The sequence below is a fragment of the Micrasema longulum genome, unplaced genomic scaffold (genome assembly GCF_059751315.1).
Source record: "Micrasema longulum isolate JH-2025_06_02 unplaced genomic scaffold, ASM5975131v1 h1tg000261l, whole genome shotgun sequence".
NCBI lineage: Eukaryota > Metazoa > Arthropoda > Insecta > Trichoptera > Brachycentridae > Micrasema > Micrasema longulum.
This window is the reverse complement of record NW_028277465.1, coordinates 934,211-1,078,389: the sequence shown is the minus strand read 5'-3', so window position 1 is coordinate 1,078,389 and position 144,179 is coordinate 934,211. Positions and strand designations below refer to the sequence as shown.

Sequence of the window (144,179 nt, the reverse complement as noted above, 5' to 3'; positions counted from 1 at the left end):
ATGGTTTAGAGATCCCTAAACTTTGTAATTTATATAATTGTAGAAATTTAAATTATTTTCATTTAATTCCAACTGACCTTAGATTTAACCCTATAATGCCCAATGTAGATGATCTGCTACATACCGATAATCGTTGTATAAAAATTATTGTATACATAGCCATTACAATTTATTTTAAAAAGTCGCCACCGGGGTAAAATTTATCGATAAAATTTGAAACGAAAAGTCAGTAGCACGTATTCTGGCAATGGTGTTATTTAGCTTAAGTTCAAAGGGTGATTTTTTTGTTTTTCTTTTTAAGATTTGAAGTTAGAATTGTTTCCGCAACTTTCATTATTATGTAAAAAGATGTTCATAAGAATGGTTATTTCTTGTTTTCTTTTAATTATTGTATTTTTTTACCTTTTAATGCCCGGTGTAGCATATTGTCCACATAAACTGAAATATGTAATTAAAACAAAAAAAACGCCTTTTTCTTCATAATTTTTCCAGTATTTGCATAAAAATCACACATAAAAATATCTGTTTTTATTAGAATTAGATAAAAAGTTCATATTTTATGTAACAAAAGTAAAATAAGAGAGTTGCTACTCGACCAAGAGTTTTTTAAATGATCTGTTCTATAAGATAAGTTGACACAATATGAAATATTATGTTTTGATGTAATTTTAAAAAAATCAATGTAATACCAGTTTTACTGTTCTTTGCTTTGACTTTTATTGTGTAGACGTTTATTTTATTTATTTTAAAGTAGGATTAATATTGAATAGGTAAATCTCCACCAACAAGTCGTAAAAAGTGGCCTGGTGGAATTTTTGAATTTACACATAACATTTACGGTTTTGTATCATTATATTATGTCTGTACTGACAAATATTGTGTAATTTACAGACGGAGATTCTTCCTTTTTCCTCTCCTTCCTTTCGTTCTTGCGTATACTTATTTTATTGTCACTTTTGTGAAAATTTGTAATATAGTGTACATGTTCTGTAAAATTTCTCAATAAAGAAAAATTAAAAATATGTAAAATGTTAAAAACATGCAATGAGATTTGTAAAGTTGTATATTATATTAATTTATACAAGAGGTCCCAAAACTCAACTCGAGTAAAATTGAATTCTCTGGATGAAAAGTGGAATATATATTATTTTTTTAGATAAATTTTTAATAATAACAGTTAAATATACCTTGATAAAGAAGCTTTGAAATCGGTCGGTAGAACAAAATTTAAATAAGTGGTTAAAAACAAAGTTGCTTTATTTTATATTTTTAATTTATTTTAAGAAAAATAGAATATACATGTTCAATTTTGTATGGGTAAAGAGTATATTTTTAGACATGTTCAATTACAGGTTTCCGGTGGTGATTTTCGTACAGCAAATAGGATTTTACTTGAAAAATAGACAATTGAAAATGACTTTAATTTAAACGTAAATAAACACATAAGATGCATTTTTTTCTGAATTCACAACCGTCTGATAGAAAATAATTATAAATTCAATAAAGGCATTCGTTTAAAGGTTCTACATATTTAAAAAAAAACATCATAATTAGATTACTTAGAAATTAATAAAGCGATAAAATAAAATAATTAAAAAAGAAATATTTCAAATAGTCTACTCCTGTCTTATAGTAATAAAGATCGTACTCCCTCATCCCCACATTTACAAAGACCAAACAATACATTAAAAAAATATTTGACCTTTTACCTCCATGTTTTCAGATTTCATATTTACTAGTAATAACACCAAATAAAATAGGACAATATTAATTACTAAAAAATACCTTGATAAAGAAGCTTGTGCAGCTTTGAAACTTATCGGTTGAACGATACGTTTAGTTCTAGGACATCCCGTATCAAGGGCGAATCGTCCAAATAAGCCACATACTTCTATTATCTTTCTCTTACTAGAAAATAAGTCTTAGGGGGCGCGAAATTCAAACCTTACCAGGGGCTCTCATTTCATTTCATTTTTTTGCACCACAACAGGCCAGGAAGCCCAATTACAGTGGTGAATTACATTACAGAACAACCAGGCTCGAGAAAAATGATATTTTAATTTTTGTGTTCTCACCGGAAATCGAACCCGGAACCTTCCGTGCGTGAGTCAAGCGTCTTGACCACTACACCACGGAGGCCGCCTCGTGACCCTAGCTACGACGCTGTCAACAGCTGAAGCCGAAAGAACCACAGAAAAAAATAGCATTTTCATGTTCCACATAAGTACCTATATGTAAGTACAAATTTATCCTTTGGAGGTTACCTATTAAAAAAATTACCGCTTGCCACTGCCAAATACAAATTTGCGTACGTACATAACTAACCAAAGAAATAAAAAAATATAAAGGAATCTGAAAAGACTCGTATCTTTATTGTAATGACATGGTTAGATTTATCATCAGATGTAATAGTGTAATCCCAATTTTAATAATGACGTGACTTTTTATATAACCTTCAATAAAATTATAAATTTACTAGGCTAAAGTATTCACAAATATAAAAGTAATTTTGCCCGTTGAAAATTTAACCACTCAAATATTTTTTTATTTATTAGAATCGTTAAACATTTTTTAGAAACTTAATATTTTCAACAACCTTGGGTTTACCTTAACTTTTCCGTAGGACCTAAGTTATCGGGGTAAATCAAAATCATTATACATTTAAGTTTGTTTTTTGTTTCAAGGACCTGTAACCATAACTTTTTAACGCTTTACATCTTGAGATCAAATTTCTCGTGCCTATTTAAGCTTTTATCCTTCGCTTATTTATTTAATCTTTTTTTCGCTTCAAGAATAATTTAGTACGGAGTTTCTTCGCTTATTTATTTTCTTTTTCACTTCAAGAATAATTCAATACGGAGTCTTTATTGTTAAGAAAAAAATTACGAAACGCAAAATATGGTAGCTTTTCTTCTCGATAATACAATAGTAAGTTTGTCATCGGGTACTCAGACGCTGATGTTAACATTAAATAAAGTAGAAACTTTCAAATAAGTCGTACAGTTACAAAATCCGCTCTGGACGAATTTTCAAAAAAGAGAGGAGTTCATTTATTCATATTTCGAACAATCTACAAAATATGACTGTGAGTCACAAATCCCTTTCCATTGCGCATTGTGTTGAAATATCAAAACAAATATTTAGGCAAGTTGCAAAACATACCCGACTCATACGTGTATTGTGATATTATGTGTATTGTAAAACAACTAAGTATCAAAGAGTTACAAACTCGTGCTGGGTGAACTTTTTTGTAATATTCTGAAACAAAAAAAAGCCTCTAGTGTGGGTTATGTAACTCTACGACTCAAAACATGTAATAATAAGAATTAAGTGTTGTGAAACAGCAATAAATATGATGAAAAAAACAAGAAAAGAGAAAATAATTTCAAATTGCTTTGCAAACAAAATATTATAATGTAATTTTTTTATTGTTATAATAAATCAATATAACACGATTCTCTCTCCTAAGCAATTTCGTTCAAATAAATTACAATAATAAAAACAACAAATATAACTCGATTGGGCTGGTATACCCAACGCATTAATACCCAACCAGCCATGTGACCATTATAGAGAACCTCAAGAATACTATAATTTATATGAAAATTAAACAGATGTAATCAACATAAAACAAATAAAGCATTTAAGAGACCAAAAAGGATTTAAAGATAATAAAACTGAAAAAAGAGGAGCAAAAAAATATTTTATTTTCTACAGTTCTACATACATATTTTTAGTAAAAAAATAGATGTAGTGTATAAACTCAGAACTAATAACAGATTTCCACATAGTATACAAAGTTAGTAAAGAAAATATTTCACATATCAAATAAATACATACAATTTATACAAATAAAAATGTTATTTTCATGTACTCAATAATCAAAGATTTTTTTATATTTATTAACACAGTTTATTAACACAGATATTTGAACGATTTTACTTTTTTTCTTCGGAACTATCAATATATAGGTTAGGTTAAGTAAGGTTAGGCTAGGTATCCAGCAGCAAATTAAGCATTATTATTGGAAAGTAAAATATTTTCTATAACAATATTATAACCATCTATCTCGCAAGTTCATGTACTCGTATGTAGACGAGCGGTTCTCTATTTTTTTGGCCATGGAACCTATGAAATCCTCGGCCTGGATCTTTCAATACTCCAGGCGCCAGTGGTCACTATTTTATGTTCTTTAAATTTTAATAAAAATAATAACAATGAAAACTCTGATACTTTGTACAACAATTATATTAAAGAGTTCAATACAATTAAAATAGCAAGGACGTGTGACCGACTAGGAAGGCAAAACCCGAACGAATAGAGCCGGCCGCCTCTATATATAATATATCTACACATTACTATGTTAGTGCCTATACACTAACATATAATGCATGGACACTACAGAGCCCTAATTGATGATCTGGCGGAACCCCATCTTGACAGTAAAAAAATAAATTGATAAATAATAAAAATATTCTTTTCAGGACTCATGATACGTTATTGTTTGCATGTTGTAATGTTCAGCTTGAAAAGAATGACATTATTTTGAATAAAAAATATTTTCTGCACGTATTTAGTGTGAAGAATGATTTTTTTCACAGTTTTACTTAAAACAGCACTAAAATCTGTACCTTAAAGCTAAAAGCCTGGAAGTCACATTGTTTACGAAATTTAGTTATGAATTTCATTTTGTTCATATATTCAGATTCTATTCATGCTAAAAACATTGGAGTCCTCCGGTATACCACTACTGAAATTGCTTGTTCTAAAACATAGTAATAATACTCATGATTTCAACAAAGCTCAACGGTTTGCTGGTATTAAAGCAGTGGACACTGAATAAATTCCACAATTTTTTATAACAAACTACCTCTGACTTTGCACAGTATTAAGTCTTATTATCATCATCAACTATTCTTAACGATTATGTAATTTCTTTTGACGTTAATTTCAGTATTTTACTTTGCTTTTTTCACATACTGTTTACTTTCAATTTATTACCGTTTAATTGCTATTAATACCATGTCAATAAATTTATATTTACCTGTTATATTCATAAATAATAAATGTTTCAATTTATAGCTCGTAATTTAATGTTTTTGCCTAAAAAAAGTTTTATGGATACATTGTTTTTCATTCAATATTCCACATTACTTTTTATACTAAAGCCCGAGGAGGAATTAGCGCGCGGGCCGGACGGTTAGCACAAAAAACATTGAAGTCTCGTAGTTATTTTAAGTCCATATTTTAAATGTTTTTTTTTAAATATTCTTATCAAAAGCCTATAAATCCAAAAAAACAGCAATTAATTGTGTTTTTACTTCGAGAGATACATTTGAAACAGTTTTACAACTTCAAACCGCTCTCCTGAACAATTTACCAAATGTGACTTCCAGCATTTCAGCTTTAAGGTACAAACATTAGGTTTATGTCTGACAATTGAATACGGAGATCTGTACCTCGATTATGATGGGAAGATAAAGACGTCATACCTTCACCTTGACGGTATAGTTGAAGATAAATCCCCTTCTAGCGATTATAAAGATATACTACCGACCCTCCACCATCAAGTTTTGATGTAAGTACATCGGTTTATACTGACGGGTCTAGAACACCTCGATACGTTTATCTACGCATTAAAAGTGTCAAATTGCGGTGTAAGATACGGGTAGTGCAGAAGTTAAATATACCGTCTCGATATATACAGATGAAGATAGTAGTAGCGGTATCCAGTCTAGTTCTGAACTTATTTTTAGTATAGGCATAAACTAAAAAGTCAGCATTACATCGGTAGGTCGATACAAATGAAAGCAGAACCATGATAGCCTCCTCAACGACTGCAGGGTATCTTTGAGTCTAATCCAAAATATTTTCTACGACAATACTCTCTCGGAACTCCTCTGACCCTTCCACGGGACACCTTTTAGGACCGCTGATGTAGACAGTATAACAATTTACACCAAGACACTGCGAAAAATATTAATATCTGAAATTGTATGTCCTAAATCATATTTTGTATATACCTTCTTTACGTTTCTTTCATAATATTTATATTTCATTGGATTTTTTGAAATTTTTTTTCTCTCTTTTATGATCTATGTGACTGGAATGCTGTGGACAATTATTATAAAGACTGGCCGGTTATATTTTGATTAGTTTGTTTTTTCATTGCATAAAGCATTATTATACTGTCAAGTTGATGTTATTATGTAGTTTTACTTAATAACGTGCTCTGTAATTTAGCACTCACTGGAACATGAAGGAGTCACTCTAAAGTTCATAATAAATATATCTTATTAAAGTGCTTTTTTCCTGCCATTGTACATTTCGCTACGATAAAAAAAAACGTTTTCGTACCGGAAGATAAAAATTTTAATAAATATAGATAATCGCGTCGTGAACATTTTCCGGAATTATTATTGTTTTGTTTCATGGTGATTTTGTGAGATCTTATGGTGATAATTTCCTGACCAGATTTCCACATTTAAATGCGTATACAAAGCAAAGCATGCGGACTTTTTTTAATAGAAAAAAAAACGTCAACATTCCATATCCGCTCCCTAGTTAGAGCATATGGTGTTCACGAAGATCTTTCGGGCATCTATGTTGGCTGCGAGCTCCTGCGCATCTTCCCAAGTCAGGTTCGCGTCCCGTAGTTCTGCCATGAACCGCCGACCGAGAACCTGATGCCTTGTAAAGTAGGTAAGCGTGGTTAAGGCTCTTCGGACGTATCCGCAGCATATGGCCAAGCCAACCGTATCGACTTCGCTTGATGACAGTTGTCACAGGAGCTTGCTGCATACGTTCTCTTATTACTTAATTCCTTACAAACTCAAACCTCCGCACACCCAAAATTCTTCTGAGACACCTATTCTCAAAACTCGGTATTTTGCTGTTTTGGGCCCTGGTGAGGTGCCACGATTGCATCTATAGAGAAAAATAGGTATTATGCAGGCGTTATAGGCGGCATTTGGTTTTCACTCAGTAAATATCCGATCTCCAGACAGCCTCCATACTGTTGAATGTGGCGCCTGCTATCCCTAGCCGCATCACATTTTCTGTAACATATACCCCCAGGTATTTGAAACTCTTGACCCTTCCGAAAGCTTGGTTTGACAGAGTCAGGGGATTTTGGGCATCAAGGCACGAAGTAGTACATGGAGTTTTGAAATAAATACATCTAAGTATATTCCCGGCAAGTTTGACTTTAAATTGATCGGGTGCATATTCGCAGATACCCGATCCTTTATCCATTCGGGATGCTTCGGTACAGCGTTGCCATTACTACCGATTTTTCGGTAGATCTACCGATTTTATGAACAATTTACCGATATACTTAATTCAATTGAAATTCTACCGATTTCGATTTCTATATATACATTTCCTCGTTTTTTTCCATAGAACAAAATTTCAATACAAATAAAACGAATACATGTTATAATAATTTATTGTTTGTTTGTTCACTTAGGTTGCCATCGGTTGATTGTTAAAAAAAACTCTTTATCTTTTGCACATAAGTACATAATAAATTATATATTAATTAAATGAATTGTTTAGTATTGGTTATTTCCAAATATATAATATTGGGGTATGATAAATCATGACCATAGAATTTCATGACATTATTGAAAAATTCAAATATATATCTTTGTTTATCTTATGAGAAGAAATGAAAGAGGATCACCTTTCATATTAAAATGATAGAAATGATTTTTCTTCAGTTAATTATCTATTTAAATTTAATTAAATTATTGTTTTAAGCAATGTTTTCGGCACTTCAGCAGTTATCAGTTTTTACATTTAAAGAACTTTAAAATATTAATTATTTCTTTGTTTGGCAATTTTGTTTGACAACAAAGTTTGACTGATGATTGTAAAAATTACCAGGACATACAGAGATAGAGAAGACCCATCAATGTCAGGGCCTCTATGCTGCAAGACGCTTCTACCTGAAAAAAAAACTCTTTATTTCGAGGCATTGACAGTCTAACAATAAACAATACTGGAATTTCCACAGAACAAGTATTAATATACATCATTTAATATACTTTATGAAAATACATTCAACCGATGTATCTTTGTGCATAAAAAAAATTGCATACATATTGCATTGCATAAATATCTAAGCCTTAAACCCATGAAGAGTTTGTATAGTTACACAAAATACAGTATTGTTAAAATTAAAATTAAAATATCAACATAACCTCAAAGTTATAAAACGAGATTTACCTGTATTCTGGGCCAGTTTTGCAAGCCATAATCAATATATTTTGATGATTCACATATTACAGTCCTTTTGGTTTTAAATTGCTAATTTTTCAAGCGTTTTCGACTATTTAAATCAACAGCCTTAGGCGAAACGGCGCTTCAATTTTGAACAACTGTCAAATGTATATTTTTCCCCCTCCCCTTCCCTCTTCACCCCTCCCCCGAATCTACCGAAATCTACCGATTTATTTTTCTGAATCTACCTATTTTCGCTTGATACAGCAACCCTGCTTCGGTACCATTCGGAAATACGACTCCCATTCGGGAGGTTTCGGAATTACTTGAGCGCTCGTTATTAATTTGCGCTGTTTAATTTCGTAACCCTGCGTTGCGCCTGCTAACGTCACTCAAAATAAACATACTTATTTTAATTCTTATAAAAATGTTTTGAAACTGTTATTACTGGTGTGGATAACGTGTCAGGTATCTGTATTCGACACGTCTGCTATTTACTAAGCAACTTCGGGTGGACCCCAAAACATCCCGAACGGATAATGCATCGGGCATTGACGAATATGCAACCGGGTTGTGATCATGTGGTAGCATTGTGGACTTAATATTTTATAAATTGCAGAATATATTGTTTATCTCAATGGCTTTACGAATTATTTTTTCATTTTTATACTAATGTTTTATGTCATAAGATAAATAAACAGCATGCATAAATATACTACATGAACACAATTTTTGTAAAAAAAAAAAAAATTTTTTACACTTATGTATTAATATTAAATAAAACAAAGTTTTGTGTTTTTGACTAGCAAAATTATGTATTTTTAAACTGAAAATAAAAACGTTTTATTTCTAACCACTTAATACTTATTTTATTACTCGCCGGTTTCACAGATAAACAAGCTCCTTTATCATGGTTCAATTTAGTGAATTAAACCTTGATAAGGTTGCTTGCTTCCTTGCTTCTATAGCTTTAAAACCGGTCGGTAATTAAATAAATTTTTATTGTTTGGAAACGAAGTGTTAAACAAATCATACGACTTTGCTATTTTAAAACGCGGATCTTTTCGAAGTTCGCAATATGAAAAAAACATAAATGAGATACATATGTATTTTTTAACGATTTTTTTGATAAAATACTCAGTTATAAGTTTTATATAAGTAACTAAAATATTATTTCGTTTCGATCGGCAGACTACGCTTCTTGAAATTTAGATTGAAAACTACATTGGTACTCATATATAAAGACAAAGAATTTAAATAAAAATAGGTGCCCATGATTTTGAAGGTAATTAATTTAAGTGGAAAGTTATTAAAATAAAATAAAAATCTAACGTTTTTCTAAAATTCAATGTTGAATTATGCCTTCAATAATCGTTTAGATCAAATCTTTTTTTTGGCATTGAGTTTTTTGTCATTTTTTAGGAAGAACATTTTGGGTAGACTGCAGACTTTTGACACTGCAAAAGCTGCTAAGAGCAAATGTTCACGATCCATGTTGATTTAGAAGCCTTATGTTGGTTCTTGATCGCAAAAATAATAATATATTGTTAGTTGTCAGTAACGGCGTCGTCACTAAATAGCTCGGTTTGCGAACTGTCAAATGTCAAACAGCCTGTAGTCTCTAATGGCGTCGAACACTACGTACTGCGCATGCCTTCGCGCAAGAAACTGCCCAATGTAAAACATCTAATAAAATGACCCAAGATTTGGCACAATAATTATTGTTCAAAAAACTGCGCAAGAACGTGCACAAGATCTTGTACCATTTTATGCCCAATGTAAAACGACCTTTAGCTAAGTTTTACAACGGTGCGGTGTTTCGATAACAAATTACTAGAAGTATTGATCAATGGATGTAATGTTCTGAGAATGTATTAATTACTATCTAGAATACCTATCAGTTAAACAATGTACGTGAATTGAATAAAACATTTTAATGGCAGTCAACTGTTTGACAGAAAATATTATTGCTAACGTGTTTCCGGTATGGTATTTTACATAAGCGAATAATTTATTTATTTATTTAACTTTTTGTACATAATGTTATTTGTACATTGGCGGGCTTATTGCCAAATGACAATTTCTTCCAACCAACCAATAAAATAATAGTTTTATTTTTATAGTTCAAGTTACAGAATATATTTAATAGAAAATAAAGATTGAAAAGCTGAAGATATAAAAAAATAGAAATATTTGTTTATAAATTACCTTAAATCAAAACTATTACTCAATGGGAATAAGGAAAAAGGAGGAAAGGAGGAGAGGTTTAGGAAGAGAAGGGAGATGTTTCTTCAGACGTGATTTAAACAGAGATAATGTAGTAACATCTTTGATGGTGGATGGGAGATGATTCCACAGTCGAGCCGCATGGACACTATATGAGTTAGAGAAGAAAGAGGAATTGTGGATGGGTATTAAGAGAGTGCCTTGAGAACTATAACGAAGAGGTAAACCATGAACTGATAAGCGTTGAAATTTTTCACGCAGGTATATAGGAGTGTTAGGACTCTGAAGTACATTGAACAGAAGTGAGGGGGAGTTATAGTCTCTCCGCTATCTAATTTTGAGCCATTTCAATACGATTATCAGAAATGTGGTCAATAATACTACTGTTTAAAATGAAGCGATGGTAATACTTATTTGGATTTAGACCTCGGCATAAAAAAAATGCACCTCCGCATCGTGCTGCTGTGGTCCTGTGCGCAAAGCCCTAGATTCGAACCTTATCGTATTTATAAATATCAGATTTGGTAATTAATTATAAGGGACCAACCAAAACAAGATTTTCATCTGAAACCGAAACTTATTTAAATAAGTTTTACAAAGTACCTTCAAAACGCCGGAAATTGGGCGTTTTTATTGTTAAATCTTACGAGTTTATTAAAATAAGTGTTAAATAAAATACACAATTAAATAAAAGGCATGAATTTAATGAGTAAATTCGTTTATTTTTAGCGCTTCTTTTTATTTATTTATTTTATCATAATTACAACTTTTTTTTTCACTTTGCACAGCTAACAAGGGTACATACCCCGTTCCAAGCTAGGCAATTACATTTTAATACATGAAATGTTTTACAAGTTAATAGGAAGCACAGACTAATAAAATATAAACTTACTCGTATACACTTTTTGATACATATACAATATATACATACACACATACACATACACACATATATACATACATATACACATATACATACATACACATATTTATATAAATACATACATACATATACACACATACACACACATATACATACATACATACACAAACATGTACATTCACCCATATGCATACACATACATATTCATTCTTAGTTCGTTGTTGTGTTACACATACTATATAACATATTTAACAATTCTTTAAGGTACAAATTAATTACGAAATTACAAAAATATAAAAATGAAAGAACTCGCTTACCATAAGATGCCCCCCGAGTTCAGTCGAATGTAATCCGACACGTCCCGACCGCAGGTCGCTGAGCAGAAATTTCGTCCGATTTTCAATCGAAACCGAAACCGCGGCTGAACTCAAACTTTTTTTTTTTTTTAATCGACTATTAATTTAAGCCAAAACATTTTTTTTTAAATCAACGGTACGATTTTTTTATTGCTGTATTTTTTATTACACCGCACGACGCGTTACTGGTTCTCTTCGGTGAGTTGTCCTGATCGGTGGGTTGGCTTTTAAGAAACCAGAAATCTAACATAACACTTTCATTGGTTGATTTAAAATAACTTATGACGTCATTGAAAGTAGTTCATTTTGATTATTTTTTTCATACATTTTAGAGAAACTTCGCCGTATAATTAAATGCTCTAATTTTTACCGCGTGCATGAAAATATTGATATATCTAATTTCTAGTAGCACTGAACTTCCTCAAGAGGAAGCTATCGTCTCTGAATTTTCTTTCGGAAACATGAAATATGTCGATTTACGAAGAGACACGGTTAAGTAAAGACATTTATTTATTATCAATATATTTTATTATATAAATAAAAGACGAGTGATACTTTAATCCACAAATTTGGAATATCCAGTGACCGGTTTCATCGCTTTCGCGACATCTTCAAGACTGGTCAAGCTTGAAACCGGTCACTGGATATTCCAAATTTGTGGATTAAAGTATCACTCGTCTTTTATTTATATAATAAATTACAATGAACTTCCACCAATGTTTTCACTTGCAAATGTTTTAGATAACGCGAACACAGCAACCCTGAAACGACTGTATATCAATTTATTGATTAAGATTTACATATTAGACTAGACAATAATATACATAGTCTGTTCTAAGGCTAAAAAATTGTGAATTTACTGGTTTTCAATAAAACATTGAAATAATAAAGGTATACAAAATAAAAATTATGCAATAAGGAGAAATTAGAAATATATTTTACGTTGGACGAAATACTGAATATTCATCCCTCTTCCTTTTAGCATAACCATTGGCAGGCTGTTTTTGCAAGCAGGACGATAGATTAAAAAAACAGTGGATAAAGATAATAATATTGTATATTTGTTTATATAGTACAAATAAAAATAAAAACCAATTGATAATATTATTGTAATTTACGGTTCTAAAAAAACGGATCATTTTTATCATATGGAAGGTAGGGTTATCAATTTAGGTGCCGTTCTAGGAACAACAGAATAGTGTAATGTAGAACCACCTTTAAAACTAATATTTCAGAATTCAAACCTAGGACCTCAAGCATGGTAAGTGAACGCGCCAACCACTCACCACGAGGTGGACACATCTCCATTCGATTTCCTTTATCGGAATTTGCACCTGAGAGTAGACTCAGGTTTAAAAATGGTCGTCCAGGATTCTGATTTTAACATAGAGGCTGTATTCTTTATCTGGATAAAAACGTTCAAAAAATAATTGACGTTATTTACTACCCCATTGTCAAAAAGAAGTTAGAACTGCAATGAAATTTCGAAAAATGGTAATAACGAAATTTGAAACATGTCAAATGCGTTTCAATTTGAATTTTTGAGCAATTAAACTTGTCAGTTGCAATCATTTTTACGGTAGCAATAAATTGAAGACCTTGTTTTAAAAACCTCAAATGTCAAAAACCATTTTTTTTCGGGAGTGTGTACGATTTTACTATGTTTTTTAATGAAATATAATTGTAGGTATACTTTTAGCCTACTGTACAGAACTTGAAAATTTGATAAATATTGTTTCTATCATAGAATTAAGAATGGTCCAGAAACCGCATACGCACATCAAACAGAAGGCGACTCAACTACTCATAAATGAGTAGGTTTACGTTTTGACCCATTAGTTTCTTTGTAGACGTCGCTCAGTACGTAACTCCTGATTTGAATTCAACTATGCCGTGTTGTGTCCTTTTAAAGAGAAGAAATACTGCTAGGATCTTAAAGAAACAGGATGCAATCACATTAATGGGTAATTAGTTAATGAATGTATATACAACAAATGTATTACTTAAAAATTAAATTATTTTTCCATCTGTCAGATTGTCGATAAAACAAAATGGAGATTTCGTTAGTGTTGCCAGGGTAGTAAATTTTTTACCCTACTTTGCTCATCTAATGAGAGAATTAATGAAAATTAAACCTCGGATTAAACAACGCCGTGGTGGACATTTGGCTGACATTTTCTTTAAAACATAAAATATTATTTAACATGATATAAAAATATTCGTTTTATGTAAAATAAAATTTATTTTATATTTTTAGTTCAAAGTTCATTAATTCAATTGTTCTTATTAAATGACCCTTTACTTTTCTACTTTGTTGTGTCAATCAATGTTTCCGAGTGCACAATAAAATTTTATAAAAATAACAATTTATTTTTTTTACCTTACATTTGTGTTATGGTTATATTCTTCGCGATCTGGCAATATTACTCAATGACTTCAAGTATGCGCGCGGTGAAAGTATGTCTAAGTAGGGGAATTATTGGACACAGTCTGATGTATTCAAATACGATTCTACGCTCCTTCTGGACTATTCTTTATTCTATGGTTTCTATATTTTAATATTAAATCAAATGTCAGCATGACGTTTGCTGTTTTTAGACAATACTGGGAAATTGTGGTTTTTAAGGTGATTCTTAACGAAATTATGAAACTATGTAATTATTTATAGATGGCGATTTAATATATTTTTTATTGAAAAATGCCATTTTTACGTTTATTTTCAATGGAAATTTCACAAAATTTGGCTTGCGGAAACTTTACACTGTATTGATTGTAACAAATAACCATAGCAATATAAATTCGGTCATTTTCACAAAATGGTGTACAAAACAATAAATAATATAAGATATTAAGTGAAAAGGACCTAAATTATATTGTTATGGTATTTGGTACAATCAATATAGTGTACATTTTCCGCGAATCAAGTTTTGTAAAATTTCCATTGAAATGAACGTAAAAATTGCATTTTTCAATAAAAAATTATAAAAGCGCCATCTATGAATTTATGAGTTTCATGTTTTCGTTTAGAATCACCTTAATGCAAACTATGAAGAAATTAGTATAAATGGTTGAAACAAAAATAGCGGTTTTTCAGAAACTCATACAGTAGTCAGTACAGTAGTAGAAACCTCTCCATATTTAGATTTCTCAAAATAATCAGTAAACACAGCTAAAAACATGTATAACAAACTATCGAGAACACCTTTTGAACTGATACAATGAATGATAGCAGCGCTTCATAGTAGCGGTTGCTAATAAAATGATATTTTCTGTTCATTTAAATAAATTGGTGTGGACAGTGAGGAAATTCGGTGCTATTTTTATTATTATTTATTTATTTAGACTATCGAACTAAGACAATTTGTTTTTTTATTTTTTATGTATCGTATTATCAGCGCTATGATTTTTTAAAGCTTCGTATTTATTTATTGCCGTATTTTGAGAACGATAAGACGCATCGGACCATAAAAGTAAAAAAGTGCGTCCGAAAAATATGGTACTTTGCGTGTGACATCTCTAGTCCCCTTCTTCTTTTTTATTTTTTTTTTTAAGTTTTATTCATTTTAACAAATCAGTAACATACATAATTGTATTTTTGTTCCCGCAAAGCCGAAGCTTGTCTGCGGGTTGCATTACATATTTTTTTTAAATTTATAAGTAAGTACATAGTTTAATAATAAATGAAGAATAAAATATATTTACATGCACACTTAAGTTTCACTTGCTGTTTAATAATTTTTTGACATTTTTTAAATGAAATTAGGTTTTTATGTTGATTGGTTAGTTGACTTGCCGTACACCGGAAATCTCACATAACTCTCTTTTCATTGGTTGATTCGGAAGAATTAGTGACGTCATGTAAAGTAGTTCGTTTTTATTATTTTTTCATACATTTTCATGAATCTTCACCGTACAATTTAATGCTTTAATTTTTACCGCTCGTAAGAATCAATTTTCTATATTATTTCTGTTTTCTTGGGGTGCCTATATCATGAGGCACTGTATAGGTAAAGTAAATTCAACGTATCTCGATTATCTGTTAAGGTAAGGCAAGGGGATCAGTCTGACGCATCAAGTGCCAGTCCAGGGACAGTAAAATACTGCATTGAAAGTCCCCCCTCCACTTACCCGATTCATTCTAGAGACCTTGTGGCTTCTTTTCAGTGAGTGGATACACATTGTAAAAACAAATTTAAAGCCTTAATGAACCGATAATATATTTTTTAAACATTTTTGCTTTAATTACGATTTATTTCAATTTGTAATCGTTCTGCGGTGGCTATTTTTGTTCTTAAAAGCTCATTTAAAATACGAAAGAGAAATACTTAAATTTTTATTTAGCATTGAACACGGAGTAAAATTTCAACGCCACCTATTGGTTGAATTTGAGCATATGACGTCTAAGATGACGTAATGAAAACACGTATCAACGTGTCGGTAGATCAAAATTCACCATACCGAGGAAGATATATGTAGATAGCAGAAAAGTTAGGTATGCCATCTCGATTTGTACCGATGAAGATAGCGTTTGTTATTGCGACCCAGGGATCTTAAATTTTATCTACAGAGTAAAATTAAGTTGTCTGTATGAAAATCAGAATATGCATACAATGCTTTCTTCTAAACATGTTCAATTATAGATTACCGACGAAGATACTTTAAATGTTCATGCAAATATATTCCTTTTCGTACACAAATATCGGTTTTTCTTTATAGACAATCGAAGATAACTCTGTTAACTTCCCATTGTAATCGGGGCCCAGGACCTCAAGCGTGATCTGGACTAGCCAATTATTTTACTACGAGGCTGACTTTTATCCACTCGATTTTAGTCTTTTCCAGGACTTTTCTCCTTTTTCTGGATTTCGCTCGTGAAAACATTGTTCAAAAATGTTTTTTTACCAATACTTCTGCCTAGTTCAAATATGCTTTTATTCTAGTTTACCCTGGAGCAATTTCATCAAACGCGCGCGCCGTACACCATTCGGAATTTAATTTAAAACTGCATACTCAGCATTTCGCGCTTAGCGAATATAAAACGGCGCATGCATCATCTCACATCACCTTTTCGCGTTTTGATGATAAATATTACAATTTTAACATTCATTGCAGACCCAAAAGACTGCACGAACTAACGTATCCGTTGTTTCGTGGAATTTTATCAATTCAAATAAAATATTGCATCATTTTTGTCATCGACCATTTTTGATCATTTACAGCCATTTTAGGCATAGTTGTTTTTCAAATTGTTGATGAATATTGCACCTTTTTTTTCGCTCAATTTAGAATGTAAAATTAACCGATTGTGTGGCTGTGATGTCACACTAGTAGACATACGATACAAGACTTGATATAGCTCTCTTATTTTTTTGAATGGTGAAGCTTTATTTTTTATGATCTTCAAATTGACATTACCCCAGATTTGGAAAGTAAAATTTGTATGTCAAAATATGGATTTGATTACAAAAAATATTTAACCTTGCTACCCGAAGAATGATGTCCGCAAATACAGCAGTACATCTGCATTAGAGAGAGCACAAAGATAGGACTCGTAACAAGGAAGACAGAGACGCTGTTCTGCAGCCACCGCAGCCGGTGTTGTGTGAAACAATTATTAAACTGTTTGTCTCTAGGTTTTTTTTCTTCAAAAGTCTGAGCTTTAGAATATTCCGTCTTTTGCTTGTGGTAACACGATATTAGGTACATCACCGCGCGCAAAGGGATTATTTACCACAGTCTTTTTAGAGTTAAAAAGAGATGTGAATGGAATATTTTCGCACCCTATATGACATACAACACAAGTAAACAAATAATATGAGAATGGGACATGCACTTGGAACTCACCACCGGCATCGTTCCCCTGCCCGCACCTAACAGTACATAGGGCACTGTATTGGTAGACCAATAGCGGCGTAGTGTAAAAGATGATCCATCGATCCAGGAACCATGAAATATTGCCGCGAGACATTTTGTATGGTAGGTAAACTAGACTTTTTTATATATTTTTGGACCCCTATATTTAGTAGCCTTACGTGTCATGTACAAGGCTAAAATACCATGAAAAAAATCGTTTTTGTTTGTCTTGGAAATGAGATGTTCGATCACTGATTTTGGTTTAATACCTTTATGAGTCCAATCACCATTGTTGCAAAGTCCAAGAACAATGGCGCGTGATAAATACTTTTAACAGTGTGGATATCTGTTAAGGATATTCCATCTTTCTCATGGACAATAGTCATCATTCCTTAATTTAAACCTATATAGGTAACTTCTCATAGCTCCGTGTCCAGTAAAAATTTGGGTCGTTTTGAAAGTACTTTGATGATGACGACGGAAGTTTGTTGCATCAGCCAGCGTTGGGGAAAACATTTTAGTGATTTTACCTGTAGAAGAAGCGCGGTAATGATCTTCCCAACGCTGCTGCGTATTTTGTTTTATACAGCGTTTAGCAAAGCTAAGGGGAAATTCTGAGAAGAAAGGTGCCGTTCTTTTACAAGTTACGGCTCTTGCTCGTTCATCTGCTCTCTCATTTACTACGATACCAGCATGTCCTCTTATCCAGCGTATTTGAATAATCATCCCTCTGATTTTTATATGTTTAATTTTACTCTGAATATCTACAATTAATAGATTTACCGGCCGAGTATCGGTTATAGCTTGAACGCCCGAACGACAATCTGATAATATTTTTGCCACTAGACTGCAAGCGAACATCGACATCAAGTTTGCAAAATTTCAATACTACTTACCTATGTTTATATTATTGGAATAAAAAATGTTTAGTTAAATCTTAAAGCCTTACCAATACTCTACAGACAGACTTTTTACAGAATTCCCAGTACTAGACATCAGACAAATATACATAAAGACAATTTTAAGACATTTCCATCAAAATCCTGACCGACATAATGACGGACAACAAATTTACGAGGCACTAGGCAAAGACAAAAGACAATACTTCTGCTCCCAAAGAAAAAAACAAATTACGGACAAAGGCATTATACTTTTAAAAAGACTAGACCGGAAGCTGAGGAATATGTTTCATATATAAGAAAATAATTTTAGTTTCTTGAAAATCCTTTTTCGTTTTATTGATGTAGGTTTGTTTTCATTTTTTTTTATTTTATTTCTTTTGAATTTTTACACAATTGATGTGAAATTATGTACAATTATGTATAAATAAATAATACACTGACACTTCGGAACGTGCATGTGGGCCAGTGGAGTGGCTACATCCATAAATAAAATTAAACATTCATTGAATGTACCTACCTATTGTATATACATTTTTGCTAACTATGTATTTGTATTTTATATTGGATTAAATAAATAAATAAAAATCTATGTTTTTACTTAGTGGAAAGGTTATAAGAAATATAATTGTAATAATATTAAGAAAGCTTCTATGAGAGTCTTTGATTGCTCAATGGTACATGCAATACCTACTTCTACCTGAGAGAAATGTTTTTTTTTGTGTTTGTTTAGCTATTTTACCGGATCCCCTATTAGCTATATTAATTAAGAGTTAATGGCGAAAAACAATAAAACATATATATAAAAGGTGGTCCAACCATAACGCACGATGTTAATTGTAAATAAAACAAAAAGTGTTTAGAGAATTATCTTAATTTTTTTTATTATGATAAAAAGATCTATTAACGTTTTATAACAGAGATGAAGAACATTTAAGAGAAGGTAATATAGAAGTCTAGGCATCTACGGGGCTTATGACCTGTCAATGGCTGGTTTAAGTGGCCACTTTACACACTGTGTAACTGTGTTGAAAAAGATCTATGACAATTATGTGTGAAACAAAATATCGGCCAAATGCTCGCCACGGCTTCGGTGGCATACCTCTATCCGATGGTCCATATTTTTAATGACTGAGGCATAATTGAGGTTCAATGTCGTTTGAGATGATAACGGACTTTTTGTGGCTAGGAATTGAGGATATAGAGCTGGACAATATGTGGTTCTAACAGGACGGTACCACTAACCACACAGCCAACGAAACACATTAACGACATTAAACCTCAATTTTGCCTCAGAGTCATTGAAAATATGGACCATCGGATAGAGGTATGCCACCGAAGCCGTGGCGAGCATTTGGCCGATATTTTGTTTCACACATAATTGTCATAGATCTTTCGATCATAATAAAAGGAAGATAATTCTCTGAAAACTTTTTGTTTTATTTACAATTAACATCGTGCGTTATGGTGGGATCACCCTTTATATAAATAATATCACGGTAAAATCGGCGTTTAATAAATAAAATAAAGTAAGTTTATACATTAAACTTACACATTATAAACCATATTTTTTCCATTATTATTATTAGTCATGTTTTTCTATTATGTTCAATTAATGTTAATGATTTTTTTCGTCTACTGGTTTATGTTTGTAAGTACCTACATGTTTATGAATGTTTTATATTTTGTTATTTTATCGAGGCCAAGGCTCGATTTGGGCTATAGCGCCATCGAAAATTAAGTCATTTTTTATTTTAAGTTATTTTATTTTATTTTTTGTGGTTACTTTTTATGGCTTACTATTGTTCAAGTGGCAACCATCCACTTAAGCTGGATATTTTTGCCAATATCAAGTTAAATGTTTAGTTGCATGGGTATATTAAAAAATAGTTTAGTGAATATTTGAAATGAATCAATAAATATTACCTACCTATTATTTCGAGCAACACGAATATTATTAATAAATTAATTTATTTATATACGGCATTTCTGCCATTTACATATATGTAGTTTAAAGAGTGCTTGAAAATAAAAATTTAATTAAATTTTAAAAATCGAGTATGATATATTAATACACTGAACAACTGTGGGTGGCTTTAGCCAGACGACAGAATTTGATCCAGGATACAGCTCTACACAATGTAGGGAGTACCGTTTTACCCACCGTTAAACTACTGGGAGTTTTACTCAATTCTGACCTATCTCTTGACGCTCAAATTAGTAGAACGATAAGTTCATGCTTCTACCAGCTGAGACAAATTAAATGCATACGCAAAAATTTGCCGGTTGATGCCGCCCGTCAATTAATAAATGCGTTTGTAGTGTCTAGAGTCGATTATTGTAATGGTATCTATGCAGGTCTACCAATGAACAAAATGACTCGCCTACAATCTGTATTGAATGCTGCAGCGAGACTTATTTTCGGAATCTCTAAGTTCAGTCATATCACTCCACTACTTCGGGAACTACACTGGCTATGTTTTCCACAGAGGGTCGAATACAAACTCTGTTGGCTTATGTATAAGTCACTGCACAACTCGGCTCCGGAATATCTAAGGGAACTATGCATTCCAGATGAACTAGCTGACAGGCGTCTCACGCTTAGATCAGCTACGTCTACGGCGAGAGGAAAAGTTATTATACCTCTACGCAAACAGCGCACTAAATTTGGTGAGCGCGCATTTGCGGTCGCAGGCCCTATGGCATGGAATGCTCTCCCAGCAGAGGCTGTGAAAGTGAAGTGATGTTTCGGAAAAAACTTAAAACCCACTTGTTCTCTAAATCATTTGAATAAATCCGTAGCACGCAGAAAATAATAATGAAGGAGCGGACCCAGACCCGTGAAAAATAATTCTTGTAGAATATATACATACTAGGAAAAAAAACTTTGTATGCATAAGCAAAGCAATAAATAACCGGAACAAAGGGAAAAAAAATTCACCATGTTTAAACAACATCCATATTTCTTCAATTTTTCTAACTATTGATTTTAGTGAATTTAAAGAGCTGAAACCTTTATTGAATTATTTCATATAATAGGCAACGCCTGAAAACAATTTTACAATTTTTAAGCTTCTTCTTGTGCCAATTGGATTTATTATAATATGTTGAGCTTGTCCAAATGTTTGTAGACAAAAGACTGGATTTCGCCCCCTAGATAGTCATTAAGATTGACAAATTACAACAGGGATGGAGAACATTTAAGTTCAAAACATCAAAGGCAAAATATTACCGGTAAAACATGAACAGCGGTGACATCTCTGTTTGAGAATTGAAAACATTATGATGACTAAAAAGCTTTTCACAAGATAATATTGAAACATTGAGCATTCTGACTTGTGATGATTAGAAAATTAATTGTGTAAATGGACTCATCCAGAGTTCCGGTTCTATTTCACACACATAACTGTATTCTTCACCCGCCTGGGATATTTAAAGTCTCGTTAAGAAAAGTATTAATTTTCATAACTTTATTGCTAATTATATTTCATAATAAAAAGGAAAAGATATACACAAATATTTTTATATACCAGGTAGGTATTATTTTAATTTTCAATAATAATTATAAGCTCTCCTATGCATTCCGATAATCCAAGCTAAGCTACCTACACTTAGTTAATACTAGTAACAATGTGTTTGTATTTGAATTAAGTTATTTTATGAATATCTATGTAAAAAATCTAAAACAATTAATTAAGTAAAAAAATATGTATATCACACTAAAATAAAATTCTAAAATGTCTTCCTCGGCGCGGGCTTTCCCAGTGAGGAAAACATTGTAAATTCAATTTTGTAATATATTTTTGTGAAGTATTAAATAAAATTAAAATTACCTACTTTTTTATAATCCATAATTACAAACACTCTGATTATCACGTGTATCAAAAACATGTTATGTAGTGTAGCCAGGAAGCTAACACCGAAATAATAAACAGTAGCAAAACATTAACCCTGTAAGCTTTTACAAAAGACTCACAATTTGTCAGAACACTCCCAAAATCTTTTTGACAATCTGAAAATATAATTAAAAAAACAGTGATGCACGTTTTCCTGTTATTTCACTTTATTAATTTCTTAGCTTCCATTGGTCAACTATACAGCCCCAATCTTCAATCTACGGTGGCTACAATTCTACCAACTAAACCAGATTAGTCGACGAGTATGAGTAAAATAAAACAAAAATAAGAATATAAAAAATTTATTTGGCATGGTGAAAAATTAAAAATATTACATCATTATGACTAGAAGCAGTTTAATTTTATGTGGTTAAGTATTCTTATGTTCTTAAATTTTATTTGGTTAGAGCTGAAAATATAAACGTAGAATTAATGCTTACAAACTAAAAGTAGCGAGTACATTCGGTAAGATAATATTTAAGTATATCATTTAAAATAAATACCTTATAAAATGGGAAAGTTTATTTTCACATTATTTTTGTGCCACAGGGATTAAGATATCTCAAATCCCTTCTGTACTCCGGTACTTATATTTCATTCCTAGTTATTTATTTATTTATTTACGGTTCCATGAACCTTTTACATAATTACAATAAAAACAGTGAAAAAAAAAATTATTATTCTATGAAATCTGTGGAATTTTTTCAAATGGGCATTTATGATTGGCAAAATAATTTGTAAATGATGACATAAGTGTGTGTATTTAATTTTAAACATTTAGGTCCAAGAAAACATTTAAAAATATTTTTTCGAGTAGTACTAATCTTCCTAATTATATAATCAGCAAGTGTGTCGTTTTGTTTAAATCAGCTTTAAAAATTTGGCAACATGAACTTCAGTCAATTTTGTTAATATTTAATATTTTGGATTAACTATTAGCATAGTTTAATTTTTTAGATCTTATTTCTGAAACTATTGGAGATAAAAAAGAGTAATGTTATTTGAAATACACACCAACATGTGTTCAATTTAAAAGTTCTTAGAACAGCTTTTAAAACTTGACAACACAATTTGTCTTAAAAACATGTAAAAAGTGCATTATTTATAACTCATACATATGAGGGTGGGTCAAAAATTACCTACACTTTCACAAGCCTTGGTTTGGCGGTCCCGTTTGTATTATTTTATCATTATCTTGTCAGTTGCCATCCAGCTACAACAGCGTAAGGATGTCACCTCTGCCATCAGTTTGCACTAATGAGGAACAAGAATCTGTGATCTGCCTGGCCACAGACAGCTCGTGACACTGGAGAAACCATAAAAAGGTTGGCTTCTGAGACCCTGGAATCCCCTACTCTACCAAGATCTCGCTTTCTCAGACTTTGATCTCTTTCGACCGCTCTAGGGAGCTTTGAAAGGTTGTCGATTTCCCTCAAACACAGATGTTTGGGGTGCGGTGCAAAAATGGCTTCAAGACTAACCAAAAACCTTCTTCCTGGAAGTCATACGTAAGCTTGTAGCTCACTGTAAAAAGAATTGCCAAAGGAGGAGACTATGTCAAAAAATATTGTCATAGACCCTACCTTGGTTTTAAAAAGTTTAAAAAGAAAAATGTACGTAACTTTTCACTTGCCCTTGTATTTCTGACTACTGTTCTCGATTTAAGTATTTTTAAAGTAATAATATCATAATGCATATCTTATTTAGGAATTTTAAATATAAGTTTATTTTATCAATTAGTGGTTTTACTCTAACAGGGAATATCTGTTTATAAACATTGGGAATTCAAAATCTTGATTTGTAATTAAAAATAGTTTAAAAAGGAGAAAAATCTCAAATTCAATCTTCGTATTTCAATTATCATTTACTGAATGATGAAAATTGTAGAATTTATTTTATAAGGGAACATTATAAGTAAAATTAATGAATTTAAGTAAACTTATTTTAACATGCTATGATAATGACTCATTAGAATTATTTTAATTAAAAATAAGAAATCTTTGTAATCTTCTTAAATACTATTTTTAGTTTGTTTTATTATTTTCTTGTGTTTGAAAATATAAATCAAGTTATCATAAAGGGAGATTTCAGTTGTCATTGAACCTCATGTTTATATTTCTAATATCAGGAGATTATTAATGTAACAACCATCATACTTTAAACATTAATAATGTCTACATTTAATAAAATATTATTTAGTTAAATATTTTTGTAATCATTAGAAGAAACAAAATGTTGAAATCTTTTTTGTTTAAATATTTCATGCATGTTTTAATAATTATTTTGATATGACCTACTGATAATTCCTACTGGGGTTCCAAATAAATAGAAAAAGTTGTGAAAAGCTAAAACAATGATAGCTAGGTTATTAAGGAACAGTATTTAAATTATAACAATGCAAACTGAAATTTCTTTCAGTTTGAAATTTCAAAATCTTTTTAAAGGCGCTATCATTTCCAACTAAGGTAGAATAAATACCCGTACAAATTGTTTTATCTTGTAACAATATTACATTACAAAATTATTCAAATTTTGGTAATTTACCACCCTATCATCATAAATCCTGAATATAATAGTAGAAATCAGTTGCTTATAGTTTATTTAGTTGTTCCAACATTGTCATATCCTGCAGTCCTCAATCCATTAGAAACAAGTCTGAACCTCACATCTACACATCCATAGGAATTGGTGCTTAGTACTGAAAACAATGGAAAATTGTTAATCATAAAATAGGAAATTATTCATCAGAATTTGGTAAAACTGTAAACAGAGCGATAGAAGTCATTCAATGATATAAATTTTTCATCCATTGATATGGGCTATCGAATCAAAATTTTATCTTTCATTTTTGAAGCCATTGTCCTATCCTCCAAATTTATTTTCACATTAGAACAATAGGTCCAAAGCTGGGACAAGACAGTATTGTCCTGTTTTCTGAATTACGTGTAACTAATTGGTGTTTTTGTACTAGATAGCGAGTTAAACTTTCGTCAAGATAAAAAAGTTAAACTGCCTAATAATACAAATTACATTTATAAGAGTTTTTAATATTGTATTTGTATTCAAGATACATAGAAATAAATACGCCAACTTATGTCATAATGCTAAACAGAGACAAATCAGTAGTCATATTTTCGCAGAACATGTCTACCAATATATTAAAAGGTTTATGAGTTTTGACTTTTCTGAAATAAATATATATATAGAAAATGTACTAATGTAATTAGAGATTCTTTACTTGTGAAACAAACTAACTTACGGTAACTATTTTTTCCATCGGCCAATATCTTAGGATTCAGAAGTTCTGGCTTGCGTCCTGTTATCCGGGACATGAAATCAGCAAACATAGAAGCGGGCTTGGGTGTGAAGAGGTTGATAATATCACGCCGCTCGCCAGTTGTAGTTGGTAAATGTATAAGACCATAGCCCCTTATGGCTTCTACGCCCCAAGAAGTAACTCCATACACTGATAGAATCATCTGCGGCCCTAAAATTCATAACCAAATAATATATTAAATAAATAATGACTGATCACTGTTCATCACATTTTAGTAACAGATAATCGAGACATGTTGTATTTGGTGTTCCAAAGCAGTGCTCTATGCACCATTGGGTGCTAATAGAGGTATGTTGATTAGTAGAATGCATGGACACTTGACAGCAAAAAGTAGACCTCGGTTCTGATCTAGTTGGCCACTTATGCCATAGAGTACCTTAATCAAATGAAAGGAAACATAAGCTACACATTGTATGTCCACTTGAGAAGAGTCACTAAGGACAGATAATTAGAGAAAAGATGCGGGTGTTTGCTTCAAACCAATCCTGTGTATTGAAAGCAGAAGAAAAAAGAAAGTGATTATTTAAAAATACAATTCATATTTCATCATGGTCGTAGAAAAACAACAAATGTGATTTTCTTCAACTTTATATCATCATAACTCAATAAGCACTTTTTTTTCCTTTATTAGAGCCTTTTACGAAAACATGATACTATCGGACTGACAAGTTACATGCATTTACAAATTATAATAAGCTTATAAACAACAAAAACAGAAAGGACAAAGAATAACAAGTGTATGTGTATATTTCAAGATCAAATATAAAAGAAAGTCAATGTCGCCTTTTTTGCACATCCGACGTTGTTCTACGATCACGATGATTTAAATCTAATTTAATTTCAAGCTAGATGGATAAATAACATCATAATTCCCTTTACGCACCTAATAGGGCACTGCATTGGTACACCAATCGCAGCGTATCTTGATCATTTTTGTTTCATTACGGTAAGATGGTCAATCTTACGCTTCAGGCATAAAAGAATAAACAACAGAGATAGAGAAATTATGTTTTTGAGAATGGAATAATATCGACCCTGTTCAGGCCAAAGGCATTAAACCACAATTCTGAAAAAGTCGGTTTCACTATTTCAAATGTATTTTAAACCAATTCCGTAGGTCTTATACACATTCTAGCAAAAGTATTTGAACTGCAAACCTTAATTGACTTGAATTGTTTTGCCAGAATGTGTATAAGATCTGCGCATTCGGTTTAAAACACATTTGCAATAATTAAATCGGTTTTTCAGAATTGTGGTTTAATGCCTTTGATGTAATGTAAGTACCGATAGGCTTCTGAAGAACTACCCTATAGAGAGCGTTCAGAATACCTGCCCTGATCTGTCATCGTCTAGTTAATAGAATGTGATACTATAATATAATATAGTGCAAAAGAATCTGCATTCTCGTGAAACCAAAATGGTTGAACTCGAGACTCATCATTCCCTTTCCGCACCTAATGGTGCACAGGGCACTGCATTGGCACACCAATCGCAGGGTAGCTTGATCATTTTTGTTGCATAAAGGTAAGATGATCAGTCTCACGCTTCAGGTACCAGTCCAGGGACTATGAAATATTTTTAGTGTAAAAACACCCTTTTAAATAAATATTTCATATCAACCATGTCGGGAATCGAACCCGAGACCTCTTGCACGGTAGGCAAACGCGCTGACCATGAAACTGACCGATACTTGAAACTGGATAGCCCTATTCTTCGAATACCTCAGCTCGGTTTAATTCTTGGGTTAAAAAATGTGGACCAATCACAATAGACCTACACAGATCGCAGTGGTATTGGGAGCTTATAACGCCCTGATTTCCACTAATTACGTGGTGTGGTGTAAATGATCCAAAAAATAATTAATTGATCAGCGTTTCATATTCTGACTTCTACTTACATCCAAATGGACTCCTAGTTTTATAGGAAACTTCAATGGGCATCCCGAAAACAATATCGTCTAACTGAGACCCTCTCTTGGAAGTCTGTGTGACTCCGCCGTCTATACCTCCGATCAATTCCCACCCTGCGCCACATACTATGTCATATCGTAGGTAAAATTCGTCATTTTCGTTTCCTCCCTCAAATTTGGCGCACTGTATTTGTCCGTTAAAATTTATCAAAAAATACTGCTCCTCCTCAGACATATTTACTTATTTGACTGTATAAACGCATAATAAACACTAGTTAATCTGTGAATTTCGAAGTATTAACAAAACACCTCGATTTCCTGCGTCTCTACATTACTTGTCACTTTCACCCAAACAAATATGTCAGGGCTGTCGGGAAGTGTCAAAAACGGATTTTGTTTATACTTTGGTTGACGATATTTTACATTCAGCCAATATTATGGTTGCCGCCATGCAACTGCATTACCGACTAAGTTCGTCTACAGTTTCCTCTATTGTAAAATAGATGGCGCCAGTCGGTATTTTGCCATAAAGGCGACCATTGTTGAAAATCGGCCTGCTGTTTCCTCCTGACTCGTCGAAATCAGGAATTATTTGTGTTTTTATAGAACCCGACATAGTTTTAAGTGATTATCTATTTCTTAGTTCGACTTTTAAAATTCTGTTTTAGATAAATAAAGTAGCTAAACCGCCTAATATTTTGTATTTACCATTTAAAACGTGTTTCATTCAAGCATCGATTTGGCGATTACCATTCCCACATCCATTTAATTTTCGTGTGCGTTTCGACAACATACTTATTTTTCGATGCTTTTAAAGTGTTTTTAGCTTTTTGTGTGTTCTGTTTAACGTTAATCGAGTGCATTACATACATGTGCAGTCTTGAAATTACTGTTAAATTGCGGTTATATCAGTCATACGAGGATGTTGTACCTGACGTGAAGGATGGATACCCGTAATAAAGTCGCCGGCTTTGATATGGGCGATTGACTGCACTCATCTTTCGGCTGAATCCTGCTTTATAAAATCGGATCAGTCCGTTTATGTGTTTTTGTGGATTTTGGACCGAGTCGAAACGTCCAAAATGTCAGGAGGTCCTCATCACAACCCACACGGCAGGCAAGGGCAGCCAGCTCCTGGTCCTGGATGGAATCATCTTCAGGTGAGCTTCTTTAATCTTTACCCTGACACATTACACTTCAAACCGTCGAGATTCTCGGGAAATATTCAGCATGTTAAAGCGTATCCATTACCTTTCATCTCTCCATGTATTCAAATTTTCTTTACAACGTTTTTTACCCCCAAAATCACGCGGCAATGCTTCACTTTCGTAGAAACATCCCTCGAAAGCACAGCTTTATGCTGCAGACATGTGAAATCTGAAAGAGCATTTATGAATTACATTTTTTCAACAATATTGGCGCAGCTTTCATTACAAACATTCGACTCTTATAATGAAGTTAGCTATTATTGTCAGTTTTGTATGTTGTGGTTTTATATTGTTTATCTAATTCAAGTGAAGTAATCTAGCACATTCATATATTATTTTAATCCATAGTATTATTTAACGATGATTTAAATACAATCAATGAAATTCTTCTACACAACTCATAATAGCACTAAAAAAAATTTTCCTTTTTATCAAAAACTCTATTCTCCATTTACAAAACGTTTTAATTGGAATAAATAATAAAAAATAATTTTTGCACCACAAGAAGTCCAATCACTGCACAGAACGCCCAGGCTTGTGTGCAATCGGGGGGGGGGGGGGAATTAAAATCCAGTCTTAAAAAAAAAATTATCTTCTGTGCACAAAATTTTAGACATAATAAAAATATGAAAATACACTTTAATTTGAGCTAAAATAAAATAAAGGACATGGGATGAATATAATAAAAGTAAACATTACTAACACAATGTTTTTAATGTTTCCAAATTTTTATAGACATGCTGCGTTTCCTTCCTAGGAAGTTGTTAAGATCGAAATTTGTTGCAACAGAGCGGGAAAACATTTTTGAGAAAGGAGTATGGTAGTCTAGGCATTTAGAGGACTTATGATCTATCATTGGCTGGTTTAAGGGTAATGTAAACTTTATGTGTATAGGAAGTGTTTAAATAAATAAGCAGTTGTCTTAAAAATCTTTGTAATACTCTTCTGCTTATGTTTTTCCAACTTCATTTCAAAAGCGCGGTCTCTTAGTCGATGAAAAAATAAACTTCGTGGGTGTCGAATTCATCATCTTCAGCCCATTTCAATTCAGTAACTAATGCCCTCACTGCTTCTGAAGGTGAAACTTTTTTGGAAGCGACAACTGCAACGCTTTTATCGTCATCTTGCTCATAATCTTTTTACACTTCACAATTTCCGCCCCATCTGTCCAGATTAGCGAGGCCCTGGACCCTGATTACAGTGGGAAGTTAACATTTATCTACAAAGTAAAATTAAGTTTCCTGTATGAAAAGCAGAATATGCATACAATTTTTTCTTCTAGACATTTTCAATTATAGGTTACCGACGAAGATACTTCAAATGTTCATGCAAATATACTCATTTTCGTACACAAATATCGGTTTTTCTCTATAGACAGTCGAAGATAATTCTGTTAACTTCCTATTGTAATCGGGGCCCTGCTGTACTTGGAAAATTAAGCATTTTGCACAAAAGAACTACAATATAGATTTTTCTCAAGTAAATGGATATATATTAACATTCCATAGCCCATTAGGAATACACTATGAATTGGACACTCAGTTGAATTTATCTCGGTGATTTATGTATCTTTGTTAAGATCACCTCAAAGGCGTAAAATAAATTTTTCCAACACGTCTCGCAGCTTCAGATCGTATAGGAATTGGGATTCTAATTCCTCACTTACAATCAATGTAAATTATGATAAAGAATAAAAAAATAAAACTAAATAAAATTATATGTTTGTTAGTAATAAAATCTACAGAAACATGTACTTACAATGAAATTCGCATAGTCAAACACAAACAAAACAAAGAAACCATCACCCTGTTTCCCCATGGGGGAAGGGGCAGAGAGGATGGAACACAAAATCGCCCTGTCTTTTACACAGGCCTCGTTACCTGCTTAGATCTTCTCATGCGTTCACGACGATAATTCTGAGTTTTGACATCTCCCTCTGCAAGTATTTGTTGAATTAGGTGATACCATGTCTTTCTCCGTCTTCCTCGTTTTATGCATCCATCAACATTCCCATCGTAAATATTTTTAATCGTTCTCTCACTGTCCGCTTGCTTTACATGTCCGAACCAACGCAACACTACTTTCTTGATTTTCTCGATAATGTTTATCTCAACCTTACATAATGCAGGGATCTCGACATCCATAGATATTAATGAAATCAAAATAAAGATAGATTTGAGACTGAAAGGAATATGGAACCTAAGAATATATAGGACACAACAAGACCTGTCATTGGTTGGTTTAAGTTGTCACTTTACAAACTCTTGTCGCATTCGGTGTTTTGCCCGACATTAAATATTAGTTTAATTTTTTTTTTCTTTCAAAGGTCACAACAGGTCAAAAGGGCAAATTGCAGTGGTAAATTACAGTACAGAATATCTAGGCTTGAGAAAACCCACATTTATTTTTGCGATTTCACCGTGAATGGAACTCCGAAACTTTCATGTGTGATGCAAGTCTTGACATTACACCACGGAAGCCGCCTTTGTTACATTATCGGCTATTATTGTATCGTTTGAATACCTTGTGGAATCCATCATCAGTATTTATGTGTACAATTAATGCAATCTGAAATAAACGGAAAAACTAAATTTGAATCTATTTTACAATTCAAACAATCGTGTTCTCGGCTTGACTTGTCTTGAACTGACAAATAAATGAATTTATCATTTCTATTTATTTAAGACGCCGTATGTGATTACTCTAGTCACTGAACTAGCCTAAAACATTATTTTATATCACCAGAATCCTGAACTAAATTTTACTGTTTTTTTTAAATATATATATTTTTATCCCTTTTTCTTTCCTTGCTTCCCTTTTCTCTCTCCTTCCAAACTCATTATCTGATTCCACATTCCTCATCATTTAATATGTATAATATAATGTACTTTAAAAAAAAGTTAATACATGCAAGCCTTATCCCCCAATTATCCCCTTATCCATCAAAATCAGCTGTTGATTTTAATTAATTAGGCTATTTTTATTTTATGTATGTATCTTTTGATAAATATTATGGTTTTTTAGAAAAAAAAAAATAACCAGTCCGTCAAAGTATTTATTCTTTGTACTTGAAGTTTTAAATAAATAAATAAATATTTGTATAAAAACAGGCAGCTACAGGATTTTGAAATATTCCCAAAGTTTGATTGAATTACAGGGAAAATTTAATTATTTTGAAGTGGTTTTTGCATGAAACGCATTTTGAATATTTTTAATATATTTGATCTGGGATTGTGAAAGGATTTTTTATAATAGAATATCTGTAACAGGCGCATGGAGCATAACAAGAAAGGCATTTTTGCAGATTTTTACCAATGTTTGTGCATTTATTTTTCTTTGGATTTAAAAATTTTCAGTCAGATATTTACCCAACTGTCCATATATAATTAACAGTATCAAGAATATTGCTTCTGTTGGAATGATGCAAAGTGATGTTTCTAATACCTGACCCTTGAACATTCATATATATTTTTAATGTAGAACCGTTTTCAGAGTCATTTTTTTTATTTGGACATACTAATAACTTTGAGAAATTGAATTTCAGGTTCCTAACTACTACCCTCGCCAACCCCAAGTGGCGCACATGTCGTCGGAACGGGCGCTGTCGCACTCTCCGCTCACGTGGCACACGCCTACGCCGCCCGAGCACCAGAAGGGCGCGCCGTTGCCGTACCGCCACACGCCCACTCCGCCCGACGCACCGGCGCCCAAGGCCGCGCCCGCGCTGGGCCTGCCCTACCGGCACACGCCTACGCCGCCCGACCGGGACCTTAAGGCCTACCGCCACACGCCCACGCCTCCAGACCCGCACAAGGCCGCGCCGCTGTACCGCCACACGCCGCCGCCCGACCCGCATAAGGGTGCGCTCAGCCCGCTCTTTAACCTGCAGCAGATGATAGACACCAGAGGCGGCCAGCGTCCTGGGGATATGAGAGGCAAGCCATAGTGCCTATTTTACCAGCAATTTAATTGATAAATTTATGACTTAACATTCTGAAGTAGATGTTAATATAATATGTGATGATTAATACTTAAATTCGACCATCACATTGATTACATCTCCATGAGAGCATCTAAAATCTGTGGATTTATTTCGCGAATATCTTAAGCCATTCAAATCCCGAAAAATTGCAATTACACTGTATAAATCATTTGTTCGTAGCCTGCCCTTTTATTCCTATGTATAATATGGTCTCTAATTATAATATTCACATAATGCGGATTGAATCGATTCAACATAATTTTTTTAAATCATTTTAAATTGGAATAATGTATATTTTTTTTTTCACCACAACAGGCCAGGAGGCCCAATTACAGTGGTGAATTACATCACAGAATACCCAGGCTTGAAAAAATATCATTTGATTTTTGTGTTCTTACCGGGAATCGAACCCGAATCCTTCCGTGTGTGAGTCAAGCGTCTTGACCACTACACCACGGAGGCCACTATTATGATCGTCTAGAATACTTCCACATATTCAGTTTAGAGTTCAGAAGGGTTTTGGCTGGTTTACAAAATTATATCACACCATATAGATGCCCGTGATATCCTTGCTCAGATTAATCTTAATGTACCTCTCTGTAACTTGCGTACTAATGCTGTCTTTGCTGTAGGAAATTTTTAAAACTACATTGAATTCTTTTCTCCTCTGCCAAGTATCTGCCAATCGATAAAATCTCACTTAACTGTGATGTCGATGTGTTCCTACAGCAAGTGCAAGCATTTAAGAAGCAAGTGGTGTTATCACTCCTGACCTGAGATTACACACTTGCCATGTCTGCCTAGATCATGCCATGACTATATTACCTATTGTACATTTAAATAGATTTTAAGATTGTTTAGGTTGAGTATGTAAGTTTATTGTAGTATATATAATTAATGCCAGTCTATTAGGGCTTTCATAAACCTGTTGATTAGATTTTTAAAATATATATATATATACATATATGTCGCAGTCGGATTGTCATTTTAGCCAGAATATGTATTGGCTTGCCAAATTACAAAACGGTTTCGAATACAGTTTACAATAGTAAAGGGGCCAATCAATAATGAGGAAGTTCAGTGCAATGGGAAATAGTGTATAAAAAATGTTTTCTTACGTGTAAAAATTAGATCATTTAATTGTATGGCGAAGTTACTCAAAAATGTATGAAAAAATGTATAAAATTGATTTTGATAAAAATGAATGTCACTAGTTCTCCAAAATTGACGTTATGATACATTTCCAGTTACCGGGAGCCAACCTACCAATCCAGACAACTCGCCGTAGAGAACTTGAGACGTCACAGGCGTAGTAATTTCAAAACCATTGAACTTCCTCACTAGCTGTATTGTATTTTGGCTGAATAACCACACACCACGTCGAATGGTATATTCTGTCATTCATGCTGGCCGATTGAACGATCAGCCATAATGTATTGGCTGAATACAAATCGCTCCAGATTGTTCTTTTTTCTACAATAAAACTGTTCCACAAATATTATCAAAGGTAAAAGAAGCTACGGTAGCCAGGCTGAAAAATGGACATCCACTCCATATAACACAGGCTGATTCAATTGATTTGCAATCCGCTCCCAATGAAAATTTTAAATGACTAATCTAACAAGATAGGCTACAAAATTTATTCACGTGTTAGGTTAGGTTCAGTTAAGATACGTTAAGATAAATTATATATATTTTTTGTTATCGATAAGGTTTTTATGCATCTGAAATTATTACTAATATGATCCTAAATAACATATAAGTGGTGTTTGATGAATACCATGTTTGTTAAGTAATGAGCACAATTTTGGTATTTCCTGCTAATTTTGATAAAACAATTAATAACTAAATTATCACGTTCCGTTTTAGCTATATGTTAGTAGTCCTGTACAATGCGGAGCCGTTTTCGTGTATTCTGCCGCAACATATACATCCTATATACTTAAATACAATATTTTAATAAGAATGATGTGACATGCAAATGTACACAAATATGTCCAAAAAATATGGGAAGGTGCGTGACAAAGTTTGCTTTCCAGTGGTGTGGTGTCCGATCTTTGTTACTTTAAAGAAATGTTTCATTCACAATATATATTTATGTAGTTGCAGAAATAAAGCATTTTCTAATCTTTTTTTTTTATTACAGAAAATCTTTTAACTCGCGCTGAAAATATGGGATATCCTCGACATTCTCCTGGATTATCTCTGGGCTCGATGGATTTATCGGTGACGAGATCTCCGAGAAATGGAAATCAAAATGGAGAAATCGGAACACCTATAAGCCTCTCTGTGAGAGATGCTTCCAAAATAAACAGCTTGGATTCTGCGGAAATAACAAAAATACACCAAGTTCCATATTTGAACAAGTCTTTAGAGATTTCCAAACCTTCTAGTCCTACTTTCAACGCGGCGAGTCAGAGTTCCAACAGTCCGCAATCTCCCAAGCCGAGTAATAAACGGCCTGCCAAGAAGGTGGATTCTATCCTAGAGCGTCTCAACAGTATAGGAGATGGTGTGGTCATCACCCCTGTACAGCTCCCCTCGTCTGCGCATTCTGTCATCGTGAGCGCACACTCGCTGGAGGACGGACGAGCCCCTGCCCCCCTACTAGGGGTCACCCCCTACCCCGCCTGCGAGCGCATCACCCCGCCCACGCAGCCTCAACCCGCTATGCCCCATTCCGTTATTATAGAAAGCTCTTCGCTAAAAGAAGAAACCACATTGCCTTCCAATTGTTCTAACGAAGATTCTAATGGATCTTCCAGCGATAGCAGTAGATCTAAGCGAAGACGCAAACAGTCAAAAACTTCAAAGGTTGATAATGACAATCCTCAATCTTGCGGTAAACAATCCGAGGAACCTGTTTATGATCAATCTAAGATAATTAAAGTTACAACACAGGAAGATGCACCTCAACCGCCTTGGGAAAATCATAATGAAGTCAGTATTAGCAGAGTGCAGGAAGAACCCCGACAGAGTGTTATCCCACCTCATCCTGCCCTCGGGAATTCTGACTCTAGTTTAGAAAAGGAAGAAAAACCCGCCACTGAAAGAACATCTTCCGAAGACAATGCAGTGCCCATGGTCTCCAAAGCAAGAAGAAAAAATAGTTCCGAATCTGAAACCATAGATAATATAGCTGCCATGATTGCTTCTACTGAAAATACTGAAGAAATGCAAAAAAATGAAAATTCCACAATAGACGATCTGAGAGTAACCACTTTAACTTCTCCCGAAATTCCGATGCAAACTGAACAATTAAAGCAAGTCCTGGGCAGCCCCGGTATAGAACTTTTACCTGAAAACGGCGAAAGCAAAACTTTAGAGCCTAGTGAACCACCCCCACATCCAGATGTCAAACCCGCGAGAAGAAAAAGAAATAGTGTTTCTGATTTTGAAAGCCAAAATGATCTTGTCGATATCAAATCTACTTCAGATGCCTTAGTAAGTAAAAACCCACTAGATAAAAGTAAATCGCAAACGAGTTTTGTAGAGGTGGAAAATGAATTAGAAAAAATGTTCGCTGGAATTGAAGAAGAAGATTCTAAAACGTTAGATCCTGTTACTGGCCTCATGACAGAAAACTGCACAAATCCTGCTGCTGAAAATCCTTCCAAAAAAGGGGGGAAAACGCTTGAAAGGAAAAAACGCATTTCTAGAAGATCGAGCGTGGCCATATCAGCGGGAGCTCAGTCTAGTGATGAAAATACTCCAAAAAAGAAGAGAAAGTCATCAAAAAGATCATTGGCTGTTGATGACCAATATTCCATTGACGATGCTACAAATGGACTGAAAAAATCCAATTCATTAGATAATTCTAAATCTAAACGAGATAAATCTAAAGAAAAACCTAAATTAGATCTTCTCTCTCATAAAGATGCGTATGATTCTGGCAGCAATGCAAGCTCTAGCAAATCACGAGGACCGTATGTACAAATAAAGGGACCGAGAGATTCTCCACTCTCGGTAAGTGTTATCAATACCCCGATGCACGAAGATGACACGGATAAGCCTTTACAGAAAATCAAACACCCCAAGACGAAATCCTCCTTACACAGCGACAGCGACTTCAGAAACAAAGTTAAATCTAAAGGATTGCATTCGAGTACATTAAGCATGAAATACGACGCCACCACTACGGACAAGAGTTGGATATGCGTCTTCTGCAAGAGGGGTCCGCACACCAGGACCAGCCCGGAGAGTGCGTCCGCCGGGGACCTGTTCGGGCCGTACATGGTGTCGACGGACTGCCCCGAGTACGCAGAGCTGGTAGGGGTGGCGGCGGCGCCTCCCCCCGAGTTGTTGGTGGGTATGGCGGAGGCCACGCCAGGCAGCTATGAGGTGTGGCTGCACGAAGAGTGTGCCGTATGGGCTCCCGGCCTGCATCTGGTGGGCCCGCGCCTGGTGGGGCTGCAAGGCGCAGTGTGGGCGTGCTGCAACGCTCGCTGCGTGCACTGCGGGCTGGCCGGCGCAGGCGTAGCGTGCGCACGCCGCACGTGCCGCCCCACCATGCACGTGCCGTGCGCGCGCGCCGCCCGCTGGGCGCTCAACGAGGACCATTTCACAGTGCACTGCGAAGCGCACGGCCCTTTATCGCCGGTACCTTGATCTACGTGAAAACTTGCCAATGATAAGAGTGTTCCGATTATACTCCCAATGACCTTTATCTGAGAATTAGGAATAAGAAACAAACATGCGAACTTTGTCGGAATATAGCGTTTTTACTAACTTAATTTATACTTTTCCTGTTTGACTATTGTACGTTGCGGCGGGCATTAAACCGAGTTTTTATCGGTATTGAAAAACATTTTGTATATTATACATAAGTTGAACATATTTGTACAAACATATTTTGTATTTAGCTGCGCTACTTGCTGCCGTACACCGCGTGGAATCGCCCAGTGCATGTTGGAAACTTAATTAAATATACACATGTATGTATGAAGATCATTTTTTGTGTAATATAGTGTTGTTAATTACCAGAATCTCGTGCCAGTTATGTATTAAGTTCGGGCACACCCACTGATAATACTAATACGAGCTGTGGTTACATAGGAAAATTACCTTTTTTCTTGTTAACTTGTAAATTTGCAAAGTCACAAATGATTTCAATCGAGTACACTTATTTTGTACGCTTAATAATTTAATTCATATATTTTTGTATCCCCTGTGTTTGCATATAAATTTTATGGTTAGCTATATTCCATTAATTAGCCTTTTTAGTGAAGATTCCCAATCTTCTGCACACGTATTTGTAAATGAAATGTAATTTTGAATACGTCATTTGCTTTTAAAATCCCTTTCCGTGATTGGTGTGCGTAATAATCATATCAACAGTTCAAATGCGTTATCCTCCGAATTGATCTAAATGAATATACATATAAATATGTAGTTATTTGATAAGTAATAATTCTCTTGTTTGTTTCCAATTATTAGGGTTTTAAATATTTTCTTATTAGTTTGATATTACCGTGTACAATAATGTTTGGCATTTAAGTACCACCGCATCAGACTCATTACATTATCTTATTGAAGTAAACGCGAAGCCAGATTTGATTGCATAATTTTTGTTTGAAGGTGACTTTTTCATATGTATATTTGTTCTCCAAAAGTATTTGCATTCCGGTCCTAGAGTTGTGATTGTCATTGTTCAATTCGAAAATCACAAAAATGGTGTAGTAAACTATAGATTAGAAATTTTTTAAAACAGTTACTGAAATATGTCACTTTCGTATTTTATCCAGAGTCGATATACATATAAATGTTTGAATCCATAGTTTACTAACGCTCTGTATAAATTGGTCGGTACCTATTCAGAACATAATCAATATTAACTATATTGTGTAAAAATCCCTGCATGAATTTTCCTACAAGAATTTAGTACTTTATTCTGGTATATTTATTTTTAGATTTGGTGAATTTAGTTAGATTATAAAATTGCCTCTAAATTCTCAAAATGAAAATAAAAAAATTCATCACTTAAACTTTGTGCCTGATGATCGACCCTGTGGGTTAAAGGGGTAAGACCGGGCATATAAAATAGTTGGTATGCGTTATCATAAAAATAAAAAAAAATTCACCGCTAACACCTAAAGTGGTATAACAAAGTACAAATAATATTATAAAAAGCTAATTGAAAGAGCAGTTCCACCAACGATTTTAAAGGACCAAAAATAAATACAAGTAATAACGTTATGTGTCACATTTCTAGCTAAAGCATTCCTTGTAGACTTATCTCATGTTTGTGAATAATTATTTGTGTACGCTTATTAGGTTGAATTGTTTAATTATTATTATATGTATTTTAAAAATTTACTTTTCACAAACTTCATATGTTTTGGTGAAATAATATTCAAAGTCACTGTAAACCTTGTCCAGTAGATACATCATGAAAAGTGGTTAGGTTTATTAATTAGTTATCATCTCATCTTAAGGCTACATCAATCTTATCCGTTATCCGTTTTCTTTAACTGACACCGAATAGATGAAATGTAATAATGATGGTTTACTGTTATTTTTAATGGATTATATCATCATGTCTGTTGGCACAAATACATAATAATTTATTGAGAAAGATTCTTAATATTTTTAAGAAAGCTGTGTTAAATTTGTCTTAGAATAAACACTCTTATATTTTAACAAAGTGTGTTCAATGAAAACATAATTAAAGCAATATTAATGTCTTAAATAAATAAGTATAGAAAATTTAAATATATGTATATTCTATATACATACTCGTGTAAGGTTTTTAATTACGCCATAAATTACAAAATCACTAATTATTTTTTTACATCTTTTGTTTGTATGCAATTGAGCCCCAGTTGCGTGTTTTCATGTCAAAAATCTTAGGTTATTTTAATGTCAGTTTACAACAGACAAACAAAATTATTTTCGTAATTTTTGGTCTTCTTTGTCGTTAAAATCACTATGATAAATATTAGTTTCAACACATGCCTGCCAGAAACTGTACCTAACATCATCATCATCACTCCCTTTCCGCACTCGATAGTACTCAGGGCGCTGAATTGGTACACCAATAATGAAGAAGGTAATATGATCAGTCTCACGCTTCAGGTACCGTTCCAGGGAAAATGAAATATTCCAGTGTAAAAATATCCTTTTAAATAAATATTTAATATCAACCATGTCGGGAATCGAACCCAAGACCTCTTGCGTCGTAGGCAAACGCGCTGACCATTACACCACGAAGCCTAACAAGAATATATAAACCGTAATTTTGAGCGAAGAGATGACATGCATGCTTAAGTTTTCATTTTTAATTTATATTTTTAACATAAAAACATCATTTTATGTTTATGAAGTTTAATGAGTGAGTGAACAAAATAATATGTGTATTCAAAATTAAAAAAGATACCTTTGATAGTGAGTAAATAAATTAATTTTATGTAAAAGGCTCGGCATTTTATTGGAATACTAAATTATATCACCTTAAAGTCAAAAACATCTCAAAGCGATCTGCACAGAAAACAAATTCACAGACTGTCAAATTTGTCCCTGTGATGGATATATTCAAAATCAGAACCTCAAAAATCGATTCGAAAATTTCTAAGAAATCAGCTTTTAAATTTTACATCATGAAAAAATGTGTGAAGTCTCATCACTATTTTTAATAAATACAATAACATATTATGTTACAATTTTATTTTTTAGATTAACTGAGTAATCATTGTTCAAAATATTTTTTAATTGAAATGCTACAGCAACAGCTTACAAAGTGTGAATTGTTCAGAAGAGAAAAGAAAATGTAATAAAAATAATATTTCTTGTTTTTGTCAACATATTAATACAAATTCTCCTTTTACAAATATCGTAGAATAATTGTAAGTATTAACAAAAAGAAGAAATATTATGTTTATTAAACTTTTGACACTACTGTCAATGATACAAGTCATGAAGATAGATCATTAACCTTGGAAAGACTTTAGAAGTTATGTTTACTGCATAAATTTTTTTAAAAATCTGTTGATGTTTTTTTTCTAAATGCTTTTAATATGCATGTAAAGCATCAAATATAGCCCCAACATAACATGTTCAAGTCAGCAATTATGCAATTATTGATTTTAGGAAAAAGGTATTATTCGCCATTCAAATATTGCAATCATGTTGGCCTTATTGAATTTATGCAAACATAATGCGCAATAATTTATAAATATTATTAAATAATTTTTAAATACTTTCTGTTGGACTGTCGAAATGTAAACACTCGCGTAATGATTGTTTTTGGAGTTTTATTTCATAAACCCGAAGTCTATTGTCTGCATTCTATTCATTTTCATTATAATATAATTATGTGAAAGTAATCCGACTTGTATAGAGAGAATCATCACCAATAAAATGTATGTGTAATCACAAATAACGTACCATATTTGTATGATTTTTACAATAAATATTTTGCACTCCTAGTTTTAGTGGTATTTATTAGTTGCAAATCCCAGGTATTGGTTTTTAGTGACATAAAAATTTTAAGATAACATTATTACCTTGCTGTGAGACTAAAATGAGTGTAAACTTTGACTTACTTTTCAGTAAATGACATTTTTATCGATGATTTTCTAAAACTGGGTATGGTTTTTAGTAAGACATTTATGAATTTGATGAGAGTCACTTAAAAGTCATTGGCTAAATGTAACTCAACATATATCTTTTTCTGTGAAAAACAATTATTCTGTGGACATGAGCACACCACAAAACTATAAAATGAAATATAGAACTCTTGGAATAGAAGTTTACAGTACTGTAAAGTGGGGTTTGCTTAGATAATTATAGAATTGATGTAAAGCACCTAGAAAATAGTATTTTCTTCTAGTTCTCTGGCAACAAGGTCGCACCTGAAATTAAATTTTAATGCCTTGGTTGATTTTTAAGAATAGTATCAGTATGCATAAAAAAATTACTTTATATAAGTACATAAACACCACGGTGTACGGTTGCCAAGTTTAAATGCTATGTGTTTTGTATTAATTTTTTAATGTAAGAAAAGTATTTGGAAAACAATGCTGGTACATAATTTTACTATAAAGAAATCTTTGGTATATTGGACATAAGTATTTTAGTTGGATTTGATGTATAGAATTAGATCATTCCTATATAAAAGCGGCTAATTGTCTCAGTGAGTATTGTACATGATAAATCAAATGTTATAATAATTATTGTAATTATGAAAGATATTTGTCATGACTTGTAGTAAAGTAAATCATTTTCAAACACCTTGAATATTGTTCTATCATTTCCAATCAAATTCCAGGGGATGTTTTTTTAATCAATACTTTATTTGGGCTACATTAAGTTTACAGTCATAAAATGAACATGTTGCAATGGTCCTGTGCAGAAAATAGTTGGATTCAGTCTCGTCTTTAATCCGTAACACATCTTTACACCAATCTGCACCATACGCTATGGAAGAGTGATCATTATATTCCGCAATAATGTTAGCCGTAGAGAAGTGCTGGCTATCCACTAATCGGAATCCACCGTACATGCAAGCTAATAGCAGTGCCTCATTTTCCAGTGGATCCCATTTAATTCTCCATATTCCTCCTCCAACGGCTTGCTCCACTATTGGCCTCTTTAGTTTTCTTGTGTCCCAAAGGCGAAAGATTTCATCGTAACTGTTAAAATACAGATTTTCAAGACAACTCATGATGTACTGAATAATATTTATATGCGGAAATAAAATAACATATTATTACAACTGCAGTTTTACTTTATGATATCGTCGGTCAGCGTGCGATACCGCCAATATACTAAATCATCTTTTTCCAGGAGACAGTAAAAACTATTTTTAAAATAAATTTTAAAATATTATTTACTCCGATCCGAGGTATTGTTTTTCTTCAGAATGCTCGCCTACTATTGGTCCCACGCGTATCGTATGGTTAGGGAACATCCAATAAGAGTTTAAAATCCCCCTTATGAAAATATCAGTTTTGCCAAAACTGTAGATTGGCGGTGATGCACGCTAACTGATGATATTTTGAGTTTTCCTGAGCGGAAAAGCTTAAACTAATTATCATTCTTATATATCACAAAGGGTTGACATAATGCTGTAATTGGTAAACTAACTCTATTCCCTTCGGCCCTTTAGGTTTGTTTAAAGGTAGAAAAAATTAACTTAGCTTACCTCCCCGAAGCCAGAATGTGTTCCTGCTTGGAATTGGAATGTAGGCTGGTTACTCCCGCATTATGGCATCTATTGACGACTTTTGGGTCATTGCCGCAGCGTATATCATAAACTTTAAAACAACAGTCATCACCGCCTACAAAAAATCAATTAAGCTTATTAAATTCAAGTTAAATTTCAGACCGACAAAATGAAACCACCTTTAGTTTCACATTTATTTTTTGCCAAAGTTAGTAAATGACAACACGAGAGGAGATTTTTAATAATATATGGTTGTAAGATACCAACTTAAACTCACCTGTATAAATGACTGCCGGATCCCAATAATCAAAGGCACATATCCATGCTTCAAAATCATGTGCATTCCAAGATTTTATTTGTACAATCGTGGTTCCATTGAGAAATTTGCAGAGGGTTATATTTCCACCTGAATCACTTACAACTATAAGAGGTTCTTCAGAACTCTCTTTGCTTGTAGACCAATCAAGTGATAATGCTAAGACTTTTGTCTCTATGCTAATATTAATTTCAGTTACAAGATGTAACTTGATTGATTCATATATTGAAAGTCGATATATTTGTAAAAACCCAGCTGCATTAACCACAGCCAAGTATGGAGACTCATTTATTAAATGTTGGCACCATTTTTGATCTAAAACTGCTGATACTTCGATAGTTTGAATTGGTTCCAATGTTTCCGTGGCATCTTTAACTGTGAAGAGATAAATTCTCCCCACACGTTTTTGAGATTCTGCTTTATCTGGAAAATCATTGTTTATAACTGTTATAATATCAGCTATGTCATAACAGGGAAGATTATTATGTGTTTTTATTTTTGACTGGGTGAGATGTCGTTCAGAGAATTTAAAACTGTATGTCTAAACTCGCAAATAGTTTATTCAGGCTGTAAAATTTCGTTCACATAATATCGCAGGTAATTACTAAAAATAGGTAACTTCAAAATCAGCTTTTGTAAATTACCCACTAAAAGCACATTTTGTATCCTCCTTCATAAATGCTACAAATAGGCAAGTCGTAATTCATTACAGTTATGATGATTTGACTGTAATGAATCACGACTTGCCTATTTGTAGCATTCATGGAGGAAGATACAAATATGTGCTTTTTGTAGACAGCTCAAAAAAAAAGATTTTTAAAGTACCTAGCTGCAGTACCTATAATATAGTTGTACCCCACTATATTATAATGTTTAAAAAACACAAGTCCAATATTATGTTACTTGATAGGGGCACATGTGCTAAAGTACGTTTTTCTGGAGGTTTGTTATTTAGAATATTATTTTTTAAATGTGCAAGTATAATATTATTTTTATATTTTGCAAATGGCAAATGATTGATGTGGTGTTAAAAAAATATATATTATGCAAATAAGAGTTTTAAAAGCGTACATAGTAACAATAAGGAAAGGAGACCCCAGACGACATTAATGCAACTTGTATGTGGTTTTAAGAATGTTGATTAACCACACTGCAAATCTATGTTTAGTATTTTTTATACTTCTAGGAATCATCTAGTTAACCTCGACATGCTTTTGCGACTCCAAGAAATCCCAATAAAACATTTAGGACACCATTGCAATAAAATTGAGACTTTTCAGAAAAAAAAATATATATACCTTGCAGATTCTCTTCACTGTCCTTTTCGAGTTGATAAGTCCCACATACCAAGATGTTATAATAAGATTCTATTGGACACCATTCAACAGAATCAGCACTGTAGACAGTATTCCATGAAAGCAGAGTTTTCACAATGGGTTCTGACATCGCCACTAATAATATAAAAATATTTTTTTTATGTAAACAGTAATTTTTTTTGAAAAAGTGATTGAGACCCATTAGCTTTTCTGTCAATGTTTTTTTAAAAATATTAAATTCAACCTCGATTCTTATAGTTGGAACTATTTTTTTGCTACTTATACTATGTACAAACTGAATTGCATACACCTTTTGAACACTACAGGGCCCCGATTACAATGGGAAGTTAACATTTATCTTCAATTTTATCTACAAAGTAAAATTAAGTTTACTGTATAAAAAGCAGAATATGCCAACATTTTTTTCTTATAAACATGTTCAATTAAAGGTAACTGACGAAGATACTTTAAAATACTCATTTTCGTACACAAATATCGGTTTTTCTTTATAGACAGTCGAAGATAACTCTGTTAACTTCCCATTGTAATCGGGGCCCAGGAAGTAATAATATTTTAAATAACTGAACTACTATTTGAAATCAAATTTTAAAAACTCAGCACACCCAGTGAGAGAATATTGTCTTTTTAATTAAAATGTTTTAACATTAAAAAAACAACAACCGAAGAATAACATATTTGTAATTAGTACATGCACAAAAAAAGATTATATACATTTCGTGTATTGTTCAAATATTAGCACATACACTTTTTCTAGTGCAGATGACCATGGAAAGACATTTTAACTAGTCGATTAATTTGCTTGTTTATATTTACTTAATTTTTGTACTCTTCCATTGTCATGTTTGAAATAAATTGCACATTGTAAAATATTAACTAGTTATGTTGCGAGTTGTGAGTAAGGATGGGTTGGTCGACTGGGAACCACTGACTAAACACTAAATCACATTTTGAATTTGCAGTAACTTGCATTAAAATCTTTGACCTCATATTTCTGAATTTCAGTTGACATGGTAGATATTAAAAATAATTTTAATGAAAGGTGTCCCCATCACACTCTTCACTTTAGTTTTAATATTCTTTGTTGACAATAAAACGCTTTCTCCTAAGCAGTCAACTTTAAGAAAGATGATCGATAATTCTTATTAAAACTGAAATTTTATCAAGCTAAAAAAAAACAGTAATAGTAGATATATTTATTTGCACGGGGTACTCTCACATTAAATAGCTTAGCTTTGTGCTTTCACATTTAAAAAATATATTAGATAAGCCTAACTCAAAATGCAATTTTGTGTCTTCATTGAACAAAGGTCATATGAAATAAGGATTAAATTAAAGAAAAATGTCTATAGGATAATCTTCTTTAATATGTTTAAAAAAATACACTGTAAAATAGATCCACTAAGTAACAATTACATCAACATTATTAGATTGGTATCCACTCAGAAAATGCATAAAAATACTTTAACCTATGTAACTATTTTCTGAGAAAATTGTAAAATCGAATAGACCTAATTTGTAAACCTTCCATTTTTGGTTACTTTATTCAACTGACATTAATAATTTGTACTAAGATTGGACAGATCGACAGAAAGCACTTTGAAGTAAATATACCGGATGTCGGATAAATATTCTTAATATGTAATAATATACATGGTAACATATTATTTTGGCTTGGTAGTGGTAGTGTGTACAAGACTGCATAATTTGGAGGCTTACATCAAATAAGTAGTTCAACAATGCGAGCGAAATCAGAATTAACTCGGGTCTAACTAATAAATGTGACTATTTTTGTCTTTTCAATTTAAACTAACCAAATGTTCCAACACATTTTCAAAAGTTTCTTTTGACTTGCGTATCGTAAACTACTTTTATATTGTGTGGGTTTCTTTTTATAATGATTTTTGGTCCCAACCGAACATAATTACAACTTGCGAAATAATATAATATCAAGAGGATGATTTGATCAAGAATTAGTTTAGAAAAAATCACAAAATTTACATCTATCAATAAAAAAAATCAATGCTAATTGTCTTTAATTGAAATATTAATAATGTTAACAGCTATTTCTCGTTAAGACATACCTTTTGAAATTGAGATCATCAATAATTTTAAGTGGACTATAAATATAATGAATGATTTAAATCTGAATTTTCACAAAAACGAAACATTTCGAAGCCTTATTGTAGATAGGGGATACTTATTTTATACAAAATAACTTAATTATAATATTTAACCATTTCGTTATTCACATAAAATATAAAAACACGCTATAAGTATAATTGAATGTTATCCATAGCGGGTAAATGTTCTGGATCTAAAATAGTTAAACTTTTGTATACATTTAACATGATCAAGATTAATAATGTACAAATTATCACTATTTAAATGCACACTAAAACAGCAGATTGTAAAATCACGCTTCATGGGAAATGTGAATTGTAACTTTATACTGTGGCAGAGGTTATTAATTTATTGGTCATTGTTTCTACCAAAAGGGAACATCTCTCCGGTTATACATTGAACATCTGAAGGTTTACATAGTGTGATAATGAGGTAGGAAGTGAACAGTTCGTCAATGTATTATTATAGTTGATATTGTATAATCCAAAATTATGATAAATTTATGTTTTCTTAATCCAAAGTGTATACATGAGGTAAATATGGTACAATTTCAAATTAAAATATGTGTAATATTTATTTAGAAACAATCCATAAGTATTCATAAAATTTAAAACACTCAATTTGTACTTTAAAAGCTCAAAAAATTACTATCCTTATAAAATTTAAATAGCCATTTACAATACCAATTACCATATTCCATCAATATTGTATAACACTCAGAGTGAATTGGACAATCAAAACCTATTCTATAACTATGTAAATGTGCTATATTGGTATATTTATCTCGTATACTCGTTGAGAAATATGCGAACGCATAATTCTGTGAGCGCCAGTTTTGTGTACCAAGTCCAATACGTAATTTGTTTACATCAAATAAAATTCACAGCTGGGGAGATCGGTCGCCCCATTCCCGGAACGGAAACTCCCGGCAAATACTAAGCAATCAACAGTGAGGTAGCTCTTCCAAGTACTATATTACTTATCCTTATTTTAAATGCGGGTATATTGAAATACTCTATAATATTAACTAAAGTATACAATATCAGTTTAAAGAAACTTATTACTGAGCGCAGTTAAGTTTCCCAGTCACAGAAAATGTACCGCCGCGACAAATACTGGAATTCGAGAGACTATTGGCGAGCTGATCTCTCCGTCTCCATGAGACATTCCCTGACGAGTATCCTGGCGTTCACTATCCCGCGCTTCAGTCTCTCCGCGGAACTCCGACTGCCCGAGTAGCTGGGGCGGACGTCCTTCCCCATCTCCTCGATCACCGCCAACAACTGGGCGTATTTGGACACTCCGTTGTCCTTATCCTTCTCCTTGGGCGTGACCGAGTTGATGCTGCTGCAGCTTATAGTATTGGGAACCGAAGTGGACGAGGAATTATTGCTATAGGCCGGTTTCTGAGTTGTCATGGGAATCGCAGTTACCGTCACATCACTCAATTTAGATTCCACAGCCTGGATATCCATGGCATCCATTTAGACGGCCTATAGTGTTCAGTTTTCCGAGAAATTCCTTGGTTGGTCATGAAACAAGAACGATACGAATAAACCAACTACGATCGAGAAGAAAACCAAACAAACATAACGTGTCGATAGAAATTCATGCAATGACAAAACACAGCTGATCAAAATAATTACGTTTGCATAATTTATATTTACCGGCAACAAAAATTAAACCCGATCGTATTTTCGAAGTGTTTATATTCTTCGAATATAAACACTTTGCGTATTGAACTTGATAAGATGAGTCAAATACGTATTATAGTTTTGAAAATATCGATATGCATAGTAAAAAATGTATACCTTCGAGACGATCGCCCATTAATTGAATATAAATCGTATACAATAATATATTATTTTGTATAATTACGCTCGTTCTTTAAAATTAGTTAGATTTGATAAGAACTTCTATTAAATCAGTTTTCATTCAGGAAAAATAACATGAACGTTCATTGAACCACTAATCACACATCCGAGGAACCATTTTCTATTTCTTTTTTTCTAATGTCTATGTCTATGGATGGACTTGCAATTACATTTGACATCAAATTGTAGTATAAAATCACCCTTATGATCATTGTAATAACGATGGTTTTAGTATATCTAAATAGTTGTTAATTTCGTTGACCTTTTTTTGCCATTTTCGTACTTAGAAGTACCTGTCTGTGTTTTAAATGTACCTAAAGTTAGATCAACAAAAAATCATTTTATTTTACTAATCGAAATTTTCAAATGATATTTCTTCGTTCCTTTAATTTGATTTATTATATAATTACACCTCCCATTTTTAAAATTATTATTTTCCTAACTTTTCGTTTACGGTTTGTGTAAGTATACAAAATGATGATAATAAAAGTTATTCACAAGGTACCAATAAAAACCCCATCTACGGAAATTTCAAATGTGCCTGAGATTTACCTTATATACGCTAAAATTATTCTGCTAGACAGATTTGCAGATCAGGGAATATTCAATATTTCTCATTTAACAAAGCATTTGAACAAAGGTGAAAGGATTATTTTTTTGCAAAATTGTTTAATATGCTTCCACACTAACTGATAACAAACAATATTTCAAAAAATAAATCAAAATCTAGCTGAAGAAAATTAGGATAAAAGAAATAAAATAAAAAAAATGAATGACATGTGAAATATTTCCTCCTCAGAACAGGTTTCCTTAAATTAACTTAATTTTATATATAAAATATGTTATATGGTAAATTAAAAAATATATATATATTCTTTTGTTTTGCACCACAGCAGGCCAAGAGGCCCAACTAAAGTGGTGAATCATATTTAAATACATTGAGGAAAAAATCACATAGAAATTTTTCTGATCTTACCGGGAATCGAACCCGGAACCATCCGTGCGCGACTCAAGCATTTTAACCACTACACCACGCAGGCCACCAGATGTATTTGTTTGATTCAAGAAAAAAGTTTACAATTCACTACATTTTTTATTTAACAACATATATATTACTTAAAATTATATTAGTTCAATGTAAAAAAAATAATCTTGAACTATATATACTATCTGTCTAAGTAAAATAAAGGAAAACAATGCTGTTATTAAATACATGCATTTAAATGTATTTTTTTGTCCAATGTACCTAGTAACCTACTATTTGATAATAAACAATTCGTAAATTTGTATTACTTATTGTTTAATTCATACACACTTTTTTATTATTTGTTATGTTTAGTCGTAGTTTTTTTTTTTTTTTAATTTGGCATAATATTATTAAATTTGGTCATTTATTATGTAGTGGACTTGAACTCATATATATCCACGACAATATAATAAACGATGGAAATGCTCAACAAAAACTTGGCGTAATAAACCGGTGATTTTAAGAGTATTGATTATTGGATTCATAATTCTGGTGACTTTAATGTCCCCAACAGGCACATTTAGCATATTTAACTAGAAACGTGCCTAGATAGCCGTTTTTAATACTTTTAAAAAAATAGTGTATTTTGTTTTAGTGTCTAGGTTGTGTACAGGGCCATCTCAATAAGCCACACAGAGGTTGGAGATTTTAGAAAGGGACCCTTTTAGAATTTTGAGGCCCCCATCAGGCTAGAGGCCCTAGCGTGATATTCCAAACGATCTCGCGGCCGTAGAAAACACTTTTATCTCGTGTAAATACACGAGAGCGGGTCAGAATAGCACCGCTGGGCTCATGCCTCATGCTCATGCCCCAGTGCCCTTGTGGAAAAGATGACTCTGGTTGAGTATGTTCAATGTTCTTGTTTTTAAATTTTAATAACCGTACTAAAATAATACCTTTTTAAGTAAGAGGTGTAATTTTAATAATAATTTGTTTTTATTCCAGCTAAAATAAAATTATTTATTTGTTAATAATTACAATCTGCTTTATCTACAAATCTAATAATATTTCTATTAAGCTACAGATGTCTCCATTTGAAATAATTAATTTTACTTAAACATTTAAGACAGCGTTATATTTCAAAATGGCTGACCGATGAAATTTATTTACCGAGCATTAAGTTAATATAATGATTTCTATTGCATCATATTTTAAAAAAAATACTGTATAGCCTTAAAATGATTGAAACACATTTTTTCCTTTCACAAAACTTTTAACACAAAGAATTCAATCAACTAATTTAAAGCCTTCATTTTTATCCCAAATGATGTCTTAGATTCGTCACATGTGAAAACGCCTACTGCCTCCTTTGTCCGCAATCCGCAAAACAGTTCTAATTTTTCTCTCTCGTTGTCGGGTTTTCAATAAATGATTAGCTGAGCGTAAAGTATTGTTTTTTCCTGTTTTTCCCTTGTCTGCTTAATTGTGCAAGTATTTTAATAAATACTTTGTATTTTTAGATTCTGTGAAAATTGTGATCCTTTTCAAATTGTTGGTGCATGTTCAATAATATAACGATTTTGGTACGGCCCTTCACACTTCACATTTAGATATTTAGTTTAGAAATATTGTTAATATTACATGATTAAACATACAGTTTCTTCATTTATTCGCCTAAATCCCATGTTTTTACTCCACGATACTTTATATTCCATAGTAAACGCGCTTATTTAAAATCCATTGAGATCATACCCAACTTCAATTGTCATTTTTATTTGAGCAAGAGCTGTCTTTTGCTTAGGTTATCAATAAAAGAGCATAATATTGTCTTATTATTGAATGCCTAATTTTTTAAATCCTGAACTATAATTTTAGTTTGAATACCCCTTGTAAAATTGTTAGCTGTTTATTCTCATACAACATGAAATCAAGAAGATTACATCTGTAGGAATCTTATTCTTCAATAAAACAATGTCTGTTTTAAATCACTTGAAATTATATAGTTAATACACCTATGTACTGTAACTTGTGTAAATTATTTACGAATCGTTCTCTCTTACATTTTTTCTTATAAAAGTAATACAATTTATAGTAGGTATAATTCCTTTCTTTGGCGAATACACACATAAATTTCAAAGTAAAAGTATGCCTGCTTTGTCTAGATATATACAAATGAATAAAATTGTGAAGACTTGGAAATCACAAACATTAGGCAGAACGGTGAATGTTACAGTGTGTAAAGTGATCACTTAAACCGGCCAACTACAGGTCACTAACCCTGGAAATGCCAAGATTTCCACATTGCCCAATGATTTCTTTATCTCGGTTAAGTTTAATTCCTTAGTTTCTGTTGAGATATCGGTCTCTACTAAGTGTATTTAATTCCAGTATTAGTATACAAAGATTTGGACATGCTTAAAATATTTAAAGAATACAATTTGTGTTTTTATTTATGTTCTTACAGCGCATTAGAATGTTTAATGAGCCTAGTGCGTTTTTTAATGCGTTAGTTGCCTTTCGGTAAACCGAGTAAACATACAAATTTCATTTGTGTTAGCAGGCACACTAGAATATTTTATTTGAAAATGTTCAGTCTAGCATACATAAGCAAAGGTTTATTAAAGATTTTAATGAATTGTAACTACTTATATTCAAATAAAGTTCCATAGAATTAATAACCAATATATTTTTTTATTCCTTTCAGATGATGAGTCACAAGTGCTGCCACAATGAAAATTACCAAAACATTATCCTGTAGTGCTTACCCTAAAAACAAAAAAGTATCAAAACACCGAAAGCCAAATAAAATAGAATAATATACTTGCCATACAATACCAAGTAATCCTCGTAAAGTTAAAACTCGGGTATAAGATTTTGGGTTATACGGCAGATGCATCTTGAGTGCCAAGTTTTGTGAAGTTATGCAGTTGTAAAAGTCTGAAAATGAGGCCAGAATTCGGGGCTGGTAACCCCGCACGCCCAACGTCCATCTTCAACCGGTCCATATCGGATGGCCAGGGCCCCCGGCCCAGCAGTCTGTTCCCTCCGGAGCGCCCGCTGCAGCCAGAGAAGCAGCCCATCAAGTTTGATGTGAACTTGGTAGGAGCCCCTCCCGAGGTGGAACAACTTGTTAATAACATCAAGCAAGTAGCTGAGGAGTTTCTGTACCACTGGAAGACCTTCCCCATAGGTAAACTATCACAATTATAAAATTCATATTTGAAGCACTAACTTTGTGGTTATTCATTATAATAAAATAAATTTTAAAAACTTAATCACTTATTTTTTATTTTTCTACTGACGGGTTTCAAGCTATACAAGCTTCTTTATCAATGTTTACTAAATATTACATATGGAGCTATTAAATCAAGTATTCTTGTCTTGTAAGGATCCAAGTAATGTGAGATGGATACGTTCTTTAGTGGACTAAATGAAATATTGTTTATTTGGTTATTTATTATTTTTTTCTTTTCGATTTCACCGAAAATAATCATAATTTCAATAAAGAAACTGGATTAAAAGTTCTTCACATAGAAAATAAAATATTAACATTAGACAACTACAAGACAAAAAGACTCGATTTATTAGCTCCCTATGTAATATTTAGTAAACATTGATAAAATAAAATAGGATAGAATTCATTAGTTAAGTATTCTTTGATAAAGAAGCTTCTATAGCTTTGAAACCGGTTGGTAGAAAAAAGACAAGAAGTGGTTAAAAACAAAGTTGTTTTTATTTATTTTATCACATTTGTACTTTTTATCAATCAACTCTTTATAAAATTTCATGTTATTGGTGGTTAATGAAAATACTATGTCAGTAAGCGTAAAGATGAGAAGTTCTTGAGTGGAAAGGGTAGTGGAAATTTAGGTATTTACCAGGTTTATGACCTGTCGTTGCCTGAGCTGTGATTATAAACGCTAACTTCTAGCAGGTACTATGAAATATTCTAGTGTAAAAATACCCTTTTAAATAAATATATCATATTAACGACGTCGGGAATCAAACCCAAGACCTCTTGCATGGTAGGCAAACGCGCTGACCATTACACCACGAATCCGACTTTAGTTTCACCTAGGCTATAGCCGTCATTTCCTAAATGAGACACGCGATTTTGATGGACACAAATTTAACGATCGAAATTGTACCAAGTATTTTTTTTTACATGAAATCTATCTATAAAAATATTTTCTACAGAGAGTATGGCAGAATGCTACTTATGTATAAATATAACAATTTCTTCAAACCAACCACAGTATTTTTAATATAAGTTATTGCCTAAAATTTAAATAATTATAATTCATAACCAAATAAAACAATCTAATTAGAATTCTACAATGTTTATAACATGTTCCACAAAAACATTTTTAATTTCTGAAATGATGGATATCAAATGTGTTATTTGGGTGGGTTGATTTATCAAATTCTACTAATTAATTAAGTACTAAATATTTGTAATTTCTTTTAACCTTTCTGAACCCGAATGTGAAAAAAATCCGCGAGTTCCTGAGGAATACTCCAGCTAAAATGTTATAAATTTTCCCAAAATTACTCAAAGTATAAGATTCCAGTTTACATGAAATCCTACCCCTTTTGTAATAATTCCAACCTGTTCTGTATGTTTCTAAAATGGATATTTTTATTTTGTTAGTTTTGCCAACATCCGTGGGCTCGAGCGGTGATGGCACCGGGCGTCCCAAGAGGCCAAATCTCCAGGACTTGTTTCTCACCCCCTCGTTTGATGAACTGGATGCCGTAGCCACAGATGCCCGTGGAGAGCCACGCAGGTTGGGACACAAGCATTTGGAATGTGTACGAGAAAGGGGGTAAGGATTGTCTCTTATTTTATCCACCCTTTCCTGTTCAAATATACGCACAATTACTTCACATTCCACTTTGCCAAAATCGACAAGTGTTTTATATCTCACTTATTTGACGCTTACTTGTAACATGTCATTTTTAAGTGATTGATTATTGTAAAAACTCATCGCATATATTGATGTATCCAATACTTGTCTAAATTCGTTGTCACACAAATGCATACCTTTTATGTGTCGGCTTCTACCTTATTTTACATGTGTGTACAACCGAATAGTTAACCCGTAATATAAACTCATAAAATATAATTTGTTATAATATTACATAATATGTTGCTCCGCACTGTATTATTTTAAATAATGTTCTTCACTTTAAGAACTGAAGAAACATAATCATTTAACGTGACAATAGGAAATGCAACATTAATATTTGTACCCTAGGTTAAATTTATCCTTCTTAAGAGGTAAAAAATGTTTTTTTGTAGATTTATCTCTTATTTATACATATAACTCATCACAGATTTATTTTGCCAGATTGATTAAAAATGATTATGTTATCCCTTTTGGCCCACAATCACATTAGTGGCATTAGACAAACATAGATTTCAAATGCTTTCTTTTATTCGTACATACATATTTGGAACATGCATCATTTTCACACACCATTTCCTGAGCCATTTGGGAAGATCATGTCCATTATATTGACCACATAATGTTGCTATCCCGAAGCCCGCCAAAGGATAAATACGGAAAAGCCAAGATGCTAAATTCTATCCAATTGGAATCAATCCGTCGGAGGGGGTACGTTTTGCTCCCTAATGTTTAAAATTTTACAATTCACTATTGTCATTGTTTATTTCTTCATCTTCACCATGTGAATTTGTGATTGTGTTTTCATTTTGCTTTCTGTGCACAAGCCCATGAATCACTTCATTCATTTATGATTATCTAGATCAAATTCTGTGTATTAGATGTAATATTAGATTTGTATTGATATCTAAAGCAAAAACTATATTGACAAGTGATATTTTTCAATGTTGAATTATTCAAATCCTTAAATTTTCACGGCCAATCAGATGCACATTGAGTTTTTCTGGGTTGTCGTACCTTGTGTCGTACACACTCTTTGCCGACGTTTCAGATCGCAATGCAGACATCCAGCGTACAACAACGCCGATGATGGACTCTGGAATGTGAAAATTCAGAAAAACACAATTTGCAAGATGTTGAGTTAAAAAAAAAATTGCAATTATGGATGACTTTAAACAATCACCATTCAAAAGAACAATGTTTTCTTGATGACAATTTTGATCTAGAAAATCCATATATTAAAAAAAAAAAAACTGATTCTATGTTTAAATATATTTTTAGCTCATTAATTAGATTTACCTTCACATTTTAACTTTTAGATTATCACTGTACTATGTTAAATTTAATTTTTCTGTTTAGATGTCCCATAACTTTAGGCATGTCACAAAATAGATGCATGTTTGTGTACCCACATGTGTAAGGTGATATTCTGTAATGTCTTTCAAAATCGATGTTAAGAATGAATTTAAGGCATGTCAGAAGAAATATATATTGTAAATTGATTTGATTAGAAAATTGATTTATTTTAAAATTTGTTTGCATTCTCCGAAAAATTCAGATTGGAAAGTTAATATGTTTTATAATTTTTTTAATAAAAGTTGCGTTTTAGTGTTTTTCAAGTTTCAATGTTCTATTGGATTGAATAATAACAATTGAATGTATTTTGTATATAATTCACTTCTCAATTATTCGAAATATGCACATTAATATTGGAATTAGCTGGTTTAAGTGATTACTTTACAAATTGTGTTCCATTATATATATATATATTTTTTTTTTTATCCGTCTGTTTATTTTTGTTACGAAAAAGACATCAAGCCTTTATTAATGTAATTGAGATTCATCCAAATTATTTATACTAAGAAACACCTGAAAATAGAGTTCCTTCAATACTTGCCTACGAAGATTTGGACATACACACTCAAAATATTAAACCAGGTTGTCGTTGTGTCACCTACCCTGGATCAGAGATCCGAGGTTCGATCCCTGTTCTACCACAACCTTGTTGCTATTTTTTAGCAGTCAATATAATTAGTTGAAAATAACCCCAAAATTGAGACAAATATTTAACTCTTTAAAGACTATACTAAAAAATCCCTCAGGAGACGGTGCTGTAACATTGTGTTTCATTAAACGCAAGATTACATGTTTTTTTTTTAAATTAAGGTATTTAAAAACAAAAATTGTATGTGTATATAATACAGTTTTATAATCTATTTTCCATAATTTGTAAAAATAATCCTATAATTTAGGCCTGTTATAGTAAAATACGACTTCATTATTTTAAAAAAATAACAGACATATCGTCAGTGATATTGCAATACCACATAACCATAAATTTTGTTTATTTAGGGGGGAATCTAAAAACTGTTATATTAATATATTACTTGCTATTTTAACCTACCATATTTATTTATTTAACTTTTTGTACATAATGTTATTTGTACATTGGCGGGCTTATTGCCAAATGGCAATTTCTTCCAACCAACCAATAAAATAAAAGTTTTGTTTTTATAATTCAAGTTACAGAACATATTCAATAGAAGAAAAAAAAAGATTAAAAAGTTAAAAATATATAAAAATAGAAATAAACGTATTTGTTTATAAATTACCTTAAATCAAAACTATTACTTAATGGGAAAAAGGAAAAAAGAGGAAAGAGGAAAAAGGAAAGGAGGAGAGATTAAGGAAGAGAAAGGAGATGTTTCTTCAGACGTGATTTAAACAGAGATAATGTAGTAACATCTTTGATGGTGGATGGGAGATGATTCCACAGTCGAGCCGCATGGACACTATATGAGTTAGGGAAGAAAGAGGAATTGTGTATGGGTATTAAGAGAGTGCCTTGAGAATGAGAACGAAGAGGTAAACCATGAACTGATAAGCGTTGAAATTTTTCACGCAGGTATTTAGGACCATAAATACCGCTGGAGTATTAGAAAAATTATTATTTATAGTAAAAATATAAATAATTTAAAACTAACAGCTCTTAGTCCCGGAATGAATTTGTGCGGTAAAAGCATTCTAGTTATAAAATGAGGGTACGCGGTATTGCATTATTACCGACGATATATCAAGTCTTGTATTCTATGTAGACTCATGCTACATCTTAACCACACAAGGGTTAAATAAGAATGCAAATACACTGGAACCTCTTTTTACACAGGGATACATTCCACAGTACCTACTGTTTAAAAAACAAAACTGCAAAAAAGTATACAAAAAATAAAATAATCCTGGAGAGGTTTCCTTGCATAGAAATCAATTCTGGATTTTAAAAAAAAAAAAATTTTTACCTTATTTTTTTTCTTAAATATAACATATCATCAAAATACTTTAAAAAATCGTATCAATGATTATTCACTATCACTGACATAAAATATATTATAATATACGCCAAATATGTAGAAGAGGGATGTAGGGCATTCCAATAACGAATACTATAATTATATTACTATTACGCATTGTTAAATTTATGTTAAAAATTTCTTTCAATTTAATTTTCGGATTATGTATTTTGAAACTGTAAAACGAGGTTCCAGTATATTTTTAAAAAAATCTTTAATAATGAACTCTGTGTAATCCTTTATCCTAAATGTGCAGTGAGTTTGAAGTGGCTTCGCTGAACTTCCCCGGTCAGGTGCACCGCTGGCGCCTGTCTCTCGTGTTGCAGCGAGGGTCGGAGCGGACCCATGAGGCGCTACTCACAGATGCAGCGCGAGCGCTTACGCTGCTCATCGTCACTGGCCGTGCTCGCGTCACTTCCGACTGCTTCTCTGTCAAGCAGAGCCTTAAATCACTACTCCTGGGTCTTACAAGGTACTGAACATTTTTATTTATTTTTAAAAATTTACATTCAATAGCAGTGGGGTCCCAAATAGAGAAGTGGATAAAAATTATGTTCGTGTATCCAACCAAAGTTATATTTGGATATAAATTTAATTTATGAATTGTTTTTTCGTGTCACAATATATTTTTATAGGTTTACAATATTTATTTACAGTTTAAAAATTACTTGAATGACATTTAATGTCTTCTCCGTTGCCTCCCCCACCTACGACATCTCCGGTCTCACATATTTCCATCTAGACTCCCTCAAAATCCATTGCACAGCAAACCCCAAGATAGGTAAGATACTCACGGGCAGACCACCAAAGAGATGGATCGACAGCTGGGGAATCCACCTCGCAGGAGGCTAATCCCTCTTGAAAAACAGGCCGCAAGACCTACACTAAGGAGAAAATTTTTGATGGAAAAACAATGCAAAAAAAAACTACATAAACCCATACCAACCAAGGTTGCTTGTCTATAATCCAATAACAATAACAATTTCGGGAATTCTTGTATGGAAATGTTAAGGAATTATTTACTTTCAATTTGTTTTCAGGTTGCTGGACATTGTATTGGGTATGCCATCTTTACTGGCCCACAATTTAGACAATAAGATAAAGGAGGAAAGGTGCCGCTATCTAGTAGCAGAACTAGTATGCAGGGTTAGTGTATTCCATTAAAATTTCTTGCCTTAGTTAACCACAAAATCAACTTTAAACTTGGCTACAAACTTTTTCTCTTAATTCTGTCTATTCTTTTTGAAAAGCTAATTTCAACAGCGACTTTTATGGCGCTCAATTTGGTAGCAAACTTGCATTTAACACATTTTGTGGTTATATCACTTTTGAAATAGACTGCACTACATATTAATTTATTCATGTATGTTTTGATTCAAGCACCTTATTTTAAAATAACTAACACATGGAGAGATACTGTATTATTACGCTTTTTTATTATTGACTATATAACATTGGTTAAGGGTAAGACAGCGTATTATTGTTTGATAATTAGTAACAAAACATGTATATTTGCAGCCGGAATACAGTACAGCGCTGTCCATGTTGTGTAACTTTGTGCGTCGCCAGTTGAGGCGAGCGGCTACAGAGAAGTTTGAGTTGGAACGGGAATGTTCTCGCCCTCCGTGTGCTGTCCCCTACATCTACCAAACGCCACAAGGGGGCCATATTGATCTTAGGTAATATTCCATACTGTCGACAATATCAAACGAAATTTCAAGTGGTTTATCTGTAACATGATTCTCAAATCCCAAGAAATTATCATTAATTTTTTTTTGTATTTTCTTGTTTTTCAACTTGTGGTTCCCGTGGTAGTATTGTGGACTCACAAGCCAAAGGTCCGAGGTTCAAATCTCACTACCACAACTCGATTTCCCCTATTCTCCCACAAGTTATTTATGACTTTTAGGAAATAGTCTGAAAATTTAAATATTTGATTAAATAATAAGAAAGCAAGTATTTCTCTTTTCCTTTAAAAAAAAAATTCAGAATAAGATAAAAATTAATAAAGAAAACAACGTCATTTTATTTTGTAATAATTATTGCATTTTCATTTTTTTTTATCATTTATTATTTACCCAAATATGTATTTAAATTTTCGGACAATGTTTTAAGTCATAAATAACTTGTGCTGAAAAAATGGGAATCATGTTGTGGTAGAGTGGGATTCGAACCTTGGACCTTTGATCCGTGAATCCACAACACTGCAAGAGGACCACAACCCGGCTCTTCGATGCTTTAATTAATTTAAATAGTTATGACTATTGGAACACATTGTACATAACAAAAAAAGTTAATCAAATAAATAAATTTAAGAGATTGTTCAACATAAAGATGTCCCTTAACAATTGAATTAATTAATAAAATGGTTATGTTATGTTTTCATATAATAAAAAAAAAATATTGCTATTTTAACAATCTTCTTTAAATCCTTTACTTGTTTCATAAAACTCTTTTCCTTTTTTTAGACTCTTCAAACGTGATACTATGAGACGAGCACTACCAATACTGATCAATATTCTTGAGAAAGAGACTCGCGGCTGGTTCCTCCATTTCCGCGAGCGACTTATAGCTGAACTGAGAACCCAGAAAATGCCGGACCAAGATATTGAGAGGGTAAACTATACTTTTGAAATTCTAATATATTTTTTTAAAGTAATCAGTGGCGCATTCAGTCTAATAATGAACTGTATATCATATACCGGACCCTAAGCATCTTGACACATGAAACTGCCTAGATTTTTTATTTATTTTTTTAATTTTAAAATACAAAATTGTACAATACATATGAGCGAACACCCAGGTGGAAGGAGATTAGTAGTAAGACCCAGGCTGAAATGGGAGGATGAAGTAAGAAAGAATACAGCGCGGCTTCTCCAGGTGCCGAATTGACGGCACCTGAGGACGGACAGAGTAGGAGACGAAAGTTTCAGGAGGCTAAAGCTCGGTATGGGCTATAGCGCCATTGGAGAGAGGTATCATTTTAAATGTGTACTAAAAAACATGATGCAGAAAATAATCTTTGATAAGTTAGATATCACACCGAATTCTAATAATTAGAAGAGGAAGAGATAAATAAATAAGAACTTCCTTCCAAAAGCATTTATTCCACTAGTAATATATACCTAATGATAAAAAATAAAAAAATTCCAACCAAAAAAATCTCCATTTTACATACAATTAGCGTACATTTATTTATTTATTTATTATTATCATTATATTACATACACAAAATTATAATTTATGTAAAGTTGACTTGACTGTCTAACTAGGGTTATTTACCCCGTTCTAAGACAGTCAAAAAATATATAAAACAGTAATCAATATATAGAAACAGTTATAAAGATACAGGACAAAGTGAAAAACAAAGTAAAAAATGGAGTAAAAACATGGTAAAAAATGTAGTAAAAACATAGTAAAAATGTAGTAAAAACATAATAAAAATGTAGTAAAAAAACGTAGCAAAAAAATATGATAAAAACAAAGTAATAAATGCAGTGAAAACATAGTAAAAACCATTATAATATATAAATATGTCTATAAAAATATTTTGAAACTCAGTAAAATGCGAAATAAAAACAGAATACATAGTAAGAAACATATTTAAAGTCATAAAAAAAAAATGAATGTATGTTGTATAGCAAAAAGCATATTTAAAGAAAGAAGAAAAAAAACAGCAAAATACCGAGTAGAAAGAGAGAAAAAAAAAAAACAACATATTAAAAAATAAAGTAAAAGATTAGTAGCCGCTAATGAGCGCTACTGTAAACAAGCTCAAAAGGGTTGTTTATTAATCACAACACTTTGTAGGATTATGTGTGTGGGTATTGTCATCATATTGCACATTGTTTAAAAGCCAATACTTTTAACTTTAAGATATTAAAAACAATAATAGAATATGAGCTTTTGATGTTTCACTAGTCACTTTTGAACGCAAGCGTGCAGCTTGAGTCCATTTTTTTTGCTCACGAGTGTATATGTATGAGATTTTTTATTAATTAAAAAAAAAAACGGATGGCTCTTCTGTAAAGTTAATGCTTGTAATTTGGATAATATTTTTGAAAAGTTATGATTCTTTGACTTGGTGGATGTAGGACTCTATATTTATTTATTTATACACCTAATGGACATTTTTAAGGACATATTTATACATAGAAAATTATTATAAAGGAAAGTAGAAAGACACAATAGTCTATAGTAGACTCGGTGGGAGTGGAAGCGGGAGAGAGGTGTTTATAATTGAATTTGATTCAGTGATCGTTTGAAAGAAGACAACTTGTTATCAAAGAAATCAAGACTGGTATATTTGTTGGCAGACCTAAGAATTCTGGGCATAGGGGAATGAAAACCATAGTTAGTTCTATGGTTATCAGTATGAAAGAGTATGTTTTGTTTGAGGTTTCTAGTTGGGATATTTAATTTTATTGAGCTCAGTAATTCAGGCGCATCAAAGAGTGAGTTGAGAATTTTAAATAAGACTAGAAGGTCGGATTTATTTTGACGGTCTTGAAGAGAAGATATATTTAAGCTAGTTTCTAATTCATTATACGTATATTGGTCTCTGGATAAGCCCAACCTCCAGCCTATCTTTCTCAATGTGAATATTCTTGATGTGAATATCCATAAAGAATCCAACAAACTCGACAATGCACAGTTTTTCTTATACACAACTAAAAACTAGTAATCGTATAGGAAATAAGGAAGTCATTTATTTCTTAATTGGTTTATATGTATTTAATTTTTTTTAATTGACAATATTTGCTAAATAATATCCTTTACAGGAAGTGAAAGAAGCTGTGATGAGGGAATATCTTCAACGCGTGTTTAACAGTGTTTTGTCCCACCCGGGACTTGCCACTCTGGGCTCAGGTATTCCTGACTTGTTGGTTCGCCAGGCTCAAGCAACTGTCATGATGCACAGGTAAATATTTTAAATTTTCTCATTTTTATATTTTTTCCTAATGGTGTATAGTTAAATACACATTACAGGATTAGGTGTTAATTAAATACACATTACAGGAGAAAAAAAAATGGCATTTTAATTTGTGGGTAAATTGCCTTCAGTGCCTTCATTCTCTAATGAACTTTCGCAGAAATATGCCTTTGGCATTGTGTATGATGAAAAAATTGTTAAATTGCACTTCAACTTTGAAAAACAGTAAATATATGTATCTATTTAATTTGTAAATACAATCCAATTTATTGAATAAGTTAGTGAGTTATGTTTTTGTACATTTTTCACAATTTTAAAGCTTATAAAAATCATTGTGTAGAACAGGTATCCCTAAATGATTTTCGTGTTTTAATTATTAATAATTTTGGTTATGTATTAATTTGAAAAATATTTTAGCTAACCCTATAGTTTTAATATTTTTTGTTACAGAGCTGTTGATAATGTTCAAAGAAAACTAGATCGCACAAAAGACAGTTTGAGAGAAAGATTAGAACATACGCATCCTGTTCTTTCAAGAATTAAACCATGGATAGAAGCAAAATTACAGTAAGTTGCCAAATATTTACAGTTGTTCTTTCCCGTGTATAGAAAGATGGTAAGAGCAATATTATCTTAATGTTTATTTCTATTTACAGCACTGCGGAAGATTCATTTGTCCTGCAAAATTCGTGGAATGCTCATCAGGAGGCTGTAGCCCTATGCACCGCACACGGCCTTACGCAAGCCGCCTACTTTATTCAGAGAGATCTTGCATTTATGAAAGAGGTTAGTATTTAAAACTATTTGTTAATCTGTAATTCTCTTATGCACAAATATTCAAACTTTGGAGCCATTTTTAGTAGTGATCGATCGAAATAAGATTTTCAGTTCAAACTGAAACTGAATTTTGGCTTCTGTTCTAGTTACGGTCGAAACCGAAACTTATTGAAATAAGTTAAAAGTTACTTCAAAATGCCCAAAATCAGGTGTTTTTATTGTTAAAATAAGTGTTAAATAAAATTCACAGAGAACTAAAAGGCATAAATTTAATGAGAAAATTTGTTTACTTTTAGCGCTTTTTGGTTCGTTGTTATGTTATACATATAACTTATATGTAAAAGTTTTTCAATGTACGTTATAGGAACTTTAACTTATTAACTATAAAGAAATTATAAAAATATAAATATGAATGATCTTAGAACTACTAATTATAGTAAAAAAATTACAAAATATGTTTGGTTTTTATTTTTTATGTTAGACAATGACAACACAATAACTAATTATTTCAATGGACAATACAATATCTCTTGATTGTGCTAATTTTCCTCCGTAGTATAATCGAACGTAATCTGACACATCCCGACCACAGGTTTCGGCTGAACCAAAGTTTAAGCCAATTTTTTGCCGAAACCAAAACTGCGGCCAAAACTTGTTTTATTGGCTGAAACCCAAACTGCAGCCAAAACTCATTTTACTAACCGAAACTGGCCAAAATTAAAACTTCAATCGGTCAATAATTTTTTAGTGGTAAATAACCATGTTAGAAAATAGGAAAACAGTTGTGGAGAGATCGAAGTCTGTGACATTACCATAAAATCACAACCCTACACAAATTTTACATAGAAATAAATATAATAAATACCATATGGGCGTTTAAATATTATTATAAAATACAGGAGCATCATATTTATGAATATATTTATGCTGATTTTTTTTGCTACAACAGGCTAAGTGTGTCAATAACAGTGGTGAATTACAGCAAAACATACCCAGCCTTGAGAAAAATCACATATGAATTATTGTGGCGTCTCCAGACATTGAACCTAGAACCAATAACCATATTCTTGTAGAGCCACTCCACGGTGGAGTTAGCAATCATCATGGCAATTTTTATTTTGTCTGCAGCCACTCTAAATAAGGATTTGGAACTACAGTAGACTACTCTTTAGTTTTTAAGCCAGGAGATACGTCATCTTCCTAAACTGCATTGTTTTATAATAAACAAAAAAAAACAGTATTTCTTAATTACTTTTCAATCTTTTTTGTAGAGAGAACCAGTCTTGTTGAAAGAGCTACGTAAGGTTAAAACTCCGACGCGCAGTTTTCAATGGTTGACCCAGATATGGTTCCCGGCCAACTGGATTGTGAGGCGCAACTTCCAGGGTCAGTCGGAAGTTATCCCCACCGTGTTGACCAATCAGATAACGAGCATAGTCACTCCTCGGTCAGACCCTAGCCAACCCGTCTTCTTTATTGAGAAGGAAATCACCAGAACAACAACTACGCGTTGGCCGATGTGGAGGTGGATAAATTACTGTCACAGGTAAAATTATTTATTATTAATATTGTTGATTACCCTTCGTGCTGTTGGCGGATATAATCAATATTTTAAAAAAGTCCTGTTCCCTTTCCCTCCCTCTATGAATACCGAATGGAACTTATTTTTTATGCTACTAATAATTAAAAATTTATTTTTTTTACTCAACAGTATTGCATAGACCCTTATGAATTTAAAATTGTATAAAAAAACCCTGATATTTAGCTATTATTATTAATTGTAAAGAAGTTACTCCAATATTATTTTTATTTTTTTATAATTTTTTTAAATTAAAAAATGTATCCTAACTCTATGAGGCCACGAGCCCCGACGATAAATGATAGAGATAATTATGCCTAATTTATAAATGTTTACTATTATTGCTTATTATTCCTTTTTTAGAACTTGGTCTTGGAGTTGGAATGCCATGTTTTTATTCGGTGTTGTAATTCCATGGTGTTCTCCTGTTTCACTACGAGCCCTTTTCTTCATGGAGCCATTTATGCCAGATCTTGAATTATCACAGGTACAATCTACTTATCTCTTTAGATAAATTATTTTAATTACCTAGTGGCACTGAATTTAATTACTTTTCAAACTGACGACCATTCTTTCATCATCCATTCGTTTGACATGACCAATATCAAATGTAAATTATATCATCTTAACAAGTTCACATGATATGTGTTAGGTCCCATTTCCTTTTATGTATTAATTTTTACATCGGAATAACAATAAGGTCCCAAATAGGCAAATCAAATCACTAACGCTCTATAGTTGGATCCACTTGCTATGTTACTCAACATTTTGTATAAATTTTTCAGTCACTTGTACCTAGATTTTTTAGCTTTGTTACCAACTTGGTTATGACGGTCCTTGATTAATTATTAAATTATCCTATCATCACCAGATCATAGAACTTTAGATAAGGAAAATTGGGTCATAGATATATTACTGTTTTTATTTTTTTCTTTATAGAACTTTTCCCCTGTTTCCTTAAGAAGCGTTAAACAATGAAATATGTTTTTTTTTTTCTTTTCGTATTTTAGGTTAATGGCACCCTGTTTCCACGCAAGAGTAGTGTAACACCGACGGCTTGTTCCAGGCTGATATCATTATGGAGGCACATATCCAAATCTAGAACGCACTTTGAAACTAAACCAGATACAGGTACAATAAAATATTCCTTGTCATTCTTAAATAAATTTTGAACTAACACAGTAAAAAAAAAATGCTTTATTGTAACAGAATGAAGGGAAATTTCAAATTTAGTGCTGCTATTTAAGGTATTATATAATGTTTTTGACAGTCCCGAACTCTTGAATTTAAATACACATATTTTTATGTGAGACATCGTAGAGTGAGACAGAATATTGTTTTCTCTGTTGATTCGCACATTTTTTTTATTTTGTACACGTTTTTGTAAAATTCTAAACATATCTACTTTTACACATCTAGTAAATGTTATCACTGTAACTCTCTATAAAAAGAGACTAACTCTTATGCTTGGAGAGTGGCTTACACTGTTTTAGTTGTTTATTTATAGGAGTTTATATAATTTTAAATACGAGTACATGAAAAAGGAAAAACAAAAGCATAGGATATATAAAGAAAAAACATAAAACAATAATACATTCATACTAATTAAAATTTAATGTTGTTTTTACACGCATTAAAAAAAAATATTTAGAGTAACTTTAAATTTATTTACAACACCTTTTCTACATGTTTCAGGTTTAAATGTTTATTATTTCTTTTGTCATTTCTGTATTTGCTACTGTTTTTATATATTTATACTAAAAAAAAATATTTCATCTTGTCTCTAAAAATAAAAAGAGGATGAGTCCTTTCTCTTTCTGCCTCATTCTGCAAATATGGAAAAACTCCCCTCGTATTATAGTGCAAATCCATGGCAACTATGAAATATTTTATTTTATAGTTTCCTTGGATTGCCAATTGAAGCATAAGGCTAATCAAAAATATACTTACCTTCGGTCAACAAATTATAAAAATGTGCCTTAATTAGCGTACCAATACAGTACCTATGTTTTTTTCAGGATTTATAGGAAAAGGTCTAACTCGCCACATGAACAGAGTATGGAATTATGTGATCAAGGGTACGCTGGGAACTATTTGCATCCTGGTACTATTCCCTCTCATTTGCCTGGGAGCAGCCACCCTCAGCCTGGCTGCAGCCAGCACTGTCCCCGTCTGGATGCCCGTGGTGACCTTAGTACTCCACCTTCTAATGCTGCTGGTCTATGACTTGGATAGCCCTGATCCGAGAACCAGAAACAGGTCAGTTAGGAATGCATTTTTCTCAATTATCGGCATTTGTGATCATCATTTAAAATATTCCTTTCAGTGTTGTCTCATGGTAACATGCAATGTATGCCCTTATTATACATATATTCAATACAAAATATGAATAATTTTGCTTTAAGATAGATCGGTTTTTTTTTCTTTCTGCATGTATGTGGATTTGTCTACAACTCATTTGATTTTATTCTAAAATCAACACATAACTACCCCTGTTGCAGTAAATCTGGTACGAAATTTCCAACGAGTAACACGTTATAAACAAATAATATGTAATATTTTTAATTGAATCAGCATTCACTTCGTAACACTTCATTATAAATTGTTATGAAAATAAAACTTTGTTATTAGTGTTACACAATGAGGAATTCCACTGTTTTCTAATTTATTTATTTTCTATTAGCGTACTATTTAACTAAGCAAAAATATATATACATATATATATTTTTTTTGTGCGTTATTTACAAAGATATGATTTTTTAAAGTTACATTTATCAAATACCGCACCAAATGACTGTAATCAGTGTGTCACTTTTCAGTAGTGACGTCATGAAACGGTTGGCGTTCTTACTTTCACTGACCGCGGTAAGTTGTATTTCTCCAGCCAATAACAAAACTGATAAGAATCTATGGAATATTGCTTTGATTACTTCATTTAGTTGATCGTAATTTGCTCATTTCTATGTAGATCTACCGAAAAATCGGTAGATCTGGCAACGCTGTTGAAATGTTAAAACTTTTCAATCACAAATTATACTATTTTTTTTTCTATGGTCAAAATGTTCCTTACAAGGTGCGAGGGCTTTAAAACGGAAACCGGAAATACTACACGTAGATATAAGGAGTGACGTCATTATTTACAATTTTAAAATGAATACTATTTTTAACATTTTTTATATATTTTTGCGTGCGTTTTTGAGATATTTCATCCTACTCCAAAATTTTTTAATATTCACGTGTACACGAAAACATTTTTAAAATTTTATTCCGGGTTGGGCTGGAATTCCTCACTGTAAAATTGAAAATGAAACTGAAACTGTGAAATACCTAATAAAATTCATTAATCGATTATCCTCGAGCATGAGTATGGTGCCAGTAATGAATTTTATTGCTTAATATTCCGTTAATTAAGACCTTAGGGTAATACATTCAATAAAATTTTGGAATATGTCCGCTATGTATGTATTTTAGCAAACATTAGTTGGGTTATACCGATGTTTACACTATGTTATATATGACATAGCATGCTATAGCATAACATGAACAATATATTACTTACTATCGATGTGCATTTGTCGATTTCTATGGATCAGTTGCAATAAAAACAGTTTAATGTTAAGTAATTGTTGTTGTCTTGTGGACTGTATAAATTTATACAATAATAGGCCTTCGATTTGTTATAAGTTCTCGATGCGTTTATTAGAAACTTTACAAGAGATTTACTTGGATAATTATAAAAAAAAAGGTGGCTGACTAACTTCGTAGAGCCAATATGTTAAATCAAAGAACTTCAAATTGAGAGAGAGAAAAGAGATGGCGACCCCCGCCGCAAGCTTATTTATTGACAGATGATTCAGTCTGAACATAGATGCGAATCGAGTGTGATCAACATAAAAAATAATCTCAAGAATAAAATCAGTTTTTTATGAAAAAAATCTCATTAGTTGTGTCTTTGTCAAAATGTACAAAATGAGTTGCTCTATTTTACATCTTTTATATTATTTTTTTGTCCGTTTTGACAAAAACGCAGCAATGATCCAAATTTAAACTTTGTTTAACCTAACTTTTTCAGTGGCTATAAGTGCCTTTTGTTTGTTTCAGATTTTTTATAATTATGGAGGCTTTAATTTGGAATATTTTCATACAAGGATTACTCCAACCAATAGCTGCTGTGTTTGTGGCTCTTGTCTTGTGTCCTGTTGCTGCATTTACATTATTTACAGGTTAAAAACAACTTATTCTGTATTTATACTAAAAAAACTTAATTGTGAATTAAAAGTTGAATATTAGAATTGCTACTGGCAATTTTTTTTAACAACCGTATAGCCTGATGACAGTTGTCACAAGCGGAGGTGATACGGTCGGCTGGGCCATTTACTGCGGATGGTTCCTGAGAGTCTTAAACACGCTTGCCTATTTTACGAAGCATCAGGTTCTCGACGTCCCGGACGTCTTCTGCTGACTGTGCATCAGCAGTTCATGTTAAAACTATGGGACGCGAACCTTATTTGGGAGGATGCACAGACCGGCAGCCGACAGAGATGCTTGGAAGCTCCTTGTGGACACCATATGCTCCAACTAGGAAGTGGACATGGGATGACTATGATGATTTTTTATACTTAAAAAATATGTAAATAAAAGGATTGTACTTTGCGTGATAGTTAAATAATTATATTTTATTTCCAGTGGGAGTATTGCGATATTGGATAAGATTAGCTTGGGATGCGGTATTGTTTCAATGTGTGATAAAGAAAAGGGGCCGAGTGCCTTCCTGTGATAGCGCTTTTGTGAAGAGAATTGCCGGGCCTGGACTTGCTCAAGATTATTATTTCCAAATAAGGTATGAATGTAATGTAAATTAAACTTCAGGTCCTTAACGATTTCTAAATTTGAATATTTATTTATTCATGCAAACACATATATATTACAAAACATTAATAATGACGTATCCCTAACTCTATGAAGCCAAGAGCCCTGTGTTGAGTTGGGATACAACATAATGGAAAGTGGAAGCATGTATAGTATTAAAAAATAGCAAAATTTTTGAATAAAACTTATTAGATAAGCATATATTTCAATGAACATCTAGACAACACGCTATATTCCTTCAATTCTTCATCTGTTGATCTTTGTGAAGTTAAAGAGCTGAAACCTTTATTGATATGGGTGAAATGCTGACCGAATTATTTCACCTAAATCCTAGACACTTTTAAATACTTTTCAATTTTAAAACTTCTTCATGGACCAGCTGGTTTTATCAACAATATTTTGAGTCTGACCAAATTGTTATAGACAAGAACTGAATATGTCGGTGAAATAATTAAGTTTCTTGAAAATCTATTTTAAAATATATATATATATTAATATAAACGAACTACTTAAAACGACGTCACTAGTTTATATTAATCAACCAATGATTGATTGAGAAAGTTGTGCTGAAACTGACCGAGAAGAAGGGGAAGAGAACTTGAGACATCACACGCGGAGTAATTTCAGAAAGACAAATCCTTAAAAAATCATAGCGCTCATAATACAATACATAAGAATGTAAAAAAATTTTTTGGCTTGGTTTAATAGTCTTATTAACCTTAGAGTAATACACGCCTATGGCTATTAAAGTTGCCTATACGGAGAAAAACCATTCTATGATTATTAACTACGAAGTTAGCTACGGATCACAGCAATACAGGTAGGTGTCAGTTCCCAGATAGCAGCACCAGTGTTGCCAAATCTCGAAATATAAAAGGAAACCTTCGTATATTAAATTTAGTATACAATAATCTACCTGTGGTGTTCTTCCTTTAGAAAATTCACTTTGAACCTAACATCAATGTGATTATTTGATTTTCAGACCAGAACAGGCGCTAGCTGCTCTAGAGTCCCGAATGGAGCTGGATGAACTAGCAGCCTTCCAGCAGATGACAGAAACAGCCGTGACTCAACCACAGCGGGATTTCGCTCAGTTTGTTGAAGCTTGCTTTGGACCTTTCTCTGTGCAACTTGCGAAGGTACATCTAAATTACTTTTGATATTTTGTTTATTTTTGTTGACAGACCAGTAAATAATTAATATGAAATTTTTGTCTTATAAACAAAAAAAAATTAGAACTGCAAAAAGTCTAGATTTACGAACTTGACCCATTTCAAACACATATATCATAAAAACATTAATATCAACAATTCCGGTTTCTAACTCTGTGTAAAATAACTAAGAACTAACGTAACTAACCCTCGTCTCTCTACATAACCAACATTCTAATTTTCATATTTACGGTCTGATATACATTTTAAAATTTTATATTATTTAGTTTAATATTTGTTGAGTTTGTTTATTTTATCTAAGCCGCGTTGACATAATTCCAATACACTCAGTCCTCTGGTCGTACTGAGACGGCTTTAAATAGCCTTTGAATACAAAAGATTTCCTTTATTAGAAAATCATTAAAAAAATAATGATTCATTTAAACACTCACCTAACATCAAGGTAACTAAGGGCCAGTTGCATAAAATAAACTATGTTATAAAAGTTAAATAATTATTGCACATTTGTCAAAATGGGCAAAACGAGTTGCATGAAAAAAGTATGATAAAACAACACATTCCCTGGCTACGCCACATTTACTCTATGTGTACACACATATATACATAGTACATTTACTAGGATGAGGCGTTCAAATTTATTTGCTACATACTGAGCCCTGCTTAAGATGTTGCAATTGCCTACCGCGAACTGATCGTGTGTGCATGTGCTTTTTATACTCTCACCGCAATCGCAAATAAGTTATTTTTGCGATCAATAACTCATTAAATCCACTGTGTCGTGTAATCATCAAGTGCCCCTCCTTGCTGACCACAAGATCTGATCTGATCCTGACTGCCGCGACAGAAGTTCCAGACAATAAAGGTGCCAGAACCCAGAATAAGGTAGGTAATTGCATTCATTGTATTCAGAGTTCCGTGCCAAAGCAAATAAAGGATAACGCATTCCACAAACCAGCATTTCGAGCTCACTTTTCGCCATATTGATTCTTTAAATGGAAGAAATATTTTTTTTTACAAATGTTATTTCCTAATTGGTGTCCTTGTTTCAGACGGGACCATACAAGCAGTTAGAGAAGGAAGGCAGTGATCTGATAGCATCATTACATGAGAAATTGGAGAGAAGGAGAAGGGATTTGAACTTAGGGCTCAGCCAAGCCATTCGTTCAAAAATTAAGCTCAATACAGTAGATTTAAAGGTTTGTGCATAGTGTTTATGTTATTATTATTATTATTATTATTATTCGTTATAGGCAGGCAGCCTTTGCTGATGCGCATATATCTCGTGTACTGCTTTTTGTCCCAAGTTCTTCTTTCTTCAAAAAAGCAGCCAAATGGTTTTTGAACTGGTTAACCGAAAACCTTTTTTTTAAATGTATGTGACGCGTTTATATTATATCAATTTATTTTGTGTCTTCAGAAACAAAATAGATGTTTATCAAAATCTTATTTGCTCATTTATATTATTATCGTATTATATTATTAAATGAATTGGGTTGCGGTCCCATGGCTAGTGTTGCGGACTCACGGATCAGAGGTCCTAGGTTCAAACCCCACTCTACCCCCCGAACTTGATTCTCATTTTCTAATGAGTTATTTACAACTCGTTGAAAATGGCCCCAAAAATCAAAATATTTGGGTAAATAATAAGAACGCAAATGTTTCCTTTTTCTCTAAAAAAATTAATATTTTTCACTTGCTATATTGCTTTTTTTATAAAAGTACTGTTCATCCTTCATACCAATGTTTCATACAGCATTACGGTATCCATCATCTGAGTTAATTTTATCAAAAAAGTCTTGAAAATTTATGAACTATTAGTTAACATACCAGAATAAATTGAATACAGGCATATCAGCCAATAGCTGCCTACCTGTCTAATTATAATAATGGCACTTATGTTTGATCAGATTGTCATCCAGCAAGGCGGCGTGATGCTGTCCGGGTTTTACCCGCAGAAGGTGGTGGCTCGGCTGCGCGTTGGGGAGGAGGAGTTCTGGGACGGGCGGGGGCTGAGCCCCGGGGACTGGGCGGGGCTAGCGGGACTGCTGTACGTCGACCTGTTTGGCCTGGACTTCCTCACGCCGCTGGGCGAGGCCGACACCAGGTTTCGCCTGGATCCGCACGCGCAGGTCTGCCTCGCGCGATACACCGACATGGTGCAGACTACGGAAATCGGTAACGGACATTTATTTAACAATCAAGGCTGAAAATATTTGAAGGGCACAGAGTTAAAATGGCCTCATTGCATTTTATCTATTTTCAAGATATTAATCCCATTTTTTTCTCCTGAATAATTTCAATAAAATTGAATATTAAAATCTAATAAAATTATGGAGTCATTAATTATTTACATTTTATTAGAAGTTATGCAAAAATATTCGCATTACTATCAAGGTTTACTCAAAATGTGGAATTCAATTCTGAATTGGAATTTAATAAATAATATCCTTCATGGTCACCCAAATGTCAGGAAACTATTCCTAATTTCAAATGATAGTATAGTTATTTCACCTACAAGCCACAGAAACTGGCTTGGTGGGATTTGAGTTACTTATAAAAAAAAAAAAATGTTAAAAGTGTAAAAATGTATAATAATGTTAATTAAAATAAAAAAATCTTTTACTATAGTTAACATTTGATTAACACTGTTTAACGTGCAACTGAAAAGAAATAGTTCTTTTGCTACTGGTTTTCCCAAAAACAGTGATCAAAGACAGACTGTTTTTGCTTTTAACCCTCTCATTTGGACGATGGTAACACTATTATTTTTTCAATGCGATAAATTTTCTACAAAGTTTTAAAATACATCATCATTCCCTTTCCGCACCTAATGGTGCATAGGGCGCTGCATTGGTACACCAATCGCAGCGTATCTTGATTATTTTTTGTTACATTAAGGTAAGATGATCAGTCTTACACTTCAGGTACCAGTCCAGGGACTATGAAATATTCTAGTGCGAAAATACCCTTTTAAATAAATATTTTAAATCAACCATGTCGGGAATCGAATTCGAGACCTCTTGCATGGTAGGCAAACGCGCTGACCATTACACCACGAGGCCGACAATTAAATGAAAATACACATGTTTTTAATAATCTAAAAACGAGATGTTTCACACCCTAGGAGACAAATGGCAAGTGTAAAGTTACCTGTCCTATTTGATGCTCGTGTTGTACACAATGTTTGTCAGAATAGAAGCACACTCGACTCATTTTTAAAACTGAAAATTATCAATAAAAATTCGTTTTTCATACATTAATAATTACATCATTAGAATTGTAAAAATCCACTCTAAGAATTCCATATATTCTTCATTGTTTAAATTCGCAAAAAAAATAATACGGTGACTGTTTTTAAAACACATTATCAGAGTATATAATTTTTTTTTTGTTATTTTCAGTGGAGGGTGGACCGGACTTGTTAGGCGCTGTGTATAGTCCCCGTGGGAATATTTCAGTACAACCACCGTGCTTGGATGTCTCCGCATTCAATCCCCGTTCTCGGCTTTTGACCACTCCTAAAGAGAAACGAGTGTAAGTACACAGTTAATTACTATTAATATGTTCCAAATGTGCGTATGTATGTGTATGGATGCCGCAGTGTGTGCATTCAGTGTTTTTGTTTATTCTTAATAATTACTTCTATGGAAAATGAAAATAATAATTTTTTCTCACATTTAATATTCACATAATTTATGAAAACTTAATGACGAAATTCAGTGTTTTTTTTTTTACTTGTTATTAGATCATAAAACTAACTGAAACGTTGGCCAACTAAAATAAAATAAAAAGGTTTAATTAATAAAGGCTTAGACTTAAATTTTCTCTAAAGCTTCATTTCTGTTGAAAAAAATATAAATAATTTTGATTACATTGTTTTTTTTTTATTTCTCAGTGACGTCAACCCCACCCTGTCGTGGGTGCGCGGCACTCTCCCCCGCCCATCGCGTCGCCGCCTGTGGTGGCTGCGCCTGGCGCCGCGCGCGCCCCCCGCGGCTGCGCCCCCCGCGCCGCCGCGCCCCCCGCAGCCACCCGTGCCTCTGCCCGTGCCGCACCCCGTAACCGTGGCGCTCGTCATCTACAACCGCGACGCTGAGACGCCCGTCCCCCTGGACTCAGACATCTGCGCTGACATACTGAGGGGCGTCGAGGAGGCCACTTCTGAATCAGATAACACGCAAGGTAAATAGTGATTTTTTTTATTAAAAAAAGATTGTACAACCATGGGATATTTTATTTGAAAACATTATACATTGGAACATCTACACCGTTTCACTGTATGAAAATATTTTTTAAATTTATTTTATAATGTGTATAATACTAAAGTTTTACCTACCATTAAAACTCTTATTATGTTGCCTTCGTCATCCAGAACATATTTTATATATGTGAGAGACAACATTTCGATTCTTGTCTATAGTGGTCTTAATTAGCTTCCATTCTCCTTATATTGTCAACACTGGGATGACATCATCTATATGCTCTGTGATTGGTCGTTTGTTTTGTCACCGGCAGTTGGCATCATGCACAATTTTTTGTCAATTCTAATCTCACCAAGCAGTAATTAAATATGTTCTGGATGACGAAGGCAACATAATAAGAGTTTTAATGGTAGGTAAAACTTTAGTATTATGTAGTGCCGTTCGTCATCCAGAACATATTTTATATATGTGAGAAGTGTTTGTTATCGCCTTGGTGACAAAACTGATGTCAATTGTGAGAGGTTGTTAATTAGTCGAGTATAGGTTCAAACAGATTTTTGAGGGATGGCAATGTAGAGGAGCTGCCACCTTCCATTACTTCCCTTCTGTAGTGTTTTGCGAATGTGTTCTCGCTCTTCCAATTTCCTCTTTCCAGGATTTTTTCAATTGGGCAATTTTCTAACCAGCTGAGCGATGCTACTGCTGACCTTGTACTCCCTGCTGATTCATCAATGCCAGCACTTCTTAGGACTGTTTTCACCCATCCTCCAATTATTGTTCTTGTGGCAGGTTTTGGTAAGCCCGTGGTTGAGATAAATAAGTCTGGTATGGAATTTAATTTTTGTCTTCTTACTCTAGATAAAGCGCATACTTCTCGAAGCCAATATACCGGATCCGTACCTTGTTCTGAGGACGCATTAAGTTTCCACCCGGACTGCTGGCGAGTTGCACAGTCAGTTTTAGATCCAAAAGCTGGCCAAAGAATAACATGGTCCCCATTGTCCACAAAGCTGTCTGGTGTGCATCGTAACAGAGTAAGGTCGTGCACTCTTCTCCCAGATGCGAGTAAAAGTATGACAGCGCATCTTCGAGAGGCCTCAAACAGAGTAACTGTTTCTGGAAGGTTTTCTTTTAACCAGTTACTAACCTGTCTCGGGTCCCAGATAGGTAATACTTTTTTTCCCTATAGTAGTATTGACTATACCCTTCATTACTTGTTTAACTACCGTGTGATTACTAAGCCTCGATTCACACTCTGGGTTAGTTAAAGTTGAAATGGCCGACTTATGAAGAGCAATGGTACTAGGAGCCAAGCCTTCTTTAAGTTTCAAGTGTGCTAAAAATCTTGCTAGCTGCGAACCTGACGGGTCAATCCTATTAACATTATGTTTAACACACCATTGGCCCCACCGTTTCCATGCTGATTTGTAGGCAGTTACTGTGGACGATCGCCACCCAGCATTGAGAAGGGCCTTTTCACGTTCTGACCACCCATTTATCGCTCCTCCCCAGCCCCAATCATCCATACTTCCATCTCTAGTTTTTGGATCTGAGGAGGGTGAAGACCTGTTGACATATCCACTAGGTTGTCGGCTAGGTTTGTTATTCGCAAAGCTGGGGCTAGGGCTCTCGACTGGAGATCTGGCAACCAGAACACTTTGGGCCACCTTGGTATTACCAATAGGTAAATACCGACACACTTGTTTAGATGTTCCAGGACTCTCGGTATCAAGCACGGTGGTGGAAACACCCATGCCAGTGGGAAGCGCCAAATTCTGCTGAAAGCATTGTGGAATAGGGCTGTTGTGTCGGTGGGGTTTATGGAAACATAACTGTTTACCACGTGAGCTGTCTCGGACGCAAATAGGTCCACCATGGGTCTGCCCCACAAGCGGAATATTCGGTCGGTCGCTGAAGGTAGAAGGTGCCATTCGGGTAACAAGGTCCCTCGTGAAAGATGATCGGCGAGTCCGTTGTATCGCCCCGGGAGATAATACACTTCCATCCTTATATTGAGAGCATCCACTAGTGCCAGAATCTGATATGTCAACTGAAGAAGGTTCGCTGATTTCGTACCTCCTTCGTTACGTAGATATGCCAGTACCGTCCTGTTGTCCGATTGAATGAGACAAGTAGAATTGCTCAAACTGGCTCTCTGATACTTCAATGCCTGGAGAATAGCAAACATTTCTTTGAGGTTGCTGTGCCATTTGGTTTGTTGCGGTGTCCAGCAACCTGATAGTGGAGTGTTGTCTACCTGCGCTCCCCATCCGCTGTCTGCTGCGTCTGTCGCAATGAAGTGGCATGCTTTCGGGAAATGAATAAGGGAATGGGTACTCACATTGGTCATCCACCAGTTTAGGTCGTCCAGTACAGTAAGGTTTACAGGTACCTTCTTTCGGGGTGGCAGCCTTGACATGGCATGTGACTGAAGCTGCATCTGCCTGCAGTGCAGGCGACCCCTGGAAACCACAAACGCTGCAAAGTTCAGCTGTCCTAGGATGCTCTGTACCTCTCTCAGGGACCATTTTTTCCTTGTTATAATATTCTGCAATGACTTCCGTATTGCCTGGCACTTGTTTTTGGTTAGCATCTTCCGATTGAGACCAGTGTTCCATGAAACTCCCAGATATTCTATCCCTTGTGTCGGTAGGTGAACACATTTCTCTCTGTTGATGGTCCAACCAAGGGATTGTAAGAATTTCAAGGCTTCTAGAGTCTGCAGCCGGAGAGTTTCTCGGCTCTGATGTGCCAGGAGAAAGTCGTCCAGATAAACAATAACTCGAATGCCCTTTCTTCGAAGGACCTCTGCGATCCAATTGGTTATTGCTGCAAAAATTTGAGGGGAACTGCTCAAACCCTGGGGCAAGCATGTCATCTGCAGACATTGACCTCTGTACACGACACGTAGAAAACGACGATGGGTCTTTGCAACTGGTATATGAAAATACGCATTCGACAGATCTACTTTTGTCAAGTAGTCTCCGGGTTGCAAGAATTCGGGCACTTTGAAGTGGGAGATCAGGGAAAACTTTTTCACTCGCACAAAATTGTTTAGCGCTTTCAGATTGATGATGGGACGATGAGTCCCGACGCTCTTCTGCACTAGAAACATCTGGGACAGGAAACCCCGATTCATGGGTGCTAGTTCTAATACTCCCATTTCTAGCAACTCCTTTATCTGTATGTCCATTTCCGCCGTGTATTTTGTGGCAAAATTGTGCAGTCTTATCCGAGTGGGCCGGGATAGCGGTGGTTTTATCCAAAATGGTATCCGATAGCCATTGAGAATTTTTAGGGCGAAGTCGGGGGCATTTGCGGTACGCCATTGTTCTAAAGAACCTTGCAATTGCCCTCCCTGAAATCGCCCGGGCTGGTTGTCAATTGTTTTGGGGGCGACGGTGCGAGGTCTGCCCACGCCCCGTCTGCCTCCGAAATTTCCGTCCTCTGCTGGCAGAGGAGGAAAGGCCAGAATGGTGACCGGGGTCTGCCCGCCGGTACTGAAACGGAAATTGGGTGGGACCCAGATTTCCTGCAGGAGCACATTGAGTCTGTTTGACTGTTTGTGCTCCGCTCTTTGGCCTTGACACTGTTTCCCTAACCCTGGGGGTCTGCGGAAACTGAGCCCTAAAGACTTTGCTTGCCCCACCCAGTCTCTGCAACTGGGTGACAAGTTTGTCCTCATTGAACAGATGAGTCACCGTGGGAGGAATCTTTTCCAGTGTTGCCTTATCCCCTGGAGTTCGACAGGTCCTTAGAATACGGTCCCGTCTAAATTCAATTATTTCTGCCCGCTTCCCGCAAGCTATCTGGAGTATGTCATCGTTCTTTGCAATGCTTCCCCCAAAAACATCCTGAAATCTTTCTGCCAGGGCCTCTGGCGAAAGTTCAGTATCTGGCTGACAGCTCCAGGTCAAGACATTTTGAATAGATTCCTGGAGGGCCTGCCGTTGTTGGAGAGCTACGTGGGAGATGGCAGCAAAAGCCCTCTCCATACCTGTGAGTTGGACACATGCAGGCGTGATAACCTCACAGTTTACCTCCAACTCTTTGAATCCCGGGTCAGCAGCATACTCCTTCAGCACCTTGGCGTAACGGACATTACACCAACCGGGGGTGTCGAAATTCTGTAGGCGTTCCACTGTCTTTAACATGGCATCGGTCGGTGCTCCCATTAGTGGTTCCTTTAGTGCCACTGCGGGGTCCGGTACATGAAATACCGGAGCCGTGGATGTGCTGCAGGCACTGACACTAGGCCCTGACACATTTGGAGTCTCCACCGGGCCTAAGGGAGACTCTTCGTCTTCGAAACCCTCAAATTCACTGTCAACTGCGCCAGATACGCCGCCGGCATCTCGCTTAAAAACGAACTTCTGGAGATCGCTTAACTGGCGCGTCAGCTTTTTGAGCATTTTATTTTGAGACTTTTTCCTGTGTCTCCTACTTTTTACGCGTCGCGAGCCATCCGAACTCGAATCAGAATCCGTGGTCTCATAACGACGCTTTCGCGTACTTGAGTCGCCAGAGTCGGCGGTTCCACAGATGACATTACGGCGCGCGAGGGTTATGTGATGATAAAGATATGTAAATAATATTTGAAGCGCAACGACGCACGTTGTTTTTAAAAAATAAAAACCGGTAAACAAGATGGCGTCCACAAAACAATGCGCGTCACTAATACGAAATTACACGAAAAAGCAGTGAATAAACGCAACACTCCTAGTAATTATATCATATAGTTTTCTTTAAACAACGGAAGCTTTTAAATAAACAATTGAGTTATCTCTAGCACTTAATGTATCACAAAAAACTTAGCGCGAGATAATTCGTGACCACATAGAAAGAATTTCTATGTCAATTGACAAAAAATTGTGCATGATGCCAACTGCCGGTGACAAAACAAACGACCAATCACAGAGCATATAGATGATGTCATCCCAGTGTTGACAATATAAGGAGAATGGAAGCTAATTAAGACCACTATAGACAAGAATCGAAATGTTGTCTCTCACATATATAAAATATGTTCTGGATGACGAACGGCACTACATAATGTGTAATAGTAATTTTATTTTACTACTTACGTATTTTTGGAATGTTGCACATCGCTCTTTTACTTACTAGGTGTATATTATCATCAGCTAGTTCGTAAATGTAAATTTTCGAAAAATTTGATTTCTTCATAACTGGCATCAAATAATCTTCAATCACAATTACCCCCTCCCCTATCCATACTGACACCCACTAATCTATTCACTGTTTCTTTTATATATTACGAGCCGAACCCGGCAATGCTTTACTACTGCTAGATTTAAGTACATACTCATACATATATATATTAAATGAACACAATTGAAAGACACGGAATTTCGATAAATATGTATTTGAACATTCTTTTCCTGTCACCATCTTGCAGATGCCTCCCTGATGCTGTGCGAAAAAGACAACTGCATGTCGGACCTTTTGTGCCTAGCTAAAATAGACAAAATCAACATTTCGTTGTCCCATTTTCCGCATCTTAAAACTGAACCGATTTTGTTGATTTTTTTAAAACAAGAGTATCAGAATGAAATTTTCTGGATCAGTTCGTTTTGTGTTTTTCAAAAATAATTCCGAGAAAATTCTAATACTTCAAATAATTCATTTTCGAATATAGAATTTTTTTGCAAATTTCAAACTCTGCTCTTCTCACCAACAGGGGTACACTTTACTTAGTAATGTGATTTTTGAAAATGTGTAGAATGGGGAAAAATTATAAGGAATTTAAGGAAATAATCTGATTGGGATCCATAAAAAAACGTAAGTTGTTTGTAAACATTCAAAGACAAACTTTTTTGGATACAAAAAAGTAACATCCTTCCATTTTTTTTGTATATCCATTCTCGACGAATGCAGCCTTGGTAAATATGAAAAAAGCATTTGCGCTCCTAACTTTTTTTCCACTTAATAAATTGATGATATAAAGAGTTATAAATATGCTCATGGCAAAGATCTACATTTCGCTGAAAACTGCATGTAAATCGTTCCAGCAGTTATTCTGTCAATCGAAGACACACATATGAACACTGCCCTTTATATATATGGATATATTGTTACCGAAACGAAATGAAAAATTGGCAATGTGTTGTTACCAAACTAGTCAGTTGGGTAAATGAATAAAGTGGTTCATAAAACAAAGTTTTTTTATTTCTCAAAAATATAATATATAACAATGATCTACAAAGTTAGTTCTACAAACATCCAAAATAAATAACCTTTGCTTAAAAAGTAAATAAAAATATGTCATATTTTATAAATACGATTTTTTTTAAAATTATATTTTCCTTTGGGATAAGCTTTTAACGCGCAATATCTTGCAACAAATAAAATGTTAGTTACCAACTTGTTCCAGAAACCCGACTAATGATAGTGATGGTAAACAATCTTTATTGATAATTTTTAAAGTGTTTTGTTGTAATGTCATATTATTTAATAAAGTTAAGTTACATAAATGGAAAACAATCAAATTATTTTCAAATCGCAAATTGATTTTTATACAATAAACCCTTCCAACATTGTCCTTTTTTAGTATACTTTTCTTTACACAGTACTGTGCGGAAAGTATCCATTGTGTAAAAAAATGTTCCAGTGTATTGCTCTGCCAAGATTCTGAATGTCTCAATCAAGCCACCACACCGCCTCCGCTCTTCCAGCATATTCAAGCCTCAATATATTATATTTATTTTTAGAATCCGTAGCCCGTTTCCGAGGTGGGGCGGCCACTGGAGAGTCTTCCATAGACTCTCTGGACACCTCTGGGACTGTGAGCGACGGTGAGGCGGAGGGGGGCGAGGCGTCCCCCGGGGAGGGGGTCGAGGGGGCAGGGACCGAGCTGGGCGGGGCAGAGCTGGGGGGGGAGGAGTGCCAGAGGGAGACCCTCCCGTGCGCTGACACAGGCTTCCACTGGACCCTCACCAACTGGGGACAGGGTAAAACTTTGTTAATTTTTTTATCCCCATATAATCATATCCGCGACTGCCTCGGTACACCTAATTGCTGCATATTTTTATTGTTTGATACACAAAAGTAAGATGGTCAGTCTGATGCAGTGACGGGTAACCTTTTAACTCGGCGTGTCAAAATTCTGAAAAAATTCACTTGATCAGGATGCTGTGTCACATCTAAGAATATAAATAATATTTACGGCCCCTGGAAATGAAAAGGTTTTGATTTTTTTTAAATTATTATTAAAAAGCATAAACAGATAATTTTTTCTATAAAACATATTATATTTTGAGGGCCATTTTCAACGAGTTGTAAATAACTCACTACTAAAAAATGGGAATCGAGTTGGAGTAGAGTGGGATTCGAACCATGAACCTTTGGTCCGTGAGTCCGAGACACTAGCCACAGGACCACAACCCGATTTTTAAATTTTAGATTTACATTAGTGACTTTTTGTTGCTGAATGGCATTTGTTAAATCTTAATTGAATTTTGGTATTTCATACATTATACTGTTACTAACTTCATCAGTCAATCAGTGTATTTTAATTGTTTTAGTATTATTCAATGCTCACAAGAGTACGCAGACCCCCAGTAAACAATGTGTGTCACCCAAAATGTCTTTGCGTGTCACACACGTCATAGGTTTACCATCACTGTCAGTTTCAGTCAAGGGACTGTGAAATACTACAACAAAAATTCTCCCTTTAATTAGACAAGATTCGGGCCCATATTCTAATGGGAAGCTAAAATTTATCGTCAATTTTATCTGTGTATCTATCCATCTAAAGTTAAGTTTTCTGTATGAAAAATAGAATATGTTTTAAACTTTTTTTCTAAACATGTTCGATTACAGGTAACCAACGAAGATACATCGAATTTTCATACGAATTTACACAGTTTCGTACATAAATATCGATACATAAGAAGATAGCGTTCATAATTGCAGCGCTGAAATGTCCTAAATTAAAGACCTTGTTTTAATATATTTTTTGATAGTTTGTATGAATTTTTTTTGTTGATTAGGTGTGAGTGGAAGGCGACGCAACCAGTCTGGAACTGTGAGAGTGGACTTAGCAAGCCCAGAGGATGTAACGCTGGATACAGACTCTACTCGCGTTGTATTTACAACGTACGGAACATCAGTCTAGCAGTAACATACTTCGCACGCAGATGTTGTCAATTGCTCACCTTTCAACTTTGTACGATTAAGGGCAGCTTTTTGCTGAGCAAGAGTATTTTGCTGAGATTTTACAATACAGAATAATACGTAGATACTAAGTGTTACAGCTATTTACCTCAGAGTGTATTTGTAAAACTAATTTTAAGTGAAATAGACATAAACACTTTTTAGTTGTGACGGTATTTTTTTAAACACCATTGAACGTTTATATAACTGCGATACTACCATTTAGCGATATTATAATGCCAATTTGCTGGTCAGCTGAAAGCTTTCAAGTACGCGCTTTCCATACTGACTAGTGTACCATTAAAATAATTTAAATTAATGTCAAAATCGTTGATAATAAATATGGTAGAAAAAATCACAAAAATATGCATTTAGAAATGAAATTTTATAATATGAATGTTTTAGGTGTAAACTAGCCATGTGCATGCGTAACAATTTTGTGCCTGATCATTTAAAAATTATTTTCATTTTCAACCTCTGTGATGAATTCAAAATCTCTTTTATATATATTCGCCATTTCTTGCTAATATATTTTAATGAAATAAGAATCTCAGATAATATTCTCATCTCATGAAATTTATATGAATTATTTGTGTGTTCTTTACATGCCTATTCTCTTTGTGCCATTTTCAGTACAATAAAATTCTATTCATTAATAAAGTTGATCGCATCGGAATTGTAATGTTTGTAATCCAGATAAAGTTGAGCAATTTTTTTTTTGTAGAGTGGATTTTGAATATTTATTTCATATGGAAAAAATGACTATTTAACAATTGTCCACGCTGAATCATCACATCATCACTACTTCTTATTTGTTCGAAGCTTGAACTTCTTCAGCAAGTTTGTTAAAAAAGTCACAGCTGTGTAAGTCACAACCGTGTAATATCACATTGTCAAAACTCAGTTTTTCTGATTTGAGACTTAGTATTTTTTCCATGCGCAATAAACTTATCATCGTGAATTAATTTGGTCGTTGAAATTTAGTGTTGAATCAAATGAGGCAAAATATAAATTCAAAGCTAACAGCATGATTCCTTAAAAGGAGAACTGAGCAATAATAGACTGTGTTGTTTACTGAGTGATCTATTTGAACAAATTTTTAGTTGAAAATAATATATATATATGTTAGTGGCACTGCACAAGCATCCCTATACGCATTAATATTAAACAATAATAATTTAAACCATATCTTTGTGAAATGTAAATGTTGAAGGAAATTGAATGGTATTTTTCAATTATAGTTTTAAAACTCTGTTTCTAAAGTATTACCTCTACATTTATCTTTTTTTTTTCTTCATTACTTTTAATTTATTTGCACCACAACACACCCGAAGGCCCAATCACAGTGACGAATTAGCAGATAACACCCAGGTTTGGGAAAAATAATTTAAATGCTAATTATGTTCCCCATAAACATTTTCTGGATTAACTACCGCAGTTCCTAATTATGAATATTTTTATTTATGTCTGCTTTTTAGTGTCTTTCTAAAAATATTTAATGTAGAAATACATATTTGTTTTTAAATTAACAAAATTGATTTGTCTCTTTCATAATAGATATATGTTTAAGTAAGTACTGAATAGACACGTTGAAAAACTATTGTTCAATAACTAACTTTTTTAATTTCCTTACCAAAATATATCATCTCCTTAATTATGATTAAATGTAACTCTTTAAAACAACATTATACATTGGACAATAAAAACTTTCATATGACCAAAGCAGTGACTAAACTTTAATTTGTGTGTATCTATTAAATTTATCATAAAGTAGTACTAGTACATATTTATAATTTCCACAAGAGGGTTACAAATGTTTACAATTAGAGATGATATGTAATAAATAAGTTATCAAACATTTCACTGCTCATTTTATGCTCTGTCAACTCCATCTTATGTTTTGTAGCTGTATGTGAGATTTATTCTTTGGAAAAACTCAATTTTTATTTTCATCGGATTGAAAATAAATAACGCTTTAGCATCCTGAAAACACTTTCCAAGTGTAATTTCTGTCATTAAAATGGGCTATATTAATATTATTTATTTAAAAATTAGTTTTTTTGTAAAATTGTGGATCTTTTGATTCTATTTTTCAATTTCAAATCCTTATTGGATTTGCCAAAATAATTTATGAGGTGAACTCACTGGGAATGATTCAGAATACATCAAATCTCCCTGGCAGCGAGTTTCCGGACTTAACTTGAGAATAGAAATAATAAATCAGGTTGTGGTCCCGTGGCTAATGTCGCAGACTCACAGATCAGAAGGCCCTCAAGTTTAAAACCCCCCTTTGATTCCCATTTTCTAATAGTGATTTATTTACGTTTTGTTGAAAATGACCCCCCAAAATTGAAATATTTGGTTAATTATAAGAATGCAAATATATTACTTAAAAATAAAAAAAAAGATAATATGGCGACAGCTGTGATTTTGGCTTAAGCGGTGGTTGAAAAGAGGCATTTGCAGGATGGGAGGGCAGGTGACTACAATTTTATTTGGTCCACTCCCTCCTTCAAAATACAGTAAACTGCATTTTATAATTTCACGTTTTTATAATTTCTATGCCAAAAATAAAATTTAAAAATTGATTTTACTGTTATAGGAATTGGTTTTTATAAATGATGGAGAAAAATTATCTACATAAATATTAAATATTCATCAAAATTACTACTGTATTTTGTGGATTTTTTTATCAAAGAAATAGTTTATTTTTTATTCAGTAAAGTATTTATTTAATTCTAGATATTCATTTATATCCATCACATCACTTTATATATCATTTTATGAAACCTTCAACTTTTAAGTTAATAAATACATACATATGTTATTCATAATATTATGAATTGGACAATTTATTTTTTAAAAACATGTCATCACACATCTTTATTTTAGTTAGTTTAAGTGTAATAAATATTTTTTTTAATAATTTCATAATATGACTTTTATTTTGTATATAAGATATATTATATCTACACGGGCATGCTTTAGTGGTGAAATGTAATATGATCAATGTGTGAGAATATTATTTTATGGTGTAGCATATTAGCATATCTTTGTGTAAAATGCATTTCATAGGGTATAATGCAATTTGTTATTTCTTTTTAAATCACGTAATGCCACTCAATCGTAAAACAATGCCTTTTAATAACAAGTTCCGTACTTACACAGAATTCACTCGTCAATGTCCAATAATTGTAGTCACATACGCACTTTCGATGTTAGAATAAGTGTAGGTGAAGTAAATAAGTTTAATGATTTTTTTCATACCGCATTCCCGAATTTTCTACTATATCATTTTTTATTGTGCCTTTCTTTTGAGAAACGTGCATCAGTTGCATTTATCTTTAATTAAATCTTGCATTTTTTTATGTACTATAACTTGCATGAATTAAAAATAGTATTTGATTTCCATTTAAATGTTTTTATTTCAAGACTATTTACAAGTAAAAGATAAATTGTGTTAACAATCTCTAGAAAACCACAGGAACACATAATTACTGCCAACAGATATAAGAAAGCATTCGAAATGCACAGAATCATAGTATCTTCGTATTCTAAAATCTTTAGTGGTAGTTATAATATTGTGTAAGTATGAATTCATTGTTAGAGTGGCCTCATAGCTTAGTTTTTTCTATATAAAGTGCTTTTAGCTTAAGATCATGTTTTATTCTTATCACTAAAGACACAAGCAATGAGTCAAATGATCAAAAACATTGTAGAGCTTATGTAGTACATAATCTGTATTTATTTCAAGTGTTTAATTGACGTAATATATTTTTTAAACTTGCCTCCCCATTTTTTTAATAGAGAGAGTTTTTAATACATTATTTGCGTCACTTGGACTTCCTGTGATACATTTTTTTTAAATCCCAAACTTATTGCGAATGCTTTTATTTAGATTAATTCCATGTTTCAGGTGGCAATTTTATTACTGGTCTTTCTCTATGATCTTTGAATCTTCAATCAACTGAATATATTCCAAATTTATCTTACATATATATATGTGTTTATAAGTATTATGTAAGTATGTCTTGCAAAATAGTTATTCGATTGAAATAATTCTTGCATTTTGTATCTTAGACGTTTGAGTTTGGATACTTACATTAAATCCACTATGAAACAAATAAGGTAAATGTGTAAATAATTGTCAAAGAGACCTAATTTATTAGTACAGTTTTGATTTTTGACATAAAACAATAATGCTTTAAGAATAACTAATAAATATGTTTAAACTGTATATTGTTAATTTCTCTGATTCAGGCGCATTGAAATATTTTATTGCACAAACATCACACTTTAATACTTTAGTCAGCAATAACTATTATTTTGTGATTAACTTAGGATTTTTTAATTGGACAGTTGAAATTAGGTTAAATTACACATAACAAATGTATTTTTTAATAATTAAGTTGTGGATTGTTGCAATACATCTTAGTAAACACATATTTATAATTTTTAAAATGCTTCAAATGAATTAACTCTTAAGTGTTCAAAATCATATAGTACAAAATCCAATTACGAGAATTTGATTCAATTTAACCAAATTAGATCTCGATTTAGTAAAAAAAACTATGGATAAAAATGAAATATGTAGCCATTATTTAAACTATGGTTATTTTATTAAACATAGAATAAAACGTATACCTATTTATATTATTAACAGATGCATTTATTCAATTGCAAAATATTCCATTAAAAAAATATTATACAGGTTAATATCTAAATCATCTTTAGTTAATGCTAGAATCATACTGCATAATATTTTGTATTTTCATAAAAATGTAATGTTTTTTCATATTTTTTTAGTGTTAAATCACTGTAGTCACAATTTGATTTGTTTAAATTTTTAGTTATGAAAAATATATCGAAGAGTCACCACAAAATATGTATTTTAATTTTGTTATTTTTTAATGGATTCTATGAAATGCATGATAAATCAGATTACTGCACTGTTATTGTATATACAGATTATAGGTATTACTATTGTGATAGTCCAACAAGCGGAGAATGATAAAACGGGAGAAATATTATACATAAGTCTCTCTATACAATACCAAAGTAACAACTACATACTATGTAACACTTATATTCTTTGTGTAAGTGAAATATTGTATCACCAACAATATATAATATTAATTGAATAGAAATTTTTACGTATTAATTATCAACATTGTGCTTGTTATTAAATTATTGTATACGTATTGTCTAACCTATACCTTTGTTTTACTTTTATGGCTTGTCAAATCAGTTTTTAAAATATTGTCATGATCGTAGAACAACGGCGGATGTGTGAAAAGTGCGACATTGACTTTCTTTTATATTTGATCTTGAAAAGGTTTTATAAAGGATTTATATCGCAGGTTTGAAAAATATATGTAAAACTAACCCAAGTATCAAAGGATATACTTTTTCACTTATTGAGTTGTGACACCAATAAAGTGTCAAAAAAAAAATTGAAGCACTCTCATGTAAAGTTGAAGAAAATCACATGTGTCGTTGTTCTACGATCGTGGTGATATATGAACACCACTTATAATAACTTGCATAGATAAATTTTCTTTTCAAAATGTATTTAGATGAATGAAAAGGGTAATATTTTACAATATGTTTCTTTTTTGGGCGATACCGTGTGTACACGTGATACGCCGTGTATCGCCCAAAAAAGAAATATATTGATAACAGTGATCGTGAAAACCTTCGCACCTATTTAATATTTTACAGATTACTGTTTTCTCGGGCTCCTTTGGTTTTAAAAAAACTTGTTATTTAGTAATACACCATTTAAATTAATATTTGGCCTTTTAATTTTCTAGTCGCTACAGTTGTGGTTCTTTACATAATTTTAATTTAAAGCCATCTTTTAGCTAAAATGTTAATGTAATTTTTGTTTAATTATTAATTTATAAAATATTTGACTTTCCTCTAGAAAAACTGCTATCATTGTGTGTTTTATTTGCATACTATTATAAAAACATGTATGGAAATAAGGAATTGTCTTGCTACTCAAAATAAAAGTATTGACATTTCAAAATAACTTGTTTGTTTTATTATAAAGGTGTGTATGAAATCATTTAGGTAGGTACCTAATAAAAAAAGATGAGAGGATGTGGGAATATTGATATATCTTAATTGAAAAATGAACTTAATGATCTGAAAAACCTAGGGATTATTATGTTAACAGTCTAAGACAACCACATTGGTCCCACTGGTTGCAATAATTAAGGTAAGGAAGATGTACGAGGGTTGATTGATATGCTCCACCCCTGACCTATTTCAAAGTGGATGAGAATGAGTTTTTGTACTGTATTTTTCAATGTGGCCCCCCTGTACATTTCTATAGTTTCCTGATAGAACATTTGTGACGCTAAATAACAAAAGTGGCTATCTCTAGCGACCGTCATTTTTGAGATTTTCGGTTAATATAATTAGCTATGTTTTACATAAAGATATTCAGTTTAAACATAGCCATCTCCTTTATTTTTTCCAAGAAAACAGTTTAAAAGCAATAGAAACTCGTACGGTTATATTAATCGACCAAAGACAAAAAGTCGATTTACAATGGATATAGCCATGTTACTTTTTTAGTGCCACATTTGTCGGACCCCGTCAACCGCTCATCTTCACGGCACATGACCTCATTGTCGTCCAAAAATTTATTTCCATGCAAATGTTCCTCGAGTTTTGGAAACAGCCGGAAGTCACTGGGAGTTAGATCGGGTGAATATGGGGAGTGTTAACCACTTCAAAACCAGCTTCGTGAATGGAAGTCATTGACACGCCTTGTGTGCGCAACATTACCCTGATGAAACAGGATTTTGTAGTGGTCAGCGGCCTATTGTAACTACATTTTGCAGGTTTCAACTTGTCGCTGGGTACTTAACACATTCATATGAACCAGTGACGTCGTTCAAAGTAGTTCGTTTTTATTTAAATATTTTTGATTATTTTTGTTGTACATTTTCATGAAACTTTAAAATACAATTTAATGCTCTAATTTCACCGCGCACAAGAAAACATTTATTGTATCCGATTTCCTGGAGGGCTGAAGTTCCTCATTCAGCTATTATATGGAACAAAAAAATATTATTTCATTGTGAAAAAATGTTTTTGGGTACAAAGTATGTGTTTTTTTTACAGCAAAATTATAGTTTAAAATTAAGAAAAATGAAGAACAGCTTTTTATTTTCAAGAGAAGAGCTTTCACATAACAAACTTTTAAGTTTCGGTAATACTAATATATTAATTTAAGTAAAAATAGTATGTTTAAACTACAAACTGCATTTAAGTTTTCTTACTGTAGTATTTCACAGTACCTAAATAATCTGAAGTGAAATAAAACTGATCACATTTCTTTCAATAAATTATCAATGCTGCAGTTGGTGTACTGATGCAATGCTCTATGCACCTTTCTAAAAAAGCACAAAGGATGTAGTTCTTATGTGCTTTTTTACAATACTTCATTATATGTTACCTAAGACTGGTGCCGGAATCTTATTGGTTGCTATTAATCAAGATAATACTACAATGGTTAATTCAATTGTGCTGCCATATGCACCATTAAGTGTAGATACGGGAGAAAGGGTGCTTATGCTGGATCAGAATCTGTGAAGCAACATAATAATTAAATATTCTATTATTTTTACTCATGAGTAATTAGAATATGTAATTGATTACTGTTTTTCTGTACAAATCGTTTTGTATTTTTTGCTACAGTAATGTTTAAAAATTTGAATTTTCGATATAATATTTTAAAAATTAAATTACCTAATTTGAGTGCCTAATATTTTTATTAATTGCATAATATAATACTTTTAAATTAAGACCTTTTTGATAGAGATAAAACTCAGTAGATAGGTAATAGATATTATTTTTCTTCAAATCGAATATTTTCTTGCAAGCTTCAAATGTGTTTATAAATTTCTAGTTAGAATTCGATTCATTTTACGATCAATGAATTACAACCGAGTAATGTGGGTGAAATGTCAAAGATAACAACAACATCTCTTGTTTCGCTCTTTATATATGCGAATGAGAGAAACAAAAGTTCAACTATGAGTCTTTTATTTTTATATGAGTACTAATATTGAGACCTTTATCATTTTAAATTGACCACGTAATATCAAGTATGCATTTTTATCTTATGGTGTTTGTTTCTTTTAAAAATTATCCTTAAATTTAAACAAAATATTTACGACGATTAACCAAGATTAACCCGTTTTAACTCCGATAGTAAGGTTTTTGTCTTGTTTCTTTGTCACGTGACCGAGTATTGAATTTTAATTGGCGCCCAGTAAGCGTACCCTGCGCAACTCGAGAGACGCAATAGTTTTTACAAAATGCCGTCTGAATCGAAGCCTTTGTTGACAGCTCAAACAGAAAAGCCAAATCATTACAAGTAAGCTTGTGAAATTAGTTCTTTCGTACATCACCTCTTAGTTAGTGAATGTTATTGCTTGATATGAAATGTGTAAAAAACCATAATGACGTTTCGTTTTTCAGATATTTAAAAGAGTTCCGCGTCGAGCAGTGTCCGTCATTTTTGCAACACAAATGCACTCAACACAGGCCGTTCACTTGTTTTCATTGGCATTTTAATAATCAGCGAAGGAGGAGACCCGTGAGAAAGAGAGACGGGTCGTTCAACTATAGCGCTGATAATTATTGTACAAAATATAATGAAACTTCTGGCATTTGCGAAGATGGAGACGAGTGAGTACTACTATTGCTTTGTTATGTATAGTGCCAGATAGCTGTCATTTCTATCAATGTTTTGTAAGCATTCGCCGCGAAGGAATCGTTGCATACTCTCAATTTCTCTAAATTACTTCATGTAATTTAAGTGAATTCTCTTTCTAAAGTCGATATTATCACATTTTCTTCATGACTTACTAAACCATAAATGTTACAAGTGTGTCAATAAGTGTTTATTGATACTCTTTTCGGACATATGTTGACCATTTTATTAGTCATTTACATCCCAAATTGCTCGCCTTCCGCATTTATTCAAAATAATTAAATTTACTATTTAGTTTAGGACCATCATTAATCGATATTTTTTTGCAATTTTGTTCAAATATTATAAATAAGGTAGTTTTGTTTTGTTATAATTTATTTGGGATAATATACCCACTATAACATTATGTTAAGTATCGAATTATTCATAATGATTCATATTATACGCGAACCAATTATTGGGTTAAAAATTATTTACTGATTTGACAAAAGAACCTTAGTCAATTTTCTAAAAAAAAATCATAAAATATCACCCATTTTTTCCTTATAAATTTAAAAGTATTTTCTATCAATGTGGTAAAAATATGACAATGCACTACAACATGTAATTATAATTACATCAATTAATTTTCTTGATAAATTATTTATAATTTATGATATATTAGGGAAACTTAAATGTGCATTCGCTATTTCAAATCAACAAGTAAAAGGTTAATATAATTTAATGATAATGAGGAATTTATGTTTATTGCAACAGAGAGGGAATTCGGAAGTCAAATCACTGAACTTCCTCATTTAAAACATATAGTTTTATTTATGAAATCAATAATTTATTATATATATCCGGTCCCTCTAATGTTGTATCTTCTTTCCAGATGTCCTTTCTTACATAGAACAGCCGGTGATACTGAAAGGCGGTACCATTTACGATATTATAAAACTTGTATGTGCGTTCACGATACGGACACTAGGGGATTCTGTGTTAAAAATGGGCCGCATTGTGCGTTTGCCCATGGAAATAATGACCTTAGACCGCCTGTTTATGATATTAAAGAAATTCAGGCGATAGAAAATCCAGACTCTGAAGCTAATGGAGCCACTTCCAATGGTCCTAATGTTTTAGATAAAGAAAGAAATCTCATGAATGAAGACCCTAAGTGGCAAGGTATGTAGATTATAATCTAGTAATGTAAAATAAATTGTAAATGTCCCAACTCGGTACAGGACAAAGGTCCCGTGGAGCTGGAACGTAGTTAGTTTTAAAGTTATTACTGAAAAGATGTGACTAAATAAAATAAATAAATATCCCCAATCTGCCTGCATCATCCCCAATCTAATCAATAAGACTTTCCATCATGGTTTTGAAAAGAAAAATCTCTACTGTATATGACCGTGTTATAAAAGAGTTTGTCCATGTGAATCTTGAAATGGTGGCCTTCGTGGTGTAACGGCTGAGATTCTCATCCTCGGTGCTGATTAAGTTTCCGGCGTCACTGCGACCCGTGTAAATCTATTCTGACAGGTTCCCGTAAATTAGCTCTCGCAGGTCCTTAAAGCATCGAGCTATAGGCAAAGGGCAAGCGCTCTAACATCCTCAGGTTTAACCGGTCGTTCCCTGAGGATGCCTCTTTTTTTAAATTTTATTTATAACAATTTTAAAAAACCCGTTAGGGTTACAATATAAATTTTATATTGTCTAGTCATTTTATGTCTCGTCTAGTCTAGTGTTTCTCTGTAATGGCTAAAATGCTTGCCTTCCCAGTGAGATTACAGTAATTGGAATGATATATTTTTTATACCTGAGTATCATATGCTGTAAATTTACCACTAATTGGGCCTTTTGGTCTGTTGTGATGCAAAAAAAAAGAAAACACGTTTAAAAAAACATTGAAAGTAAATTCTGTTTCATATTAATTCTATTTCCAATGGGTGAGATTACGGTCCCGTGGCAAGGTTAACAGTAGGAATGCCTGAACTCATCACAGCCTTTTTTGTTATGCTCTTATTATGTAAAATTATTATCAAAATTAAAAGAAATACATGTTGCGAACTCTGGATCAGACGGTCCAAGATTCGAACCCCGCTCTACCACAACTTCCCATTTTTCTCAAAATAGCAATATTTGGTCTAATCTAAGAACGCAAAAACAAACACCTTCAAAAATAAAAATATTTAAAATATCATTAAAATAGAACAGTGCGAAATGTTATGACTATTTATTTTTACTGTATGTTAAAAATTATTTTAAAACTGGAATTAAACTCTTATAAATATGCAGTCAAAAAGAACAATATTCTATTGAATAGGTTATAAAAATTACATAGCAGTGTAAATATTTAGTATTGTAATAACTGTAATTAAAAACATCAACAAGAGAAGGAATTGACCAGTAATTTTAAAAAAGGGCTATGTTTATAGCTTCATAATAATTCAATATATGTTTCCTTAGAGTAATGAAATTCTTGCGAAATTGGAAGCAAATATTATAAATTGACTTATCCAAGGTCGTATTACAAAAAAAGTACAATAGAAAGTAGATAGATAAATTTTACCTGGCAAAGAAATAAGTTAACTCATAAAAATGTTCAGACTTGTATTTTGTATTGATTCCAACACAATGAGTCACTTTTTAAGACACCATTCGTGTGTAATCGCTTTTCCCAACTAAATAATTGATAACTATGATTTTTTTTTTAATTAACACAGAGTTAAATTTGTAGTTTATAATTTATTCAAAACTAATTCATGGAAAACACACTACAATATTATCTTCTAATGGGTTTATTTTCTCTATAATTTTAATTTATTTTTTAAAAAATTTGTTTCATTTATAAATAAAAAAGGAATTTTTTATTTGATTGAGAACTTTTTGTTCAAATGAAATTTGGAAATCTAAGCCCTTTTTGATATGAAATATTTATTAAAAAATGTGTTTTTACACTAGAATATTTCATAGTCCCTGGACTGGTACCCGAAGCGTAAGACTGATCATCTTACCTTCATGCAACAAAAATGATCAAGGTACACTGCAATTGGTGTACCAATACGGAAAGGGAATGATAATGATATTTGGGCTCTTGCGTTTTACCCATATATCTATCTATTTCTACTTTTGAAACTGCTGTGAACTTTTATGAGGCTGCTATTCCTACTTGGATCTTTTAAAAATCCCAGTCTACATAAAATTATTTACATGGATGGCAGAAATCATCCTTCATAGTATGAATTGCCAATAGAAAAAAATATTTAAAAAAACCTTTGAATCACTTCCAACTAGTGAAAACTAAAAACTTGTGCAGCGAGATTCAAACCGTGAACTTCTGATTTGTGAATTTGTGACACTACCATAATATTAGTGTTGTAACATAATTAGTTAAAAGCACTATTATAGTAATCTAGTTCTTTCCTAATATGGAAATAAAAGTAGTTTTACAGGGTTTTGTGACATTCACTGCGCAACATTTACCATTCTGATCGTTTATTTAATTAAATGGTTTCTTTGTTTCTGTTGTAATACATATAAATATTTGCTATGGGCTAGATTTGTTTTGGAAAAGTAAAAATATTCCTATAACTAACTTTCGTTAAATATATTTATGCATATCAGCTTTAAGCAGGTCGTCTAAAATTAAAATAATAATTAATAAAAATAGTTCCACGCTTGCAGCGGCTTGCAAATCGATACTTGTTTGATATTTATTTATATATTTATATTTATTATAAGTGCTGTGTTCTGAAAAAAAAATCAATTAGGTGTTTGAATAAATTAGAGTTTTGTATTTTTATTTGTATGTATATTACAAGCCCTAAAGTTTTATAAAATGGTTTTCAGACACAAACTACGTGCTGTCGTCGTACAAAACAGAGGCGTGCAAGCGCCCCCCGCGCCTGTGCCGCCAGGGCTACGCCTGCCCGCAGTACCACAACAGCAAGGACAAGCGCCGCTCGCCGCGCAAGTACAAGTACCGCAGCACGCCCTGCCCCAATGTCAAGCACGGCGAGGAGTGGGGCGAGCCCGGCAACTGCGAGGGCGGCGACCAGTGCTCCTACTGCCACACGCGCACCGAACAGCAGTTCCATCCGGAGATCTACAAGAGCACCAAGTGCAATGATGTTCAACAGGCCGGCTACTGCCCGCGAGGCGTCTTCTGCGCCTTCGCCCATGTCGAACGTAAGCCCCCTACCGGTCATCGGTTCATTTGTTAACAACTCGTGACGCGCCCGGGCACCAATGACGTATAATCAAATAGACATGATACTTAAATTGCACTACATTGGTGAAAAACAAAACAGATAAATATATTAATCCGTAAATAAAGTCCAATTTATGGAATAAGTAGATTATCCATACTGATATAGTTGGCTGTTTTCTTTTAGATACTTATATTTTGAAAAGGACATTTGACAAAATTTTGGCCGATGACAGCTAGTGTCTTTTCTATGGTCTCAAGTTACACAAATAAATATGAATTATTACATGTGTATAGTGATCTCTCTTTCCTCAAATTGTTGAGGGTAATTTAATATTTGCTATATGAGTCATCTATTTCCAAAACCCGCTATCTACCTATCGTGGCCATACTTTAGATGCAGCTAGTATAGAAATGATGTGTCTATTTATTATACGTCAGTGTCAAGCACAATGTTTTTTCTATGCAAGTCTGAACTTAATTCTTAATATTTTCTTTTATTTAATTTCAAATAATTTCATTAAAAATTAGATAATATAAATTAGAACAAAACAAAAAAATCTTATATGAAGATGCCCATTAGAGGGTGAAAGCGCTAATTGGTCACAATAAATAAGTGGAAGTGTACCAAGTATTTTTAAAATTAATAACTTATATGGAAATATAAGTTATTACATCATCTTATATGAAGATTTTAAAAATTTAAACTTGCATACTCCTGTAAATGGCAAATTTACTTTGCTCCTTTAATATGTCTTTTTTTATAGAAGAAATATTAGCGCTCTTATGATTTAATTAAATATTTCAATTTTGGGTACCATTTTTAATGATTTTTAAATAACTCGCTAATAGTAAATGGTAATTAGGTTGTGGCAAAGTGGTGTTCGAACTTCGGATCTCTGATCCTTGAGTCCGCGACTCGAGCCACGGGGCCACGGGGCCACGACCCGGCTCCTACGTTTTCTTTAATAAAGTTACTAACGATAATCTCACTAAAATTATGAACAAAATATTGCAATTAGTTTGCAGTACAAGGTCACGCTGTATAGGCGAGTTTGTTAGTGTAGGCGAGTACTGGGAGAGTAGTAGACTTGTCGCCCTAAATAACCTAATACAATATTGTTACACTTGAAGCAGAAGAGATGTCCCTGGCACGTGAACTAGCAGCTCCACTTGACTGCGGTACCAGCCTGGCAGACATCTTATCCTCGGCTCTTCCACCCGACAAGAAAAGCTCGGAATCTAGTGTGAGTACAATTTATTTACTGAACAACTTTACACACTGTGTAACATTCAAAGTGGCCACTTAAACCAGCCAATGACAGGTCGTAAGCCCTGTAAATGCCTAGACTTCCATATTCCCTTCTCAAAAATGTTTTCCCTCTGTTGAAATAGATTTAAATATGAATAACTCCCTAGGGAGGAAATCCAGCCAGTCTGCAAGCATTTGTACATACTCAAACATTGTTGAATAAAAGAAGTCATTAAATTTTCTTTTCTTTTATTTCCCTATTCGCCCAGTGGTGTATATTGAACTGTGTTTCTTTTTTGATTACTAAAATATAAAAAAGTACCACCTAATCTTTTACAGGATACTTTCTTTTCTCTTCATTATATTATACCTGTCTATTTATTATAGGAGCGAAAATTCATAAACATTTCTTGTATACCCACGAACAAGCCATGTCTTTGATTACTATTCTTACTATGTATTTCATTGCTATGTAATTTTTCTTTTTCTTTAATACTCTGTTTTACATCTTATGTATATTGTAACAATAGCAAAAAATTGTAATAATAAATAAAATTATGACAGGAATGGTTGACTGTACAGAGCTGCTTGGTTTAATAACAATACATGTGCCAGCCAGGATTTGTAGACGGTACCACCTGTTTCATGTAGCAATAAGTAAAACATCGTATGTTAAAAATGCTTTTTTTCGTAGGACTTTTTCAATGTACAATACAAAATTTAAAACTATAGATTACACAAACATCACTCTGTCAGATTTAAAATTTACACTAAAAATGTATTATGTAACTTAGTAGACATTATAATAATCTCTCTTCAAGCATTTTTGTCCTTATACCGCCCAATTTACCATAACTTAATGTTCTTAAAATAAATATTTAAAAATCTTTGATTATTGAGTACATGAAAATAACATTTTTATATGTATTAATTGTATGTATTTATTTGATATGTAATATATTTTCTTTACTAACTTTGTATACTATGTGGAAATCTGTTATTAGTTCTGAGTTTATACACTATATCTGTTTGTTTACTATAAATATGTATGTAGAACTGTTGATTTCCCAAATAAAATAAAATAAATAAATTTTTCAATGTATTTCGATCTTTTTCGTTGCATGAATGGTAAGGTGATCAATCTTACTCTTCAGGTGTCAGTCCAGGAATAATGAAGTTTAATATTGTGGTGTAAAACCACCTTTAAAACCAATATTTTACGTTCTGTCTGCTGGGAATTAAGCAAATGCGCTAATCACTTCTTTATGAGGCGGGCTTGTTCTTAATTGAGGGTAAACTAAAAAACATGTGCACAACTTTTGGCTCTTAAATTTGAATTTTCCATTATGAAAAGTAAATATTTCTTGATTTTTTTTATTATGCAATTGAATGGTGAGACTACTATTCACTGTTTATTTTTTGCAATCCACTTGTAATGGATCTGAGTTTTTATTGCCAGTTTTGAGTAAATGGTAAAAGTTTCTGTTTCAGCAGAACGGCAGTGGAGAGGTGTCAGAGTCGGCCTCCACCAGCAGTCTCGGCTCTAACAGCTCACACAGTAAGGCACCGGGGGCACAGCTGCACCACAAGCTACTCCAGCTGCAGCAGCCGCATGGTCTGCTGCCGCATCCCTTGGGACAGTTAGGTGGCGGGGGGGCCACTAACAACATGCCCGGTTAGTTTGCAAATACAAAATAATGACAGATCATTTCTTAGATTAGCAGGGGGTATCACATCAAATGGTGATTCAACAAGTTTGAGGGTATCTTGACAGTAAAATTATTACCGGGGCAGAACGATGGCAAGTGTGGTCCCAAAATAATTTAATTTGGTACTGAAAAATGTTAGCGAAGAAAAATTAAAACCGTCATAAGACAATTAGTGTTCTAGTATAATAAATGTTAATTAATTAACCAAGTGTTTTACAATTTACCATAGAATAATATTATAAGTAAATGTGTACCTACATATGTATAAATAAAACTATCAAATTATTATATAAAATAAAAATAAACTAACAAACAGAAAATGTAACCCGCAAACAATTTTTTTTGGAAAATAAGTAAAAAATCATTTTGAAGTACTTTGAACTACTAAAGAGAATGAGAAGGTCTAATGTCTTCAAATTACCTTTTTCCAGCTAGACACATAACGCAGTATCAAATGTGTTCATTTTGGATTCGTTGAGCAAAACATTTCTTTTTCTTTTTCAGTAGATTTTCATTCAGAGGTTACAGCTCAGCTGTTAGCCATAGAGACTGACCATACCCTAGATCCTTTAGAGAAGATGGCGCGCAAGCAATCGCTTTATGTAGTGCTTCAACATCATCATCAACAGAGACATCCTTCATTCGACTCCAAACTAATTACGGAGGTTGTTGGTAAGTTGCTTCAAACTTATAATTTTTAGTTTTATTAATACTTAAATTAAACCTCGTCTATATTTTTCCTTTTTTCTTTCAGGTAATGCATTAGACGATTTACATTTCGAGGATCCAATGAATATAGTGGCTTCTTTAGATCGAGAGTTAACCGAATTAGACGATAACCAAGGGTTAAACAATTCCCTGGGGTCGAGTCTCCTAGGGGGCACGGCTCCCGTGAATATCCCGGGATCCACCCTCGCCGAGCGCTCCGGCCTGCGAAACTTCAGCCCGTCGGCCGCCTCCCCGCTGCTGCTGCAGCCCGGCTTCCTCTCCAACTCGAGATACTCCCACCAGGACCACTCCATGGACCCGCTGTTTAACTCTCACGCGCAAATAGGACAATCCAACAAATTAGGCAACAACTACAACACGAGCAACTCGCTGTTCGACTTCCAGAACATGTCGCCCGGCGGGCGCAACTTTTCGCTCAGTCCGTCCGTGTCGGAGCTGAGCCGGCTGCGTGAGGAACTGCTGAGCTCGCGCGCCCAGCAGGCGTGCTGGGACGAGCGGATCGCACAGGCGCGCGGCGCCTGCGAGGCGTGGCAGCGCGAGAGCGAGGAGGCGGCGCGCAAGCTGGCGCTGGCCGAGCGCGGCCGCGAGGAGGCGCTGGCGCGAGGTGCCGGTCTTCTGCAAGAGCTGGAACGCCTGCGCGGATCCCCCTTCCACCAGCGGCGGCGCGGCGCAGAGCTGCGAGGCCTGTCGCTGGCCACGCTCAAGGCACTGCAGGCGCAGCTGCGCCAAGACCTGGAGGAGGTGGAGAAGGTGCTGTACCTGGAGACGGCCACCAAGTGCATGGTGTGCGAAGAGCAGAACCGCTCCGTGACCCTAGCCCCCTGTAACCACTACGTCATGTGCGAGACTTGCGCCGCCACCCAGAAGGAGTGTCCATATTGCCAAACTCCCGTCAGCTCGCAGCCGTAGACGTTATAACGGATTCGCTTTACAATTGTCCGGCGAACGGTGAATTTGACGAGTCGGTCGCATTTTGATACATACGATATTATCTATAATAGTTTTTCCAATTTTTTAATGAAATGTACGCTCTCAAAAGGGCTGTTTATTTTCAAATTATGATTTATAGAGTTTCTAACTTACTCTCCTATTCTGTCTGGGAAATTAGACGTCTGCGTTGTTTCTTGCGATTATAATATAGTATTGTCATTGGAAAATATTCCCTCGATGTTGTGTACGTGAATTTCGGTGTTTTTGTCTGGTCTCCAAAATGATGTTATTAGATATAATGGCATCTCAATTCGCTATTTATGGTCCTATATTTGACAAATGGGGTTGTGTGAGAGTTCACATTGATGGTATGTCTAAGGTGAGCGCATCAGTGCCATCATAATAATTATTTTGTAAATCAACGAGCTACAACCACCTGTAGAATAAGACTCGAGTTAGGACACTTGACACCCCCAAGCTTACACTTTACCTCCTAACAATATTTACTTATTGTGTTTACATAACTTAATTTGACTTTTACATTATCTAATGTTGACTGCGTCAATCAAATTGTGACGATAATCTCTAAATATTTCTGATTTAAATTGGTCCATTGGGGAAATTGTTAAAAAAAAATTTTCTCATATACTATTTTATATTCCCAAGCTTTTTATCAAATTTTCTCAAAATGGGAGTGAATCTATTGAATTGAATTATTTTCTTACTCGTAAACTTAAGAAATTTCAAATTTCACAAAATGTAAATCCCTAACTTGTCATCAAATACAAGATTTTGGATTAAATTATATATCAAATTAATTTGTTTTGAGATGGAATCTTTCTTAATATATCTTTTATAATATATTATATAAATCTACGTAAGTTTATAGTTTCTTATTATTTATTGATTCATGAAATGTGAAGTGAGTATATTTTGATACATATTTTGATATGGAACAAATATAGTCGTTTAAGGACCAACTGTATCTCTAGAATTATAATTATTCTTTCTTTTTTTTGATGTTGCGAACCAAAATCATAGTAAATTAATTTATTTTTAAATTTAAGAATTACTTAACAGTTGATTTATTAAAAATAGTTGACAGTGTATTCGATTGGTTCAAAAATTATTTATTTCAACAATTTGGTCTGTACATATATTACCTTATAGTGGTTTACAATACTACAAACTTGTGGTAAAATAAAATGTGGGGGTCAGTTTTATATTTTTAGTCATTTGAAAAAATATGTAATTTAATCTAACTCTTCTGTAACCACATTCAATTTTAATACATTCCTTAAATCGAATTTCCTTTAGTAAAATAAATCAAATGATTGATTTAATTATAGTGGTGGCAAACAATAAAGGGGTTTCATCAATTTTTCAGCGTGTGTCCGAAATGTCTTATTCATAATATGAACAAGTATTTATTTTAGTTTACGTAAAAAATTTATAAGTCATAGTTCACGTACTGAAAATAATTCTTTGTTGACAATTTCTTCAGAATTCTTATATATATGATTTTGTGTAAGAATTCGATTTAAGGGTATGTATTTTTTTATTTAAAGTACCATTGTATTATCTTCAATCAGACAAATGATTCTTATGTTAACAATATTAGCTTCCTCCGATGAAAACATTTTGCATATTCTAATAACACCTTACTTAGCTTTAAAATCAGAAGTGCATCATTCCAGTTGTTTTCATTCGCAGTGAAGTCATTTTCTTCCATTTATCAACGTTGGTTTATCTAGAGTAAAAGAGATTAACTTTAATATAACCCCACAGATTGTTAAATCGTAATGCATTTATTGATGTTGCATTTTTATAACAATTTCAACGCCTTTCAAGATGTAATTATTATCAACTTTGTGTATGTGATTTTTATTTTCTTGAAATGAATGATGATATTTGCTTCCTCAATTATTGCTTTTGTCAATATGTTGATTTATGTTTTTATCCAACTAATTCATCGTACTTATTCTGTGTTGAAACAATGAGATTGTTCTACAAACAAGCACTTAATAAAGTCTTTCCCAAGTTTTACAAGAAGATATAATGTTAATGAATTATTCGGTAATATAATAATATAAGTCTTCTACAAACATAGATGTAAGTAGTTTTTTCAATTGAATATTTTCTATTTGACCCTAGGAACCATATTGTAACATTGTTGGATCTCCGTACCCATTAGATTGCTTGAGCATTCGCAACACTATATTTACTGTTGAACTATTTATATTTTCCCTTTTTTCAATTTATAACTGATTTTCAAATCTACGTATATAGTATTAAAAATATAAAGGTTTGAGCGGAGATTTTAGGAGTGGCTTTATCACATAAGAAGTATTTTTGTATCATCCACATTGATGTAATTCTAAATATTAATACGTGGTAGTGTGGTGTTGATGTTGTAAGGTCAATGACAAATATTCTATTTTAAATTCCTGACTATTTTCTAAGTATACTTCATCATATTTCATTCTCAATTATGTTTACTAGTGCAGCCATTTCCAACACTAAACATCTCTTGGGATTATATTCATACATTTTTTCATTCATTGTTTATTGATGTGTAGACATGAATTATTTTATGTAACGCTGGTTCCCTAACATGTAGTTCCATTCTGTACATCAGTACACGAGAATATGTAGCTCATAGTAGCTTCAATAACCGGATAGATTCCCTGCTGCGAATTGTTACACTAGTATAACTGAAGACTGAACAAAATGTATTATCATTTTTTGTACAACATCTAGATATTAACTGTATCTAGCGCAAATTATTTATCACAGCTATATTTGTATTTTTATATACTCACTATAAATCATAACTAAAGGTATTTTCCCTGTATTTATGTTGTTTCTGATGCATTTATAGAATTAGGGCTTTCTGATGGGTTTCTTGTAATAAGCAGAGTTGTCATTTACCATTGATTATCAGCGTAAACTGTTTCCAAAATATTTTAGAAGCTATCGGCAGTTATCATTTTTAATCCAACTACTTTGGAATCATAATGCATAATCATTTCAAGATATATTATTATTACTAAGCAGAATATTTAGTTAGATAGGTAGAACCAACAAATTTTCTAATAATTATTGTCGTTAAAATATAGAATTTAGATATTAATCATAAAGTAGTTGGCCTAAGTGTCGTGGCTAAAGTATGACCTCTTTAAATCGGGAATTCATCTTTTCATATTGAAGTGAACTAATTTCATAACGTTCACCATCCATTCCGTGGATCAGGTTGCATTATTTATTTTTTGCACTTAAAAAAACATGTGGTTATTTTACTAAATAGATAACACTATTTTACTATGATATTAAACGATGCAAATAATCTGAATGACAGTGGCAACATTGTAATATGAATTCATAAAAATTATTAGGTAGGTAGGTTTTAATAAATTTTCAATTTTCAAATTAATTTTTGTCTTATTTACTTTAACATTGATGTGTAACCTATGACACGCGTATCCGACGTGACATGCCCAGGCATTTTGAGTGACACGCATTGTTTATGGACAATATTCATCCTACTACGAATTATGCCCTTTTTTCTGTTTTACTAGGCTTGCTTTGTTTGTCTTTCATTTATTAGGGCTGATATGACACGGCAGCCGAATCCAACCAGGTTTTTTCAGAATGTTGACACGCCGAGCTAAAAAGGTTACTTGTCACAGTAGTATAAGGAACCTCACAAACCATTTATTCTGGAGCTGAAGTCTGACAATATTAAACCAGCTAAATATATATCAAATATACATACCTAATAATTTTTATAAAAATAAAGATAAAAATTCCTTGGTTGTGTTTTGCTTTGTTTTTATTTGACCAACAGGCACTTTCGCCGAAGTAGGCATTTTTAAAACTGGAATTTTATTGATATTTTTATAAAAACCATTAATTATGGAGTTGTATAAGAAAAATCTACAAAAATGAAATACTAAAACATCATCATCGGCGGAAATTTGATATGCTGTGAAAAGAATTTTGAAAATTAATCATAAAGGTGTTCCAGAATGTTTTTCGTTTTTGATACTTAAAAAAAATACAGAATTGGTTCAAACTCGGTTTTATTTTCTGTTAAATAAAAGAGCTGTTTTTGAATTTTTATTTATGAAAAACAACTGATTTTAAATGTGAACCATCCACTTCTTCACAATCATTTAGCCTGGCACTAAAATTTTGAATCACTCGCTGGAGCTTCGCTTTTGGAATAGCATTGATTTCTTTGATTCTTTGCTTTAACACATTTAAGTTGGGTGGTAGCGGGTTGAATACTTTACTTTTTAAGTAAAGTAGGAAAAAATAAGCAGGCGTTAAATCTGGACTCCTTGGTGGCCAGTTGACGTCTCCTCGGCGACTTATTACTCTTCCAGGAAATAAATCGTGAAGAGCAGCTATCGAATCATTTGTGAGGTGGGAAGTGGCTCCATCTTGCTGGAAAAATGTTTGGTGGTTGTAGCCAATCTAGTTTTGCACTTCTGGAGTCCTTTAGAGTCCTGGAGAAAATTCCGAATCATATGGCAATATTGATCGGAATTAACGGTCTGAGCGGGACCACGGCTATCCTCAAAAAAGTATGGGCCAATAATTCTTTGACCTTGACATGGCAACCCAAACAACAACCTTAGGCGAATGTTATGGTTTCTGATGCAGTTCAAATGGATTCTCGGAAGCCCAATACCCGCAATTTTGTTTATTCACATGTCCATTTATATGAAAATTGGATTCATCAGAGAACCATATGTTATTGAAACACCTAAAACGATTTTTCATTGTCCTGCAGAATTCATCTCGTTTAGCTTGCCCTTTTTTTTAATCAACAACCCGATTTTCTGCCATTCTTGACCATAACCAAGTTTTAACCAAGGGTGAGGTGCTGAAGAATCTTTCAATAGTCCATGCTGTGCAAGTGGCGGCCTCCATGGTGTTGTGGTCAAGACGCTTGACTCACACACGGAAGGTTCCGGGTTCGATTCCCGGTGAGAACATAAAAATTTAATGTGATTTTTCTCAAGCCTGGGTGTTCTGTGGTGTAATTCACCACTGTAATTGGGCTCCTGGCACTGTTGTGGTGCAAAAAAAAAAAAAAAAAGTGTTATAGTGAGAGCCCGTTTTATGGAGGGGTCGAACAATTGGGTTTCTTTAACTAGCATAGCTTGTTCTAGCTCCTTCAGTTTGGCATATACAAGTTCTTCTAGCAAAAAGCTTCACCGGCGCAATACTATTATAATCTATTAATATTACTGACCTATAATTTAGAATTTTGTTTGACCAAATGAGTCAGGGTTCACCGCTAACTCAGCTGACCTGAAGCATCTAAACAAAACTTACAATGAACCGCTGTGAGCCGCTTAGAAGTTTGAGCTGCAGCTCAACAGCTCATAGCGTTTCGAACCGTCTTTTTGAACCGGTTCAAAATTGAGTTACTCATGCCTTATACTGAGTGAAAACCAAATTTTGCCTATAATATCGTCGGATTTCTGTTTTATAATGCAAAAAAGAATATTATATAATATTTAATTGGCGATTTTATTTGAATTGTTGATTTAGAATGAGATTTTAACTTAAAAAGTGCAATATCTCACAACAAGTAAAATGTAGTTAATACCAACCTGTGCCAGAAACCCGACGATATATAACGCCTGCATAACACATATTCTCTATCGGATGTGAATCATGGCACCTAATTGAGCAAAATATTGTGTTTTGAGAATAGGCGTCTCGGAAGAATCTCAGGTGTGGGGTGGATTAACTTTGTGAGGAATTAAAAAATAAGAGTATAAACAATTAAAAATAATAAACTCTGGTGACAACTATCATTAAGTGGAGATGATACGGTTGGCGAGGCTATATACTGCAGATGCCTGCTGAGAGTCTTTACCATGCCTACCTACTTTACAAGGCATCAGGTTCTCGACGTCCTGAATATCCGCTGCTAACTGTTTGTCGACAGTCATAGAACTATAGGAGCTGGCAGCTGACAGAGATGCCTAGCGGCTGTTTGTGGACCCCATATGCTCCAACAAAGGAGCGGACATGGAATGATGTTGATGATTACGATATGCAATAAATTAAGAAATAAATGCGATATTTCTGGTACATACATTGGTTGATGTATCCTATTATTTCAAATAAATCCACATTTATATAGAATATCACGGAACAAAATGTAACTCTTGAAGAAGACGAATAAATTAAACAATTATCTATTTATTTGTTTTTTAACTTTGTTCTCATTTTCAAGTTCATAAATTTGTTTATGTAGAAGAAATAAAGAACTGTGTCTTAACAAATACCTAATAACTTTTTAAAAAACCTTTCTATTCTATTTCTAAATACTTACGTACCAAGATCATAAGAATAAAATCAACGAATCGGGTTGTGGTCTCATGGCTAGTATTGTAGACTCACAGATCAGAGGTTAAAGGTTCGAACCCCACTCTACCCCGACTATGTAGATTTACATTTTCTAATAGTGAGTTATTTACAACTCATTAAAAAAGTCACAACCAAAATTGAAATATTTAGGTAAATTATAAGAATGCTAATATTTATTAAATAAACTGCGTTTTTCGCTTTATTTTAATCGTTTTCCAATAAATTTAGTAAATATATATATAATCTTAGTGAAAAACAAAATAACAGCAAATGCTGGAAGATCAATAAATGATGAGGCTAAAATATATATTAACAGAATATAAAATAACAATAATAGCTCGTATCTTCATCTAATCGATTTCTCATAATATTTTGTTAAACTTTTGGCGGGATGCGGAAAGAAATTATTGTCTTTTATTTTTTTTAGCACAACTTTATGGTCTAATTTAATCGTCAACCAATGATGAAGCTTGTTCAGTTAGCCAATCAGAATCACGCTTTATTTCATCCAATGACAACCTTTCCTTCCTATGACGATAGACCAATCAGTTACATTGAAAGTAGCGTCCATATTCCTTTTCCCCTCTATCCGGCGCCATCTTGAGCATATGATCATTGTGTTTCCGTGCTCCTCTGTATTTGTTTGAGAAATTTTGAAGGTAAATTTCAGTTATTATTGTATATTTTATGTTATTGTTGTAGCTTTAATGATTGTTTCGCTGTTTATGCAAAATATTTCTAGAAATATCTTCGATTTACGGTGATATTCGAATGTTTGGAAAAGTTGAATAGTTACTTCTCGCTTTTGTTTTTGTGATTTCGTCATATTTTAGATAGGAAGGCGAATGGTGTGTTTTGTAGTTGTTTCCCCGCGTTTCTTTTTCTTATCTCGTGATTTTCCTTTAGAACTGATCAAGAATGGCCCGTACCAAGCAGACAGCGCGTAAATCCACTGGCGGGAAAGCTCCCCGTAAACAACTCGCCACTAAGGCCGCGAGGAAGTCCGCCCCCAGCACCGGAGGAGTGAAGAAGCCTCATCGTTACCGCCCTGGAACTGTCGCCCTTCGTGAGATCAGGCGTTACCAGAAGTCCACCGAATTGCTCATCCGCAAACTGCCATTCCAGCGTCTCGTGAGAGAAATCGCCCAAGATTTTAAGACCGACCTTCGTTTCCAGTCGGCTGCCATCGGCGCCCTCCAGGTACGTTATTGTTGCATTACCTCATCTAATATTTCTTTATAGGTCGGATTTGGAAATTCTATGCAGGGGGCAAACTAACAAGTATGTACGTGCCATTGTCCTTCACATACTTCTAAAGATATGTAGTTTTATGAGCATATTACAGTAATTTTTGCTTATTTTATTGTATATTTCATTTTAATTCTAGGAATTGTTGCTTAACTTTCACATTTTAAGCAAAATATAATGACTGAAAATTTAGTTAAATTGTTTTTTTTTTAAATTCACTGAATTGCGCAATCTTCACAGATCGGCTTTTATTGATGAGTATCCATTTTATTGTTGCAGGAGGCCAGCGAGGCATACTTGGTGGGGCTGTTCGAGGACACCAACTTGTGCGCCATCCACGCCAAGAGGGTGACCATCATGCCTAAAGACATCCAGCTCGCCAGACGAATCCGCGGAGAGCGTGCTTAAGCGGGTGGCAGCTAGTTCATAATTCCTTAAATTATTGTTTACATGACTTCGCAGAGCATGTAATTCCGATGGCTTCATCAAGAAAGTATATGTGTAGTGCCGAACGTAATTCTTAAAACGGAACTGAAATTCTTGTACGGATATTTTTTATATTATTTTTAAAGTAACGGTCCCAGCCCCCTCGAGAAGAGCCACAATGCGTTTAGGGCTCACAACAGGACAACAACACGGGGAATTGGTGATTGTACCATTTAGGTTAATGTAGCGTAATGGCGGAGCATTTCTTTAATTTTCTTGGTTATAATTTACTAACAGTATGGATGAGAATTCCTTTCTATAGGTAATTGTTAGACTTGCATAGCTTCAGAGCACACTCGGGTTTGTTTATTATTTTAGTGTGTTTGTGAAATATACTTTTAATGGAGTATTTGAATATTCGTTCCATGTGTTTTTTTTAAATACTACAATATATTATAATGTCTTGATAAATTGATGTCAATAAAAAAATAGACTATTGTATTTTCTCGTTTTATTTCATCTTTATTATTTAGACTATCTGTTTACAAAGGGAGCAATATAACACAATTTCTGCTTGTGTTAAATTGAAAAAGAAATATTTTTTCAAGATTATCTGGCGATACTAGCATGCCCTCTACCCACACTTGATACATGCAGACTGGGTTGTGTTCCTCTGGCTGGTCTCGCAGGTCAAAGGTCTGAGGTATATTTGTAGTCTGTGGTCCAAGGCTCGGACCCTGCTTTACTGAAACCTGAGGTGGATTTTACAAAAATGGCGCTGTATAAATTATCCAGCTATAACTTTATTCCCATTTTCTGATAGATATTTATAACTCGAAAATGCCCTGAAAATTGAAATGTTTGAGTAAATCATATAATCCTGAATATTTTTTTAAAGTAATTGAGACAACTGAGGTGATTTTCACAAAAATGGCGCTATATAAATTATCCAAACATATATACATAACAAATGCGAATGCCAAAAGGCAGATTTTATTTTATTCTTGAAACACATTTTACGGCTAATGGTTGAAGTTCTAAATTTTCATATGTATGTTTTATGTTAAGCTAATCTACTCAATTGGTTGGAGAAAGTGGTCAACCAGGATATCTAACCCATATTACAATGAGGGCTATATCAACACCTACTATATCCTTCTATCATCTAGTTAGTGTTAGCTAGATTGTAAATTATTTTTTCTAGTGAATATTTATACATTATTATTTAGTCATAAGCGCTTACTATACCTATTTGAAGGATTTTGGTATTTTCATTTACTATGCATCAGAAGCATAGAATTATTATAATTCTATGATCAAAAGGTAGGTATTTTAGAATAAAAAACGAATCTGGTCTCTATAAGAAGAAAAAAACATAGATTTACTAAGTAGTAGGTAGGTACCTACTAGATAGGACGCCAAATTTTAAGTAACATCAAAATACTGTTGCACATTGTACATTGCTGAGATAGATAAGCATTATCGTCAAAATCAAATTAGGAATTCTGCGTTAGGTAGTTATTGGTTTGGACATGGACGGCGAAGAACGACTAAAAAGGATTTACGATGCGAATTTTGATGGATGCAGAAAACGAGAAACACATGGCATGGCCAAATAGGTACCTACATGTCACAATTCGGAATAATTAGTAGGTACTGAGTGCATGAGAAGATGTATGAATGTTGAGGAAGCTACGTCTGTATGCAATGACAGTGATATGGCGTTATATCATTTCTGCCTCCCTACAGGGAAACGACGTAATGGTTTGTTTCAAAATAATACAACGGACGCAGCAACCCCGATGAAAACAACTGTCAAAATGAAAGCGATTCGATTGGTTTGTGATGGTAGGTACCTAGGTACTAATGTTGCGAATGCTTTTCTCTTAGGCATTAGGTTTTACATGTACTGGACTCCTGGACACAGGTGATTACTCTATCCTGGATGTCTATAGGTAGCTGATAGTTTATCGGCGTTCATGACAACCGAGAGAAGTCTTAGGCTATGTGTGGACGCCATAATACGGCGTCCATATTACGTTCCAAACACATATATTATGTAGGTACCACCTTGGTATGTTTTATATTCCAACTAAGGAGCGAACGTAGAAGATGGGATGATGATGATGACTTCTTAACTTCTTACTGGAACTAGATTTAGTAGGTACCTACTGTAATAAATTGGCGGTACCACTGGTACTTGGGAGATTTCATTTGATTGTATTTTTATGCCAGACTTATGTCTTAGGTACGCTTACAGTTTAGTCATCCAGCAGTTATCTAACTACGTACCTAAGTACGAATATTGGATTTCACCACTGTATGTTCATAATTTTAAAATACCAACATAATATTTTATTTGAGTGATTAAGTTTGACTCTGTGGCAAGTCAACCAATAAATTGGTATTAACATGGTTTTGATTTTTGTAGGTATCGATTTGCCTGATTGGTATATTATTTTTTGTAATAATTTGAGAAAATACATCTGATCCAATAATAGTAATAATATTATGTAGCTATTTATATTTTTAGAAATTGCGAGAAAAATTCAAATAAAAGTTTTTTAAAAAAATAATCTAATCAATAATTTCATGGAAGTATTATTATTATTATCCGTAGGGAAATTATCCCAAGTTAATATAATCTTAGAGGAAGGATTTTAAAGGTAAAATAATAAATCGAAATAATAATGAAAAGAAAAACAATGCTTGTGTAAAATAAATTTCAAAGATCTCCTACGAATGTCATAAATAAAATGAAGGATTTGTTAATTTTACTTACAAACAATGGTTAGGCGAGTAAAGACTTTTTTTTAAACTCTCATGCCTTGATAACGTAAAAATTTCAGAATCTAAGACATTTATAAAAGTTTCAATGTTTAATAATTATTGTCAAAATGATAAATGTTTTTTTAGTGTAGTCAATCATTTGCATAAAAATGATTATTGCATGGTGAATATTACTCATTTACGTCAACAACTCTCTGAAAATAATCACTTTTTGTACTAGATATTTGAACTATTTGGATAATATAAGATGGACCATCTTTTTTTATAAAAAATATTATTATCTGTTTCTGTTCAGAGATCGCCATAATTTATTAAAATAATTACTTCAGGTAGGTACTGGGTATTGGGTATTGCCAGTTATTCACAATTCTGGAATGTCAGATGGTCGACTGGATTTGTTGTGAGCCGTTCGTAAGTTTTTGATGTTTGTAATTTACAAGATGGCGGTCAGCGGTAGCGCAAGTGACATAGTGTGATGACAAATAAAATAATTGATTTAAAATGTCTAATACTGCATCGACCCGTAAATACGGGGCCCAAAAAATTAGACTTACAAGTTAGTATACTCAAATCACCCTGAAGTGCTATTTTATATGACTTCAATTTTGTGCAATCTTTGGTGTTCCTCATGCAGCTCATGCTGAACCAATATGGCCTTAGAATATATTTATAATATATTCCTGTAACATTTAAGCCGTTTACTCTAAGAATTCATTATTTTTTTATTTCGTTTCAGTATTGTGCGCTCGGAATTTAGTACGGAAAGATTTATTTCGTAAGTATTTTTCAACAACTTTTAACATAATTTTGTAAGCTGTCACAAAAAATATGCATAGTTTTTCAATCGTGTTGTTCGTATTTTAATTGAAAGAAAGTATTATTAACGAATACGTTTTTTTACAGGTTTACCAGATCCCTTTGCTAAGATATCAGTAGATGGAAGTGGACAAGTGCACTCTACCGAAACAGTAAAAGCATCCATAGATCCAAAATGGAATTCCTATTATGATTTGTATTTGGGAAAAGGCGATGGGGTTACTATAAGGTTGGTGAATTATTAATGTCTTTGTTTATATTTGGGAATGAACCAAATATCAACAGACTCTAATTCATTTGTATGCATGATGACACCCACTCTACTCATGAGTCGTGTTACTTAACAAGTTAGGATTACCGTGTTCCTATTACGTTTTTATATCAATAACATTAACACACTTAACTGTTTCTTGAATCTTTGGTTGTAGAGAAACAGTTTGTCTTGTGATTCTTCTGAATTAACTTGCCATGCATAAATTGCGTTGACATTGACAAACATTTAAACATGAAAAACTTCTTTTGCATCAAAACCAGAGTCTTTCTACACTAATGGAATAAAAAAGCTACCCATAAAATGGCGAGAAATTGTAGGTAATTTAGGAAAATATATAATGTGATGAATTGTGTTTTATTTACACTGTTTAAAAATTTCAAAAAAATACGCACGAACTTGATATTTAGTTTTTAAACATATTTCATTTTCATTTTAAATGAAATTTTCATGTTTTTTTTGCTCCTATAAAATACAGCTAGTAGTATTCAGTCTTAAAAAATAGTGTTATCATTAATATTTATTTATATATATAATGGGTCTTTAAATACATAAATGTGTAATTATTTTGTATTTCAATAAAATATATACAAAAATCCAGCATGTTTTCATTCTCTGCTATGTTTAATAGCATAAACATCAATAATTATCCAGTTATATTTGGATATATTTCAAAAATATCTGTAGAAGGAATAATATTATTGCAAAACAAATAATATTTTGTAAATGCATCAAATAATGTTTTCACTGTTTCGGTTAACAGTTTACTGCAAATGTATATTATCATTGTCATAAAAATTACATTTTCCTTCTGGGTGATGAGAAGATGGTCGGTCCCCCTGTATTAAATAGATATTCTATGAGAAATAAATACATAGAAAAATGGGGTTATGGTCCAGTTGGTAGTGTGGCGGACTAAACGAATCAGAGGTCCGAGGTTCAAACACCGCTCCACCATAACTCAATTAATTTTCTAGCACAGTTATTTTCGATTTTTAGAAAATGGCCTCAAAATGTAAACATTTTAGTAAATTTAATTTAATAGTTAGAATGCACATATTTCTCTTGATAATTTTGTAATTTTTATTTGTATTTTCAGCATATGGAATCATAGGAAGATCCACAAACGCCAGGGTTCCGGTTTCCTGGGCTGTGTGAGAATACAAGCCGCCACAGTACAAAGGCTGAAAGACACAGGATGTAAGTTTTCCTTATCTTTGCTTGGGCTATGCAAGCCGCTACTTGTTCGCTTTATCACTATTTCCTGACTAATGGGAACTACAGTCTATATCCTGCGCCTTTTCTGACCTCATATATCCACTATCCACTATTGAGCTATGTCATCGTTGTTTGCCTAGTTAATCAGAAATATAATGAATTTAAGTACTTTAGAACTACCATTTATTGTTTTGAATGGTAAATTTTGTAAAACGGATAAAAAAGTTCACCAAATGTTATTAAATATTTGTATACAACCACTTACCGACTTTTCTATGTCTACCAGTTTCGAGACGTACCCGTCTCTTTGCCAGGACACCAATTAAACCAACATGCAAAACCTACTTTACACCTTCACCATAGTTGTTGCACAAAAATATAAAACCAACACGACATGCATTTTAATAAGCACATGCACTGATTAGGACAAACATGCACTGATTAAAATATGAAAATATTCTATGTTTGAGAAATAGTTAAAAAAGGGTAGAGGGGATGGAGGGAGGGGGTGAGCTTAATAGGTTTAGGGTGACCATTACAGTGGAGCATCGTATAAAGGACTATTGAAAGGTTGTGTGACTATTGATCAAAGGAACATTATTTTATAAAGCTTTTCTAATGTGAAATATTTCCATATTATTTACTTTTAACCCTTTATTATTTGTGTGTAAGATTTTAACTCCTGTATTTTTATTGAAGTCATGATTTAAATTGATTAGGTGATTTGCGAATTCGGAGAAATTATGATTGTGAAGACACCTCATATGTTCTTTAACTTGAATATCAAAATTTCTTGATGTTCTTCCAACGTAAACTGAAGGACAAGAATCGCATTGTAATTGGTAAACACCTGAATTATTTAATAAATTGTTTTTATCTTTATTATTAAGCAATAATTTACCAATATTGTTATTTGTATTTTAAAGCAGGTTTGATAAGAGTACACATTGAACTTATGAACATTTTGTAATTGACTGTAAAAATGACAAATTTTTTTTGAAAATGAATAATTATTCTCAATGTTGTACTAAGATGAAACTTCACTTAAAACTTCTAATTTTCCCTTTACTCTGTTTTATTACAAGCTGTTTTTACATGCATATTCTCTCACATTCTTTCACTGTTTTTTATGAACAAATGTTTTAGTTGTTTTATGATACCATATTTTTACCTACATGAAGTATTTTGTAATTTTATTGTTAGAAAATTTATAATTATTAAAAAAAATTTTTTTTAGTTTATTACTTAAATGGCTTATGCCTTCAACGAAGTGAAAAATATATAATCATAAAAACAAAATACAAAACACTTGCGAATTCAAAACACGCAACACAAAAAAAAACATGAACATTTGAACCCATACCTTTAGCACACAAGACAAAATAACAGAAGATAAAAATTAAATGCTTTGGAGGGATGTGCAATTGTAATGTATTGTAATTGCAATGTGTAAAGGTAAAATAATAATTAAGTTGTAAACCACAAAATACAGTAGAACTGTTTATCCCAACTCCAGTCACCTCAATGCCAAATATCCAGATCATTACCAATCGGGGAATAAAAAATAAAGGAGAAGTTAAATAGGTGCGAAGGTTTTTACGGTCACTGTTATCAATATGTTTCATTTTTGGGTCATACCGTGTGTTTTGGATTTGTTCCGACATTTCAGCTACCATTGCAGGAGCCATCTTCAGGGTAAACTGAGTGTTTTGTAGAAAAAAGTGTGTGTTCAATTACTAGTAATTTGTACCGTGTCGCAGTTGGCAGTAGGCACATTTTTATTTTTTTATTTTATTTGATTTAAAGCATAATTATACATTTTTACAATTTAAAAAAACTTCACTTGTTATTTCTTTTCATCTTTGTAGTATGTAGTACTGGAAACCATGTTGAGTTTAATTTAAGCCCGTCGTTTTTGTTTATGCCATTTGGGTGTCTGTTGCCTCTTTTATTATTTGTGCACTGTAATTATTGGGCTTATGCAAAATTTTCGGTTCAAAGGCGAAAAAATGTCCGGTGTCTATAAAGTGTTCCGCTATTGCAGATTTGTCAGGATGCCCAAGTTTACACTCTCTTTTGTGTTCGCCGATCCTTTTTTTTGCTGTGCGCCCTGTTTGTCCTATGTACACTTAATCACATCCTTGGCAACTTAGTTTATAAACAGCTTCCGTTTCCAGGGGATTCTTATCTTTTGGGCTTAATAAATGGTTCTTTATTTTTCCCACAGTCCCAAACGTTGTTCCAATATTATGTTTCTTCAGCACTTTGGCTATCCTGTTAGAAAAATTCTGTACATATGGTAGGTATGCAGTTCCTCTGGTAATATCTTCTTCCTTCTTCTTCTTTGTAGCTTGCGATTTGATAATGTTGTCAATTTGCTTCTTCTTATATCCATTACGCTCCAAGGCATCTGTAATTTTGTTGACCTATTCTCCGTTTTTGGAATCTTCAAAACGTCAGAACAAATCCAACACACACGGTATCACCCAAAAATGAAACATATTGATAAAGGAGGAGTCTTTAATTTGAATTGAATTGTGCATTTAACTTTGCTGGACATGTTTAAGTTAGTTTTTAATGATTCCAATTTGCTGTATTATGTCAAAAGCAATAAAATCCGACACTCATTAATTCAGATAATTTGAGTATTGCTGTATTTCGAGCAGAAAGTATTTCCAATCAAATTGAATAACTTAGCTAGTTAAGGGTTTATATATAAAGGAAGCTTACTCTTCATCTTTAAATATATCATTCTTCTGTACGTGTGATGTCACTGAACTCCTCCTAAACGGCTTAACCGATTTATGTGCGGTTTTCAGCGAAATGTATGTCTTTGCGCTTCGCGTGTTCGTAGATATTAAAATTTTCAATCGAATCTGTAAAAAAGAAGTTAGAAGCAGAAATCTTTTTTTCATCGACCTACCAGGAAATGATGAGAATGCATGTACAAAAAAATGGAAGAATGTTGTTTTTTTCAAAGTTTCTTTTTAATCTGGCACAGGCTTGCCTAGTAATAAAACAGTCAAAAATATTAAATACAATGTTTTTAGATCAATGTCTGGAGTTGTGCAAGGCGAGTGCGGGCGACACGGAGCCTGTGCGCGGGCAGATCATAGTGTCTCTTCTCTCCCGGGATGGCGGCTCCTGTGGGCGCTCACCCCTTGCTGTTGTGGGCCCTGCTGGGGACTTGCATCCGCCCAGCCTGCCTGCAGGTTGGGAGGAGAGGACCACTAGTAATGGCAGGTGTGTGAAATTTGACATATTTTTATCTCCTTATTTCTCTACTTCATGGCTTTGTAGTTACCAAAAACATTAACAAAATTGGTTTACAAAGCTGGTATGAAGAAAAATTATTAAAATTATTGAGATACACAAAGAATTTTGTACCTTTTATTTATTTGTTACACAGCACACAGTGCCTTTTACGATACAAAAAAGATATAATGTGTAGAAATAAACATTAAAAATAATATACAGTAGGTAAATGAATAAAAATGTTTTAAGCGGTTTTAAACAATAAACACATTAACATATTGTGCAAAAAATTCAATTATTTTGGGCATATGAAAATTTAAAAGTTCAGAAAATGTTAGACAAAAAAAACAAGTACACAAGTAGGTATTGAAGAAAAGAATTACATAGTATAATTATATCAAATTAAAGAAAAAAATGTTTTAATTTTTTTTAATGTTAAAAGTAACAATCCAAAAAATAAATATATATATTATACAGATGTTCTTTAAACCCTGTCACATCCGAAACCCCTATGATCAGTATGAGCAAGAAGACATATTGTCACATTAAAATATTTTTTAGAAGGAATAAAATAAAAAATATAAAAATTATCAAAAAGTCTGATACTGTGCCGCACTCCCTTCACTTCTCCCCTGCAGAAGTAAGCAACCATTTGTTTTTTTAAATATTTTATTTAAAAAAAAAAAAATTTTTTTTAAATATGCTGATATGTCTTCTTGCCCATACTGATCATCGTGGTTTCGGATGTGACAGGGTTTAAAGAACATCCTGTATATACACAAAAATATACAAAAAGTAGAAAAAAACACTAAATAGAAAGCAAAATATATTTTTTAATTTATATTATGGGGACATAACAATAACTTAACATGTAAGTTACTGTTCACCATCTTTGAAATAATTAATTAGAGCTTATCTAAACTTTACTTTATTTTTAAAATATCAGCAGTGTCAGAATAGTTATTGCCACATGTACATGGAATCAATTCAGAATAGCATTATAAGAGCATACAACTAAACAGAAGTACTTAACGAGTCATTCCTCCAGGCACGATGATTGGTTATCTAGCTTTCATATACCAACTTAAAAATACCTAAATTTTATAAATGAGGTCTAGAATTCCAATCGTCTATGCGCTTAGTAGCTGCAAGACGTGTTGTAATCTTACTCCTTTTTATTATTCATATTATTTTTATATTTTTTTAGTATCATTAATACACTAAATTTATTTGTCAATTTTTAAAATGTGTAAATGGTGGCTAAATTTCTAACTGTCTATGCGCTCTGTAGCTGCAAGACGTCCTGTAATCTAGCTCCTATTTGTTATAATTTTTTATTGATCTTAATTGAAAACGAGGAACTAGAATCCTAACCGTCCATGCGCTCTGTAGCTGCAAGACGTACTGGGATATTTATTAATTGTACAGCGCCCTTGAGGTGATTTTCACAAAAATGGCGCTATATAAATTATCCAACTATATATATATAGGCACCTTGAAGCTAATGAGTGCTAAAAGTTTTAAACAGTCCCATGTAAATCGGGTTGTGGTCCTGTGGCTAGTGTCTCGGACTCACGGACCGAAGGTCCGCGGTTCGAATCCCACTCTACCCCAACTCGATTCCATTTTCTAATAGTGAGTTATTTACAACTCGTTGAAATTGGCCCTCAAAATTAAATATTTGGGTAAATCATAAGAACGTAAATAAAAAAAAAATTAACAAACTTAAATAAATTCAGTAAATCTATAATTTTTGTTATCTCAGTTAGTTTTGACAAATTTAAAGTATTTAATAGGAATTTATAGTTAGTAAATTCATATTTGATTCCGAGTTTAAAGTTAATGTATCTTAAACAAATATTTTGAACTCTATCAAGAGTATATTGATGTGAATTATAACACAAAGTCCATATAGTTTCTTTATTAGAATTATGATTCTTTTACTCTTAGTATAAAATTATTTCAATAAAGTAGTGATAACTTATTAAATTTCTATTCCGTTCTCACCAAAAAAATAATTATCCGTATGTTGAGATATTGATATTATTAAAATTTCCCAGGGGTTAAATCCAGTATTTGTTTTCAATTATTAGACATACACGCTTCAAATATTGGTTACAAAAACACGGGTAATAAGTTGTCTTTTGTCTTCCAGAACATATTTCGTAAACCACGTGACTCGCACAACGCAGTGGAACCGTCCGACCCGACCTGCGGAAGAAATGGAGACATCTCCTGTTGCCCCGAGACACGCCCGAAGTAGTTCCCAAGGGACTCCTGCCCCCACCTCTCCTGCCTCCCCCTCCTCGCCGTCCCCCGCCAGCCCCGCCCCCCCGGTAGCCGCAGCGGTCCACAGGCGGAGCCACAGCAACGCCAACCCCTCGTCCGATAGCAGTCTCTCCGTAGCTTCCCCGATCAGTGAAACAACCGACCTAAACATTTCCCTTCCGTCGGAAGTGTCTTCCAACGGAGCCGTCAATTCCCCTGTTAGCCAAAGCATCCACAAACTAAATTCTATTCAAAATTATCTGGAGAAGAAAACTGCCGTTGAGTTGAATAAAGAAACTAACAACAGATTTTCCAATGGCCAATCGGCCGACGACACAACTCAAGTACAGACATCCAGCGCCAGTAGTTCAACAACCATAAGTCCGACTAGTCCTAAAAATTCTCTGCATACGGAAATCATGAGCGCCGTACCTAAAGTGGCCAATAACACAAAATCTCCGAGGAACTCGCTCATTATACAAAATGGCCACCCTGCCCCAGTTCAGCCCTCTGGGAATTTAGTTCCAACGCTAGCTGACAGAGTCCCGGCGGATGATGTGTGGAAGCTAAACAAAGTCAACAGCGGGCCTGTCTCCCTTCCTACTCTACAGAGGCCGGACAATTTGGTAGTCGATACCCAAATCATCCCTGCGCCACCATCCAGGTATTTATTCTTTAATATCCCCATTTCAAATTGTATTTATTACATATCGATGGTGATACTGCAATTTTGTGTAACCTGTTTTTTTTTACGACAATGTTTTACTGCAATCAATTCGTTTGTAAGGACTGAGAGCCGTTAGATTATTTAAATTATTGCTTTTTTGAAACTATAAATAATGATAGTTTTTCTGATACATTAGCAGTATTTTCAGTTGATTAAAATCGTACGTAATATATTGACAGAACGCTTTTTAGGTTCCCCTGCCTAAAAAATCTATCGATTGTTACGCCGTATTGCAGTATCACAGATGATATTGTATTTTGTTTTTATTATTATTTTATTTCTGTAAATATAATAATATCTTTGATTTGTATACATATTGTTATTTCCAATTGATCACAATATATTATTTTAAAATCACAATAGCATTTTCCACTGATTCCGGCAATTAATTACTTGATTTAATGTTTTTATGTCGGCCTCGTGGCGTAATGGTCAGCGCGTTTGCCTGCCAAGCAAAAAGGTTGATATGAAATATTTATTTAAAAGGGTGTTTTTAATCTCCCAGGAGTTGCAACAAACTCATTTTGAGACACTAAATATATTTTATAGTCCCTGGACAGGTACCTAAAGCGTGAAACTGATCATCTTACCTTTATGTAACAAAAATGATCAAGATACGCTGCGATTGGTGTTCCAATGCAGTGCCTTATGTACCATTATTAGGTGCGGAAAGGGAATGATGATGATTATTTTTATGTTGCAAAAATTATTGACATGTTTATCTCGTGTTTAACTCATTCTGCCATAAAGTCAATAAATCACCGTGCAACATAATTTTGACCATTGAATATAAAAGCAATAATGATTATGATAAAATTATAAATAAACTTATCGATGAAACTTCTTGGTTTAGTTTTACTTTTTATTATTTTGACCAACGAGCGCTTTCGCCTAAGTAGGCATCTTCAAGACTGGTCTGGTTCGAGGCTTTCAGTTTCTTATATTTCTTCAGGTGCACTGTTTTAAACCCCCGTAAAATAAGTTTTAGACTTTTTTTATTTCTAGTTTCATTTTGTATGGCATCGTTGGTTAAATTTAATTATATTTTTCATTTGATTCAACCCCTTAATTATTTTATGAATGAAAATTGCGATATATTTTAATTGTTGCTTTTCTGTGAGAAATCCAATTTCTCTATACATTTTAATATGTCCAATGAGGAACTTCAGCCCTACGGGAAATTGGATACAAAAAATGTTTTCTTCCGCGCGGTAAAAATTAGAACATTAAATTTTACCGCAAAGTTTCTTAAAGATGGACAAAAAAATAAATAAATATATATTTTAATAAAAATGCACTACATTGGATGACGTCACTGGTTCATATGAAACAAACAAAGATATGAGAGCTCTGAAAGATATCCGGTTTGCTTACCTTAAACGAACCAATCGGAAAAACTGACAGAGAGGAACCTCTGACGTCACACGCAGAGTTATTTTTAAATACAAAACTTCAAAAAATCATAGCGCTGATAATACAATATTTGGCTTCGTTTAATAGTCTATAAACAATTTTTTTTTTTTAAAAAAGAACTGAACTTTCTCATTGTGATACTCATCGATTGGTGTTACATAAATTGCAGTCGACCTCCGTCGCTGTTGCTGACGTCCCCGGCTCGCTCTGAAGCCCAGCAGCGGCGCTCCCTCCCGGCCAGTGGGCCCGCACACAACAGGAGGAGAGGGACCACAGCCCCCACTACTCCCGGGGCCCAAGACCTTCCACCGGGATATGGTATGTGTTCAACTGTACATAGCGTTCCTTTTAAACTCCTGGATCTTTTTCTATTATTGCGCCCTCAGAAGTACACTGTCGTAAGTCTCAATTTGGCTGTTTTGAGTTATGAATGCAGTTTAACTGCTTTATGAACACTCACTTACCTCTACGTTTTTTTTGAGCGAGATGCATTGCAAAATTCAGTATTCTTTTAAATCAATTGAGTAAAATATAGAAGAACACTGCTGTAGTTATGATGCTAGAGTGTCAAATGAGCAAATACCACAAAAAAAACTGGGAATTATAATGTCATATACATTAAGTTACGAGCATTAATACATTTTTTAAAGTTTGTTTGACATACCGCAGTGTACTTCTGGGGGTGCGTTATGTTTCTTTGGTCGTGTGAATAATTGGTTATTATAATTTAATGATTTTATTATTTCCATACCCGGATTATTCTAATGCATGTATGTAATGGGAGTTTTCTTAAGCGTGATACAAATTGAAATTGAAATAAAAGAAACAAATATTTTTTGGAATGAGTTTGTTTTTATTGTGTTTGAAAGAATAAAAATACACTTTAAAAAAAAAAAAATATATCTGACAAATGTCCTCTGCTTGCAGTTACGTAGCGCATTCTGTCCGCCCAATTTTTGGCCACTTTTACAACAAAGTTATTGGTTTGTTTCCATAGACCATGGACTTAACTTTGCCCCATAAGAAATAATTAAAGGTGTCAAATCACAGGAGGCCAATGGAGGCCAATTAACAGGACCATTTCTGTAAACATAGTTTTCGCTAAACTTGTCAAAGACATACATTTGGCGAACTAAACACTCATTTTTATAGCAAAGCTTCACAATTCGCAAGCTTTGTTCTAGTGTAAGGCGTTTTATTTAAGTATTGTTACGGAGCACAAATTTAATGTAAAATATATTTTTTAAAACTGTCATTATTTTCACAAGAGACATTACAAACAGTCGAAAGTTCAATCATGACAAAAAAACACCTGTCATACCGTATACATATATATTAAATATAATATTCTGGTTATGATCAAGGGTACTTTACAAAATATTTTTAATGGAAGTTAGGTACAGTTTGTTAAAAAAACAGTATAAATATTTGAGGGCGCTGGTGTTCTTATTGCTTTTCTCTTATGGTAGCGCCTAAGCGGCAGCATAAAAATCTATTGTAGTTGCAATTTGTACTGTTTTCTATTCTTTTAACAGACTGTATACAAGATTCGAATACTTGGACATGTTAAGTTAGATGTGTTACCATGTGTAAAATATGAAAAATAATTTAAAATTCCAATTCCTCAGAGGTCCGTACAACACAACAAGGACAGGTGTACTTTTACCACATAAAATCAGGAGTGTCCACCTGGCATGACCCTCGTATCCCCCGAGACTTCAGCCCGGCGGCCCTCGCAGCCGACACCCTGGGCCCCCTCCCTCCCGGCTGGGAAATGAGACAGACTGCATCAGGGAGGGTGAGTACACAGTATTATACTGTCTGACTTTTAAATCACCTGAAATTTTATCTTTTAAATAATAAAAAACTTATTCAACATACTTGGTGCCATGGTGTGGAATGCGAGAGTTTTAATTTTGCTAAATCTCCCCCTCCGAGCTCAGATCCTTAAAGCATCAGGTTAAAAAGTACCTGGTCAGAACCTTGCGAAAGAACCGATAAAAGGGTACTCGCAAAGTTTTGCTTTTGACCTAATAAAGCTCAGCCGAAATCAAGTGAGGGTTATCACTAGAGCCTGCCCAGGGAACTGCAGATTGAACAAACACCTTGCTAGAATGAACCTTTCCGAAACTTCTAGATGTAGGTTCTGCAGTTCAGATGAGGAAACACCTAGGCACATTCTATGTAAATGTGATGCTTTACATCATAAAAGGAGCCTCATCCTTAGGGGGCAGCTGGTTAAACCTGAGGATATTAAAGAGATCGCCCCCTACCTAATAGCCCGATACTTTACGGATCTCTGCTTGGCGGGGGAGATTTAGCAACATGTAAACTCGCCTTCCAGACAGTAGCCAGGTTCTTTATAGACCTGAGCCTGGAGGGGGAGATTTGGCAAAATTTAAACTTTCGCCTTCCACACAGTAGCAAGGCTCTTTATAGATCTGGGCTTAGAGGGCGAGAACTATTCACGGGGACCCGTCACAATAGATCTTCACACGTCGCAGTGACGTCAGGAGCTTGAATAGCACTGACCCCCACCTCTAAGAATAAGAATAATACTTGGTGCCATACATAGTATACTGTAAACGCCCCGGGTCATTTGTCCTGGAAAGCGGTGGCTAAATTGAGAAAAATGCACTTCAGATTGCTTCGTATTAATAATAAGTCTTACGTCACAAGAGCATCATAATAATGTACACTGGTAGATCAGTCTACCGCTCAGCTTTCTTAATAAATGCAGTAGGTTAATTATCTTAAAAAATAACTAATTTTATTTGGTTTGCAAGATGTAAATCAACACAAAATATGGTCCCATAAAGGGTTAAGATGTTCAAGGAATTTTTTGCAATAAAAATATTAAAAACATGAATTTTTGTTAAACATGGAGTTTATCAAAACAATTCAGCACAGGAAAAATAATATGATGTGATTATTTTTAAGCAGTTTAGAGATTTATTGGTTATAAAAACATGATTTAATTTTGAAAACAATTTTAGGTGTATTTTGTGGACCACAATAATCGCACCACTCAGTTTACTGACCCACGACTGAACTCCCAAATACTGAACACCCTCATCACCAAACAAACGAGACCCACTACATGCCCGTCCACCACAGCGAGCACTCCCACCCGGCCCGCCACCAGCGTAGCCACCCACACTGCCACCACCGCCAACGTCACGAGCACCACTACCAGCGTGAGCTCCGCTGCCGTGACTACCGCCCCGTCGTCCTCGACCCCGTCCCGGAACAACGAGGCAAACTCGGCGCAAGGGAGATCGGGGCCCGGTGATGTCGCGTCGGGGGCGGGAGGACCCTCTATCCCCGCTGCTGCGGAACCTGCCCACGGGGACCTGCCGCCGAACCTGCAGGACAGCATCGACCTCCTACCCAAGTATAAGAGAGACCTCGCAGCTAAGATGAAAGTGCTGAGGATTGAACTTTTAGCCATGCAGCCTCAAAGTGGCCACTGTAAATTAGAGGTGAGTCTTGAATTTTTTTTTTTCAAATCCATAAAAAGGAATTTTATCATAATATTTATTGTTCAAAATTGTTCGGAACTAGGTTGTGGACCAATGGATTAGTTATGTCGTATATTGATTACACCATATCTTTGTTATAAAATAAAAAATTGGAATATCCAGTGACCGGTTTCATTCCTTTCGCGACATCTTCGAGACTGGTATCTTTATTAAGGAGTTCAGTGTATTTATACAAAACAGAGGTAAAAATAGAGAATTCAAAATTTTATGAAAGTAAATTAAATTAAATAATTTTTATCTTAAGGATCATTAACAACATTTTTTCAAGTTAACTAACGAGTTGATATAATGCTATTTTAATGAGTTTAAGTATTGTTTATATATTATTTTTATTTTTAGTGTCCCATCCTTCGTGAGTGATTAAAGTATCACTCATCTTTTATTTCTATAATAAATTACAATGAACTTCCATCAAGAATTTTCACTTACAAACTTAAAAATCAATATTAATTGCTGTTTAGCGGTTTATAGAGACTGGCTGTAACATTCCTGTAAATGTTGTCCAGTATCAAAACCCCCTAGATCCATATTTTATTATTAATATCTGCTACATCAATTTTTTTATGCTGCTAAAATAATTGTTTATTTCCTTAAATCAAATTAATTTGTGTATGGAATCAATTGCGAGTGAATAATTTACGTAAACAGAATTTAATTATAAATATGTATTTTTTAAACGGTTATTTTAAGAGAAGAGGAAATGCAATCTGACTTTTCTTCATACAAACATATTCCTGTACTTTCTCCATGGATCAATCTGTTTTTGTAAGATTTAGAGACGGTTTTTAGTTACGCTCATATTTAGGTAGGTAGGTTTTTAAGTATAGTTTATTATGTCAAAGTCTTTTTTCTCAGATTGATGCATTTAGATTTGTGGCACTGTAGTCGGGGGATGTGATATATCTCCTTCGACTATGTAGGTACTTTTAACAGGGCTATTCTCTTTGTTCCTTTAGAAATAGTATGCAGGAAACTGTCGTGGTGCAAAATGTGACCAATTCAATGACTGTATTGTACATAGTGTCACTACCTTTTCCTAGACCTTTAACCATTTTTTAGTCATCCCTACCTTCATCTCTTTCCTTTCTAACTTTTTCCTGTCATATATGTACCGCTCTTCCTCTGTTTTCCACACTTCCACCAATAAAAATATGTGAAATGGATTTAGAAAAATGAATTGTATTTTCAATATCAATATGGATATTGTGGAGAAATGTTTTGATACATAACTTCTAAAAACAACGCTCCAGCATGTTTGGCCTTCGAAATTGGCATGGCTTGTTTTGCTCGAATTCAAAACTATAAATTAAAAAATATTTATAATGCTAATAAGTAGAAATAAATATTTTTTTTACTCGACAGTATTTCATTTATTTATTTAAAATTGTAAAAAGAAATATATATATTTTCAAATATTTTTCTTATTTATTGTTATTTTGGTTTGTTGCAATCCACCAAGTACTTCTAATACAGTTCTGGTTGTCGAATCATTGTCGTTTCTAGGTGTCTAGGGAAGAAATATTCGAAGAATCCTACCGTCTGGTGATGAAGATGCGCGCCAAGGAGTTGAGGAAGCGGCTGATGGTGAAGTTCCGTGGGGAAGAAGGGCTGGACTATGGAGGGGTAGCGAGGGAGTGGCTCCTCCTGCTGTCCCGGGAGATGTTGAACCCGCAGTACGGCCTATTTCAGTACAGCAGTGGCAGCCATTACACCCTGCAGATCAATCCCGACTCTGGTAACTAAACAGTACACATTATGTATGTTATTTTTTTGTTTTTAAATACATGCATTTCTAAATTTCTCATTTTTTGCTTAATGTAACACGACATTACGGCGACATTTGCAGAGGGATTTTTCAGCACAGTTTTTTCAGAGTTAAATGATTAATCTCTTAAGATTTGAATCCAATAATTATTATTTTTAAAATATAATAAAAATGGGCATTGAAAAATATTAATTGAACAGAAACATATAACATTTTTGAGGAAAAATTGTGGAGGTTTTGGCATTTACAGAACTTATGATCTCTCTTCGGCTGGTTTTAGTGATCTCTTTACGAACTGTGTTATATTCACTATTCTGCCTATTTTAATTTGGCTTAGGAAAAACAATAGAAATAATATAAACAAAAAAAGTATAAAAGCTTCATAGATCTAAATGGGAACAGAGTATGTTACACTTGGATCAACTACGATGAATAAATGTGTTTTTTTTGGGCAAGGGTTTTTCCAAGGGATTTTTGTAAAGTAAACGAATTGATAGCTTATTTTATGTGTGGGATTCTACCAAATTATTTAACCTAATACACCGAAAAAATATTTTTCATTTTCGTACTGAAAATATTATTACAAAAATATTTTGATGTAAATTTAATATTTTTGTTTTTTTTTTCCAGGCGTAAATCCCGAGCACCTGTCGTACTTTCACTTTGCAGGGCGAGTGCTGGGCATCGCCACCTTCCATGGCCACCACCTGGAGGGCGGCTTCACCACCCCCTTCTACCGCCAGCTCCTGGGGAAACCCGTCGCTCTTGGAGACATAGAAGGCGTGGATCCCGAACTTCACAGGAGCCTCACATGGATGCTGTAAGCTAACCTGTCATCGATCCTCATCGGAAACACAACAGATATTTTTTTAAATTTTGCCTTGCTCCTCACCCTCTCTGCTCTAATAAGATATTGGTTTAATCAACAATATTTTGAGTTCATCTAAATTTTTTTGACAAGGACTGGATTTAACACTAGGAAGTTATTAAGATTTACATATTACAACAGAAATGGAAAACATTTTAAAGAAGGGAATACAAAAGTCTAGGCGTTTGCAGGGCTTATGACCATTCTTGTGATCAGTTTTCAAGCCGTGTTTTTTTTCAACTACTTCGCCATAGATTCGAACTTTTTAATGGTAATTTGTAGCGACGTGAAACTTAAAATCAACATTTAAAATGCCATTTATAGATCAACCGTGCTGTTTTTGAACCAAATTTTTCTCTGCTTCTTCGGTATTATTTTTTTATAAAATTTAACTTTTTAATGGTAGGTCAAAGCAATATGAAATTTAAATTCATCATTTAAAATGCCATTTTTAGATGAACTGTGCTGTTTTCAAGTAAAATTTTTTCGGACTACTTTGCTATAAATTTTAATTTTTCAATCATAAGATTTAGCTATCTGAGAAATGTTTGTAGACAAGACTGAATTTCTCTCCCTAAGAAGTTATTAAGGTTGAAATTTATTGCAACAGACAGACTTTTATATTCCCTTCTCCAAAATGTTTTCCCTCTCTGTTGCAATAAGTTCTAACATATCAAATGCCATTTATAAACTAACTGTGCTTTTTCAAACCAAATTTTCTCAGCCTTAGATAAATCTAACATTTTAATGGTAAATCATAGCGATGTGAAATTTAGAATCAATATTTAAAATGCCAAGGGAACTGTGACTTCGTTTTAATAAAATAAAAGCATTTGAACGCCTAATGTGGTTCTGACTGGACAACTGTCAAATGAATGCTGTGTAGAAAGGGAAGAGGAATATAGATGGAAATTAGGTTAGGTTATACTGGCATCCAGAATCAATTTTACCGCCTATATTCGGAAAAACAATTATTTTAAAGAATGTAAATGATTGTAAATATATTTTTTGCAGTAGTGATTTGTGTCTAGAATAAACTCCAACTCCGCGCACTATTATTCAGGTATTATAACATGTATTTTTTGGCCATTGCAGAGAAAATAAGATAGCGGGCGTGATAGACACAACTTTCCAAGTGGAGTTCAACAGTTTTGGAGAACTAAAAGTTCACGAGCTAAAGCCGGGAGGAGGAAGTATTCCTGTAACAGAAGACAACAAGAGAGATTATGTCCGACTGTATGTCAACTACAGGTTCATGAGAGGCATAGAACAACAATTCTTGGCTCTTCAGAAAGGTTAGTTCATATACATTCAATGTTTATATCTACGTAATGAAAGCAACCTTGCCATTCCTTGTAAAAGAAATATAAATTGTCAGTAAAAATAATGAAATATTGCAGGCAAGTTTATTATTTCACAAAAAAATATCCATACCTTAACGAGAAGCAAGATTTTGTGATTATGCAATTTCCAAAGCATCATGACTTTTGATTTAATTGAGATAATTTCAAACTATAAAGACCTTTCAATATAAAATAATGATTATTTTGATAATAATAATAGTATTTATTAAAATAGCGTATCTGGGACTACCGATTTTTTGGCACTAAAACAATGTGGATAATTAATAATGTATTGCGATAATTCTGCATATTTAACTTCAAAATAGCGAAAAAATTACTACTGTGTTTTATCCTCTAAGGCAGTGGTGGCCAAACCGTGGCGCATGCATTGAACGATCATTCTTGTGGCCATTATTTTAAAATAGGCGCCATAACATAAATGAATTAATTGAATTCCGTGATTGAGGTATTCATTTTCTTCTCATAAGCAAAACAGTTCCTATTCCTATCTCTATTTTACAACCCCAAACGTGAACATAATAAGGTAAAAAAAGTTCAAGTTGTAAGGCACATCTGGGTATTATTCTGTGTTGTAATTCACCACTGTAATTGGGCCTTCTGATATTCTGTGTAATCAACAATTCTTATTACAAAAAACCTTTACACATCTATTTTTTGACATATTTGGAAAAGTATAGAAATAGAGATTGTGAATGGTAAAAAAAATATCTTATGAAAAGTTGGTACCTTTTGTAATTTATCTCATATGGAATATAATATTATGTACACGTATGTTACTTTGTAGGTTTCTCAGAGCTGATCCCTCCCCAGTACCTCCGACCTTTCGATGAGCGAGAATTGGAGCTCATAATCGGTGGAATATCCTCTATAGATGTGACAGATTGGAAACATCACACCCGGTTAAAGCACTGCACTCCCGAGACACCCGTTGTCCAGTGGTTCTGGCAGGTTTGTATTTATGTTACTAAAAATGCTCTTTTGTCAAACAATCTTAAATATTTTACCTTAAGAACATTTACGTATTCAAATTAATATTCCTTTCTCTCCGTAGACTTAAAATATCTCGAAACTCATCAATTAGCATCTCTTTTCTTAAAAAAAAAAACCGCTGCTTTAAGTCCTCAACGAGTCATTAAAATCTTAAGAAAATATTTAATATTACACTCAGTTTTTGTACTCTTGAGACATCAAAAAAATGTTCAAGTTAATACAAATGTTAAAAATGTCTAGTTCAGTGTTTTTCCAATTGTTTTTCATTTGAAATTATTTCATTTGTTTAGAAAACTCTGTGTGTAACTAATTTAATTTTTTCATTCAGGCTGTAGAGAGCTATTCTGTAGAGATGAGAGCGCGCCTCCTTCAGTTTGTTACCGGATCCAGCCGGGTGCCTCTCCAGGGATTCAAGGCCCTGCAAGGGTCTACGGGGGCTGCGGGTCCTCGACTGTTCACAATCCACTGTGTGGAAGCGCCTCCCAACAGTCTTCCCAAGGCCCACACCTGCTTCAACAGGATCGATATGCCCCCTTACGCAACGCACAGAATACTCTACGATAAATTAACTCAAGCTGTTGAAGAGACCTGCGGATTCGCAGTGGAGTGAAAAATGTTCTTTGGTAAGGCAGTTTGTATTCCTAATCTTTAGAGTTTATTTATTTTTACTGTGGCACACTATCTTCATGTATGTATTAAATATGTCTCTAAAACCAGTGTAGAGTTGTCATTCTGGAGATACACAAGCGCAAATTAACCCAATAAAATTTATTACTTAACTTAATAAATTTTACAAACAGTTTTTCGAAAATGTCACCCACCAAGTCATTCACCTCTAAATTGATTATAATTATATGATCATTCTCTTTCTGCACCTAATGCTGCATAGGGCACTGCATTGGTACACCAACTGCAGCGTATCTTGATCATTTTTGTTACATGGAGGTAAGATGATCAGTCTTACGCTTCAGTTGCCAGTCCCGGGACTGAAATATTCAAGTGTATAAACACACATTTTTTAATTACATGGATTACATTTCATGTCAACCATGTCGGAAATCGAAACTAAGACCTCTTGCATGGTAGGCAAATGCGCTGACCATTTGACCACGAGACGGACTTTATTCATTTTAAAAATTTAGGAATATCTATATTTTTATAAATACTAATATTGGTATAAGCATTTCATCAATGGCTTTAGTTTAGGGCTACGTTTCATATACATTGGTAGAAGGTCCGGTCCGTAAATCAAAATATATAAAAATGGTTCATATTTACATGAAGATTGTTGTCAAACAGTGAGATAATATGTAAAATATAATAATTGTGCATTATTAAAGTTTTTATTAAACAATTTTAATACTAAATTAAATAATTATGCCTTTGTTTGGAAACACAACTGTTTCCTTGTCAAGGCGTAAATTAAATTAATATTTTAATTGTTTAGTATGAAAAATCACGGAGTTTGTGCTTCAAATATTAATTAAAAAATTATTGTTGTTTTAATTTAGTCATTTCTATGTATAATCTGTGTTAAAATTTTTATATTATACAACTCCTTCGCACTATATACTATGGTTTGTATAAAATATCTGTCTAGATTTGTGTTATATAAGTATTTACGCATAATTATATTTCTTTGTAAGGAAATTATCTTATTATAAGTTACATAATATTATTATTCACAAATTTTTATATTGTAAAGATTATATTTTCTTATTTGTATTCATCTACGATAACGTTTTTAGTTATTAATATCGATTGTGTAATTTGTATTTTATATCATCCAGAAACTTGATTTAGAATTTATTCTTCATTCATGAAAAATATAGTACATATGTAGTGGTCATTTTGTAGTTCATAAAATATGCATAAAACATTACAATGAATCAAAAAGATTGCACAATGTTTATTTTTCTCAACTAAAATGACCACAGTGATGTACAGAAGAGGTCATAATTAAACATATATTTTTGAAGAAGCATTAAAATCATTAAATAAAATATTAGACGAATCAAAACTTTTTTATCAGAACATTTTTTAACGCCTTTCATTTCGATCAACTAGTTCAAAAATTGTTTGTATGCTTTTTTGAAGGAAGAACACAGACAAAAAGCGGTCCACAAGATATGGGCTCACCAGGGCCCCGATTACAATGAGAACTGACAGAGTTATCTTCGACTATCTGTAAAATAGAATCAACATTTATTTACGAAAATGTGTCTATTTGTATGAAAATTTAAAACAGACTGATGTTAGAGATTGTTATAAATTATTTTTAAACAAAAGTTGTTTACTGAATCCTTATTTTTCAAAGTATTATTGCATTCTCTGATACTGGTTAGTAAAAATAGTGACAAGACATGTATATTTATATCTTCATTTGTATGCTCTTATTACGTATACGTATTAAGATGATGTATTAAGTTGGCATGTGTAATACGGAACCAAAAGAAAGTGACCTTTTTATTTCATGTCTATTTGATTAGGATGATGTAAAATCAAATGACTGTGTTCTATGTATATAAATACCTATGTAAGCATCTCGCCTATTATTCATTAATATAATTTATATGTAAATATAGTGTGTATTAAGTTAAGTGATAACCATTATTGCCTTGTATTATAATTTCTGTCCGAGTGATGTTTCATAGTATTTCACTCGTATATTCTAGTTATATATTTATATATTCTTTCCTGTTACATTCAATTCCTTCTTTTATATAAAAATAAAATGTTTAAAAATTCTGTTCTGTGAAATTCAATCTTTTCAAAAAAATCTATACTAATTAACGAACCAGATTTTACTGTATTCTGTCAAATTCTCAAAATACATTTTGATATATTTCATATTTTGAAATCTGACAGTTAAATTGTAATCTAATAATTATTAGATTTTTACTTAGTATGAAAATCATTCTATGAATTTCTAAATTTTCAGTCAATTGTTTAAAATATAAACATTTTCATTAATCAGACATTTGAAATGAAATCATGTTTTCTTATTTATATATTTACTTGCAACTTTTACATGGTCAGTTGGGTATTATGATATGTGCCCAATCGAGCTGGAATAATGCGTTTTTTTCACTATACAGTATGTCCTAAGGTATTAAAATAAAATCAATATTTTCTGTGCCTTTTATCTAAAGTAAGGTTTAAAGTATATTACCTTATATCATTTTTGTAGTAAATTGACAAAATATAAACATTTCAATGCTTTCAAAATGTTAAATAAATAAGTATTTTATATCTGATTGAAATTTTCAGCAGTTTGCTTACGAAGCTACTAGCAATTCTCTTATAAACATCGTTGAATTACAAAGTTATAATAATTTAAATAACTATTGTGATCTATGGTTACCCGAATAAATTTGATCAATTTGAAATTTTCTATCACATAAAAATCATTTAAGATCCTAAATACTATACGACTAACAAGCGTGGCAAAATGACCAAGAAAATTTAAAAAATAATTGAATAAAATTGAAAACAATGTTTCATCATCATATTCGAATTGAAAAATTATTTAATTTTTTTTTTGCTTAGAGTAATAATGCAATTCTTTAAATTGTCAAAAGGCTTGATTTTCATAGATAATGGAATTGAGAATAAAATCATATCTGAATATTATTCACAAATTGGATGAATCGAATGAAGATCACCGCAGTGCAATTTTATTGTTAAGGCTTGACCAGACAAGACAAAAATCATATCACAATAAAAACAATACGTACATTTATAAAATTTATATGCATTGCATACTTATTCATTTAATGGTTTTAAATGGAAATAAGTAGATACAATATTTAAACCGTTCCAATATTTCAACGGCCCCTGCGCATACTGTGGAATCTGCATTTTGCGAGGTTTACAGGACAGCAAAAACAAAGCTCGGTATTTTCTATTAAAATACAATAGACACACCGCTGCTTCAAAAAAAGGGCCACAAATCAAAAACCCCAAAATTTCGCTTTATTGCGAAAATGAGATTTAAATTAGTCATATTTTTCTATAGGAAAAAGACTCCCGTGGATTTTGCATTATAAATGACCCAAATCTCGCAACAGCCCTTTTGATCTTCATGTTCTGGTGGTTAACTTCAGACAAAATCGCCATCACTGTCGCTCTTTGGGGATAGTTAACACGAAACTCCATAATCGGATAGATACAGCTTTTAAAAACGCATCTAATGATATTAAAAACATTAAAAAAAACAAAAGCTCATTCTTGTTAAAAACTTTGATTAGGTCTACTGAAAAAATTCCAATTTCAATTTGTGGCCCTTTTGAATTTAAGCAGCGACATGTTTGGCAATTCTACAGTATCTGGTAGCTTGTTGAAAAAATGTCGAGCTTTGTTTTAGCTCTCCTGTAAACCATGCAAAATGCAGATTTGATAGTATACGTACGGACCCCTTGATTTTTTCTCGGAAAGAGTATAGGTACCATTCGTTATCCGAAAGTACAATATATGTTTACCGAAAAAATCTAGCTAAAACATGCATATTATGTAATACTAAATTATGTGGAATTCAAACCACACATCAATGCCAGAGTGTATTAGCCACATAATTATAAAGAACAAAAGGTATAGAATTAAACAAGTACATACTTCAATTATATTGCAATATATTAAGTAAATTTACAAAAATATTAAAAAATACATAGTTTATTAAAAAGTAGCACAAATATTTTGTAGTTATTAGAAACAAATATTATGATATTATATTATTATGTGCAAATTGGTATATTACTATGCAAGTTGGATTTTTAAATTTAAAAATGTTTTTTTTCTTTTCATATTTAATATAGAAATGAGTTACAGTTATGTACTAAAACTATCTTCAAAAATCATAAACTATTCTAAAATATTATGTTTTTATTCAGTGTACAGTATTTGAAGTGTTCCCAAAATTATTCCAGAATAAATTATTAATTATTATTAAGCTTAATATTATTTAGGAAATAGTGTGGAGGGGCCTACTGTCATGTACCAAATTTTATTGATTACCAGCGTGTGTACGCTACGCGGAGATATTTTTATTATACCTGCCCTGCAGGCGAAAATGTGATGTAGGAAATCCTCCAAAATTCTACATCTTACATCTCACGCGGGGGCCCCACTTTAATCTTCGAAAGGTTGCTTATATTTCATAAATAAAAGAAGACGGTACTATTTATTACGAGTAAAATTAAATTACAATTGAATGAACGAGATATGATTAATAAAGATTTAGTTGTTATCAACTTTAGTTGTTATCAAGCTGAACACTGAATTTAAAGGAAATAATATTTTCTCTGTGTGGGTAACAATAAATTAATAAGGCATATATCTTGAATCCTGGTAAGCTGGTTGCGGGTTGCATAAGTTGAGAAAGAAGTATGAGAGATCGTTAGGGGCTAAAATAATAGCTCTTAGACCAAATTAGACTATCCCAATCAAATTACGCAATTTTCATCAACTTGTCAGAAGGAAAGATAAATTTTAAGTTTAATAATTCATTCATGTCTTTAGTACCTAATTTGATAAAAATCCTATAGTTTATTCTCACAAATAAATACCAAATCAAAAAAGACTAATTAAAATTTATAAAATTAAATATTTATGTTATGTATTTTATTGTGATTTAATTTTTTATCGCTTCAAATGTTGTACACTTATATCATAACTTTCTTTGTTAAGATTTGTTTTTCTTTTTCACAGTTTCATTTCTTAACTTTTATGAATATGTGACAAATATTATTCATTTTATGTTCTCAAACCAAATTAAAATATTTTTTATCTTTAAATTTGAAGACTTGATATGTTAATGAGTACATTTTGCATACCTTTAGCTTCAGCAATAAAATGACACAAAATATTATTATAAATGTAAAAAAAAAGAAGTGTTTTTTTTTTTAATGGACAAAAAATGACTTTAAATTTCCAACTGTTCCTTTAATTATTGCCCCAAAACATTATTTTAATTTTCATGGGTATGTCTGTGACTCATTTCGTAATTGAATGGCAGTACTGAATAAAAATATTTTTCTTTAAAATAAGTCTTTCTATTGTGGACTGTAATTCTCAAATACATAATTATGTACTTCATTAATGGAATCTCTTACATTAAAATAAATAATTTATATGTGAAAAAGAAATTAAGCGATCGTTGATTTACTGAATTTTTCCTTTTATTAAAATATTTCATAACGTTTATATATGTATGTAGATTTTCAATACACGTACAAAAGAAATATTAATTGAGAAAATCAATCTATCCGGATATAATTTTTTTCTTTGACGATTGAAACTTCTGTTAAACTTTGCAAGGTAAAGTAGTATAGTCTATAAATATTTTTCAAATAAATCGAGTATATAATTTGTACATAATATATCAAAATAAATACATAACTGTCATTTGAATGTGATAATTGAAGCTATTTTTGTAAAATTGATTATTTCAATTTTAATATTCCTAATTTCCATATAATTGATTCTATACAAAATATGATTTTTACAGTTTATTTTAAAATTAAAAAACGTTTATTGAAAAGTAGAGAGCATAGAGAATATGTGCCAACATTTATTCCAGAGAGAACAAGTACATAAAAATAAGACAATTCCACGTTTTCTCACATGAGATGAGAATGTAAAAACATTTATTATTGTACCCAATAGTAAATGTTTTTTTTGCTTTATCTTATTTAATAATTTGTAAAATGTTTTGTTGAAATTTGTGAATTCTATTTGCGAAAATGAAAAATATATCCTGTTAAAAAATGATAAAAAACAAACTTATAAAAAAATAAAAAATATCATGGAGTATACATTATGTAATATTTAACAGTATCTAGTTTTTCTGTACTTGCAGAGTTACATTATCAAGTACAAAATCACAAAGTTAATTATATTTTGAATTTTTTTGATGTTTTAAAACCCCAAGTATAATGTTAAAAATGCATTATGACCCCTAAGAGTTTGCAACCTATTTTGGGACAGCAAAAAAGCCATTAATAATAATTTTCATGAATTCGCTTTTAACAAACGCCGTCGCGTATTCAGTTTCGCAGCGCTCACGTGTTAACTGCAGCCGAATGTTCGCATTGTCCCAGCGTTCTGTCCTGCACAGTCGAGGCTGTTCACGGAGCTGGGACAAGGAAATGTTGTCATATCCGTAGTATTTTCCACATGTAAACGGCCCTTTATAAAAAGAAAAACCGCAAAGACACGAGAAACAAAGTACACAAGCATACAAAATTTCTACTAATTTCGATTTTTGATTTGATTTCACCAGATTTTTATCATACACGGATTAGACAATGTTTTTCAGTGATCTTGTTAATCAATTTACATAATTTAGTTTCCACATATAGAATTTATTTCAACTCTTCAAGATTGTCGATTGTCATTGTCATTAACGAATTAAAAAAGGTTTAAAAATATACTATAAGTTAATATACATATAAAGCAATCATACCAAGTTATATTATCTTTTATTAATTTTAATGTTTTTCTTAGGTTTGTTACGGGAATAGTGATTGTTCCTCTGAACAAAGTTGACATAATAATATTTTCATTATAATTATATTATAATGTGTTTAATTTATGATTAGAATTATACCCATTTGGATTATTGTATAGTATGCATGATGTGATATTTATCTAATGTTTTAAAAGACATGGAATTGACTATACTGACTGGCAATACAGACTGGTGGAAATACTCTATCGCTAACATGTTTGTAATAAATAATTATATATAGTTACTGTACACCGAATGGTCGCCTATTCACTTAAATGTCGCATTTGTTACCTTTCATTTTTAAAATTTCAATTTTAATTGATATCTCTTCTTAGAAAATATTCTTACAATTACAATACACGCTGTTTGATATTCCTTATTTAATATGAATCATGTTGGCGGTCACTAGTTTATGGTATGAAATTTAGTTTAAATAAATAAAAATAACAAAATATACCTTGTGTTTTTGTTTCTTTCAAAATTATTTTTTAATTTTATTATTATTTTAGTTTTTGAAAATTTCTTACAAATTAGCATTTCAGAAAAAGAATGTTATTAATGTCCAAGACTATTTTTCAAAAATTTTGCATTTCAAACCGAAATGCGTCCATTAAGTGTTTCTCCAAACTGACTAATATATCCTTAGAATTATTTTGGCGCGCTGTCGCCGGCCGTTTCAACACCTTTGGCTAAGAGGCATTTGCTCGTAGTAGGTCTCCGAGGATCTTTAATCGTAACTTGCTGGATCAGGCGACAAAGGACTTTGGAATCTTTTTCAAAATTCAAATCTGGTTTTAGTAATTGGTTCGTTCGAACGGGAATGGATCACTGCGATAGATGTGGATAGAAATGTGGAATAACTGGTGAAAGTAATATGGAGTTGCTCCATTATTTATTTATTTGTTAACGCCCAAGAGGCTTTTACACATACAGAGTAGGGTGATGCTTAAAAGACCCAAAAAAAATTTTTGTTTCTTTTCTCTTGATTCACCCTCCCGTTTTGTTCTACCTAATAAGAGAAACTTAAATTAATTTTTTGAGATTTTTTGAGAAAAATTTAAAGGTCGCTACCGAAGATTAAAAAATCTAAAATTTTCCCAAAAAGTGATTATTTAAAAAAATTGTATTATATTTTTTTTTTTTTTTTACATAATAAAAGCTAAAATAAGGTTATAAGGTCCATATATGTTACTTAAAGCTAATTTTGTATCATATATGTGTTACAATTTACTTTCGGGATGTGAACAAACAAGAGGAAAATTAGACAAAAAACACAGATTTTTATAAAATGTCTTTAACTGTCACAATTTAAAAAAAAACTTATTACAGAATTAATATAAGCTTATATTAGTTGTTTAGAGTCCTTAAAAAGATTTTGATGCACAATTAACACGTAAAAAACTCATTATGCAGACAGCAAAGTTGCTTTTTTGTAGTTCGGGAACTTTTGTCTGAAGGACTTCACAAGAAGCAAAATATACTGCTTCTGGTCTTCATCTAGGGTCAGTATTTTGTTGTACTCTTGGATTAAGGACACCCCTCTCTCTGCTGTATCATTGACTACCTTAAATTTGGATACTATCTCCTTACTTTGAATATATTCCTTGTCTTTGATCCAGTCTTCAACTTTTTTCTTGAGGAAATCGGAGCTTAATCCGGTAATAGAAAAGAATCGTTTGGTGTTACTAGTGACAAAATCTTCTAGATTTTTATTACCAATGTTATCAATGTCTACATTAATTCTTTTCGGGCAAAAATCAGCTCCTTCTTTCTTTAGAGCTTCCACCATTTTCTTCTTAGTTTCATTTCTCACTTTGTCGTCAAAAAATGATAAGGCGATAAGTTCCTCTGAGACATACCATAAATGGCCACATACTTTATTTATTGCTTTTCTAGCTATGACAGGGTTTACATTCTCATACTTCTTTAAATCTTTGAGGAGTTCTAAGTCGTTTCTTGGGGCTGAACAAGCGGATGGAGCTTGGAACCAATACTTTATATTTAAGACTGTAAAAATACAGATTTCTCTTTTCCTCTTGTTTTGTTAGTCTGAATTGTTCTCGAAACAAGAACATTTTCAGAGAGTAGATAGACTTTGCCATCCAACGTGCTCGGTGCAGACCTGCAGGATTTTTGAATGACACGCCATTTTTTAGTTCTCCTCCCAAAAATACAATGCTTAGTTGCAAGAGTTCCTTGTAATCATCTCTGGGCTGATATTCTGTCAATTGTTTCTTAGCAAAATTGATTATTTCATCTTTCACATCTTGGAGCTTTTCAATAGATTCTTCATCAGTTTCTAACGTCGCATACTCTTTTTTATTAATTAATTGCCAGTTTTTCTGAAATCTTTTGAATAATGAATTATCTGGTCCAGACGAAGGCCCAATTTTGTTTTGAACAACTGATTCCAGCATAATTTCCATAATGTGATGCCTACATGCTAGCCAGAACATTTCCTTATCCATTTTCTGCTCAAGTAGAATACAAGCCCCTTTTCGAGACCCGGTATTAGATGCGGTTGTGTCAAAACTCATACTCATTACTTTATTGAGTAAACCCCATGAAAGGAGGGATTCATAAACTGCTGATGCAATTTTTTCACCTTCAGCAGACTCAAGTTTCGGAATGCAGAGAAGCTGATCCACCCCTTTACCAGAAACTAAAACTGGAAGTCGGTCAACAACTTCATGGCCTGTGAAATGTGAAAGTGTTTAGTGGATAATAATTTTTTGTAATATAAAAAATTACCACAGAAAATAAAATTGAATTTTATCATTTTTTATTAAATTTAAAGCCTGGTAGCGACCCCTAAAACTTAATGAAATCCAACAAAATTTTAGTTAACTCCATTTTACATATGAGAGATCAAAATGGGAGGTTGAACCGTTGAATTTTTTAACTTTCATTTTTAAGCATCACCCTAATACAGAGGTTATAAAAAATTTTAAAAATATAATTTAAAAATGAAAAAAAAAATTCTAGTTGGATCATTATTTTTTTAAATAAAGAATAATTGAAGGTAGTTATGCAGAAAGCAGCCAGCCATAGAAATGTGAAACTGAAATACTAGCACTTTTGTGAAAAGAGTGAATAATCAAATCTACACATAAGTTGGAATGCTTTTTCCTTTGATAAATGATCAATAATGGCATGCATTCGTTTTTTTATAATACAAAAAAAAAAGATTTATTTAAGCAGATTTAATGATTTTAATGACAGCCAGATCTAATATTGAATTAAACCTCATACAAACTCTGAATGTATGAGGTGACATTCATTTTCATGAAATTTTCAGAAGGTGATTATTACAGTTTTTTGTATGAAAGTGGCGTGGCTGTTTTAAACAACATAGAATTAACCAAAATCTCATTTTTTCAAAATTGAGGACTGGCTGCTTTATGCATAACTACGTTAAATTGGTTCTTAAAATTTGTGAAAGTATTCATCGTCGTTCCCTTTCCGTAATGAATGGTGCATAGGGCACTGGTATTGGTAAACCAATAGCCTTGTATCTCGATCATGGGTTACAGTTCCGGCCGTCGAAGGGCGTCCAGAGCGGGATTGGTCATCAATTGACTTTTCGTCTATCTTAAAACGAGAACCACCAAAACACTCGAGTTTTCCGTATAGGATCATGTTTATAGGCCGTTGTTAATATTTCAAGAGTTTTAGTGCCAGTTTTTCCGAGCAGAAAGCAAAGCTTCTGAGCCGCGCGCTCGATCATCCAGGCAAAAATGACGAATACGCAAAACAACGGTCACAAAAACGTTCACACCAGCCAAACGAAACCTTCTCCAGCAACGAAAATGGGGATTCAACTGATTAAAGGTTGATAGGATATCAGCAGAACCCCGTACTACAAAAATTCCGCTCAGCACAATATTAGTTCGGTTTCTTATTGGTACCTCTCGTAGAATATATATGTGTGTATTTGGTATGTATGTGCATATTTATGTATGTTTATGAATGCATTACGAATGTCCCGACTTAACGCGAATTATCTAGCGAGTTGGGGCAAGTCACAGGGATGGATCGTTCCTGGTTGTGACACCATAAGCTGTGTCTCTGTACTCAATAAATGTATGTATTTAAACAGGTAAAATAAAAAAATCTTCATAAGTAGAGGGTTAAATATTTTTTCACAAAAGTCCGCTTGACCGCAGTAGAAAAATTCACAGATTTCGTAGAACAGCTAAGAATGACGTCAAAAGTAAAAATCAAAGCGGCAATTCCAAGATAAGTGGCGTCAAATAACACAAAAATTGTCTTGTCAAAAGTAACAATAAAAAATACAACTTCACCGATTGTGATTTTATCATAATTTGTGATCACATATCTAAACACTAGGTTTTTTTTATGTATTTTTGGTTGTTTACAAAAATAAATAAAGCTTAAATAATTTACAAGAAAAGAAACCATCGGTACCCACCCTACCTACATTAAATAAACTCCAATGTTGCCGGCAGTTGGGGATTATCCTGAAACAGGCAGAAGAATTTGAGTATCTGGGAAGTATGTTTATTTGGGATGGAAATACTGAAAAATATATTGAAAGGCGTGTAGTACCGGGAACGGGGTGAATGTTGCACTAAAATCAACCTTGGCAAATAAATATCCGTCACTGAAGGCGAAATTAGTCGTTCACAATGGAGTCCTGGTGACGACCATTGTGTATGGAAGCGAAGTGTGGAATTGGAAAAATAAGGATTAAAGTAGGGATCCCCCAAGCGAATGTGTGGTAAAACTATGTAGATCGGTGCACAAGTGGCAAGATTCATGCATTATGCAAGACTGAGATAAGCATTATCACCGAAATCGAGAAAGGAGTTCTTCTGCGTTGGTTAAGACATTTAGAGCGAATGGGCCGCAAAAAACGCCTAAAAATATTTACGATGCGAATGTTCACGGATGCAGAAAACGAAGAAGACCGAGAAAAACGTGCCAAAAGTCGGAATAATCTGTGCGCGTGCATGATAAGATGTATGAATGTAGAGGAAGCGAGGTCTGTATACAAATACATAGTGAAATGGCGTTCTTTTCTCGCTGCTTACGTGTGATAGTTTGTTTTGTATACAATGATGATAATATTTATAAAATACGAATTTCCCCTGTAATCTGATAAATTTAATAAACCTTGTTCGAGGATAATGCAAAAATGCATCCGACTCCAAACAAGGAAACTGTTCGCTTCCTTAAAAAGACGTTCACTACCGAGACTTATGAAACACAAACAGAATATTAATCGTGTATTGTTATTCAAATATTTCATTTGTATGCTTTTGATTGTATCAATTATTATTCTTTGATAAAATAATTTGAATATGATCGAATTGTAATTAGGAAATTTAAAAAAAGATTTTTATTTACGTTTTCTCGAATTTGTTAATTATATTTATGCTATTACAAAAAAGATGTATAGGTTTTTAAGGGAATATTTAACATTTACAAGCACTAGCCAAACTAAAAATTTGTAAATCTAATCATTTCATTACAATAACATATTTGTATTATTTTTTATATCCGTGTATATGTTATCACGCTTGTCTTAAAGATTAAATTCACGTTAACATGTACAAGGAAGGTAATATAGCAACAAACAGTGCATGCAAAAAATAAATTACCTATTCTAAAATGTTTTGTACGTTCAACGTGGTATGAATCCATTAACATTGGGATGTGCCTCTAAAATATAAAATAGAAGTTAGGAAGAATATTCAAATAACACACAACCACTTCAATATTACGAAAACAACAACTTGTTTTGCGAACAGACTTGCGTATTATATTTATCGGAATAGATATTAAACAAATTAATTGCTGAAAAAAATGCTCAAACATAGGCAGGATGGTGGACATGAAGTAGTGTGGTGTGTTTGAGCAATTAAACCAGCCAAAGACAGATCGCGTTTTCTGAGATTTTTTTTAGTACGTGTATTTTATTCTATGCCCACTCTAGTTGGAGCGTATGGTGTCCTCGATCAGCCTTCAGGCCTCTATCGGCAGCCAGCTTCTGTGCATCCTCGCAAGTCAAGTGTCTGCGTCTCGCAGTTCTGACATGAACTGTCGACGAACAGTGGAAAATCTGATGCCTTGTAAAGTAGGCAAGCGTGGTGAGGCTCTCAAGAGATATCCGCAGTTTTTGGCGGAACCACCCATATCGCTTATACCTACCCAGTCAACTTATTATAACTAGGAGCATTATAAGAATAATGTAAATGGATGACTGAAAAAAAAGTATCAAATAAAATAAAACATAAATATGGTT

At 33.1% G+C, this 144,179-nt stretch overlaps 7 protein-coding genes across 20 annotated transcripts; 5 read left to right on the top strand and 2 right to left on the bottom strand.

The window, feature by feature from the left end:
- Positions 1-24,530: 24,530 nt before the first annotated feature.
- Positions 24,531-27,983, bottom strand: LOC148283108 (B9 domain-containing protein 1-like). Its single transcript, XM_088223991.1, has 3 exons — positions 27,571-27,983; positions 25,596-25,823; positions 24,531-25,034 (listed from the first exon to the last, which is right to left on the bottom strand). Exons 1-3 carry the CDS (start codon positions 27,815-27,817, stop codon positions 24,934-24,936), a joined length of 576 nt encoding a protein of 191 aa, XP_088080117.1. The 5' UTR covers positions 27,818-27,983; the 3' UTR covers positions 24,531-24,933.
- A 110-nt stretch (positions 27,984-28,093) lies between these two features.
- LOC148283107 (uncharacterized) lies at positions 28,094-38,950 on the top strand. The gene is made up of 3 exons (XM_088224069.1): positions 28,094-28,742; positions 32,335-32,725; positions 34,919-38,950. Exons 1-3 carry the CDS (start codon positions 28,665-28,667, stop codon positions 37,378-37,380), a joined length of 2,931 nt encoding a protein of 976 aa, XP_088080195.1. The 5' UTR covers positions 28,094-28,664; the 3' UTR covers positions 37,381-38,950.
- A 2,804-nt stretch (positions 38,951-41,754) lies between these two features.
- LOC148283106 (diphthine methyltransferase-like) lies at positions 41,755-48,718 on the bottom strand. Of its 3 annotated transcripts, XM_088224070.1 has the most exons (5): positions 48,520-48,718; positions 44,549-44,701; positions 43,212-43,673; positions 42,914-43,049; positions 41,755-42,401 (listed from the first exon to the last, which is right to left on the bottom strand). In XM_088224070.1, the coding sequence occupies exons 1-5, from the start codon at positions 48,536-48,538 to the stop codon at positions 42,053-42,055; spliced, it is 1,119 nt and encodes a 372-aa protein (XP_088080196.1). In that variant the 5' UTR covers positions 48,539-48,718; the 3' UTR covers positions 41,755-42,052. The 3 variants fall into 3 exon arrangements, with proteins under 3 accessions (XP_088080196.1, XP_088080197.1, XP_088080199.1); XM_088224071.1 differs by lacking the exon at positions 44,549-44,701 and having other exon boundaries at positions 41,915-42,401; positions 48,520-48,704; XM_088224073.1 differs by lacking the exons at positions 41,755-42,401; positions 42,914-43,049; positions 43,212-43,673; positions 44,549-44,701 and adding an exon at positions 45,930-48,229 and having other exon boundaries at positions 48,520-48,710.
- Positions 48,719-50,684: 1,966 nt separating this feature from the next.
- LOC148283105 (uncharacterized) lies at positions 50,685-89,541 on the top strand. 5 transcript variants are annotated; one of them, XM_088224057.1, is made up of 24 exons: positions 50,685-50,996; positions 52,254-52,739; positions 54,201-54,375; positions 55,096-55,167; positions 58,060-58,275; positions 58,844-58,949; positions 59,322-59,482; positions 60,272-60,419; positions 62,585-62,724; positions 63,187-63,303; positions 63,393-63,522; positions 64,785-65,059; positions 65,456-65,579; positions 66,103-66,223; positions 67,111-67,351; positions 69,194-69,315; positions 69,779-69,932; positions 70,944-71,100; positions 72,183-72,329; positions 73,041-73,308; positions 74,535-74,667; positions 75,029-75,315; positions 82,064-82,303; positions 83,345-89,541. In XM_088224057.1, the coding sequence occupies exons 2-24, from the start codon at positions 52,493-52,495 to the stop codon at positions 83,467-83,469; spliced, it is 3,906 nt and encodes a 1,301-aa protein (XP_088080183.1). In that variant the 5' UTR covers positions 50,685-50,996; positions 52,254-52,492; the 3' UTR covers positions 83,470-89,541. The 5 variants fall into 5 exon arrangements, with proteins under 5 accessions (XP_088080183.1, XP_088080182.1, XP_088080185.1 ...); XM_088224056.1 differs by having other exon boundaries at positions 50,685-51,132; XM_088224058.1 differs by having other exon boundaries at positions 50,963-50,991.
- A 2,065-nt stretch (positions 89,542-91,606) lies between these two features.
- Positions 91,607-104,483, top strand: unk (RING finger protein unk). Of its 7 annotated transcripts, none has more exons than XM_088224067.1 (8): positions 91,607-91,902; positions 92,007-92,216; positions 93,116-93,405; positions 96,073-96,411; positions 97,568-97,677; positions 99,177-99,357; positions 99,896-100,063; positions 100,146-104,483. In XM_088224067.1, the coding sequence occupies exons 1-8, from the start codon at positions 91,844-91,846 to the stop codon at positions 101,027-101,029; spliced, it is 2,241 nt and encodes a 746-aa protein (XP_088080193.1). In that variant the 5' UTR covers positions 91,607-91,843; the 3' UTR covers positions 101,030-104,483. The 7 variants fall into 7 exon arrangements, with proteins under 7 accessions (XP_088080193.1, XP_088080189.1, XP_088080194.1 ...); XM_088224063.1 differs by having other exon boundaries at positions 99,162-99,357; XM_088224068.1 differs by having other exon boundaries at positions 97,565-97,677; positions 99,899-100,063.
- A 3,547-nt stretch (positions 104,484-108,030) lies between these two features.
- Positions 108,031-109,618, top strand: LOC148283103 (histone H3.3A). The gene is made up of 3 exons (XM_088224055.1): positions 108,031-108,102; positions 108,350-108,643; positions 108,971-109,618. The coding sequence occupies exons 2-3, from the start codon at positions 108,362-108,364 to the stop codon at positions 109,097-109,099; spliced, it is 411 nt and encodes a 136-aa protein (XP_088080181.1). The 5' UTR covers positions 108,031-108,102; positions 108,350-108,361; the 3' UTR covers positions 109,100-109,618.
- Positions 109,619-112,287: 2,669 nt separating this feature from the next.
- On the top strand, positions 112,288-132,636 carry Smurf (SMAD specific E3 ubiquitin protein ligase). 2 transcript variants are annotated; one of them, XM_088224054.1, is made up of 15 exons: positions 112,288-112,463; positions 112,644-112,682; positions 112,811-112,952; positions 114,094-114,194; positions 117,263-117,455; positions 119,623-120,399; positions 122,045-122,193; positions 123,504-123,673; positions 124,872-125,357; positions 126,921-127,152; positions 127,813-128,002; positions 129,146-129,345; positions 130,199-130,362; positions 130,733-131,027; positions 132,502-132,636. In XM_088224054.1, the coding sequence occupies exons 1-14, from the start codon at positions 112,409-112,411 to the stop codon at positions 131,012-131,014; spliced, it is 3,180 nt and encodes a 1,059-aa protein (XP_088080180.1). In that variant the 5' UTR covers positions 112,288-112,408; the 3' UTR covers positions 131,015-131,027; positions 132,502-132,636. The 2 variants fall into 2 exon arrangements, with proteins under 2 accessions (XP_088080180.1, XP_088080178.1); XM_088224052.1 differs by lacking the exon at positions 132,502-132,636 and having other exon boundaries at positions 130,733-131,287.
- The last annotated feature ends 11,543 nt before the right edge of the window (positions 132,637-144,179 follow it).

Coding starts and splice junctions, on each gene's coding strand:
- LOC148283108 (XM_088223991.1), bottom strand. CDS start 27,817: ATGTCTGAGGAGGAGCAGTATTTTTTGATAAATTTTAACGGACAAATA. Junction 25,824..27,570: donor AACTAGGAGTCCATTTGGAT/GTAAGTAGAAGT, acceptor TATGAATTTTAG/GGCCGCAGATGATTCTATCA. Junction 25,035..25,595: donor CGATGGAAAAAATAGTTACC/GTAAGTTAGTTT, acceptor CATTGTTTTCAG/TACTAAGCACCAATTCCTAT.
- LOC148283107 (XM_088224069.1), top strand. CDS start 28,665: ATGTCAGGAGGTCCTCATCACAACCCACACGGCAGGCAAGGGCAGCCA. Junction 28,743..32,334: donor CTGGATGGAATCATCTTCAG/GTGAGCTTCTTT, acceptor ATTGAATTTCAG/GTTCCTAACTACTACCCTCG. Junction 32,726..34,918: donor GCGTCCTGGGGATATGAGAG/GCAAGCCATAGT, acceptor TTTTTATTACAG/AAAATCTTTTAACTCGCGCT.
- LOC148283106 (XM_088224070.1), bottom strand. Junction 43,674..44,548: donor CAGTGAAGAGAATCTGCAAG/GTATATATATTT, acceptor ATGATTTTCCAG/ATAAAGCAGAATCTCAAAAA. Junction 42,402..42,913: donor CACATTCTGGCTTCGGGGAG/GTAAGCTAAGTT, acceptor GTATTTTAACAG/TTACGATGAAATCTTTCGCC.
- LOC148283105 (XM_088224057.1), top strand. CDS start 52,493: ATGAGGCCAGAATTCGGGGCTGGTAACCCCGCACGCCCAACGTCCATC. Junction 63,304..63,392: donor TGGATAGAAGCAAAATTACA/GTAAGTTGCCAA, acceptor TTCTATTTACAG/CACTGCGGAAGATTCATTTG. Junction 63,523..64,784: donor ATCTTGCATTTATGAAAGAG/GTTAGTATTTAA, acceptor TCTTTTTTGTAG/AGAGAACCAGTCTTGTTGAA.
- unk (XM_088224061.1), top strand. CDS start 91,844: ATGCCGTCTGAATCGAAGCCTTTGTTGACAGCTCAAACAGAAAAGCCA. Junction 97,678..99,161: donor AGAAAAGCTCGGAATCTAGT/GTGAGTACAATT, acceptor AAATGGTAAAAG/TTTCTGTTTCAGCAGAACGG. Junction 99,358..99,895: donor GGCCACTAACAACATGCCCG/GTTAGTTTGCAA, acceptor TTTCTTTTTCAG/TAGATTTTCATTCAGAGGTT.
- LOC148283103 (XM_088224055.1), top strand. CDS start 108,362: ATGGCCCGTACCAAGCAGACAGCGCGTAAATCCACTGGCGGGAAAGCT. Junction 108,644..108,970: donor CTGCCATCGGCGCCCTCCAG/GTACGTTATTGT, acceptor TTATTGTTGCAG/GAGGCCAGCGAGGCATACTT.
- Smurf (XM_088224054.1), top strand. CDS start 112,409: ATGTCTAATACTGCATCGACCCGTAAATACGGGGCCCAAAAAATTAGA. Junction 112,683..112,810: donor AGTACGGAAAGATTTATTTC/GTAAGTATTTTT, acceptor GTTTTTTTACAG/GTTTACCAGATCCCTTTGCT. Junction 123,674..124,871: donor GACAGACTGCATCAGGGAGG/GTGAGTACACAG, acceptor AAACAATTTTAG/GTGTATTTTGTGGACCACAA.